General features: G+C 46.8%; 1 protein-coding gene and 7 non-coding genes across 9 annotated transcripts; all 8 read right to left on the bottom strand.

Moving 5' to 3' along the window:
- Window positions 1-408: 408 nt before the first annotated feature.
- On the bottom strand, window positions 409-592 carry LOC134913225 (U2 spliceosomal RNA). The gene has a single exon (XR_010177038.1). It is a non-coding gene; the product is annotated as a U2 spliceosomal RNA (small nuclear RNA).
- A 27,217-nt stretch (window positions 593-27,809) lies between these two features.
- Window positions 27,810-27,922, bottom strand: LOC134913512 (U5 spliceosomal RNA). Its single transcript, XR_010177259.1, has one exon. It is a non-coding gene; the product is annotated as a U5 spliceosomal RNA (small nuclear RNA).
- Window positions 27,923-34,298: 6,376 nt separating this feature from the next.
- HNRNPU (heterogeneous nuclear ribonucleoprotein U) lies at window positions 34,299-120,784 on the bottom strand. 2 transcript variants are annotated; one of them, XM_063917811.1, is made up of 14 exons: window positions 119,914-120,784; window positions 111,716-111,815; window positions 111,569-111,642; window positions 110,503-110,642; window positions 110,322-110,421; window positions 40,377-40,489; window positions 39,474-39,737; window positions 39,213-39,332; window positions 38,492-38,614; window positions 37,450-37,618; window positions 36,994-37,263; window positions 36,453-36,649; window positions 36,254-36,328; window positions 34,299-35,953 (listed from the first exon to the last, which is right to left on the bottom strand). In XM_063917811.1, exons 1-14 carry the CDS (start codon window positions 120,443-120,445, stop codon window positions 35,900-35,902), a joined length of 2,331 nt encoding a protein of 776 aa, XP_063773881.1. In that variant the 5' UTR covers window positions 120,446-120,784; the 3' UTR covers window positions 34,299-35,899. The 2 variants fall into 2 exon arrangements, with proteins under 2 accessions (XP_063773881.1, XP_063773882.1); XM_063917812.1 differs by having other exon boundaries at window positions 120,091-120,781.
- On the bottom strand, window positions 57,405-57,519 carry LOC134913483 (U5 spliceosomal RNA). The gene has a single exon (XR_010177238.1). It is a non-coding gene; the product is annotated as a U5 spliceosomal RNA (small nuclear RNA).
- LOC134913579 (U5 spliceosomal RNA) lies at window positions 59,067-59,183 on the bottom strand. The gene has a single exon (XR_010177296.1). It is a non-coding gene; the product is annotated as a U5 spliceosomal RNA (small nuclear RNA).
- Window positions 79,851-79,964, bottom strand: LOC134913583 (U5 spliceosomal RNA). Its single transcript, XR_010177298.1, has one exon. It is a non-coding gene; the product is annotated as a U5 spliceosomal RNA (small nuclear RNA).
- Window positions 86,266-86,451, bottom strand: LOC134913222 (U2 spliceosomal RNA). Its single transcript, XR_010177035.1, has one exon. It is a non-coding gene; the product is annotated as a U2 spliceosomal RNA (small nuclear RNA).
- LOC134913499 (U5 spliceosomal RNA) lies at window positions 101,711-101,823 on the bottom strand. Its single transcript, XR_010177252.1, has one exon. It is a non-coding gene; the product is annotated as a U5 spliceosomal RNA (small nuclear RNA).
- Window positions 120,785-144,179: the final 23,395 nt, after the last annotated feature.

Raw genomic sequence — 144,179 nt, 5'->3', positions numbered from 1 at the left:
GGCTGGTTGGAAAGATATCATCCCGATGTATGGCCAGCATTAGAAGTGACCATAACTAGAGGATAACAACTGGACAAATGATTGCCCTTTGAAGTAACTGAGCTATAGTGTCTGTCAAGGACCTGGCTTACTGCCCAGTATAAGCTGCGTAAGGAGCGTTTAGCGCTATGCAGCCATTTTGGCAATTTATATGTACATAGTGCAGAAGAAAAAATAGACGGTCTTGACATAGAAATAACGAAAGGAAAACAGACTACCAACAATCACTGCTTTAGGTGAAAGTATTAACCACAGAGTATTTTATATTAACTCAGCCATTAACATTTTACCACGGTTTGTGGGCTAAGTAGTAAACAGAGTACCAGTCCCTTGTCATAGTGCAAGCAAAGGCAGACTCTGACAATACCAGTATTGTGTACTGGTCCTGGACGCACTGCAATACCAGATCAATGTATAAAGTGGACAGAGCAAGCTCCTCTTCTATCTTACTAAAAATTCATGTAATATATGGTCCCTAAATAGGGAGCATATCAGATATTAAACTGATAAAAAACTGATATTACACCTGAAGTTTGCTAAAAGGCTGAGATAATAAGCAACTATCACTTGCACATTGGTTGCAGTTGGTGTGCTACGTAATCGAGGCAGTAAAAGTCCCACTGTACCAGCTATTGAATAAAGTTATACCACCAATTTGGTGGACTAAATGCTGAACACAGTAATAGCCGCTATATTTACTGAAGTGTCCATAATTTGTGAGGAGAGGGCATTGTTTGAGCATGACAACACAGGTAGGATATTCTAACAAGCAAATATCATGTGTATATTTGGCATAGTTGCTGGGCTAAGTACAGAAACCTGCAATAGTCCCAGAATACTTGCTGTTGTGTATATTATACTATAGGCAGATCACTTGACCACCCTGTGGGCTTGTTACGGATCACAGCTATAGTCCCACTATCTCAGTGCAAAGAATGACCGTACTCCCCCTCATGCTGAGCTGCTGACATGTGATCAGGAGCTTCCTGCAGTGCTGCTGGGGGGTATGCTGTCAACATCCCGCCGGACGGAATCCCGGTGGTCAAAATACCGACGCCAGAATCCCGACATTCTCCCTCCGTGGGTGTCCACGACACCCATAGAGGGAGAATATAATAGTGTGCCGAGCGTAGCAAGGCACCGTGCCCGCAGCATGGCGAGCCCGCAAGGGACTGCGTTCCGCTCGCCACCCGTCGGGATTGTGTGGTCTGATTCCGGCGTCGGTATTTCGACCGCCGGGATCCCATCCAGCGGGATTACGTACTGATCCCTGCTGGGGACAGGGCCTAATCGGGTGAGGCAGTTTAGACTGGTCTGAGGGCTCCAAAACACCCAGCAACTCCCTACAATAAAGATAATAGCAATGTTTGTCCAGAGTTGGGCTAGAACTTAGGTCTCTATACATATTGGACTCTTGAACTAGTGTGCTGAGTCACAGCCTCATGGCTGAAGAAATACAGAGAGAGGGACTTCGTATGCAGCAAGGAACTGCACAAAATGGCTCCTTCCCGGGACCTGAGGAACTTTATAATACTGCCCCTCAGTGTCCCCTGGCCACAGGAGTCAACGCAGCCGCCCCTCAGCCATACACAGTCCTTCATACAGCCCTTACAGTGAACAAGCCAGGGCACAGGAGACATGCAGACACACAGCATGGGGGAGTCGACTCACTCTGAGGGACTGTCATATGCTAGTATGAGAAAAGTCACAGCCCAGCACTACCTCAGTAGGCTGTGGCTGTTTCTACCTGACCCAGTGCATCCTCGAATTCTGTGAGCTGGAAGGGAGACCCCCAGGGACCTCAGCGGTGTAGTGACTCCCCCGAGGCAGTGCAGAATGAGAAACAGAGCTCACAGAAGCTCTCTAACCTAACTATTCTCACTCTGGATGTGTTTGTCGCCAACATTAGGGACTAAACACCAAACAAGAAACAATTAGAAATATAACCTAACTAAAAGCTAGGAGCAAAAAAAAAAAAAAAAAAAGCGTGCCTACATTCCAAGGCACAAAACTAAAAATGAGGAGTACTGCCTGTGAACAGGGGGTTGATGGGAGGGGTTAGAGGGGGAGGAGTTAGTTATTTTCATAGCTTGTGCCAAACTCCATACTCACACACTCTAAACCCAAGTGTAAGTGTGCAGAGTCCCCCAGATGGATGATCGAGAAATTAACCTTATCGTGAACATGCGATATGAAATATATATTGTAAGCTCCACTGGGGCAGGGACTGATGTGAATGGGCAAATATTCTCTGTGCAGTGCTGCAGAATGTGTACGCTATATAAATAATTGGTAACAAATAAATTGAAGTCTTGGTTGGAACAAGTTTGTTTTTAAGAATTAGTAGTCTAGTTTGGTAAACTGAGCATCATTAATGAAGTTTCATACTTGCTTTCAATGAATATCAAGTGTATACGGACAAAGTGATAATAATGCAGACTGGTACAAATAAAGTTATAGCTAAAGGGATTGCACTGGCCCCAGTGGGGACTAAATAGGCAGCAGCATTTTTTTCATATTGACATGACAACTCTTCCCATAAAGCCCTACACATAATGCCCGAGTAATATCTGTGTGACCATTTAAACATGCGCGTGAAAGATGTAGGATGAATAGCCTGATTTAGAAAGTCTAGAAGAAAACACATTTTAGATAGATTAAAATGCTGCATGTTTTAAAAAGAAAATGACAGCTAGGTAAAACCCTGGAAGCAAAGCCTCTATTCCTTATGCCAGTGGTTCCCAAACCCGGTCTTCAAGGCACCCAACAGTCCAGGTTTTAGGGATATCCCTGCTTGTGCACAAATGGTATAATCAAACTGACTGAGGTACTAATTAAGTCACCTGCACTGAAACTTAGAGATCCTTAAAAACCTAGACTGTTGAGGTGCCTTGAGGACTGCATTTGGGAACCATTGCCTAAGGGTGTGTACACAAGGTGAGATTCGGACTTATCCGATTCTCACTGTGCGACGGGGGGCCGGGTTGGCACTTAGCCAGTATCGCAAGCACATGAGTGTGCTTGCGATCCTGGTTCTGTGCAATTTTGGCTAAGTGTCAATCCTGACTATCTCTTCTATAGAGATAGTCAGGATTGACTTGCCTGCACAGCCTATTTTTTCAGCCGATGCCGACTGCGCATCGGATCGGGATCGCAAGGTGACTGTCACCTTGCTGCACTATCTTTTCTTCCGAATCTGACTATATAGTCAGAATCGGAAGAAAAGATCTTACCGTGTGTACACACCTTTAGGTGTGTGTACACACGGTGAGATAAATCTGAAAGATTTTGACTATATAGTCAAAATCTTATGAAAAGTTAGTGCATATCTCATGGTGCTAGGCAGCTTGCGATACAGATTCGATCCCGATGCACACTCTCGTGGGGTCGGTATCGTAAGGCTAGATAGTCAAGATTGACTTGCCTGCACAGTCTATCTAGTGTACAATCTAGTACAAAGTATAGTCAAAATTGGCACTTAGTCAAAATCGTACATAGACAAAATCTCAAGTACAGATAGCGCAGATTGTACAGATTTTGACTATCTGGGCTCTGGGGGAGTTCAAGGGAAATCGTATAATCAAAATCGAACATAGCAGGGATCTCACCATGTGTACACACCCTTATGCTAGAGTTTATCGAAAGAAAAACAAAAAAAGTAATTCAACGCATCAATAAGTGTTCCCAGAGAAATGCATATTACTGACCAAATGTTACAGTGATGACACAGACTACAGGCTTTCTTGTAGAAAATACATTTATTCATACTCTACATAAGAAGAACACATATAAAAACGCATCAGTATTTTGTCACACTACATCTGCGCCATGGAGAGCATGGAGCTCTATTGTGGTCCTTGGGAGTCTTTAAAATAAATAAATTATATATATATATATATATATATATATATATATATAAAAACCAAATTAAAACAATCCAGACTAGGTCAAAAATCTAAATATAATCTACAAAAGAATCACCACTATTTTGGATGGTGCCTATTCAGTACCAAGGTTTGTTTTTCATATTTATTTTTAAGTTTGTTTCATAACGTGCTCCTTTACTAATGCAACAGGACCAGTAAGGTATATGAAATCAGTATGGATATAATGAAGGAGCCATTATATATGATGTAAGTGCACATTCACTAAGAATTTTATTTTTGCATAAAATGTATTTTTACATAAAAGTGCCTTGTTTCATTCCTTAAATGAATCTAAACTATTAGAACAGTACAGTGTGTTATGTACGTTGCAAGGGTCAGGATACTTCGTATTCTGTCTAATACACAAATCCATGTAGTTATCACAAACCATGATTCTCTGCCTATAACATATGTAAGGAAGAGGAATCTTGATGGGGCACTCCATTCTTTTTTACTGTGTTTTTTTTTTTTTTTGTTTAACAGATGGCTGATCGGTTGGGCACAAAGGACTCCATGTAGAACAATGAACCCAGCATGGTTTTCCTCTAGAGACTTTTGGGAGCCTCTACATAGCAGTAGAATGAGCACTGGTGTCTGTCAGACCTGTCACACACCCAAACATTTATTCTACAACTTGGCATCACAGGGATTCCACATATCTACATTATGTATCTGGACAAGTTGTATGGAAAATAGGACATGCAGATTTCAAAAATACAGTATAATCCAAGAAAGAATGAATCATGAGATTCCAACATTACTGTATAGATTACATTTAGCGCCATATTAACACATGTAACCAGCAAGATTTGTCTCAAACAGAAATAATCTCACAACATCTACAGGTTAGTTAGTAGTCAGCCTTACCACTGTTCGATGGGGGAATTCAATTGAGTTGTGTGTCACCAGGCTTCACCACAATTGCCAGCTGCGTGCACATTTACAATAGTGGCATCAGTGTGAAGGAAAATATGCAATGCTGGTGGCTATAATTCACCATTCAGGAATGGCACACTGCAGTAGAGGAATCAATTTATAACCCTTAAAACTAGTACTGGGTATGCAGAGATGTAGGACATAGCCCATCTATACATTGGATGTTATACAATTGCTGGATAACTGAACCTTGAGATCATACTGCCAAAATATATATGTCTGCATACCAGACAAGCAAAGGTTATTAATTAGCAGATATTTCACAAGGCTTTCTTGCTAGTATGTAGCAGTAGATTCTCCGTAATAAGCAATGTATTTCCTGTTTGGTAAAACACAATTGAAAGCAAATCAAATGTATTAAATAAAGTATGTTCTTTTGGAATGCCCCTCATAAGGATGAGAGCTTGAAAATGTGTAATTCAGGCTGCTGTCTGGATAGTCGGATCTCAGACCACCATGTAAACACTGGTCTCAGTCAATGTTTATAGTTGATTAGCTGCATATACATAGTCTTCTCTGTTCAAGTCAGCAGTTACGCAATACAAAGACAATAGCCTTGTGCTTGCCAGATGATGTGTAAAGTCTTTTTGGTTTGCTTGTATTGTAAACCAATCATGTCAATATGTACATATTTAAAAAGCAAGTTACGTATGTGACAGATTATGTGGTATGCCCATGCAGATGGCATTGGTTTAGCAGTCCCTTCCTTTGTGATTTATGCTACCAATACCTATACCTTGACACATTACTTGGCTCTTACTGGGTATTACGGTACAGCTTCTGTGTCTACAAAGTGCCCAAGACTCAGGAGTAAAGACAAAAAGGAGCAATTTGCTCCTAAAACAAACCATGTTGCAAAGCATGGGGTGCAAATGCACAGGCAATACAAACATACAAGAATGTACTGAGCAAACACGTGTCTGCTTTGTTTTTACTCTAAAATGTAGATTTAAGATAGGACATCCGGGCATCCCTACCCTAACAATTAAAACCATATCCCTCGACCTAGCCCTAACCCCTCCCTAATCATAACCCCAACCGTGAAACAAACTATCCTTAAATACAAATACCATCCCCCAAACCAACCCTAATACAATAAACCTTAATCAAAACCACTAAATCAACCCTTACCCAGTTCAGGAAACTTATCCTAATACCCTAACGGGCAGACTGGATGGGCCATATGGTTATCTTTAGTCAAATTCTCTGACATGACATCCCCAAATATAAATCGCTATACATTTCAATTTCCAGCACCTGCAGTGCATCAATGGTTTTGTAAAGGTGCAAAATACATCGAACAGTCATGACCATAGTTAGGAGAAGTAGGTTTCCACAAATCTGGAAGAGCTGGTAGCATAACTTCTGATGTTATCATCTCAGGTGTCATCACTGCAATCCAAAATGCACATTTCAAGTTCACAGCTTAGCAATTCTCTCCCACTCCCCAGCAGGTGATAAATGGGTTATACTTTTCCTTCATTGTTGCATTGTGCTAAATTTTCGTATCTAGAAAGTCAGTTTTTCAGACAGTTAGCAGCAGACTTCTAATAGAATATGAACAGTAGCCATGTGCTGTTTTCTATACAGGGTGAGTTTCCCATATCTGAATGCTTGGAGAAGAATTATTCAGATATCGGACATTTTCCGTATTGTGAAATATTTTCAGACCATAATGGGATATCTTAGGGATGGTACTCAAATCTAAATATAGAATGCATTTGTTTCATATACGCATAGCCTGAAGGTAATTTTAGACTATATTAATAATTTTGTGCATGAAGCAAAGTGTGTCAGAAAGCAAAGGTGCCACTATCTCAGCACTGAAAACACATTTCAATAGTACAGCTATGGGAGACTGATTCTGTATTATCCAGTGTGCGTATGTGTTAGCTTACTCAGGAAAAAGCTCTAAAAAGTTGTTACAATAAAGCACTAAGGAGAATAAACAGAAGTTTAACTCTTCGTCTGGAAAAGAAAAAAAAAAGAAAATGTTGGGTGAGATAATAGGGTCAGAGATTGCCGGAGGTGTGGGATGTAAGGGGCAATCACTTACAAGGCAAAACCATGTCTTGTAAGTGATTGCCACTTTAAAACAAGAGTGAGATCAGCCAGCATCCCGCACTTCCAGCAATCTCGGATCCTATTACATCTCGCCCTAAAAGCCCGTACACACTGGCCGACAAATCGGCCGTTCTCTTGAACGCCCGATATATCGCGGGTCCGTCGTTCACAGACGTATCGCGTCGGCCCCGCAGCACGGCCAATATATCTACCGATATATTGGCGCGTCGCTGTGTGTGTACGGTGGTCGGCCGACCGCCCGTACACATGCTGAGGCGGCCGGCGGTGATTGACAGCTTAACTGGGCGGGCATGTGTACACGCCCGCCCAGTTCATCGGGCAGTGTGTATGCGCAACACACTGCCCGATCAGTCCATAGATATATCTGCAGATCAATTGATCTGCAGATATATCTTTCTAGTGTGTACCCACCTTAAGGCTTTTACAGGTTTCAGGGAAAACACTGCAAATTTATGTGACAGATCTCTGGATTCATCAACTTAGCTCCTTAAATACTGGCACACATCACCAGCATGGATGAGAAATGCAGTTTGTGGCCCTTCAGTACTAATGCAGGCACTAGTACTTTATTTGGCTGGTCTTTCATACTTACCCATATCATTGCTTTCTAGAGCATACATATGTTGCAAAGGGTCATAATAAATTTGCCAAGAACCACCCTTTAGAATTTACAGTACTTGCACCCCACAAACAAATTACTCACCAAATTCTCAAATAAAAGTTTAATGTTAAATAAACTTCTCTGCTTAAACACCAACGCTACTGTACCCTCCAGTACACTAATGCAGTGGTTCCCATACTTTGTCCCTGAACAGTTCATTTTCCAGGGAACCTGTAGGTTCTTTCAAAACATGGTTTTGTAGTACGCCCTGTAAAAGTTCCATGTCACCTGACAGGTCCTGAGGGCTGGGGTTGAGAACACTGCACTATTGTGATTTTCTCTTATTTTAAGTAGAACTATTACAGTACCATATATACTCTAGTATAAGCCGACTTTTTCAGCACTTTTTTTTGTGCTGAAAAAGCCACCTCGGCTTATACTCGAGTCAGTGCACAGTGACAGGGAGTGCAGTGTGACAGGGAGTGCAGTGTGACAGGGAGTGCAGTGTGACAGGGAGTGCAGTGTGACAGGGAGTGCAGTGTGACAGGGAGTGCAGTGTGAAGGAGGGACACGTTGCGCACAGCGCGTGGCTCTCCTGTGTCCCTCCTGCATCTCCGGCGGCAGCGGCGGGTCTATTAAAGGAAGTACCCGTTCGTGACCTCTGATCTCGAACCGGCACTTCCTTTAATAGACCCGCCGCGGCCGCCGGAGATGCAGGAGGGACACAGGAGAGCCGCGCGCTGTGCGCTCTATGTCCCTCCTTCAGAAGACAGCGCGGGATCGACGGAGGGGGTAAGTGGCAGCAGCATGAGGGGCACATCTGGCAGCAGCATGAGGGGCACATCTGGCACTGATGGCTGTGTACGGCTAGAGCTGCATTTCCCACCCTAGGCTTATACTCGAGTCAATAAGTTTTCCCAGGTTTTTGGGGTAAACATAGGATTTTGGTACTTACCAGGTAAATCCTTTTCTTTGAATCCATAGGGGGCACTGGAGTACTCTTGGAATATGGACGGCCTCCGCAGGAACAGGGCACTGAATATTCAAATTTAGTAACACTCCTCCCCTCCATATTCCCAGAGTACCTCAGTGTTTTTTACTGAGCCGAACAGGAGCGATAGAGGTTGACAATGGAGAATTACCTATAACATAACAGACAACCATAAAGTTGACACATAACGTAACTGACAAAACAGTTGACACCATAACCGATAGAACTAGAAAATTTGAACCAGTCGGTGAGAATGTGTTACCATAAGATCCACTGAACATACCACAACGAGGTAAAACTGCTCTGGGTGGGCGTCCAGTGCCCCCTATGGATTCAAAGATAAGGATTTACTTGGTAAGTACCAAAATCCTATGTTCTTTTTCATCCACTAGGGGTCACTGGAGTACTCTTGGGACGTACCAAAGCTTCCCTCGTGTAACACTAGGCGGCCAAAGCTAGATGCTGATGCCGCAAACGTATCAAACTAGTAAAAGCGCACAAACGTGTGCACTGATGACTATGTAGCCGCACGGCAAAGCTGCGTCGTAGAAGCCCCACGACCAGCTGCCCACGAAGTTCCCACAGAACATGTGAAATGTGTAGGCGGCTGTAACCTAGCATGAAGGTAAGCCTGACGTATGGTCAGTTTAATCCATCTGGATAAAGTCTGCTTAGAAGCTGGCCAACCCATCTTGGCAGCATCCTAGAGAACAAACAACGTATCAGTTTTACGAACTGTAGACGTACGGGATACATAAACGCATAGTGCGCGTACCACATCCAAAGTTCCAGAATTTCCTGTTACACAGGAACTATTAGTGGTTGATTGATGTGAAAAAAAAATATGACACTACCTTTGGTAAGAAAAGCTGAATTCGTCCGAAGTTCCGCTCTGTCATCATGAAACACCAAATACGGTGGCTTGCATGACAAGGCACCCAAATCTGAAACACGCCTTGCCGAAGCTAAGGCTAGAAGAAAAATTGTTTTCCAAGGAGAAACCTAATGTCCACTTGTTGTAAGGGTTCAAAATATGAAGACCGTAAGAAATCTAAAAACCAGATTCAAGTCCCATGGCGCTGTAGGTGGAATGAATGGAGGCTGTACTCTGAAGACACCTTGCAGAAAGGTGTGTACAGACGGCAATATAGCCAATCGTCTTTGAACGTAAATTGACAAAGCAGATACCTGCACCCTTAGTGTAGATAAACGCAGTCCTCCATCTAACCCCGTCTGTAGAAATAACAAAAGACGGGATAACTTGAAAAAAGATGTCGGAAACTTCCGAGCTTCACACCAACCTATATAGGCATGCCAAAGTCTGTAATAATGAGCTGCCGTAACTGGCTTCCTAGCTCGTAACATGGTTGGTATAACCGAACCTGGAATGCCCTCTCTTCTTAAGAGGGCGATCTCAACAGCCACCCCGTCAAACGCAGCCGCGCTAACTCGGGGTAAAGGAACGGACCCTGTTGTAACAGGTCCGGTCGTAGTGGAGCGGCCAAGGATTGTCTGCGAGTAGTCCGCGGAGATCCAAGAACCAAGCTCTCCGAGGCCCATGAGGCGCCACTAGTATGACTGTGGCGAACTCCCTTTTGATCCGTCTTAGCAACAGAGGGAGCCTAATAAGCAAAGCTGCTGCAGGTGAAGCCTGAACTCACAATGCTTGCAGCGCTCAACAGATACTGTGTAATAAGCACCACGTGCTGACCAATTGCACCACTGTAGTACTTTACCAGCGGAACGGTGGAAACAGATACACGAAGCTGTACGGCCACGCGATTGCGAGAGCATCCACCGCCACTGCCTTTGGATCTCTCGTTCTGGACACATACTGGGCGTTTGGTAATTATGGCGGGATGCCATCAGGTCCTCTTGAGGGTAACCCCATCTCTGGATCAACATGTGAAACACTTCCGCTTTAATACCCATTCTCCTGGATGAAAATCCCGACGGCTGAGATAATCCGCCTCCCAGTTGTCCACTCCCGGAATGAACACTGCCGACAATATCACTTGGTGATGTTCGGCGTAATTGAGGATTTGAGCTACTTCCCGCATTGCCATGCGGCTTCTCGCTCCCCCTTGCTTGTTGATGAACGTGACTGCCGTCGCGTTGTCTGACTGCACCTGGACAGTCTGAGACCGAAGCATGTGTACTGCTTGTCGTAGCGCATTGTAAATTGCCCGGAGTTCCAGGACATTTATAGACCGCAATCTTTCGTGATCCGCCCAGAGACCCTGGAGCTGACAATTTTGAACTACAGCTCCCCAACCTCTGAGACTCGCGTCCGTCGTGAGAATTATCCAATTCCAGGCACCAAACAGTTTCCCTGCAGTTAGATTGTGTACTATGGGCCACCAGAGTAGAGATGCCCTTGCCCGTGGCGACAACCTCACCCTGTGGTGAATCTGCAGATGCGAACCCGACCACTGTACGAGCACATCCAGTTGAAAAGGACGTGAGTGAAATCTACCGAATTGTATCCCTTCGAAAGCCGCCACCATCGTGCCTCAGAGGCGAATGCACAAATGTACCGAGACTGTGCGTGGCTTGAGCAGTATTGTACCAGATGACAAATAATCTGTACTATCTGTTCTGGTAGGTAAGATCTTTGATATACCGTACCGAGAATCATAACTAGGAATTGAAGTCGATGAGACGAAATTAGATGTACGTTAGCAACGCATGTTGGAGGAACATCTGTTGAGACGGAGCTTTGATGAGCAGATTTGTCCAAGTACAGAACTATTATCACATTCAGGGATCTGAGATGAACTATCATCACATACATCACTTTGGTGAATACCCCAAGAAGCTGACGAGAGGCCCACCGGTAGAGCCTGAAACTGGTAATGATTCTGCCGTATTGCAAAACACAAGCACCTCTGACGATGTGGCAAATCGGAATGTGTAAGGACGCAACCTTGAGATCTAGCGCAATCATGAATTCCTGTGGCTGTAAACTTGCAATCACTGACCGCAGAGAATCTGCAGTAAGTGACGTACTGATTGAGACTCTTTAAGTTCAATATTAGCCTGACGGAACCATCCGACTTTTGATCCCCCCAAACAGACTGGAATAATCACCGTGACCTTGTTGGTGTACAGGGACCGGAATCAAACTGCTGAATCCAATAAAGACTGAATGGCAAACTGCCGAACCGCCTTTTGTCGTCCAACTGAGGCAGTCCTGTGTTGAAAACCCGCAGTGGCAGGAGACAGTCAAATGTACCAGATGACGAATAATTGCGGATCCACCGAGCTGTGGATGTCTGGAACTCTGCCAAATGGAACGTCTGAAGACGTGCTCCCACAATTGGAAATCCGAGATGGGCTGGGAGCCCTTCATGCCAGTGGCTTGTCGGTGACCCTAGCGTCCGGACGACTGGTGTTGGTTTTTTGGAAACCACGTCCTTGCCTAGTCTACCAGGCTTGGCTGTTCCTCTACCACGGCCTTGAAAAGGCTGAGGTCTAAAGGATTTGAACGCCGGGCCAGAGTATTTCCGTCTAGGTACCGTTGGAGGCAATGGTCGGAAAACAGACTTTACCCCCATGGCCTCAGAATTCCAGTTGTCCAATTTAGGACCAAACAACTCTTCGCCATCGTATTCTTTTGACCCCCTGACTCCGCTTATGAAGAACGCAGCCAGAGTGCTGGTGCTGTAAGTAGCGACGATGAAAGGCGAGAAGTGAACTGACAGCCGGTAGGAGAAGCTGTACATAGATACCTAGCAGCTTCTCAGATTAGTGAGAAGTATAAGGTGATCGCCATCTTGAGTTCTGTTATCCATAATTAGCAGCTTAGTTACCCAAATGCCCTTCTATTTTACGATCTGAAGGGTCTTTATAAGTTTTAAAACAGACGAATCCACCAATGGCGTATTCTCACCTGTAGATGTCACTTAACTGTGGAAACAGGTAACGAGACTTAATTCGGCGAGGTAAAGAACCTGTTATCCGGTTCTTCCATGTTTCTACCAACATCTTAAGAGATTTTGACACAGGAAACCCAATGGAGATCTGTCGTTTAGTAAATACGACTTTATCAGATATCAGAGGCTCCTTAGTCTCTGTAAACTTTAGAGACTAACACACTGGCCATTATCAAAACCTGCAGTATCTGACTGCTAGTCTAAACACAAATGGAACACCAAATGTATGCACCAATGTCCACACCTACTGCGTGAACAAGTGTGCACACTCCCCAGCGCTGATATAGATCAAGAAATGGAAGTTGAATGATGGTGCAGGCTGCTGCCCCAATTATAAGGATAATTGTATTCCTTATATTAAACAGACACCAATTAATCTGCATAGGAGAAACCCCCTTGCAAATAAAGAGGGGCGCTGACTGCACCAATCAATGGAGACCACACAATTATATCAATCATAAAATTATAGAATTTATTTTTAAAAAACTTAAGTTTTCTCATATATGTGCTGCAGCACACATAAATGTATACAATCAAACAACCATGATTAATTATGCATCAAACCATATAATTCTCAGGTTAAAACACCATGGCTACTATAACAGCAGCAATCAATCAATTGACATTCAATTAGTAGATGTTTCAATTAATGTCCACTGAGTCGTGAAATGTGAGGTATGGGCTGATCTTCAAACACTATGTGTTCAAGTGTTCCCAAAAGAAGCATAGAATTGTGTGTACACACTGATTAATATATTGAATTATAGCTATAATTGTTATATCACCTCCAACTGGTTTCAAACTGTATGTTGATCCATGATTCTACTCCCTCTGCTGGTACTCATTCCATTCAATTGCAGACTGGCTGGAGTGAATCTTTTTGCAGACAGCTACAGTGCTCCGGCTCCCTCTGCTGGTGGTTAGCCGTAATAGCAGGTACACTGATAATTTTGCCGTGGATCTTAGGCTGGATTCCAAATGATGAATGGAGGTGATACAACCTGACACAGTTTGTATCACCTCCATACAGTCGAGTGGACTGTGTCAGGTTGCATCACCTCCATTCATCATTTGGAATCCAGCCTAAGATCCACGGCAAAATTATCAGTGTACCGGCTATTACGGCTAACCACCAGCAGAGGGAGCCGGAGCACTGTAGCTGTCTGCAAAAAGATTCACTCCAGCCAGTCTGCAATTGAATGGAATGAGTACCAGCAGAGGGAGTAGAATCATGGATCAACATACAGTTTGAAACCAGTTGGAGGTGATATAACAATTATAGCTATAATTCAATATATTAATCAGTGTGTACACACAATTCTATGCTTCTTTTGGGAACACTTGAACACATAGTGTTTGAAGATCAGCCCATACCTCACATTTCACGACTCAGTGGACATTAATTGAAACATCTACTAATTGAATGTCAATTGATTGATTGCTGCTGTTATAGTAGCCATGGTGTTTTAACCTGAGAATTATATGGTTTGATGCATAATTAATCATGGTTGTTTGATTGTATACATTTGTGTGTGCTGCAGCACATATATGAGAAAATTAAGTTTTTTAAAAATAAATTCTATGTAATTTTATGATTGATATAATTGTGTGGTCTCCATTGACTGCTAGTCTAATTCGCGCTCCTCACCCTTAATTTGCGCAGTGAGGACTAGCATAGAATCTTCAGACTGCAACTAGCAGAAACTGGTAAATTATAAGACAAATTAAATTTATCACTTGTATCCAAAGTGGACTTGGACCTCTGCAAAGGCTGAGAGCCCTCCGGTAATTCTGGCGGTCTTACCCGAGACTCCCATCTTGCCGCTCCCCGCTCGTGTTGAGCGGCGGCCAATTTTGATTTCAACCCAGCTATTACATTTGCTAACATAGACCATGGAGTGTCCGGGGATGAAACCGGCTTCCGGAAAGGAAACCGACAAAACATACTTCTTTTTCCTCTGGTGCCCTATGCAGACAGACAATACAATATACCCAGACAAGACACCTGCACGACTCAGTAAATAGTTACTTAAGGTGTGTAAAATGTATATATGGCCGAAGTGCAATGCACGTGGCCAGTACTATATGAAACCTGATCCAAACATTCCCACTAACACCCCTTCCGGTGGAGTAGAGATGTAGGACAGGAACGTTCTGAAATCACAAACAGGAAACATGTTAAAAAAGGCCTGCCAAGTTTACAGTTATAAACACAATTTAGGTGCAATACATGCTTCATAACCTGCACCACTGTGGATAGAATATAGACTGAATAGCCTATTAATATAACTTATGCAGTATAAACAATATGGCAGCCCAATCTACCTTCGCAGCAGCGCTGCCTCTCCCCTCTACCTCTGAGCTCCGTGTAGCGCTGTGTCTCAGCGGGGAGCGGGTGCCGGGAAGCGGGACCCCTGGTACATTGCAGGGAGGCGGAGTACGCGATATATGCGGCCGTCGTTAAAGTGTGGCCATGGTCGAAGCGGCGCTAGTGTGAGCGGCGGGCGGCCTGTGTGAGCGGCTGGTGCGGGCAGGTCTGAGCCCCGTACAGCGCGGAGGCAGCGGCTGGGCGGGCGGTGGTAGCGGCGGGTGCGGGCGGTTCTGAGCCCTGTACAGCGCGGATGTAGCGGCTGGGCGGCCTGTGGTAGCGGCGGGTGCGGGCGATCCCGAGCACCGTACAGCGCGCTGTTAGAACACTTTCCCCACACAGCGGGGCGGCAGCCTGCGCTGACCGCCCCGTCCCCCCAGCCTACCTTGTTTCCTGTAGGGAGGGCTGTGACGGGGCTTCTTTCTGTAAGCTCCGTCCAGCTCTTGCAGCAGTCAGTGGACTGCGTGTGGCTGTGAGTGTGCTCTTTGTGAGGACCGACGCGCCATGCGCTGCCTTTGCTCAGCAGCACTATCCCGGACCCACGTTTTTAGTATAAACTGGGAAGGAATGTGCTTAAGTCGTAAAAACAAAAATATTCACTAAGTGTGGGAGCCCCACACCAGCCCTGTTGCTCCGACGAGCACAGAAAAAACACTGAGGTACTCTGGGAATATGGAGGGGAGGAGTGTTACTAAATTTGAATATTCAGTGCCCTGTTCCTGCGGAGGCCGTCCATATCCCAAGAGTACTCCAGTGACCCCTAGTGGATGAAAAAGAAATCAGGTTCCTCGGCTTATAGTCGGGTCGACTTATACTCGAGTATATACGGTATATAACTAGCAGTCTTCAACTTCACCACCACCAAAATAAATGGGTGTTTATAGAGGAAAGCAACGGAATAAAACCTCATTGGGTCTGGCCTTAAATTACATTGCATTTAAAGAAGTACTCTGCTGCTATTCACATGGACAAATGCTATTAAAGCCACCAGAAAATAAGAATTTACTTACCGATAATTCTATTTCTCATAGTCCGTAGTGGATGCTGGGGACTCCGTAAGGACCATGGGGGATAGCGGCTCCGCAGGAGACTGGGCACAAAAGTAAAAGCTTTAGGACTACCTGGTGTGCACTGGCTCCTCCCCCTATGACCCTCCTACAAGCCTCAGTTAGGATACTGTGCCCGGACGAGCGTACACAATAAGGAAGGATATTGAATCCCGGGTAAGACTCATACCAGCCACACCAATCACACCGTATAACTTGTGATCTGAACCCAGTTAACAGTATGATAACAGAGGAGCCTCTGAAAATAAGAATTTACTTACCGATAATTCTATTTCTCGGAGTCCGTAGTGGATGCTGGGGTTCCTGAAAGGACCATGGGGAATAGCGGCTCCGCAGGAGACAGGGCACAAAAAGTAAAGCTTTAGGATCAGGTGGTGTGCACTGGCTCCTCCCCCTATGACCCTCCTCCAAGCCTCAGTTAGGTACTGTGCCCGGACGAGCGTACACAATAAGGAAGGATTTATGAATCCCGGGTAAGACTCATACCAGCCACACCAATCACACTGTACAACCTGTGATCTGAACCCAGTTAACAGTATGATAACAGCGGAGCCTCTGAAAAGATGGCTCACAACAATAATAACCCGATTTTTGTAACTATGTACAAGTAATGCAGATAATCCGCACTTGGGATGGGCGCCCAGCATCCACTACGGACTCCGAGAAATAGAATTATCGGTAAGTAAATTCTTATTTTCTCTATCGTCCTAGTGGATGCTGGGGTTCCTGAAAGGACCATGGGGATTATACCAAAGCTCCCAAAACGGGCGGGAGAGTGCGGATGACTCTGCAGCACCGAATGAGAGAACTCCAGGTCCTCCTTAGCCAGGGTATCAAATTTGTAGGATTTTACAAACGTGTTTGCCCCTGATTAAATAGCCGCTCGGCAAAGTTGTAAAGCCGAGACCCCTCGGGCAGCCGCCCAAGATGAGCCCACCTTCCTTGTGGAATGGGCATTTACATATTTTGGCTGTGGCAGGCCTGCCACAGAATGTGCAAGCTGAATTGTATTACACATCCAACTAGCAAAAGTCTGCTTAAAAGCAAGAGCACCCAGTTTGTTGGGTGCATACAGGATAACAGCAAGTCAGTTCTCCTGACTTCAGCCGTCCTGGAACCTATATTTTCAGGGCCCTGACCACATCTAGCAACTTGGAGTCCTCCAAGTCCCTAGTAGGCGCAAGACACCACAATAAGCTGGTTCAGGTTAAACACTGACACCACCTTAGGGAGAGAACTGGGGACGAGTCCGCAGCTCTGCCCTGTCCGAATGGACAAACAGATATGGGCTTTTTTGAGAAAAAAACCACCAATTTGACACTCGCCTGGTCCAGGCCAGGTCCAAGAGCATGTTCACTTTTCATGTGAGATGCTTCAAATCCACAGATTTGACTGGTTTTAAACCAGTGTGTTTTGAGGAATCCCAGAACTACGTTGAGATCCCACAGTGCCACTGGAGGCACAAAAGGGGGTTGTATATGCAATACTCCCTTGACAAACTTCTGGACTTCAGGAACTGAAGCCAATTCTTTCTGGAAGAAAAATCGACAGGGCCGAAATTTGAACCTTAATGGACCCCAATTTGAGGCCCATAGACACTCCTGTTTGCAAGAAATGCAGGAATCGACCGAGTTGAGATTTCTTCGTGGAGCCTTCCTGGCCTCACACCACGCAACATATTTTCGCCACATGTGGTGATAATGTTGTGCGGTCACCTCCTTTCTGGCTTTGACCAGGGTAGGAATGACCTCTTCCTGAATGCCTTTTCCCTTAGGATCCGGCGTTCCACCGCCATGCCGTCAAACGCAGCTGCGGTAAGTCTTGGAACAGACAAGGTACTTGCTGAAACAAGTCCCTTCTTAGCGGCAGAGGCCATAAGTCCTCTGTGAGCATCTCTTGAAGTTCCGGGTACCAAGTCCTTCTTGGCCAATCCGGAGCCATGAGTATAGTTCTTACTCCTCTACGTCTTATAATTCTCAGTACCTTAGGTATGAAAAGCAGAGGATGGAACACATACACGGACTGGTACACCCACGGTGTTACCAGAAAAGTCCACAGCTATTGCCTGAGGGTCTCTTAACCTGGCGCAATACCTGTCCCGTTTTTTGTTCAGACGGGACGCCATCACGTCCACCTTTGGTAATTCCCAACGGTTTACAATTATGTGGAAAACTTCCCCATGAAGTTCCCACTCTGCCGGGTGGAGGACGTGCCTACTGAGGAAGTCTGCTTCCCAGTTTCCATTCCCGGAATGAAAAACTGCTGACAGTGCTATCACATGATTTTCCGCCCAGCGAAAAGTCCTTGCAGTTTTTGCCACTGCCCTCCTGCTTCTTGTGCCGCCCTGTCTATTTACGTGGGCGACTGCCGTGATGTTTTATCCCACTGGATCAATACCGGCTGACCTTGAAGCAGAGGTCTTGCTAAGCTTAGAGCATTATAAATTTACCCTTAGCTATATTTATGTGGAGAAAAATCTCCAGACTTGATCACACTCCCTGGAAATTTTTTCCTTGTGTGACTGCTCCCCAGCCTCTCGGGCTGGCCTCCGTGGTCACCAACATCCAAAACTGAATGCCGAATCTGCGGCCCTCTAGAAGATGAGCACTCTGTAACCACCACAGGAGAGACACCCTTGTCCTTGGATATAGGGTTATCCGCTGATGCATCTGAAGATGCGATCCGGACCATTTGTCCAGCAGATCCCACTGAAAAGTTCTTGCATGAAATCTGCCGACTGGAATTGCTTCGAAGGAAGTCACCATTTTTTTTTTTTTTTTTTTTTTACCATGGCCCTTGTGCAATGATGCACTGATTTTAGGAGGTTCCTGACTAGCTCGGATAACTCCCTGGCTTTCTCTTCCGGGAGAAACACCTTTTTCTGGACTGTGTCCAGAATCATCCCTAAGCACAGGAGACTTGTTGTCGGGATCAGCTGCGATTTTGGAATCTTTAGAATCCACCCCTGCTGTTGTAACAGTATCCGAGATAGTGCTACTCCGACCTCCAACTGTTCCCTGGACTTTGCCCTTATCAGGAGATCGTCCAAGTAAGGGATAATTAAGACGCCTTTTCTTCGAAGAAGAACCATCATTTCGGCCATTACCTTGGTAAAGACCCGGGGTGCCGTAGACAATCCAAACGGCAGCGTCTGAAACTGATAGTGACAGTTTTATACCACGAACCTGAGGTACCCTTAGTGATAAGGGCAAATTTGGGACATGGAGGTAAGCATCCCTGATGTCTCGGGACACCAGATAGTCCCCTTCTTCCCGGTTCGTTATCACTGCTCTGAGTGACTCCATCTTGATTTGAACCTTTGTAAGTGTTCAAATTTTTTTAGATTTAGAATAGGTCTCACCTAGCCTTCTGGCTTCAGTACCACAATATAGTGTGGAATAATACCCCTTTTCTTGTTGTAGGAGGGGTAATTTTAATTATCACCTGCTGGGAATACAGCTCGTGAATTTTTTCCCATACTGCCTCCTTGTCGGAGGGAGACCTTGGTAAAGCAGCCTTCAGGAGCCTGCGCAGGGGAAACGTCTCGACATTCCAAACTGTACCCCTGGAATACTACTTGTAGGATCCAGGGGTCCTATACGGTCTCAGCGTCATGCTGAGAGCTTGTCAGAAGCGGTGGAACGCTTCTGTTCCTGGGAATGGGCTGCCTGCTGCAGTCTTCTTCCCTTTCCTCTATCCCTGGGCAGATATGACTCTTATAGGGACGAAAGGACTGAAGCTGAAAAGACGGTGTCTTTTTCTGCAGAGATGTGACTTAGGGTAAAAACGGTGGATTTTCCAGCAGTTGCCGTGGCCACCAGGTCCGATGGACCGACCCCAAATAACTCCTCTTCCTTTATACGGCAATACACCTTTGTGCCGTTTGGAATCTGCATCACCTGACCACTGTCGTGTCCATAAACATCTTCTGGCAGATATGGACATCGCACTTACTCTTGATGCCAGAGTGCAAATATCCCTCTGTGCATCTCGCATATATAGAAATACATCCTTTAAATGCTCTATAGTCAATAAAATACTGTAACACCTCCTTCATTGCCCTTAACGTGTGGCCCTAATAAGGAATACGTTTGTTTATTCACCGTCGACACTGGATTCAGTGTCCCTGTCTGTGTCTGTGTCGACCGACTAAAGTAAACGGGCGTTTTAAAACCCCTGACGGTGTCTTTGAGACGTCTGGACCGGTACTAATTGTTTGTCGGCCGTCTCATGACGTCAACCGACCTTGGCTCGTGTTGACATTATCACGTAATTCCCTAAATAAGCCATCCATTCTGGTGTCGACTCCCTAGAGAGTGACATCACCATTACAGGCAATTGCTCCGCCTCCTCACCAACATCGTCCTCATACATGTCGACACACACGTACCGACACACAGGGAATGCTCTGATAGAGGACAGGACCCACTAGCCCTTTGGAGAGACAGAGGGAGAGTTTGCCAGCACACACCAAAAACGCTATAATTATATAGGGACAACCTTATATAAGTGTTTTCCCTTATAGCATCTTTTTTATAGATTTCTAACGCCAAATTTGTGCCCCCCCTCTCTGTTTTAACCCTGTTTCTGTAGTGCAGTGCAGGGGAGAGCCTGGGAGCCTTCCCTCCAGCCTTTCTGTGAGGGAAAATGGCGCTGTGTGCTGAGGAGATAGGCCCCGCCCCTTTTTCGGCGGCCTCGTCTCCCGCTCTTAACGGATTCTGGCAGGGGTTAAATATCTCCATATAGCCCCCGGAGGCTATATGTGAGGTATTTTTAGCCAAAAAAGGTTTTCATTTGCCTCCCAGGGCGCCCCCCTCCCAGCGCCCTGCACCCTCAGTGACTGCCGTGTGAAGTGTGCTGAGAGGAAAATGGCGCACAGCTGCAGTGCTGTGCGCTACCTTAAGAAGACTGAGGAGTCTTCTGCCGCCAATTCTGGACCTCTTCTCGTTTCAGCATCTGCAAGGGGGCCGGCGGCGAGGCTCCGGTGACCATCCAGGCTGTACCTGTGATCGTCCCTCTGGAGCTAATGTCCAGTAGCCAAGAAGCCAATCCATCCTGCACGCAGGTGAGTTCACTTCTTCTCCCCTAAGTCCCTCGTTGCAGTGATCCTGTTGCCAGCAGGACTCACTGTAAAATAAAAAACCTAAGCTAAACTTTTCTAAGCAGCTCTTTAGGAGAGCCACCTAGATTGCACCCTTCTCGGCCGGGCACAAAAATCTAACTGAGGCTTGGAGGAGGGTTATAGGGGGAGGAGCCAGTGCACACCACCTGATCCTAAAGCTTTACTTTTTGTGCCCTGTCTCCTGCGGAGCCGCTATTCCCCATGGTCCTTTCAGGAACCCCAGCATCCACTAGGACGATAGAGAAAGGATGGCTCCCAACAATAATAACCCGATTTTTGTAACAATAACTATGTACAAGTATTGCAGACAATCCGCACTTGGGATGGGCGCCCAGCATCCACTACGGACTATGAGAAATAGAATTATCGGTAAGTAAATTCTTATTTTCTCTAACGTCCTAAGTGGATGCTGGGGACTCCGTAAGGACCATGGGGATTATACCAAAGCTCCCAAACGGGCGGGAGAGTGCGGATGACTCTGCAGCACCGAATGAGAGAACTCCAGGTCCTCCTCAGCCAGGGTATCAAATTTGTAGAATTTAGCAAACGTGTTTGCCCCTGACCAAGTAGCTGCTCGGCAAAGTTGTAAAGCCGAGACCCCTCGGGCAGCCGCCCAAGATGAGCCCACCTTCCTTGTGGAGTGGGCATTTACAGATTTTTGGCTGTGGCAGGCCTGCCACAGAATGTGCAAGCTGAATTGTACTACAAATCCAACGAGCAATAGTCTGCTTAGAAGCAGGAGCACCCAGCTTGTTGGGTGCATACAGGATAAACAGCGAGTCAGATTTCCTGACTCCAGCCGTCCTGGAAACATATTTTAACTCCACAGATTTAAGTGGTTCAAACCAATGTGACTTTTGGAACCCAAACTACATTGAGATCCCAAATTGCCACTGGAGGCACAAAAGGAGGCTGTATATGCAGTACCCCTTTTACAAACGTCTAAACTTCAGGGACTGAAGCTAGTTTTTTTTTTTTTTTGGAAGAAAATTGACAGGGCCGAAATCTGAACCTTAATGGACCCCAATTTCAGGCCCATAGACACTCCTGTTTGCAGGAAATGTAGGAATCGACCAAGTTGAATTTCCTCCGTCGGGCCTTACTGGCCTCGTACTACGCACATATTTTCGCCAATTGCGGTGATAATGTTTTTGCGGTTACATCCTTCCTGGCTTTGATCAGGATAGGGATGACTTCATCCGGAATGCCTTTTTTCCTTCAGGATCCGGTGTTCAACCGCCATGCCGTCAAACGCAGCCGCGGTAAGTCTTGGAACAGACAGGGTCCTTGCTGGAGCAGGTCCCTTCTTATAGGTAGAGGCCACGTATCCGTGAGCATCTCTTGAAGTTCCGGTTACCAAGTCCTTCTTGGCCAATCCGGAGCCACGAATATAGTGCTTTCTCCTCTCCATCTTATCAATCTCAGTACCTTGGGTATGAGAGGCAGAGGAGGGAACACATACACTAACTGGTACACCCACGGTGTTACCAGAGCGTCTACAACTATTGCCTGAGGGTCTCTTGACCTGGCGCAATACCTGTCGAGTTTTTTAATCATGTGGACGACTTCTGGGTGCAGTCCCCACTCACCCGGGTGGAGGTCGTGCTGAGGAAGTCTGCTTCCCAGTTGTCCACTCCCGGAATGAATACTGTTGACAGTGCTATCACATGATTTTCCGCCCAGCGAAGAATCCTTGCAGCTTCTGCCATTCCTGCTTCTTGTGCCACCCTGTCTGTTTACGTGGGTGACTGCCATGATGTTGTCCGACTGGATCAACACCGGCTGACCTTGAAGCAGAGGTCTTGCTAAGCTTAGAGCATTGTAAATGGCCCTTAGCTTCAGGATATTTCTGTGTTTTTTTTTTTTTTTTTTCTGGACTGTGTCCAGGATCATCCCTAGGAAACAGAAGACAAGTTGTCGGAACCAGCTGCGATTTTGGAATATTGAGAATCCAATCGTGCTGCCGCAACACTACCCGAGATAGTGCTACACCGACTTCCAACTGTTCCTTGGATCTTACCCTTATCAGGGAATTGTCCAAGTAAGGGATAACTAAAATTCCCTTCCTTCGAAGGGATATCATTTCGGCCATTACCTTGGTAAAGACCCGGGGTGCCGTGGACCATCCCTACGGCAGCGTCTGAACTGATAGTGACAGTTCTGTACCATAACCTGAGGTTCCCTTGGTGAGAAGGGTAAATTTTGACATGAAGGTAAGCATCCTTGATGTCCCGAGACATCATGTAGTCCCCTTCTTCCAGGTTCACAATCACTGCTCTGAGTGACTCAATCTTGAATTTGAACCTCTGTATGTAAGTGTTCAAAGATTTTAGATTTAGAATCGGTCTCACCGAGCAGTCTGGCTTCGGTACCACAATAGTGTGGAATAATACCCCGTTCCCTGTTGCAGGAGGGGTACCTTGATTATCACTTGCTGGGAATACAGCTTGTGAATGGCTTCCAAAACTGCCTCCCTGTCATAGGGAGACGGCGGTAAAGCCGACTTTTGGAAACGGCGAGGGGGAGACGTCTCGAATTCCAATATGTACCCCTGAGATATTACCTGAAGGATCCAGGGGTCTACTTGCGAGTGAGCCCACTGCGCACTGAAATTCATTGAGAACGGGCCCCCACCGTGCCTGAGCTTGTAAAGCCCTAGCGTCATACTGAGGGCTTGGCAGAGGCAGGAAAGGGTTTGTTCCTGGGAACTGGCTAATCTCTGCAGCCTTATTCCTCTCCCTCTGTCACGAGCAGAAAAATAGGATTTTGGTACTTACCAGGTAAATCCTTTTCTTTGAATCCATAGGGGGCACTGGAGTACTCTTGGGATATGGACGGCGTAGCAGAACAAAGGCACTGAATATTTAAATTTAGAACTCTCCACCCCTCCATATCCCAGAGTACCTCAGTGTACGAACCCAGTGTTTTTACTGAGCGAACTACTATAGAGAGGTTGACAATGGAGAATTCCTATAACATAACGGACAACAACAAAGTTGACCCATAACGTTAATGTCAACTAAACAGTTGACAGCATAACCGATAGACCTTTATAGTTTGAACCAATCGGTGAAAATGTGTTACCATAAGCTCCTTTGAGCTTAATACAAACCAGGTAAAACGTGTTACCCTAAGCTCCTCTGAGCTTAAAACAACCCAGGTAAAACTGCTCTGGGTGGGCGTCCAGTGCCCCCTATGGATTCAAAGAAAAGGATTTACCTGGTAAGTACCAAAATCCTATTTTCTTTTTCATCCACTAGGGGTCACTGGAGTACTCTTGGGACGTACCAAAGCTTCCCTCGTGGGCGGGAGAGCTGTTTGACACTTGTAGCAGTAGGCAGCCAAAGCTAGATGCTGATGCCGCAACCATAACGTGTAAACGTGCACAAACGTGGTGCACTGAAGGCTATGTAGCCGCGACCCGCTGGGTCTGACATTCCCACAGAACCTGTGGGATGAGCTATTACTGACGTAGGCGATTGTAACTTAGCCTTAAAGTAAGCCTGACTTGTAGTCATCATTATCCAACTGGATAATGTCTGCTGAGAAACTGGCTAACCCCAGTTGGCAGCATCCTAGAGAACAAACAACGTATCCGTATCACGTACTGTAGACGTTCGGGACATATATAAACGCGTAATGCGTGTACCACATTCAGAATTCTAGAATGTGCTGTCAACACAGGTATATTGATGTGAAGAATAAGAAAGCGGAATTCGTCCGAAGATCTGCTTTGTCATGAGAAAACTCAAATACGGTGGCTTGGAATACAAGGCACCCAAATATGAAAACAAAACCCTTGCCGAAGCTAAGGCTAGAAGAAAAATGTTTTCCCAAGTGAGAAACTTAATCCCCATTTGTTGTAAGGGTTCAAAATATGAAAACTGTAAGAAATCTGAACCCAACCTCAAGTCACCTGGCGCTGTAGGTGGGATAAATGGAGGCTGCACTTTGATGACACCTTGTAGAAAGGTGTGTACAGACGCAATAGAGTCAAACGTCTTTGAAAATAAGTTGACCACACAGATACCTGCACCCTCAGTGCAGATAAACGCAGTTTTCCATCCCACCCCGTTTAACAGAATACGGGTAACTTGAAGGATAATGTCGGAAACTTCCGAGCTTTACCACCTATGTAAGCACACCAAATTTTGTAATAATGAGCTGCCTTAAGCGGCTTACTAGCTCGTAACATGGTTGGTATAACCGATACTGTAATGCCCTATTTCTTTTCTTAAGAGGCCGGTCTGAACCCTCACCCCGTCAACCGCAGCTGCGGTACATAGGTACATAGGTAACTATGGGTAAAAGAACGTTCCCTGTTGTAACAGGTTGGACGTATTATGAGCGGGCCAAGATCGTGTGCAAGTATTCCTTGGAGATTCGAGAAGCAAGCTCTCCGAAACCCATGAGATATCACTAGTATGACTGTGACGAACTGTCTTATGATCCGTTTTGGCAACGGAGAGAGCAGCGGAAAATGGTGGAGCCAGATACACGATGCTGAATGACCACACGAATGTGAGAGACTCCACCGCCACTGCCCTTGTGATCTGTTGTTTTGTACACATACTGAGCTTTTGTAATTGTGGCGAGATGCCATCATGTATACCTGAGGGTAACCCCCTTCTGTGGACTCACATATGAACACCTCTGGATTTAATGTCCAGTTTTCAGGATATAAATCCTGACGGGTGAGATCATCTGTCTAACAGATGTCCACTCACGGAATGAACCCCGTTGACCTTATCACATAATGGTGTTCTGGGCAATTGAGGATTCGAGTTACCTGCCGCATTGCCATGCGGCTTCTTGGTTCTCCCTGGTTGTTGTGTATGCAACTCCCGTTGCGTTATCTGACTGCCCTTGGTCAGACTGAAAGCGAAGCATGTAGTGCATTGTAAATTGCACGGAGTTCCAGGACATTTATCGACAGCAATCTGTCGTGATCCGTTTTAGAACCTGTCGCTGATCTTTTTTAACTACAACTCCTGAACCTCTGAGACTCTCGTCCAGAGTATATATACCCTCGCCCCTCTGTGGGAAACGCGAGTGAAGGCCGGCGAACTAAATCGCTTTGAAACACATCATTATTCTTAACAGGCGAATACACCAATGTACCGCTAGTGTGCGTGTTTTGCACTAATTACTAGATGTACATTTGTTCTTTCTGGTGTAGTAGGTAAATGTCTTTGATTTACCGTATTTATAATCTTACCTAGGAATTGACGTCGTTCAGACGGAATTAGATGCGATTGTTTTTTAACTTGATCTGCCACCGCAGTATACATTAGTAGCGCAAGTTAGAGGAACTTTGTTGAGACAGAGTTCTTATGAGCAGATCGTCTAAGATAGAGGAACTTTGTTGAGACAGAGTTCTTATGAGCAGATCGTCTAAGATAGAGGAACTCTGTTGAGACAGAGTTCTTATGAGCAGATCGTCTAAGTATGGAACGATTGTCACCGTCAGGACTCTGAGATGAGCTATCATCACCAACATCACTTTGGTAAATACCCGAGGCGTTGACAAGAAACGGTAGACCTGAAATGGTTGTGGCGTTTTGCAAACGCTAGAACCTGTGATGACCAAACCGGAATGGGTAAATACGCATTGTGAAGATCAAGTGCAATTATGCAATTTTGTGGCTCCAATAAGCAAATACTAACCGCAGAAAATCCATTTTCAAACTGCAGTAAGTGACTTGCTGATTGAGATTGCGACGGAGCTGTCTGGTTTTGTTACCTCAAACAGAGGGGAATAAGTAACCCTGACTCTGTTGGTGTACTACTGCCTGGTTATAAAGACAGCTGAAAACCAGCAGAGACTAAATGGCAACCTGCCAAACCGTTCGACAGAGGCAGTCTTGTCCTTTAATCTGTAAATAGCTGAGACATCCATGAGTTGAAGTCTGGAAACCCCGCAAATGTAACATGTAAAGACGCGCTTCCACAATTGGAAAAGAGGTCTCCAAGCCACTGGCTTGCTGACTGTAGCGTCCTGTCGTTACAAGGCGTGACTGTTTTGTACCACCGCCTTGAAAAAACTGAAGTCTAAAGGGATTAAACGCCGGCACAAGTATTTCCGTTTTGATACTGGATGCGGTAATGGCTGAATATCAAATTTAGGACCAAACAAGCTCTGGCCTTGTCGTGCTGAAACTAGCGACGATGAAAAGTGAGAATCGAAGTAACCGGCGTTAGCAGAAGCTTTACAGATATACTCTGCAGCTTCTTTTAACAGTGATCTCATTGTTTCCATACATAGAGTCTAGTGACCCAAATGTATCTTGGGTCTTTATAATGTTTGACACAGACGCATTTACCAATGGCGGATCGCGTCATTTTGGAAACGATTAAATAGTGGTTAGAGTCTACTCAGTCTCTGTAAAAATAGAGACATTGACTCACTGGGATTTAGCAATGTATGTTGTCAAAAACCCCGCACTATCTGAGTGCTGGACTAATGTACCCTTCTCACTAGTAGTTATCGGTGTGAGATTTGACATAGAATCGTGCATTAAATTATAAGACCAGTTAAATAAACACTCTGGAAAGACTGTCTTTTGTTAGAGCTGGCGGAGTAACTTCCGAGACTCCGATGTTACCGCTCTTTTAATTTGAATTGCCCATGCTTATAGGATTTTTAAAATTATTTTTAGTCTGCGCTAGAGCCTTACTCGCTATGCAGACAGACACCACAATAGGCAACGGACAGACACTTGCACGACTTATTGAAGTTATTATGTGTCATATATATATTTTATTGTATATGAAACTCATGGTTGTTCCTCTCTACGGAAATCTTTAGTAAAAGGTGAAAGATTTATTCGATCTGAAGAGAAACCAGAGTATTCTTTATGTGAAAATCAGTTCACATGGGCATGTGAAACCCGAACCAAATTCCCACTAACACCCCTGCGCCTCTGGTGGCTTAGAGATGTAGGGCAGGAATGTTCCAGAATTACAAACTGGAAAACAACAGGAAGCATGGTTAAAATGGCCCCTTTGCCATGCTGACCCTGATAATCACAGAACAAATTACAAATGTTTCCGTGTTAATATAGCCTATTATACAGTATAATCACAGGCCGGGTACAACACATGCTCTATGAATAAATATATATAAGCTCATAGCCTATGATAATTACAGACATTAATATATTTATACAGCATTAATATAGGCTCAATAGCCTATTATACAGTGATAACCACAGTCTTAATATAGGCTCCATAGCCTATTTACAGTGTTAATAACAGCCATTAATATAGGCTCAATAGCCTATTATACCGTGAAAATCACAGACAGTAATATAGATTCAATAGCCTATTACTGCCAGGACAGGTAACAATACATTATAAATACCTGTGACATATATATATATATATATATATATATATATATATATATATATATATATATATATATATATATATATATATATATACACACACTGCTGTTCATATATTTGATCCGCCAGCTTCCACCGTGCCTCTTCCCCCCTGTAACGCTGTGTGTCTGCGGGAAGCCTGCACTGGCATGTCACCGTCTCTGTACTGAGACTGAGGGAGCGTCTGCGGCCGTATGGCGCTGGGCGGCCGGACGGAGCTGGGCGGCCGAACTCTCTGCGGGAAGCCTGCACTGGCACTTGTGGGTGGATGGTGCTCGGCGGCCGGACGGAGCGGCGGTCATACTGAGACTGAGTATGGCTTCCCCCCTGCTGGGCGGCCGTACGGAGCTGGGCGGCCGAACGGAGCGCTGGGACGGGCGGCTTGCAGACGTAGCGGCTGGGGCTTGGCGGGCGTATGAGCGGCGAAGCAACATATTAACCCCAACATAGCGGGGCGGCAGCCTGCGCTGACCGCCCCGTTCCCCAGCCTACCTTGCTTGCTCCTGATCATGGCTGCGACGGGCTTCTTATGTGTAAGCTCCGTCCAGCTTCAGTGATGTAACTCATGGCTGTGACGGGGCTTCTTCTGTGTAAGCTCCGTCCAGCTCTGTAGTCCTGGCTGCGACGGGGCTTCTATGTGTAAGCTCCGTCCAGCTCTGTAGTCCTGGCTGCGACGGGGCTTCTATGTGTAAGCTCCGTCCAGCTTTCAGTCAGCTTTCCAGTGATCTATGGCTGCGACGGGGCTTCTTCTGTGTAAGCTCCGTCCAGCTCTCTAGTCCTGGCTGCTCTTTGCAGGAGCAGTGGGCTGTCTGTGGCTGTGAGGGTGCTCTTTGTGAGGACCGACACGCCATGCGCTGCCCGTGCAGCGGCACTATCCCGGACCCATGTCTTTCTTGAAACTGGGAAGGGATGTGCTATTAAAAAAAATTAAAAATAAAAATGAAAAATTAATAAAATCTTCCAACAAGTGTGGGAATCCCACAAGCCGATGTTAGTGCTTTGAGCACAGAAAAAACACTGGGTTCGTACACTGAGGTACTCTGGGATATGGAGGGGTGGAGAGTTCTAAATTTAAATATTCAGTGCCTTTGTTCTGCTACGCCATCCATATCCCAAGAGTACTCCAGTGACCCCTAGTGGATGAAAAAGAAAGAGGAACCTTTTGTCCGCTTGCCAACAAAGGACTGCGCCTGATAATACGGCGTCTTATTTTGAGAGGCGACCTGGGGTACAAACGTGGATTTCCCAGTTGTTGCCGTGGCCACCAGGTCTAAAAGACCGACCCCAAATGTCCCTTTCAAAGGCAATACTTCCAAATGCCGTTTGGATTCCGCATCACCTGACCATTTTACTGGTAGAATTGGACAATGCACTTATACTTGATGCCAGTCGGCAAATATTCCGCTGTGCATCATGCATATATAGAAATGCATCTTTTAATGCTCTATAGGCAATAATATACTATCCTTATCTAGGATATCAACATTTCCAGTCAGGGAATCCGACCATGCCAACCCAGCACTGCACCTCCAGGCTGAGGCGATTGCTGGTCGCAGTATAACACCAGTATGTGTGTAAATACGTATTTGGATACCCTCCTGCTTTCTATCAGCAGGATCCTTAAGGGCGGCCATCTCATGAGAGGGTAGAGCCCTTGTTCTTACAAGCGTGTGAGCGCCTTATCCCCCCTAGGGGGTGTTTCCCAACGCACCCTAACCTCTGGCGGGAAAGGGTATACAGCCAATATTTTTTAAGAAATTATCAATTGTTATCGGGGGGAAACCCACGCATCATCACACACCTCATTTTATTTCTCAGATTCAGGAAAACTACAGGTAGTTTTTCCCTCACCGAACATAATACCCCTTTTTGGTGGTACTCTTATTATCAGAAATGTATAAAACATTTTCCATTGTCTCAATCATATAACGTGTGGCCCTACTGGAAATCACGGTTGTCTCTTCACCGTCGACACAGGAGTCAGTATCCGTGTCGGCGTCTGTATCTGCCATCTGAGGTAACGGGCGCTTTAGAGCCCCTGACGGCCTATGAGACGTCTGGACAGGCACAAGCTGAGTAGCCGGCTGTCTCATGTCAACCACTGTTTTTTTATATAGAGCTGACACTGTCACGTAATTTTCAACAGTAAATCCACTCAGGTGTCGACCCCCTAGGGGGTGACATCACTGTTACAGACACTCTGCTCCGTCTCCACATCATTTTTCTCCTCATACATGTCGACACAAACGTACCGACACACAGCACACACACAGGGAATGCTCTGATAGAGGACAGGACCCCACTAGCCCTTTGGGGGGACAGAGGGAGAGTATGCCAGCACACACCAGAGCGCTATATATATACAGGGATAACCTTATATAAGTGTTTTTCCCCTTATAGCTGCTGTAGGTTTTAATACTGCGCCTAATTTGTGCCCCCCTCTCTTTTTTTAACCCTTTCTGTAGTGTAGTGACTGCAGGGAAGAGCCAGGGAGCTTCCCTCCAACTGAGTTGTGAGGGAAAATGGCGCCAGTGTGCTGAGGAGATAGGCTCCGCCCCCTTTTCGGCGGCCTTATCTCCCGGTTTTTTGTATATTCTGGCAGGGGTTAAATGCATCCATATAGCCCAGGAGCTATATGTGATGTATTTTTTGCCATGTAAGGTATTTCTGTCATGTTTTATTGCGTCTCAGGGCGCCCCCCCCCAGCGCCCTGCACCCTCAGTGACCGGAGTATGAAGTGTGCTGAGAGCAATGGCGCACAGCTGCAGTGCTGTGCGCTACCTTATTGAAGACAGAAACGTCTTCTGCCGCCGATTTTTCCGGACCTCTTCGCTCTTCTGGCTCTGTAAGGGGGCCGGCGGCGCGGCTCCGGGACCCATCCAGGCTGGACCTGTGATCGTCCCTCTGGAGCTAATGTCCAGTAGCCAAGAAGCCCAATCCACTCTGCACGCAGGTGAGTTCGCTTCTTCTCCCCTTAGTCCCTCGATGCAGTGTGCCTGTTGCCAGCAGGTCTCACTGAAAATAACAAACCTAAACTAAAACTTTCACTAAGAAGCTCAGGAGAGCCCCTAGTGTGCACCCTTCTCGTCGGGCACAGAAATCTAACTGAGGCTTGGAGGAGGGTCATAGGGGGAGGAGCCAGTGCACACCAGTTAGTCCTAAAGCTTTCTTTAGATGTGCCCAGTCTCCTGCGGAGCCGCTATTCCCCATGGTCCTTACGGAGTCCCCAGCATCCACTTAGGACGTTAGAGAAAATCTAATGGAAATGTAGTATTTCCAATTAGCTATTCTTTCCCCGTCCATACACCGATGTGATTTGTGAGATATCTGGCTATGCATCAAGCCACTTAAGGACTAAGATCTGACTACATTTTGCTTCATGTCTTCTCCCTTAAACCTAAAACAGAATGTTATATACTTTTATTTTAAACTATATGGACTATTAATACTAGTAATTTAGTTACACTCCATAAAGTTGAGGGGAAGGAAGCAATAAGTAACAGTATTAAACACAGCATTGATGTGAATGAACCCTAGTAGGAAAGGGAAAAGTAAACAAAAAGTAACGAAAAATGAAAGTCTGCCAAGTTTATAGTTTGTTGCATTCCTTCATTACAGAAATGCAGTAAATTCTATATTTAACTAGTTTACGAGCACAAGGACTAAGAGCTTTATACCACTCAGTATGGGTGTAATTAGCCTTACTGTATATATTAGGCAGAATGTACATAATGTAGAATGATTCTCCAATGTTTTTGGAAGGAGCTAAAGAGTCAACTGTGCTCATGGACGATATACGTGGATTGGTGCAATTACAGTAATACCATTGAAGACCCCCACAATATTTCTCATTGCCAGCACCAATGCACTTGTGCAGAGAAAAAAAAAAAAGTCACCAATATATCACACTTCCTTTACAAACTGCTTTCAATGTGTGGACTTGTACTTTTTAAACTACCAAGACAGAACACAAACAACCCACCTGAAATGGTATACTTACCCATCAGTGGCCAAGCACACACACTTACCATTACTTACCAGTAAAGCTTGTTTGCATAGGTCAAGCTACTGAAAGAAACAGAACAGTTGTGTTACTTAGGAAGAATACTGCATGATGCAATATAAAGCAAGGATGTATTTTGCTATTAGCTGTACACTAGAGATTTATTAGTCATGTCTAGCTGCACTGTAGTAAACGAAAATTTTGCAAGTGTAATAAGTGACCTCTGGGGAAGGAGGTGGGGTTGGAAATGTTCCTTTAGTCAAAAGAATGAAGCCATGTTTTCTGAACTGTCTCTTGGGTGTGAATAAGTTATTTACCGCTTTCTCCTTCATCCACTGGGGGACACTGGATATTACAATGGGTTTAGGTAGTGGTGGAGGGCCATTATATTACAATTCAAACCAGGATGTGCAAGCTGTTCTGTACAATTGGGCAAAGTGCTATCTAACAGTGTTTTACAGACTTAAAAAAAAAAATAAAAAAAAAATATATATTATTATTTATTTATTTATTTGGATTCCCATAGCTCGGTGAGGTAAAAAAGAAATAAATGAATAAAAAATAAAAGAAGCCACTACACTTCTCCTGGTCAACTTGGCAGCTGACAGTGTGGCTACTTTAGTATTCATTTGGGCAATAGGGCTGAGAGAATTTTTTTGTTGACCATTCTGCATTACACATAAGGACCTATGCAGTGTAAATAAATAAAAAATGTTTTTATATATTTTAAAAAAACCTTCCAACAACTGAAGTTTTGGGTGCAGCATATGCATCAAGTCATGTGGGCACTTCTGACCAGCCAGATCATAGCAGGGTAGGGTGGACTGTTTCAAAGCTTTTATCAATGCAGCAAAGCATATAATAAACAGTGTAGCAGAGAAGGGCGTCACAGATTTTACATCGCACTTCTATTGTACTTATCTGGAATAAGGGATATTTATAAGCAGTGCAAAAATCTAAGGGGAAAGGTCACAACTGAAGCAATCCTGCAGCACCATGTTCTTAAAGTGGTGGGAGAAAGTGGAAAAGATTACTCACATTTTACAGTGATATCATGCAAAAGGGAGTCTGAAAAACAAAAACACAATATTCATATATCTGTATAAGAAAGCAAAATAAATTCCTTGTTGAATTGCAAATATACAACATGCAAATTAGCCAGCTGCCCATCTCATGCCAGAGGAAACCAGGCTAGTATTCAGGCTTCCACCATGAAGGTTGTAGAGAAAACAGCAATTCATAGCCAGCAAATCAACATGATACAAGAGATGTACAGCACTAATATCCAATTGCCTCTTATAGTGAAGGACAGGAGCCAAGAGGCAAACAAGGACATCATTAAGGCTTTGTAGTCTTATAAAAACCAAATGTAATAAATTGAAGCCCCTCTTTAGCCACTGGCAGGTGGCAATACCATCTTGAAAACACACTGCCAGCACTTGCTTTGCGTTTTTCTATTGCTCAACCTGTATAAATAACTGAAGCATAGACCATAAGACTACTGATACCATTTCAGCAGATTTACTAATGCATTAAGTACCCCCATGAATAAAGCAGCATAGCCACACAGCATTGTCCAGATCAGAAGAGATAAACAGTTGTGTTTATAGCATCTACGCTTAGGCACGTATTCATGCCTACCATTATCTTCCAGCAGTAATTAAACCTTTCTAAGTCAAAGATCATAACACCGACACATCCTTTTTGCCACATCAACTCTTTAACCAAGAATATACAAAGACAAAAACTTGTGACAAGCACAATCATGTAAGGTGTGGTTGGTTTAATCTGTTTATCAAAAACATTCACACATTAGATAAAAAAAAAAGGCACCAGAGAAATTAGGAGTACTTTATTTCAGACTAGAATAGGGGAAGATCCCTTTTTGTAAAAGGGATTAACGGAGGTATACACTTACCGGAAACTTGTTAGTTAAAATAATGGTCAAGCATGTACTTTATTTACAAAGTCAGTTCATAGGAGATACTCCCATCCATAGTTAAGAGACGGGAGGCAGATAGCTTGTCAAACTTTACCTTAAGGGCATTAAGCCACAGAACGTCAGTTGCTCCAAAGTATTTTGTACCATTCAGCTGGGACATAGGTGAAAATCCCTCCGTGTAACAGGTTACTTTACACCATGCTTCTCATCGCAGGGTTGGGACACCGCTGAACTGCTTTGCACAGGTCTTGGGTAGCAAAATAAAGCAGCTGGTGTATAAGAGGTGACTGCCATGTCAAGGCCTTTAATGATGTGCATACGGACCAAGGCCAAACTGCTGTAAAATGGACGGAATCCCAATCCACTACTTTATAGTGGAAAGAGTGTGGATATCAGTACATTCCTTTCATCTCTTTAATTGCAGTCAAGTCTAAGCATAACGCAGACATGGCAGTTTTATGGGGCAGGGATTAGGTTTCTTAAAAGTTTGTGACAATCCCAAACACAAGAGTGTAATTCACTTTTATTTATTGCAAATAAAGTTCTACGGATGTATTCCAGCTCACCCTTGTTAGAGGTGAGCAGGCAAAATATAAAGAACTGACATTATTGCAAAAAGAAATCCTATGTCGTAATATTAACTCACAATTTCATTCATTTACAATGATGGTGCAACTACAAGCATAGTAGGCAAATTATAAGTTGCATGGGAAGGGGAAAGTGGAGATACAAACACGGCTAACTTCATATAGATCCCATCAGACAACTAGATTACAACAAGTTTAGTTTAGTAAGAAACAGGCAGTTAAGCCTTTTCTCTGCAGAATCAAAATGTTTAACAATTGAAAAAAAAACAAACAAAAACGTGTTAAACCTTCACAAGTTAAAGTCTGCGGTTTCCACAGGTAAAGTAGAACATTAAGAGCCAATGACACTCCAATCTCTCAGAAAGCTTCTTTTTCAGACTATTCTCTTATGCTGCAAATAGACTTTAAGCACTCAAGTCCTTAGACTAGTGAGGCGATGGGTAATTACATGGTGACTAAGAACCACTACACAAGTCTACAATGTAAGCATGTGAGCTATTTGACCATATAGCCTGACTTCCTTCCAGTGGGCTTAATGGAGTAAATTCCTTAATAAAAAGACACCAGGTACAAAGCAACATCTTTACTTTTTTTGTATGGTAAAAAAAGAAAATAAATGAAATTGTACAGATAAAAAATGTAGAACCCTTAAATACTGACACATTCTCTTACTGTGCACAATGCTGAGGTTCTTAGCAATCACTTAAAAACTGCAATAAAAATGTACAAAAGAAAAAAAAGTCAACCCAAAAAAAAATGCAACTAAAACAAGATTTAAACAAAACCAATAAAGAACCCACAGGCACTTCCTCTTGTGGAATGTTTTTAAAAGTTAGCCTAAAGAAAACAGTCGACTTCTTGTGAAGGTTTTGAAGAGAAATATGTATCAGTTCATTTTTATTTGGGTATTCAATAATATCCTTGGTGGTACTGCTGGCTCCATGGCTTTTGACCCCAGTATTGCTGCAATTAGAAAAAGGGGTAAATATTAACATGTTAACAAGCTTGTAAGCTTATATGCCAACAAGAATCGCTTAGGTTATGTGTAACATACGATTTCTTTTTCATCCCATCGGTCATTATTTAGGAGCCCAAGAGACTAGATACCAAGAAATTCAGTATTAAGTCTTATGTAGCCTATGGTATGTGGAGTCTATAGATGTAAATGGCTAAAGCTAGAGTCAGATGCCTCATTGATAGTGGTTTCAGTACGCAGGTGCCACCTGTAAAAGGATGGTGCCTAGAATTACTTGAAATACTTACACCCTGCTGTTGCCACTGGTTGTAACCCTGAGAATGGTTTTTGAAGCCGCGGTTGTTTCCCCTTCCTCTAAAGTTCTGTAGACGCAAGTGCAAAAAGTTGTTAATGCTTTAAAAATTTTAATAGTTGGTCGCAAAGGCTCTAGGGAACTTAAAGTGTTTATGGTCATGAATTATGACAGCCAACCATCAATTGTCTTACCTGGTTGTAGTTTCCACGGCTGGGCATTACAGCTCCACCACCACCGCCACGTCCAAAGTTCCCACGGTTGCCGTAGCCACCTCTGTTATGGTAGACAGGTGGGCGGGGATATGGGTAGCCAATTGCTCCACCTCCTCCACCACCGCCACGCTGTGGCATGTTACCCCTCCTGTTGAATCCTCCACGATTCACTGGAGCTGAAATCAGAGCCGTATTTACTATAATACACACATTTTCAAAACTTAACTAAACTATGGTGGATAATCTACAAGCCCGTGCTGTTTGCCCATTCCAATGATAACTGCAGCATGTTTAGATGGATCGATTGGTAAACATCTGTATGAACACAATGTAGAGGTGAGGAGCAGGTTGACATGGGCATGTACAACTGTGTCAGAGCAAGTCCTGCCTACATGGGTAAACAAGGCTCAGCCCAATAATGTATGACTGCCTCATGACCTTAGCAGCATTAAGAGTCTATGTGAAACCCTGTGCAAATAATTTCTGAGCATTCAAGCGTTTCTCAAGAATATCAACCTACCTCCACCTCTGAAGTTTCCTCCACGCATATTGTAGCCTCCGCCTCCACGGCCTCTGTGTCCACCATGGCCATGGGGCATTCCACCTCTGGTCTTGTTGTTTTTGTTCTTGTTAAGTTTTTTAACTCCTAGATTTTGCTTCTTCTCAGGGGGAAGGGATTTTTTGCTCTCTTCTTTGTACTGTTCTACAAGTTCCTCTGCTACTTCCTTTTGCAATTCAACATAAATTATTTCATCAAAGCACTCGCTGTCTTCTGGTAGTGTAAAGTTCCCTACAGAAAAGTAAACACATTAATATAACGGGTGACAGGCTCCGGAATAAGCAATTTTTGTAATATTTTCAGTCTACAACAATGAGCAATAGTCGCCCAAGTTACAGAATATGGTAACAAGCTACAATACCACACTTATTTTTTGACGCTTAAGTACATACTTCTGGAAGGCAATGTTAATGTTACCTTTCATCTTAAGAACAGCATGTTCTGGCAGGTCTTTGCCCTCCACCTCAGCCTTTTTCTGAGTTCTCTCTTTATACACCTCATCACTTGGGCACACAACAACCGCTTTACGCTGAAAGCCTGCAAACAGGCACATTTTCCTCCTCTGAGCAGCAGCAGACACGTTGGTCTAAAAGGGAAAACAAAACCAGATGTTAAACCTAGCTAGGTTCGTTACAACTTTATATTCCAACCAACAGCTTTACGATTCTTGTTGAAGCAAGTCACACTTTAATTAGCTTTATAAAAGCTTGTAAGTGTTTTTGCCAACTGGCCAATATTTACCCAGTATACTGCAAATTTTCCTAATTCGGCATTGCTTTATGGAGACTCTACAGTACTACATGTTAACCACAAACTGTAGTAAGTGTCAGAACTGCTATACAACCGGATACACTTCAGGTGACTCTCTGACACTCAGAAAAGCCACATATTACTCTAAATCTCAGTAAAAAAATCACAACTAAACATAATAAGTAATGCTATGGCAGTGCTTGACATTGTTGCCTAGCAGCACTGGGATCACTGGTTCAATTACCACCTGTCCTCTGTGTGTGACGTTATATTTTCTCCCCATACTTGTATGATTTTCAATTATGGGAGAAAACTCACTATTAGGTTAATTATCATGGCAAAATCAAACCACTGACTTAAGGGATAAGACTAAGCTCCACTCGGGCTGTGACTGAGTAAAGATTCTAGTACAATATGCAAACACTATACAGGAAAAAAAATAATGGGTAGAACTCAATTGTTTTCCCCCCAGCGTGCTTTGTTCAGGCACAGATGCGCATTTCCGCTCGCAGTTTCCTGAGGTAGCAAGCTGAAATGTGCACCCATTACATTTGTAAATGACATAACAAAACAGTTTAATCTACATTTAGACTTTCAAAAAACATGACCATGTAGCATTTCTTCAAAATCATTGTTCCATGATAATTCGCGCCTACCCACAAAAAAGACACAAAAGTATAACGGCATGATTTGATTTTTATTTACTTACTTGATCAAGAATAAAGTGCCTTTTTTTACGAGCAGCAATTTCAATGAACTTGCTAAGGCATTGTGGGGCCCTCTGAAGCAAAGCATTTAGTTTTACTGTGTCAGTCATCTTCTTATTACCAACCTAAAAAAAAAAATAAAATCTGGTTTTATAAAAAACTACTGAAAATGAAGTTGGAGTCAGCATCAGAGTATATGGTGTTACGCAAAAACATTGCAGGGGAAAACCTGTTTAGAGTCTAAAAGTAGTGAAGATCGTGATATTGTTGCATACATTTGTACCATTTTGACTTGAATGGTATTGATATTAGTGGCGGGTCTGGGACTCCAGGTCGACACCAAAAAGGTCGAAACACCTTGGGTCGACACCAATTAGTCGACATGAGTTTTCTTATGTTTTTTGGTGTCGTTTTCTTCGTAGTGTGACTGGGAACCCCAATTAGTGCACCGTGTCCCCTCGCTTCGCTCGCCATGCTTCGGGCAAGCTGCCTCGCTCGCCATGATCCGGGCAAGCTGCCTCGCTACGCTCGGCACAGGTTACCAGTCCCAATTGTAGTCCACGTGGATCATAAAGTATGAAAACGTTGAAAAAAAATTGAAAAAGCTAAATACTCATGTCAACCTTATGTCCATGTCTACCTAAGGTGTCCGGAATACCATTAGTGGCACCAATAGTGGCCTTTACAAACAATCTCAGCCTACACTTCAGTACTGTATCTTACCATCATTCTTTCCATAATGCTGTTTGTTCCAAGGACATTATACTTCCCAGGATTCTCTGAAACCTGCTTAGTGACCCATGATGTTTTTCCAGCTCCTGGCAAGCCGATCATCATTATTACCTGATAACACAAGACAAAAGTATACAATGTATGAAATGAAGGCCGTATTACAAACAGGATAGATTACTTAGGAGGTATAAAAAAAAAACCCACACACAGAAGAGCGCAAGGCATCCACTACAATACATACATTTTACTCACCTCACAGTCCTTTTTCTGTTCAGGCCCTATCGGTCCTCTCACACGATCTTCAAGCGGGATATTTTGAATAAATGAATATCCTTCAGGAATTGCAAAGAATGGTTCAGCCTGTTGACCAAAGTTTAACTCTACAGCACAATTGTGGCAGAGAACGTGTGGGTATAACGCCTTGTATGAAGAATCATCTTTGTCAATTTTTACAGCCACTCCAAGATCCTGACCATTTTTCATGTAGGAAAGCTCAATTTCATCACCTTCAAAATTCTACAAAATCAAAAACACAGCATTAATAGTTTGGCTTTGGACCAGGTTAAAATAGGTTGGCAACTCTGCAAATGCTGTTTAACCTCATAGCATAGCAATAACAAGAAATTTCTTGTGAAGCATCCCATAGGATTATTAAATTTAAATTTTCAGTGCAGATGGCTCTGAATGTATGCATTTCCTATGTATTACACAGTGAAGACAAAAAGACTTTATGGAGCAATTATATTCTCTGCAATGTGCGCCTAAGCAGCATTGCTAATTTCTCTGCACAACCCTATGGGTTACAAATTTGCCACAATTACGTGCGTTGCAAACGCACAGTCCACAACCAACTTGCACCGTGACTCATTCTTTACTCAAGTTTTAAGAGTCAAGACATTTTTATTTAGCAATTCTCTGGAATACAGTGAAATCCTCAGCCTTGTTTTTGGACATGCATTTTCAGGTGCACCAGTATCCTATTGGCTACATATAAAACATGAATTGATTAAAGGCAACTGCAGCACCAGACAACAGTAGCTAGAATAAATAATGATCATGTTGCTTGGTTCATACAGCCAGCTTTATTTGAATCTCCCCAAGCTTGTGCATTGTAGAAATGTAAAGAAGTTCCCACAATGTGTGGTGTTCACTTACAGCAAGACAGGTGATGACATCATTCTCATCGTACTTCTCACCAAAGTCTTCAGCAACACCGTTGCAATATTTAGATCCCTTCAGTGAATAGCCATAAGAGTTTTCATCTTCACCTATGATTAATGCAAAATTATAATGTCAGCAATAAAACCACACCATAAATTCAGACATGTTGATCAGCAAGCAATTGGACACAATCCTTTAATGCATAGCCTTTCCCAACAGTACCAGAATTTCTAAAATACAGCTAAAAATTAAAACTACTTATTCAGGTTTCAAGAAATACTTATAAAGGTCTATTTAAATGTGAATAATAGAAAAAATCTTTAGCAGGCTATAAAGAACCTTTTTATTTCTGGCTTGTCTTATAAGATTGCTATTACTTATGAGAAGTGCCCAGAGTGTAAAGTGACTACAATGGTAACATTAGCAAAAAGGCATTAAACACAGTCTGACCACCACTTTTAATGGGAAATCATACTTCCCCGTTTCATCACATGATCTGGAAATAATTTGTAAACAGGATTTTGGTACCTACCGGTAAATCCTTTTCTCCTAGACCGTAGAGGATGCTGGGGTCCAATTTAGTACCATGGGGTATGGACAGGTCCTTTGGGAGCCACTGGCACTTTAAGAGGTTAATAGTGTGGACTGGCTCCTCCCACTATGCCCCACCTACCAGACTCAGTCTAGAAGCTGTGCCCGAGGAGACGGACATACTTCAAGAGAAGGAAATACAAATAGTGGTGAGATTCACACCAGCTCACACAAACCAAAGAAAACACGCTAAGAAGCATGAACCTGAAGCAAACACATGCTAACTAGCATGAACAAAAACAGCAACAGTTGAACCAATACTTAAGTAACAATGCAGGAAAACAAAGTACTGGGCGGGCGCCCAGCATCCTCTACGGACTATGAGAAAAGGAATTACCGGTAGGTACCAAAATCCTGTTTTCTCTTACGTCCTAGAGGATGCTGGGGTCCAATTTAGTGCCATGGGGATGTACCAAAGCTCCCAGTACGTGAGGGAGAGTGCTGAGGCTCCTGCAGAACTGACTGACCAAACTTTAGGTCCTCAGAGGCCAAAGTATCGAACTTGTAGAACTTAGCAAACATGTTCGATCCCTGACCAAGTAGCTGCTCGGCAAAGTTGAAGAGCCGAGACACCCCGGGCAGCCGCCCAGGAAGAACCCACTGAACGAGTAGAGTGGGTCTTGTACAGATCTTGGAACCGGCAATCCTGCCGTGGAATAAGCATGCTGGATAATTAGCTTGATCCAGCGAGCAATTGTCTGCTTAGAAACAGGACACCCAATCTTATTGGGATCATAAAGGACAAACAGTGCGTCCGATTTCCTGTGACGAGCTGTCCTCCTCACATAAATCTTCAAAGCTCTCACAACATCCAAGGACTTTGAAGCAGCTGATTTGTCAGTAGCCACTGGCACCACAATAGGCTGGTTGATATGAAAAGCCGACACAGCCTTTGAAAGAAATTGCTGATGCGTTCCAAGCTCAGCTCTATCCTCAAGGAAAACCAAGTATGGGCTCTCGTGTGACAATGCCCCCAATTCTGACACACGTCTTGCAGTCTCAAACCGATCCGATTGCAAGAACTGCCACAGCACATTAAGATCCCATGGTGCAATAGGAGGCACAAATGGTGGTTGGATGTGCAGTACCCCTTTCAAGAATGTCTGAACCTCCGTGGGAATAGTAAAAAGGCCAAGATCTGGACTTTTATGGAGCCCAAGCGTAGGCACACATCGACACCTGCTTGCAGAAAAAGGAGAAAACGCCCTAGTCGAAACTCCACCGCAGGAAACTTCTTGGAGTCACACCAAGACACATACTTTCTCCAAATCCGATGGCAATGCTTAGACGTTACTCCCTTCCCAGCATGGATCAGAGTAGGAATTAATTTGTTTGGAACGCCCTTCCGAGCTAAGATCTGGCGCGCAACTTCCATGCCGTCAAACGTAGCCGTGGTAAGTCTTGATAGACGAACGGCCCCTGTTAGAGAAGGTCCTCTCGAAGAGGAAGAGGCCTTAGATCATCCAGAAGATCCGCGTACCAAGCCCTCCTTGGCCAGCCCGAAGCAATGAGGATCGCCAGAACCCCTTGTTCTTTTTATTGGCTTGAGGAAGTGGAGTGAACACACACAGAGTTACCAGCGTGTCCACCGCCAATGCTTGTGGGTCTTTTGACCTGGAACAGTACCTTTAAAGCTTCTTGTTGAGGCGAGAGGCAATCATGTCTATCTGAGGTACACCCCACCAGCTTGTTACTTCCGCAAACACCTCCTGGTGGTGGCCCCATTCTCCTGGATGGAGATCGTGTCTGCTGAAGAAGTCTGCTTCCCAGTTGTCCACTCCCGGAATGAAGATTGCCGACAGCGCCACTGCGTGCCTTTCTGCCCAGAGTAGGATTATTGTTACCTCCGACGTTGTAGCTCTGCTCTTCATTCCGCCCTGTCGGTTTATGTAAGACACCGCCGTGACATTGTCCGGCTTGATCTTGCAGAAGATGTGCCGTTTGTAGAAGGCCCTTGTATATGGCCCTTTGTTCCAGAATGTTTATCGGAAGAATGGCTTTCTGACTTGACCACTTTCCTTGGAAGTTTATTCCCCTTGGTGACTGCTCACCAACATCTGAAGCTTGCATCTGTGGTTAGAGGAATCCAATTTTGAACTCCAAACCTGCGGCCCTCGAGCAGGTGAGAAGTCTGCAGCCACCAAAGGAGTGAAATTCTGGCTTTTGGCGACAGGCGTATCCGCTGGTGCATGTGAAGATGTGATCCAGACTACTTGTCCAGGAGATCCAGCTGGAAGAATCTTGCGTGGAATCTTCTGTACTGCAGAGCCTCGTAGGAGGCCACCATATTTACCCAGGATGCGAATGCACTGATGAACAGATACCCGGGCTGGCTTCAGGACATCCCGGACCATTGACTGGATCACCAAGGCTTTCTCTACTGGTAGAAACATCATCTGTACTTCCGTGTCGAGAATCATTTACAAGAAGGGCAGTCTCCTTGTTGGTTCCAAATGTGATTTTGGAAGATTTAGGATCCGCCCATGATCCTGGAGCAGTTGGGTCGAGAGAGCAATACTCTGCAACAACCTCTCCCAGGAAGATGCCTTTATCAGTAGATCGTCCAGATATGGAATTATGTTTACTCCCTGCTTGCGGCGGAGTAGCATAATTTCTGACATGACCTTGGTGAACACCCTCAGTGCTGTGGAGAGGCCAAATGGCAGCCACCGCTCTCACAGACTCCATCTTGAACACCCTCAAGTGGGGGTTCAATATTGGTCTTACTGAACAGTCCGGTTTCGGTACCACAAACAGGTTTGAGTAGTAACCCTTGTTGTGTAGGTGAGGTGGAACAGGAACAATGACATTTGTTTGTACCAATTTTTGAACAGCTTCCTGCAAAATTGTACTTTCTGTCAAAGAAGCTGGTAAGCCTGATTTGAAAAATCTGTGCGGTGAGAATTCTTGAAATTCCCACCTGTACCCCTGGGTAACAATATCTTGTACCCAGAGGTCTAAGCATGACGTTGCCCAAATGTGACTGAAATCTTCGTCTCGCTCCCACCTGCCTGATTTCCAGGCTGGGAGGTCCACCGTCATGCTGAAGTTTTTGAGGAAGCAGAACCTGGTTTCTGTTCCTGGGAACCTGTCGCAGCAAGTTTTCTGGATTTTCCACGACCTCCTCGAAAAAAAGTGGGGGAACCTTGAGGTTTGCGGTCCGAAAGGACTGCAGAATAGGTGTAGGATAAGATTTTGTAGCCGATGGAGCTGCGGAAGGAAAAAAATGACGACTTACCCACCGTTGCTCTGGATATCCATGTATCCAGTGCATCCCCAAACAAGGCCTCACCTGTAAAGGGTAGGTTCTCCCCACTTTTCTTGGATTCTGCCTCCGCCGACCACTGCAATAGCCAGAGTCCTCTGCGTGCCAAAACCGCCATGGTTGAGGCCCTTGCATTAAGCAGGCCAAGGTCCTTCATGGCTTCTATCATGAAACCTGCAGAATCCTATATGTGACGTAAAAAAAAGTAAATGTCAATCCTATCTATGGAATCTAATTCATGAAGTAAGGTGCCTGGACTTTACTATGGCCCTAGAAATCCACGCACAAGCGATAGTGGGTCTCTGAGCCCCCCTGTAGCAGTGTATAGTGATTTGAGTATAGACTCAATGTTTCGATCAGCGGGCTCCTTTAAGGAGGCTGTCCAAGGGACAGGTAGGACCACCTTCTTTGACAATATAGATACAGAAGCGTCCACTATAGGTGGACATTCCCACTTCTTTCTATCCTCCTCAGGGAAAGAAAATAAGATTTTACTTACCGGTAAATCTATTTCTCGTAGTCCGTAGTGGATGCTGGGGACTCCGTAAGGACCATGGGGAATAGACGGGCTCCGCAGGAGACATGGGCACTTTAAGAAAGAATTTAGATTCTGGTGTGCTCTGGCTCCTCCCTCTATGTCCCTCCTCCAGACCTCAGTTAGAGAAACTGTGCCCGGAAGAGCTGACATTACAAGGAAAAGATTTTGGGAATCCAGGGTAAGACTCATACCAGCCACACCAATCACACCGTATAACTTGTGATAACTTTACCCAGTTAACAGTATGAACAATCACAGAGCATCAGATAAACCCTGATGCAACTATAACATAACCCTTATTTAAGCAATAACTATATACAAGCATTGCAGAAGAAGTCCACACTTGGGACAGGCGCCCAGCATCCACTACGGACTACGAGAAATAGATTTACCGGTAAGTAAAATCTTATTTTCTCTAACGTCCTAGTGGATGCTGGGGACTCCGTAAGGACCATGGGGATTATACCAAAGCTCCCAAACGGGCGGGAGAGTGCGGATGACTCTGCAGCACCGAATGAGCAAACACAAGGTCCTCCTCAGCCAGGGTATCAAACTTGTAGAACTTTGCAAAGGTGTTTGAACCTGACCAAGTAGCCGCTCGGCAAAGCTGTAATGCAGAGATCCCTCTGGCAGCCGCCCAAGAAGAGCCCACCTTCCTTGTGGAATGGGCCTTAACTGATTTAGGCAGCGGCAACCCTGCCGCAGAATGAGCCTGCTGAATCGTGTTACAGATCCAGCAAGCAATAGTTTGCTTTGAAGCAGGCACCCCAAGCTTGTTGGAAGCATACAGGATAAACAAAGATTCTGTTTTCCTGACCTTAGCCGTTCTGGCTACATAAACCTTCAAAGCCCTGACCACATCCAGTGACTCGGAATCCTCCAAGTCAGTAGTAGCCACAGGCACCACAATAGGTTGGTTTATATGAAAGGATGAAACCACTTTCGGCAGAAATTGTGGGCGGGTCCGCAATTCTGCTCTATCCGCATGGAAAACCAGATAAGGGCTTTTATGTGACAAAGCCGCCAATTCTGACACACGCCTAGCCGAAGCCAAGGCTAATAGCATGACCACCTTCCACGTGAGATATTTTACTTCCACCGTTCTGAGTGGTTCAAACCAGTGTGATTTCAGGAAACTCAACACCACGTTAAGATCCTAAGGTGCCACTGGAGGCACAAAAGGGGGCTGAATATGCAGCACTCCCTTTACAAACGTCTGAACTTCAGGCAGAGAAGCCAGTTCTTTTTGAAAGAAAATGGATAAGGCCGAAATCTGAACTTTAATGGAACCCAATTTAAGGCCCAAAGTCACTCCCGACTGTAGGAAGTGAAGGAAACGGCCCAGCTGGAATTCCTCCGTAGGGGCATTCCTGGCCTCACACCAAGCAACATATTTTCGCCATATACGGTGATAATGTTGAGCCGTCACACCCTTCCTAGCCTCTATTAGCGTAGAAATGACCTCATCCGGAATGCCTTTTTCTGATGCCGTCAAACGCAGCCGCGGTAAGTCTTGGAACAGACAGGGCCCCTGTTGCACAAGTCCTGTCCTAGAGGCAGAGGCCACGGGTCCTCTGTGAGCATTTCTTGCAGATCTGGATACCAAGTCCTTCTTGGCCAATCCGGAACAATGAGTATTGTTCTCACTCCTCTTTTTCTTATGATTCTCAGCACCTTGGGTATGAGAGGAAGAGGAGGAAATACATAGACCGACTGGAACACCCACGGTGTCACCAGTGCGTCCACAGCTATCGCCTGAGGGTCTCTTGACCTGGCACAATATCTCTGCAGCTTTTTGTTGAGGCGGGATGCCATCATGTCCACCTGTGGCAGTTCCCACCGACTTGCAATCTGCGTGAATACTTCTTGATGAAGTCCTCACTCTCCCGGGTGGAGGTCGTGCCTGCTGAGGAAGTCTGCTTCCCAGTTGTCCACTCCCGGAATGAACACTGCCGACAGTACGCTTACGTGATTCTCCGCCCAGCAAAGAATTCTGGTGGCTTCTACCATCGCCACCCTGCTCCTTGTGCCACCTTGGCGGTTTACATGAGCCACTGCGGTGATGTTGTCTGACTGAATCAGAACCGGTTGGTCGTGAAGCAGGGACTTGTATATGGCCCTTAGTTCCAGGATGTTGATGTGAAGGCAAGTCTCCTGACTTGACCACAGCCCTTGGAAATGTCTTCCCTGTGTGACTGCCCCCCACCCTCGGAGGCTTGCATCCGTGGTCACCAGGACCCAGTCCCGAATGCCGAATCTGCGACCTTCGAGAAGGTGAGCACTCTGCAGCCACAACAGGAGAGACACCCTGGCCCTGGGGGATAGGGTGATTAACCGATGCATCTGAAGATATGATCTGGACCACTTGTCCAGTAAGTCCCATTGGAAGGTCCTTGCACGGAACCTGCCGAAGGGAATGGCCTCGTATGATGTCACCATCCTTCCCAGTACTCGAGTGCAGTGATGCACTGGCACCTGTTTTGGTTTTAATAGATTCCTGACCAGTGTCATGAGCTCCCTCTATCGGGAGATAAACCCTTTTCTGGTCTGTGTCTAGGATCATGCCTAGGAGAGGCATATGAGCTGTAGGAACCAACTGCGACTTTGGAATATATAGAATCCCGCTGTGTTGCCGTTACACTTCCAGAGAAAGTGATACGCTGTTCAGCAACTGCTCTCTTGATCTCGCTTTTATGAGATCGTCCAAGTATGGGATAATAGTGACACCTTGCTTCCGCAGGAGCACCATCATTTCCGCCATTACCTTGGTGAATATTATCGGGGCCGTGGAGAGACCAAACGGCAACGTCTGAAATTGGTAATGACAATCCCGTACCGCAATTGTGAGGTACGCCTGATGAGGTGGATAAATGGGGACATGAAGGTATGCATCCTTTATGTCCAGAGTCACCATAATAACTCCCCCTTTCAGGCTTGCAATGACCGCTCTTAGCGATTCCATCTTGAACTTGAACCTTTTAAAGGTATATGTTCAGGGATTTTAAATTCAATATGGGTCTGACTGAAACGTCCGGTTTCGGGACTACAACATGGTCGAATAATAACCCCCTCCTTGTTGAAGGAGGGGAACCTTGACCACCACCTGTTGAAGACACAATTTGTGAATTGCAGTTAACACTGATTCCCTCTCGTGGGGTAAAGCCGGCAGGGCCGTTAGTGAGGGGGCATCTCCTCAAAGTCCAGCTTGTATCCCTGAGACACAATATCTATTGCCCAGGGGATCTAACAGGGAGTGAACCCACTTGTGGCTGAACTTACGAAGGCGTGCCCCCACCGGGCCTAGCTCCCCTTGTGAAGCCCCAGCGACATGCGGTGGATTTTGTAGAGGCCGGGGAGGACTTCTGTTCCTGGGAACTAGCTGTGTTGTGCAGCTTCTTTCCTCTGCCCCTGCCTCTGGCAAGAAAGGACGCACCTCAGACTTTGTTTCTTTGTTTGAAAGGCTGCATTTGATAATGTCGTGCTTTCCTAGGCTGTGCAGGAATAGAAGGCAAAAATAGGATTTTGGTACTTACCAGGTAAATCCTTTTCTTTGAATCCATAGGGGGCACTGGAGTACTCTTGTGTTATGGACTGGGCGTAGCCGGAAACGGCACATATTTAAATATTTAAATTAGTAACTGGCCATCCCCTCCATAATCCCATAGAGCCTTCAGTATTTTTACTGGGCCGAACAGGAGTGATAGAGAGGATGAACCATAGAGAATTACATATAACATTATATGAACCTATAACATTATAATATAATGGTCAACCCTAAAGTTGACACATAACGGAACTGATAACAATCAGTTGATACCATAACATCGAATGCATTGGTGATAAAGTGTTACCATAAGATCCACAGACCTTACCACAAGACAGGTAAACTGCTCTGGGTGGGCGTCCAGTGCCCCCTATGGATTCAAAGAAAAGGATTTACCTGGTAAGTACCAAAATCCTATTTTCTTTTTCATCCACTAGGGGTCACTGGAGTACTCTTGGGACGTACCAAAGTTTCCCGTTGGGTGGGAGAGCTGTTTGGCACCTGTAACACTACACGGCCAAAGCTAAATGCTGATGCCGCAAACGTAGCCAACCTGTAAAAGCGCACCAACATGTGCACTGATGGTCATGCACTGATGACCATGTAGCAGCTCATCTACGCTGTTTCGTAGAAACTCCATGACCTGCTGCTCCTGACGTTCCTAAAGAACGTATGGAATGGTCTGACACTGACGTAGGCGGTTGAAGCCCGCTTATGACGTCCACTAGAACGTTTGGAATGGTCTGACCCTGATGTAGGCGTTGTAGCCTATTATGAAGCTAAGCCTGACGTATGACACAAGGACTGCTTGGAAGCTTGTATAGCCATCTTCACCACATTATAGAGAACAATGTGTCTGTTCTACGTACAATTGTTTGGGTTACATAAACGCGTAGTGCGCGTACCACATTCAAAGTAACTTAAGTTCTCGAACATATTGATAACCGAGGAACTACATTAATTAATTGATGCGTGACATTATACAATCTTTGACTGGAACACGGAATTTGTGCGAAGTTCAACCCTATGACCATAAAACACCAGATTTGGGGCCTTGTCATGCAAGCCACCCTATGTTAAAACACGCCTTGCTGAGAGGCTAAGAGAAAAGTGTTTACCAATTGATAAACGTAACATCCACTTGTTGTAAGAATTCAACAAATGAAGACTGTAAATAAAAAACCTAAAACCAGATCACGTCCCATGGCGCTGTAGGTGGTAAAACCAGATCACGTCCCATGGCGCTGTAGGTGGTATAAATGGAGGTCGTCTGAGGACACCGTGCAGGAAAGTGTGTACAATCAGCAAAGGAGCCAAACACCTTTGCAGGTAAATTGACATGCAGAGACCTGCACCTTGAGGGTAGAATATAATCCTTCACCAAACCCAGTCTGTAAAAATATTAAAAGACGGGATAACTTGAAAATGATGTTGGAAACTTCTGAGCGTCACACCAACCTATAGAGGCACGCTAAACCTTGTGATAATGAGCTGCCGTACTGGCTTCCCAGCCCCTAACATGGTTTGTATACCAGATTCTGGAATGCCATCCGTTCTTAAGAGAGCGCTTGGAACAGCCACCCCGTCAAACGCTGCCACGCTAAATCGGGGTAAAAGAACTGACCCTAGTGGTACAGGTCCGGACGTGGCGAGAGCGGTGAAGGATCGGCTGCGAGTAGTTCGCGGATATCCAAGAATCATGGCCTCCGAGGCCAATGTGGCGCCACTAGTATGACTGTCATGGAGTCTTGTATGATCCACTTTAGTACCCGAGGAAGCAGCGTAAACGTAACAGATTCACAACGCTGTACAGCCACGCGATCGTGAGAGCATCCACAGCTGCTGCCTTCGGAGCTCTTGTACTGGACACATACTGGGATGGACACATACTTGGATGTTTTTTTTTTTTTATATTTGTTTTTGCGAGATGCCAATAGATACCCATGTGGGTAACTCCACCGCTGGACCAACATCTGGAACACTTAAGAATTCAATGTTCAGTGTCCTGGAATAAGCTGCCTTCCAGCTGTTCACTCCCAGAATGAACATCGAGCAACTTGCCGCATGGTCATGCGACTTCGATTCCGTCCTTGATCGGTGATGTATGCGATCGCCGTTGTGTTGTCTGACCGCACTTGGACAGTCTGAGAACGGAGCATGTGGCCCGCTTGCCGCAGCGCGTTTGACCGAAATCTTCCGTGATCTGTGAAGTTGATCATTTGGGACCCCAGGTCCCCAACCTCTGAGACTCGCGTTCATATTTAGAATTATCCAATTCCAGGCGCCGAACATTGTCCCTGCGGTAAAATTATGTACTTGGAGCCACTAGAGTAGTGAAACTCTGGCCCTTAGAGACAACCGTACTATTTGATGACCTTGTAGGAGCGTGCAAGAACTTCCAGGTGAAAATGACCTGAGCGACTCCTTGCGAAGTAGAGTGCGTCGGAAAGACGTCACTCTCCTTTCCAATAGGCAAAAGGCCAAACGGATCAAGACTGTCCGTGGCTTGCGTACGAACTGTACGTGATGACGAACAGTTTGTGTGGTATGTTCAGGCAGGTAAATCAGTGTAATCACGGAATTATCCCTAAGCAAGAGCCCGTTATTACGGAATGAGGCTTGATATCTCTAGGTTAACAATCTAACCGTGCTGAACAACGCCATTGTACGTTAGTAAGGGCCGTTGCATGACGAAGTTTTGAGACGGAGCTTTAATGAGAAGATCTGCAAAACACGGAACTGTTATCACTTCCAGGGATGAGCTATCACGATAGCCATTACTTGTGACAACCCTAGGCGCCATACGAAGCCAAAACGGTAGCGCTTGAAAGCGAGAATGGTTTACTGCAAACTTAAGTAGGCCTGATGCGTCTAAGTACTTATTCTTGTTGAAATCCAGAATCACTGTGGATTTCAACCTGTAGTCACCAACTGCAGGTATTCATGAATGTGTAGTAAGCGACGCCCTGATTGACCTGAAGGGTCAGTATCGGACTGACAGATTCAGCCAGCTTTGGAACCACCCCAAACTGGAATAATGACCGTGACTCTGTTGTTGACTGCAGTCAAAGTGCTCAATCTACTAGAGCTTGTATGGCGGTGTGCAGAACCGCGATTTTATCTTCTGACACAGGCAGACCCGTCTTGCAAATTGCAATGGTGGAAAACAATCAACCTTTGTCTGGAAAACTGCGAACCCAAAATTGCGGATCCCCCAACTGTGGATGCCCACAACTGACGATCGGCGATGGGCTGGAAACTCATTCTAGCCCTGGCTTTTCAGTGGCTTAGCTGTAAACGCCACTGAAACCCTGGTTAAAGATGGCTGGAAGTAGGTGGCAGCACTTTAACCGTATTTTGACGACAATCAGACAATTAGAGGTTATCAAAAACCACGTTCACTACCACCTGACCCGCCTGTGGCTGTTTCTGTAGCACGGGCCCGAAAGGACCGAGATGTAAAGACTATACCCTGAGTATATTTATTCAGGAATTTGTCCAAGACAGGACGAAACCTGTGGGCAGTGTAAGGTAATGTTTCTATTCTCGTTTAGAAACGGACACCGTCCTGTTAAGCACGTAGCGAAAAAGCAGGTCGTGCCGCACTAGTGAAACTGAAAAGCGAGAACTAAACTGGCTGACGTCCACAGAAACTGTACCTAGATATTGAGCAGATTCACAAGTGTGATCAGCGAGAAGCGTAAGGTGTTCTTCTTGTAGGGCAAACGTGAACTGTTTTGCCATGCAACCACTGCCCTGTTAAGCCGAAACCGGGCCTAAACCAGGTTAAACACCCCTACTGCTGTATACTGTAGGACACACTGCGACGGGTATCTCTGAAACCGTCAAATTATAAAACAATAACAACAATTGTTCACAGTCAGTATATACGCCAGCCTCCGCCAACGAGGAACGGCAATAGTGCGTATGTGCAGTCTTATTTGTCCGACGGACTCTGCAGCGAAGCTGCTATGTCTTAGACGTACTCCTTATGTACACGGACAAGTACAGAAGGATAGACCAGTACCGTGACTTATTACCACGTAAATAAAGTGTGTATAAATCTACATTACAGCACACGTGTTCGTCTTGTGCTGTACAAAACCAAGAAAATAAAATTCCTAACACCCCGGCTCCTCTAGAGGCCGAGTGTTGTAGGGCAGCAACTTCCTGGGAAGAACCAGGAAGTAATGTTAAAATGGTGTCCGGCCATGTGCTTGCTGATTGCAAGATTGCCGATACACCAAGTTCCATATACATAAACATATAGATATATATTAATACATGTATATGCAGATACATACCTGTATACCATCACAAAAATACCTACACATACACTTATATATATATATACATACATACATACATACACAGATACACACCGACAGGCATATTGTATAAGTAACAGAGACTCTGATATTGGCCACAGGCTTAAAATCCTGATTATTTTGCTGCCTAAACGCAGCTTAGTTATTGGGGCCTCCCTGCGGGTTTCCTCCCCCCTCTCTCTCCTGCAGATGAGTATTATTTGCAGGTGCAGCCTTTATTCTGGCTGCCGACTTCCCCCACTTTCTTCTTTTACTGCTCCCCCCCCCCCCGTTGTTCAGCAGACGGGGAGTGCGAGTCTTACAGCGGCCGTGTGAAGGACTGCACGCCGGAGATTGGTGAGCGGCCGCCAGAGCGGGCCGCGGCAGCAGCTGAGGTCATCTCGGCCGCTCACCCCACCAGAGCCGTAGGAAGGAGGACGGATTACGCGGACGCCGGAGAGACGGGGAGCGGCGAGCGTTCCGGCGGTAGTGGCGGGAACCGCTCGCTAGTTATTGCAAGCGCCCCGCGGCGCCGGGTGCTGTAATGAAGGGATCCAGGGAAGGTCGAGCGGCCCTGCGGCAGTGCCGGGGTTCGCTCGCTGGCTCCCTCTATAGTGGCAGCAAGGTGTATCTAGTGGCAGGCAGCAGGGGAACGTTTACATATAAACACATACAATCCCCCCATAATGGGCGGCAGCGTGAGCTGACCGCCGCAATAGATCGAAAAAGTAAGTAAGTGAGCGGCGGCAGTGAGAGCTGCCTACCGCTCAGTACCTGCACCACCTGCACAGGCCATGACGGGACTTTTCTGTAAGCGCCGTCCTGCGTCCTTGTGCAGCCCGTGGCTGCAATCAGCTGCGCTGATTTTAGTCAATGGCGGGGCCCTTTGTATGAGCGCCGGCAGACCATCTGCTGCTAATGCAGCACCAATGATCCCTAACCCGAACTTCTCTGATAAGTTGGGAAGGGATCAGGTATAAAAATCTAAAATAATCTTGCTTGAAGAATCGCAGGACATTCAGTCCTCCGTACCTTCCGCTAGAGGCACAGAAAAATACTGAAGGCTCTATGGGATTATGGAGGGGATGGCCAGTTACTAATTTAAATATTTAAATATGTGCCATTTCCAGCTACGCCCAGTCCATAACCCAAGAGTACTCCAGTGACCCCTAGTGGATGAAAAAGAAATATCAGAATTACCAGCTATAGCTGTGGAGACCAGGTCCGAGAACCCTTCTCCACACAATCCTCAGCCTTCCATATGCCTCTTAAGTCGGCATCATCTGTCCATTGCATATTCTACAGGACACGTCAAGTAGAAATAGACATTGCTTTGACTCTAGGACCCAGTAGACGCATGTCTCTTTGGGCATGTTTTTATATATATATATATATATATATATATATATAGCGATGAGAGCGGCACGTGATAAACGAGTTGAAGAAAAAAAGTGCTTTTTTTTGTATCTACGTTTCGGGGACGCAGCCCCTTCGTCAGGATGCAGTGTATAATAATGTACAGTGTTTAAATACCTGTGCAGGTAGAGGTTACTCACCGCCTCCAGCCGTCACGCCGTCCAGATTATCTAAATGATTTTTATCATATATTTGAATCTAGCTGTTTACCGTTTTAAACACACTGCAAAGTCGGCTATAACATCTATGAGCAATATAAGTATGGTTTTTGTCTAATCGATTGCACATATATGTAACAATGACAACGCGGTTTGAGCATTTTACACTGCACGTTTTGTTTATTTTGTGAAATTCACGAAAATTGTTGACGTTGTCATGGTTACCTATCTCCCACAGCCCGAGTACGCCGGCTAGACGGACCGGTGACGCGTCACTTCCTGAGAGGGTAGCGACGTCAGTTCCGGGATCTGGGCGGCGTGACGGCTGGAGACGGTGAGTAACCTCTACCTGCACAGGTATTTAAACACTGTACATTATTATACACTGCATCCTGACGAAGGGGCTGCGTCCCCGAAACGTAGATACAATAAAAGCACTTTTTTTCTTCAACTCGTTTATCACGTCTCCCAGTGCCGCTCTCATCGCCATCGCTATAAAGGGGAGTACTTCCAGGAGGTGAAGGCACGGGGGCAAGTTACCAACAACGCTGGGGAGCATAAGGAGTGCCGGGTCATACTGCTGTACTGTGTGTCCCGAAACGTTGGGATTCATGCTGTGATTTTTTAATACATTTGATTATCACCTAAGACCCTGAGTGCCGCTGATTGCTTCATCGCCTTCGCTTTACCTATTTACACCAGAGGGCACCAGGGCACACAGTTTTTCCTATAGTGGGAGTGCCGGTCCATGCCAGATATATATATCTATATCGATATATATCTCTCTCTCTTAAGACAGCATCTTTAATATATATCTCTTTATACATATAATACATACTAGGGTCTCAATCTCTGCTGATAAGGTACCTGTCCACGCTGCCACAGCGCTATAAACCCATGCCGACACAATCGCCGGTCTGAGTAGTGTACCAGAATGTGCACGCTACCTGCAGGATCCCTGAGGATAGCTGTTACGTCAGGGCTACCTTTAGGGCAAACGTGACACCCTAGGGGAAGATTCCCATCGTATCCTGGACCTAGTAGGGAAAATAGGATTTTGGTACTTACCAGGTAAATCCTTTTCTTTGAATCCATAGGGGGCACTGGAGTACTCTTGGGATATGGACGGGCGTAGCCGAACAAGGGCACTGAATATTTAAATTTAGGACCCTCCCCCCCCTCCATATCCCCGAGTACCTCAGTGTACGACCTCAGTGTTTTTTACTGAGCGAACAGGAACGATATAGAGAGGTTGACAATGGAGAATACCTATAACATAACGGACAACAACAATGTTGACCCATAACCTTACTGTCAACTAAACAGTTGACACCATAACCGATAGAACTTTATAAATTTGAACCAATCGGTGAAAATGTGTTACCATAAGCTCCTCTGAGCTTAATATCAATGAAGTAAAACTTGTTACCCTAAGCTCCCTTGAGCTTAAAACAACCCAGGTAAAACTGCTCTGGGTGGGCGTCCAGTGCCCCCTATGGATTCAAAGAAAAGGATTTACCTGGTAAGTACCAAAATCCTATTTTCTTTATCATCCACTAGGGGTCACTGGAGTACTCTTGGGACGTACCAAAGCTTCCCTCGTGGGCGGGAGAGCTGTTTGATACTTGTAACAGTAGGCAGCCGAAAGCTAGATGCTGATGGCGCCACCATTTATAACGTGTAAACGTGCACCAACATGGTGCACATGAAGGCTATATAGCCGCGTTTTAGACACTCCACGACCCACTGGGTCTGACATTCCCACAGAACCTGTGGGATGAGCTATTACTGACGTAGGCGATTGTAACTTAGCCTTAAAGTAAACCTGACTTGTAGTCATTATTATTACCCAACTGGATAATGTCTGCTAAGAAACTGGCTAACCCCAGTTGGCAGTATCATAGAGAACAAACAACGTATGCATATCACGTACTGTTGACGTTCGGGACATATATAAACGCGTAATGCGTGTACCACATTCAGAGTTCTAGAATGTGCTGTCCACACAGGAACCCCTATTGGTATATTGATGTGAAGAATACGAAAGCGTGATTCGTCCGAAGATCTGCTTTGTCATGAGAAAACTCAAATACGGTGGCTTGGAATACAAGGCACCCAAATATGAAAACAAAACCCTTGCTGAAGCCAAGGCTATAAGAAAATTGTTTTCCAAAGTGAGAAACTTAATTCCCATTTGTTGAAAGGGTTCAAAATATGAAAACTGTAAGAAATCTGAACCCAACTTCAAGTCGCCTGGCGCTGTAGGTGGGATAAATAGAGTGTGAACTTTGATGACACCTTGTATAAAGATGTGTACAGACGCCAATAGAGGCAAACGTCTTTGAAATTAAGTTTACCACACAGATACCTGCACTCTTCGTGCAGATCAACGCAGTTTTCCATCCCACCCTGTTTAACAGAATACGGGTTACTTGAAGGATGATGTTGGAAACTTCCGAGGTTTACACCCTATGTAAGCACACGAAATTTTGTAAAAATTAGCTGCCTTAAACGGCTTACCATTTCGTAACCTGGTTAGTATAACCGATACTGTAATGCTCAATTTCTTAAGAGGGCGGTCTGCACCCTCCTCCCGTCAACCGCAGCTGCGGTACATAGATAATAGGTACATAGGTAACTATGGGTAAACTAACGTTCCCTGATGTAACAGGTTGGACGTATTATGAGCGGGTCAAGATCGTGTGCAAGTATTCCTTGAACATTCGAGAAGCAACTTCTCCGAAACCCATGAGCTACCACCAGTATGACTGTGACAAACTGTCTTATGAGCCGTTTTGACAACGGAGAGAGCAGCTGAAACTGGTGGAGCCAGATACACGATGCTGAATGACCACATGAATGTGAGAGACTCCACCGCCACTGCCCTTGTGATCTGTTTTGTACACATACTGAGCTTTTGTAATTGTGGCGAGATGCCATCATGTATACTTGAGGGTAACCCCCTTCTGTGGACTCCCATATGAAACACCTCTGGATTTAATGTCCAGTTTTCAGGATCCAAATCCTGACGGGTGAGATCCTCTGTCTAACAGATGTCCACTCACGTAATGATCTCTTGACATTTTCACATAATGGTGTTCTAAGCCATTGAGGATTTGAGTCACATGCTGCATTACCATGCGGCTTCTTGGTTCTTACTGGTTGTTGTGTATGCAACTGCCGCTGCCTTGTTTGACTGCTTAAGCCCAGCGTGAGGCAGGCATCAAAAAATTACATGAAACTCACGGTTATTCCTCTCTACAGAAATATTTAGTAAAAGGCGAAAGATTTATTCGTTCTTAAGAGAAACCAGAGTATATACCTGGTCAGACTGAAGCGAATCATGTATTGCATTGTAAAATGCACAGAGTTCTAGGACCTTTATCGACAGCAATCTGTCGTGTTTTAGAACCTTTGTTGCTGATTTTAACTACAAATCCTGACCCTCTGCGACTGTCGTCCAGAGTATATGCACCCTTTTCCCTCTGTGGGAAACGCGAGTGAAGGGTGGCGAACTAAATTGAAAACACATCTTTATTCTTAATAGGTGAATACACCAATGTACCGCTAGTGTGCGTGTTTTGCACTAATTACTAGACGTACATTTGTTATTGCTGGTGTAGTAGGTAAAAGTCTTACCGTATTTATCATCTTACCGAAGCATTGACATCGTTTAGACGGAATTAGATGTGATTGTTTTCGAACTTGATCTGCTACCGCAGTATACCTTAGTAGCGCAAGTTAAAGGAACTTTGTTGAGACAGAGTTCTTATGTGAGATGAGTTATCATCCCAACCTCCCTTTGGTAAATACCCAAAGCGATAAACAACGGTAGACATGAAATGGTTAATGGTTGTGGCGATCTGCAACCGCTAGAACCTGTGAAGAACAAACCGGACTGGGTAAATACGCATTCAAATGCAATTCTGCAATTGTGTGGCTCCAATAAGCCAATACTAACCGCAGAAAATCCATTTTCGAACTGTAGTAAATGACTTGCTGATTGATATTGCAACGGAGCTGTTTGGTTTTGCTCAAACAGAGGGGAATAAGTAACTCTGACTCTGTTGGCGTACTACTGCCTGGTTTATAAACCAGCAAAGACTAAATGACAACCTGCCAACCGTTTGACAGAGGCAGTTTTGTCCTTTAAGCTGTAAATAGCTGAGACCTGTATGAGTTGAAGTCCTGAAACCTCGCAAATGTAACATGTAAAGACGCGCTTCCACAATTGTAAAAGAAGTCATCAAACCACTGGCTTGCTGACTGTAACGTCCTGTCGTTACAAGGCGTGACTGTTCCTTATAAAGGGATAAAACGCCGTTACAAATATACTCAAATTTATGAGCAACCAGGCTCTGGCCTTGTCGCGCTTAACTAGCGACAATGAAAATAACCGGCGTTAGCAGAAGCTTTACAGATATACTCTGCGGCTTCTTTTACCAGTGATCGTCATTGTTTGATACATAGATTCTAGTGACCCAAATGTATCCTGGGTTTTTGACAGAAAATCATCTAGCAATGGCGGGTCGCGTCCTTTTGGAAACGATTATGTATGGTTGTTAACAACCCCCCCGCACTATCTGAGTGCTGGTCTAATGTACCCTTTTCACTCGTAGTTATAATTTGACATAGAATCGAGTTAAATAAACACTCTGGTACCCAAAGGAAAATTGGCCCTTTGGAAGACTGTCTTTTGTTAGGGCTGGCGGAGTCATTCCGAGACTCCGATGTTACCGCTCTTTTAATTTGAATTGCCAATGTTAACATAGGATTTTTAAAATTATTTCTAGTCTGCACTATAGCCTTACTCGCTATGTAGACAGACACCATAAAATAATAGGCAATAGACAGACACTTGCACGACTTAATGAAGTTATTATGTGTCATATATATATATATGTTATCAAGCTTGTTTCTCTCTACGGAAATCTTTAGCAACAAACGAAAGATTTATTAGATATGAAGAGAAATCAAAACATTTTCTTTTATGTGAAAAGCAGTTCACATGGGCATATGAAACCCGAACCAAATTCCTACTAACTTCCCTGCGCCTCTGGTGGCTGAGAGATGTAGGGCAGGAATGTTCTAGAATTAATTAGAAATACAGATTACATGGCTAACTTATGTGAAAACCTGAACCAAAAATTCCTACTAACACCCCTGCGCCTCCTTGTGGAGTATAGGTGTATGGGTCTGGAATTATAACCTGGAAGAACAGCAATGATTAAAATGACCTCATGCCATGCTTCCACTGAAAATCACAGGACAGGTTACCTGCTGCAGCGTTAATATATAGGCTTAATAGCCTATTATACCTTAAATATAGGCTCAATAGCCTATTCTACAGTTACAGGTCTATTATACAGTAAACTCCGTGCAGTTTACAATACATTATGCAGCCTTATACTTTAGTTAGCCTTCCAGTTATTTTCATTAACTGTTTTATTTAGAACTGAGCAGTGTCTTATTTAGAACTGAGCAGTGTATTAACCCATGCAGCCTTTGCTGCTGCTATGGGCTTTACTCACCGTCACCCCCCCCGCAGCCGCGCTGCTTGTGATGTAGCTTCTCCCTGTGCAGCGCCGGAAGCGAGTGCAGGGAGCTTGGGGAAACCCGGGGAGCGCTGCTATATTGCGCCGGGGAGCCCTAGGAACGGGCGGCGCCTCATACAGCAGTGGCCGGGTGCAGCGCTGGAAGAGCGGCCGGCGTCTTTAGTGACGTACGGCCGCTCGGAGCTTTAGACCCGGGTACGCAGAGTGGCTGCTTGAGCGGCGCTCGCGTACAGTGGCTGGGAGAGCGGCCGGCGTCTGAGTGACGTGCGGCCGCTCGGTTACCGTGCTGGGAGAGCGGCCGGCGTCTGAGTGACGTGCGGCCGCTCGGTTATCACCCCCCTGCTGGGAGAGCGGCCGGCGTCTGAGTGACGTGCGGCCGCTCGGTTATCACCCCTGCTGGGAGAGCGGCCGGCGTCTGAGTGACGTGCGGCCGCTCGGTTACAGTGGCAGAGTACTGGTACAGTGGCTGGGAGAGCGGCCGGCGTCTGTGAGTGACGTGCGGCCGCTCTCTCGTTCAGCGGGGTCTCTGTAAGCGGCGGGCAAAGCAGCGGTAAAAATAAATGCTTTCCCACACAGCAGGGCGGCAGCGTGAGCTGACCGCCCTGACCCCCCCCCACCATACCTTAGTGTCGCACTTCTGTAAGCTCCGTCCAGATTGTGACGGGGCTTCCATCCTGGCTGTGACGGGGCTTCTTACTGTAAGCACCGTCCAGTTTTCAGCTCTCCTCCTGGCTGTGACGGGGCTTGTAATCTCCGTCCAGTTGCAGTAGGAGACAGTCTGCCTGTGGCTGTGAGGGTGCTCTTTGTGAGGACCGACACGCCATGCGCTGTCTTGTAGCGCCTGTGGCTGTGAGGGTGCTCTTTGTGAGGACCGACACGCCATTCGCTGCCCGTGCAGCGGCACTATCCCGGACCCATGTTTTTCCAGAAACTGGGAAGGGATGTGCTAAGTGTAAAAATAAAAATTAAAAATAAAAATTTAAAAATAAAAATCCAAGTGTGGATATACCACAAGCCTTGTTCGTGCTGTGAGCACCGAAAAAACACTGAGGTCGTACACTGAGGTACTCGGGGATATGGAGGGGGGGGAGGGTCCTAAATTTAAATATTCAGTGCCCTTGTTCGGCTACGCCCGTCCATATCCCAAGAGTACTCCAGTGACCCCTAGTGGATGATAAAGAAAGGATACTCCCTGAGAGTCATCAGTGATATGCAAATCATCTTTTATTACAATAATCATATATTGAATACTTTTCTGCCATTTTGGCTGTAACTTTGCATTATCGTAGTCGACACTGGAGTCAGACTCTGTGTCGATATCAATGTCTATTATTTTGGATAGTGATCATTGAGAGACTCTGAAGGTCTCTGCGACATAGGGACAGACATGGGTAGATTCCCTGTCTGTTCTCTAATCTTTTGTGCAATAAATTCACCTTAGCACTTAATTACACATATCCAAACAGGTGTTTTACCTCAGACATGTCAACACACACGTACCGACACACCACACACTCAGGGAATGCTCATCTGAAGACAATTCCCCCACAAGGCCCTTTGGAGAGAGAGAGAGAGTATGCCAGCACACACCCCAGCGCTATTAACCCAGGAATAACACAGTAACTTAATGTTAACCCAGTAACTGCTGTTTATATTGATTTTTGCACCTAATTATGTGCCCCCCCCCCCCCCCCCTCTCTTTTTACCCTCTTCTACCGTGTAACTGCAGGGGAGAGGCTGGGGAGCTTCCCCTCAGCGGAAACTGGTAAATCATAAGACAAATTAAATTTATCCCATCTACCCAAAGTGGACTTGGACATGTGGCAAGGCTGAGACCCCTCAGGTAGTTCTGGCGGTCTCACCCGAGACTCAGATCTTTTGCTTCCCACTCTTGTCGAGCGGCGGCCAATTATGATTGCAACCCAGCCAAGACATTGGCTAGCATTTCCAATGGGGGGTCCGGGGATGAAACCAGCTTAGAAACCGGAGCCGAAATTGTATTTGTAGCTGATTTCACAAAACATACTGTACATGTGGTAGATCCATCAGCTCTTACAGACCTTGCAGTGAATGCTGGTGCCTTACTCATTATGCAGAAGACAATACAAGATACAAAAGACAGACACTTGCACGACTCAGTAAAGGTGTACTAAGGTGTGTGTAGGCCAGTACTATATGAAATCTGATCCCAAATTCCCACTAACACCCCTGTGCCTCCGGTGGAGTAGAGATGTAGGACAAGAACGTTCTGGAATCCGAAACAGAAAAAACAGGAAGCATGGTTAAAAATGGCTGCCATGCTTACAGTTAGAAACATAGCTTAGGTTATTACACTGATAGCCTGTAACTAACTCCCTGTTTAAAAAGCTAAACAGCCCATCTTATTAACCCCTGCAGCCTTGCTATATGGTGCTGCTGCTATGGGCATTTACTCCCCCATTTACGCTGCTTGCGAGGTAGCTTCTCCCCCCTACTGCTCCCCTCATGTAGAGCGGGTGCCGGGAGCCTAGCGGAAGCAGGGGAGCGCTGTGTATAGCGCCGGGTAGCTGCGGTCCGGAAGAGCGGCCGGCGTCTGAGTGACGTTCGGCCGCTCCGAGCGATGTCCCCGTAGGCAACGGCAGTGTAGAGCGGCTGGCTCGGGCGGCCTCGTACAGCGGCGGCCGGGTAATCAGCGGCGAGAGCGGGCGCCTGTAATCAGCGGCGAGAGCGGGCGCCTGTAATCAGCGGCGAGAGCGGGCGCCTGTAATCAGCGGCGAGAGCGGGCGCCTGTAATCAGCGGCGAGAGCGGGCGCCTGTAATCAGCGGCGAGAGCGGGCGCCTGTAATCAGCGGCGAGAGCGGGGGCCTGTAATCAGCGGCGGGCCGGCGGTAAAGGAGCGTGAGCCGACCGCCCTGACCCCCCCCCCCCCAGCATACCTTGCTCGTCGTGCCGCATGTAGTGAGGGCTATGACGGAGCTTCTTCTGTAAGCTCCGTCCAGCCTTTCCAGCAGGTGTGAGCTGCGTGTGGCTGTGAGGGTGCTCTTTGTGAGGACCGACACGCCATGCGCTGCCTCCGTGCAGCGGCACTATCCCGGACCCATGTTTTTACAGAAACTGGGAAGGGATGTGCTAAGTGCAAAAGGAAAAAGTTAAAGGTAAAAATGAAAAATTAATAAAATATTCAACTAAGTGTGGGAGCTCCACACAAGCCTTGTTAGTGCTGTGAGCACAGAAAAAACACTGAGGTACTCTGGGATATGGAGAGGTGGAGTGTTCTAAATTTAAATATTCAGTGCCCTGTTCTTGCTAAAGCCGTCCATATCCCAAGAGTACTCCAATGACCCCTAGTGGATGAAAAATAAATTACATTACAGTCTTGAGTACATGGAATAGACTCCTTAGGAGAAGATATACATTCTGCTGCAAAGGACACAGAGTCCCTAGACATGGTAAGGTGGGATCACACTCACACACAGGAAAAGGTCAGACGCAGTTTCCCCAAAGTACAGTCAGAGTATAAGAAGCCAGCCACACAGCGCCCTTGTAGGCTGTTATTATGATAAAAGCCCGGCGCTAACTAGCTAACCTTAATCGGGTAGCTAGTACTGTTATCACACACTCCTCCTCCCCACCCCCCCCTTCCCTGGCTATAACACCCTGTATTCCTGGAGTTATGTGGAGGGCAGCGCTCCCTGTCAGTGTTATCTGCAGGGAGAAAATGGCGCTGGTGAGGTGAGTGCTGGAGCCGCTCTGAGAGGAAGCCCAGTCCCCTGTAATGGCGCACGGCTTCCCGCACTTATTCTTTATACTGGCCTGAGGTTGTGTGTGTGTTAACAGCGGGATTAGCCCGTTAACTAATGTGACCAGTGTAGGGTTAATGCGCTGGCTCAGAATGCCCCTCAAGCGTCGACATGTGCATGTTGCCGAGCCTTCCAGGAGCGCAGCCTGTCAGAGCTGCGCTCCAACCCTTGTGCCGCCATACCTGTCGGCGACTCGCTAATCGGGACGCCAACGTTGTACTCACCACTCTATCTTCTGGCTCTGTTAGGGGGTGGCGGCCATGCCTGGGGAGTGAGCGGTCCCCTCGTGGGATTGCAATCAGTTCCCTCAGGAGCTCAGTGTCCTGTCAGCGGAGTAGAGGACCATTAACTCTTTAAGTTGGTTCCCCCACCCCCACGAAGCAGGGAGACTGTTGCCAGCAGCCTTCTAGTAAAATAAACTCTAGAAATAAAAAACTAAACTGCCAGGAGCTCCCCTAGCTGTGACCCGCTCTTCCGGGCACATTTTGTAAACAGAGTCTGGTAGGAGGAGCCAGCCCACACTATTAAACTCTTAAAGTGACAGTGGCTCCCAAAGGACCAGTTTATACCCCATGGTACTAAATTGGACCCCAGCATCCTCTAGGACGTAAAAGAAAAATAAGATTTTACTCACCGGTAATTCTATTTCTCGTAGTCCGTAGTGGATGCTGGGAACTCCGTAAGGACCATGGGGAATAGACGGGCTCCGCAGGAGACTGGGCACTCTAAGAAAGAATTAGGACTACTGGTGTGCACTGGCTCCTCCCTCTATGCCCCTCCTCCAGACCAGTTAGGGAAACTGTGCCCAGAAGAGCTGACACTACAAGGAAAGGATTTGGAATCCCGGGTAAGACTCATACCAGCCACACCAATCACACCGTACAACTCGTGATAACTATACCCAGTTAACAGTATGAATAACAACTGAGCCTCACTGAACAGATGGCTCATAACAATAACCCTTTAAGTTAGGCAATAATTATATACAAGTATTGCAGACAATCCGCACTTGGGATGGGCGCCCAGCATCCACTACGGACTACGAGAAATAGAATTACCGGTGAGTAAATTCTTATTTTCTCTGACGTCCTAGTGGATGCTGGGAACTCCGTAAGGACCATGGGGATTATACCAAAGCTCCCAAACGGGCGGGAGAGTGCGGATGACTGCAGCACGAATGAGCAAACTCAAGGTCCTCCTCGGCCAGGGTATCAAACTTGTAGAATTTTGCAAACGTGTTTGATCCCGACCAGGTAGCAGCTCGGCAAAGTTGTAAAGCCGAGACCCCTCGGGGCAGCCGCCCAAGAAGAGCCCACCTTCCTCGTGGAATGGGCTTTTACTGATTTAGGATGCGGCAGTCCAGCCGCAGAATGTGCAAGTTGAATTGTGGAGCAGATCCAGCGAGCAATAGTCTGCTTAGAAGCAGGAGCACCCAGCTTGTTGGGTGCATGCAGGATAAACAGCGAGTCAGTCTTTCTGACTCTAGCCGTCCTGGAAACATAGATTTTCAGGGCCCGGACTACGTCCAGCAACTTGGAAGCCTCCAAGTCCCAAGTAGCCGCAGGCACCACAATAGGTTGGTTCAAATGAAACGCTGATACCACCTTAGGGAGAAATTGGGGACGAGTCCTCAATTCTGCCCTGTCCATATGGAAGATCAGATAGGGGCTTTTACAGGACAAAGCCGCCAATTCTGACACCCGCCTAGCCGAAGCCAAGGCCAAAAGCATGACCACTTTCCACGCGAGATATTTTAATTCCACGGTCTGAAGTGGCTCAAACCAATGTGATTTTAGGAAATCCAACACAACGTTGAGATCCCAAGGTGCCACTGGGGGCACAATAGGAGGCTGAATATGCAGCACTCCCTTAACAAACGTCTGACCTTCAGGCAGTGAAGCCAGTTCTTTTTGAAAGAAAATAGACAGGGCCGAAATCTGGACTTTAATGGATCCCAATTTTAGGCCTATAGTCACTCCTGACTGTAGGAAGAGCTGAAATCGACCCAACTGAAATTCTTCTGTGGGGGCCTTCATAGCCTCACACCAAGCAACATATTTTCGCCATATGCGGTGATAATGTTTTGCTGTCACATCCATCCTAGCTTTTATCAGCGTAGGAATGACTTCAACCGGAATGCCCTTTTCCATCAAGATCCGGCGTTTAACCGCCATGCCGTCAAACGCAGCCGCGGTAAGTCTTGGAACAGACAGGGCCCCTGCTGTAGCAGGTCCTGTCTGAAAGGCAGAGGCCAAGGGTCCTCTGAGATCATTTCTTCTAGTTCCGGGTACCAAGTCCTTCTTGGCCAATCCGGAACGATGAGTATAGTTCTTACTCCTCTCTTACTTATTATCCTCAGCACCTTTGATATGAGAGGAAGAGGAGGGAACACAAACCGACTGGTACACCCACGGTGTCACTAGAGCGTCCACAGCTATCGCCCGAGGGTCCCTTGACCTGGCGCAATATCTTTTTAGCTTTTTGTTGAGGCGGGACGCCATCATGTCCACCTGTGGCCTTTCCCAACGATTTACAATCAGCAGGAAGACTTCTGGATGAAGTCCCCACTCTCCCGGGTGGAGGTCGTGCCTGCTGAGGAAGTCTGCTTCCCAGTTGTCCACTCCCAGAATGAACACTGCCAACAGTGCTATCACGTGATTTTCCGCCCATCGGAGAATCCTTGTGGCTTCTGCCATCGCCATCCTGCTTCTTGTGCCGCCCTGTCGGTTTACATGGGCGACCGCCGTGATGTTGTCTGACTGAATCAGCACCGGCTGGTTTTGAAGCAGGGGTTGTGCTAGATTTAGGGCATTGTAAATGGCCCTTAGCTCCAGAATATTTGTGTAGGGAAGCCTCCTGACTCGTCCTTGGAAGTTTCTTCCCTGAGTGACTGCCCCCCAACCTTCGGAGGCTTGCATCCGTGGTCACCAGGACCCAGTCCTGTATGCCGAATCTGCGGCCCTCGAGAAGATGAGCACTCTGCAGCCACCACAGCAGAGACACCCCGGCCCTCGGGGACAGGGTGATCAGCCGATGCATCTGAAGATGCGATACGGACCACTTGTCTAACAGATCCCACTGAAAGATCCTTGCATGGAACCTGCCGAATGGAATTGCCTCGTAAGAAGCTGCCATCTTTCCCAGGACTCGCGTGCAGTGATGCACCGACACCTGTTTTGGTTTCAGGAGGTCTCTGACCAGAGATGACAACTCCTTGGCCTTCTCCTCCGGGAGAAACACCTTCTTCTGTTCTGTGTCCAGAATCATACCCAGGAACAGTAAACGCGTCGTAGGAACCAGCTGCGACTTTGGAATATTCAGAATCCAGCCGTGCTGTTGTAGCACTTCCTGAGATAGTGCTACTCCGACCAACTGCTCCCTGGACCTCACCTTTATAAGGAGATCGTCCAAGTACGGGATAATTATAACTCCCTTCTTTCGAAGGAGTATCATCATTTCGGCCATTACTTTGGTAAATAACCTCGGTGCCGTGGACAGACCAAACGGCAACATCTGGAATTGGTAATGGCAGTCCTGTACCACGAAACGGAGGTACACCTGGTGAGGTGGGTAAATGGGGACATGTAGGTAAGCATCCTTGATGTCCAGCGATACCATGTAATCCCCCTCTTCCAGGCTTGCAATAACCGCCCTGAGCGATTCCATTTTGAACTTGAACTTCCTTATATAAGTGTTCAAGGATTTCAAATTTAGAATGGGTCTCACCGAACCGTCTGGTTTCGGTACCACAAACATTGTGGAATAGTAACCCCGTCCCTGTTGAAGGAGGGGAACTTTTATTATCACCTGCTGGAGGTACAGCTTGTGAATTGCCGCTAGCACTACCTCCCTGTCCTGGAGAGTAGCTGGCAAGGCTGATTTGAGGTAACGGCGAGGGGGAGACGTCTCGAACTCCAGCTTGTATCCCTGAGATACCACTTATAGAACCCAGGAATCCACCTGTGAGCAAACCCACCGGTCGCTGAAGTTCGAGACGGGCCCCCACCGCACCTGGCTCCACTAGTGGAGCCCCAGCGTCATGCGGTGGATTTAGTGGAAGCAGGGGAGGATTTTTGTTCTTGGGAACTGGCTGTATGGTGCAGCTTTTTCCCTCTACCTCTGGGCAGAAAGGACGCGCCTTTAACCCGCTTGCCTTTCTGGGGCTGAAAGGACTGTACCCGATAATACGGTGCTTTCTTAGGCTGTGAGGGAACCTGAGGTAAAAATGGCGACTTCCCAGCTGTTGCTGTGGAAACGAGGTCCGAGAGACCATCCCCAAACAATTCCTCACCCTTGTAAGGCAAAACCTCCATGTGCCTTTTAGAATCCGCATCACCTGTCCACTGCCGAGTCCATAATACTCTCCTGGCAGAAAATAAGAATTTACTTACCGATAATTCTATTTCTCGGAGTCCGTAGTGGATGCTGGGGTTCCTGAAAGGACCATGGGGAATAGCGGCTCCGCAGGAGACAGGGCACAAAAAGTAAAGCTTTAGGATCAGGTGGTGTGCACTGGCTCCTCCCCCTATGACCCTCCTCCAAGCCTCAGTTAGGTACTGTGCCCGGACGAGCGTACACAATAAGGAAGGATTTATGAATCCCGGGTAAGACTCATACCAGCCACACCAATCACACTGTACAACCTGTGATCTGAACCCAGTTAACAGTATGATAACAGCGGAGCCTCTGAAAAGATGGCTCACAACAATAATAACCCGATTTTTGTAACTATGTACAAGTAATGCAGATAATCCGCACTTGGGATGGGCGCCCAGCATCCACTACGGACTCCGAGAAATAGAATTATCGGTAAGTAAATTCTTATTTTCTCTATCGTCCTAGTGGATGCTGGGGTTCCTGAAAGGACCATGGGGATAATACCAAAGCTCCCAAACGGGCGGGAGAGTGCGGATGACTCTGCAGCACCGAATGAGAGAACTCCAGGTCCTCCTTAGCCAGGGTATCAAATTTGTAGGATTTTACAAACGTGTTTGCCCCTGACTAAATAGCCGCTCGGCAAAGTTGTAAAGCCGAGACCTCTCGGGCAGCCGCCCAAGATGAGCCCACCTTCCTTGTGGAATGGGCATTTACATATTTTGGCTGTGGCAGGCCTGCCACAGAATGTGCAAGCTGAATTGTATTACACATCCAACTAGCAATAGTCTGCTTAGAAGCAAGAGCACCCAGTTTTTTGGGTGCATACAGGATAACAGCAAGTCAGTTTTCCTGACTCCAGCCGTCCTGGAACCTATATTTTCAGGGCCCTGACCACATCTAGCAACTTGGAGTCCTCCAAGTCCCTAGTAGGTGCAAGGCACCACAATAAGCTGGTTCAGGTGAAACACTGACACCACCTTAGGGAGAGAACTGGGGACGAGTCCGCAGCTCTGCCCTGTCCGAATGGACAAACAGATATGGCTTTTTTGAGAAAAAACCACCAATTTGACACTCGCCTGGTCCAGGCCAGGTCCAAGAGCATGGTCACTTTTCATGTGAGATGCTTCAAATCCACAGATTTGACTGGTTTTAAACCAATGTGTTTTGAGGAATCCCAGAACTACGTTGAGATCCCACAGTGCCACTGGAGGCACAAAAGGGGGTTGTATATGCAATACTCCCTTGACAAACTTCTGGACTTCAGGAACTGAAGCCAATTCTTTCTGGAAGAAAAATCGACAGGGCCGAAATTTGAACCTTAATGGACCCCAATTTGAGGCCCATAGACACTCCTGTTTGCAAGAAATGCAGGAATCGACCGAGTTGAAATTTCTTCGTGGGGCCTTCCTGGCCTCACACCACGCAACATATTTTCGCCACATGTGGTGATAATGTTGTGCGGTCACCTCCTTTCTGGCTTTGACCAGGGTAGGAATGACCTCTTCCTGAATGCCTTTTCCCTTAGGATCCGGCGTTACACCGCCATGCCGTCAAACGCAGCTGCGGTAAGTCTTGGAACAGACATGGTACTTGCTGAAACAAGTCCCTTCTTAGCGGCAGAGACCATAAGTCCTCTGTGAGCATCTCTTGAAGTTCCGGGTACCAAGTCCTTCTTGGCCAATCCGGAGCCATGAGTATAGTTCTTACTCCTCTACGTCTTATAATTCTCAGTACCTTAGGTATGAAAAGCAGAGGATGGAACACATACACCGACTGGTACACCCACGGTGTTACCAGAACGTCCACAGCTATTGCCTGAGGGTCTCTTAACCTGGCGCAATACCTGTCCCGTTTTTTGTTCAGACGGGACGCCATCATGTCCACCTTTGGTAATTCCCAACGGTTTACAATTATGTGGAAACTTTCCCATGAAGTTCCCACTCTGCCGGGTGGAGGTCGTGCCTACTGAGGAAGTCTGCTTCCCAGTTTCCATTCCCGGAATGAAACACTGCTGACAGTGCTACCACATGATTTTCCGCCCAGCGAAAAGTCCTTGCAGTTTTTGCCACTGCCCTCCTGCTTCTTGTGCCGCCCTGTCTATTTACGTGGGCGAATGCCGTGATGTTTTATCCCACTGGATCAATACCGGCTGACCTTGAAGCAGAGGTCTTGCTAAGCTTAGAGCATTATAAATTTACCCTTAGCTATATTTATGTGGAGAAAAATCTCCAGACTTGATCACACTCCCTGGAAATTTTTTCCTTGTGTGACTGCTCCCCAGCCTCTCGGGCTGGCCTCCGTGGTCACCAACATCCAAAACTGAATGCCGAATCTGCGGCCCTCTAGAAGATGAGCACTCTGTAACCACCACAGGAGAGACACCCTTGTCCTTGGATATAGGGTTATCCGCTGATGCATCTGAAGATGCGATCCGGACCATTTGTCCAGCAGATCCCACTGAAAAGTTCTTGCATGAAATCTGCCGACTGGAATTGCTTCGAAGGAAGTCACCATTTTTTTACCATGGCCCTTGTGCAATGATGCACTGATTTTAGGAGGTTCCTGACTAGCTCGGATAACTCCCTGGCTTTCTCTTCCGGGAGAAACACCTTTTTCTGGACTGTGTCCAGAATCATCCCTAAGCACAGGAGACTTGTTGTCGGGATCAGCTGCGATTTTGGAATATTTAGAATCCACCCCTGCTGTTGTAACAGTATCCGAGATAGTGCTACTCCGACCTCCAACTGTTTCCTGGACTTTGCCCTTATCAGGAGATCGTCCAAGTAAGGGATAATTAAGACGCCTTTTCTTCGAAGAAGAACCATCATTTCGGCCATTACCTTGGTAAAGACCCGGGGTGCCGTAGACAATCCAAACGGCAGCGTCAGAAACTGATAGTGACAGTTCTGTACCACGAACCTGAGGTACCCTTAGTGATAAGGGCAAATTTGGGACATGGAGGTAAGCATCCCTGATGTCTCGGGACACCAGATAGTCCCCTTCTTCCCGGTTCGTTATCACTGCTCTGAGTGACTCCATCTTGATTTGAACCTTTGTAAGTGTTCAAAAATTTTTTAGATTTAGAATAGGTCTCACCTAGCCTTCTGGCTTCAGTACCACAATATAGTGTGGAATAATACCCCTTTTCTTGTTGTAGGAGGGGTAATTTAATTATCACCTGCTGGGAATACAGCTCGTGAATTTTTTCCCATACTGCCTCCTTGTCGGAGGGAGACCTTGGTAAAGCAGACTTCAGGAGCCTGCGCAGGGGAAACGTCTCGACATTCCAAACTGTACCCCTGGAATACTACTTGTAGGATCCAGGGGTCCTGTACGGTCTCAGCGTCATGCTGAGAGCTTGTCAGAAGCGGTGGAACGCTTCTGTTCCTGGGAATGGGCTGCCTGCTGCAGTCTTCTTCCCTTTCCTCTATCCCTGGGCAGATATGACTCTTATAGGGACGAAAGGACTGAAGCTGAAAAGACGGTGTCTTTTTCTGCAGAGATGTGACTTAGGGTAAAAACGGTGGATTTTCCAGCAGTTGCCCTGGCCACCAGGTCCGATGGACCGACCCCAAATAACTCCTCTTCCTTTATACGGCACTACACCTTTGTGCCGTTTGGAATCTGCATCACCTGACCACTGTCGTGTCCATAAACATCTTCTGGCAGATATGGACATCGCACTTACTCTTGATGCCAGAGTGCAAATATCCCTCTGTGCATCTCGCATATATAGAAATACATCCTTCAAATGCTCTATAGTCAATAAAATACTGTCCCTGTCAAGGGTATCAATATTTTTAGTCAGGGAATCCGACCAAGCCACCCCAGCTCTGCACATCCAGGCTGAGGCGATCGCTGGTCGCAGTATAACACCAGTATGTGTGTATATACTTTTTATGATATTTTCCAGCCTCCTGTCAGCTGGCTCCTTGAGGACGGCCCTATCTATAGACGGTACCGCCACTTGTTCTGATAAGCGTGTGAGCGCCTTATCCACCCTAAGGGGTGTTTCCCAACGCGCCCTAACTTCTGGCGGGAAAGGGTATACCGCCCATATTTTCTATCGGGGGGAACCCACGCATCATCACACACTTCATTTAATTTATCTGATTCAGGAAAAACTACGGTAGTTTTTTCACATCCCACATAATACCCTCTTTTGTGGTACTTGTAGTATCAGAAATATGTAACACCTCCTTCATTGCCCTTAACGTGTGGCCCTAATAAGGAATACGTTTGTTTATTCACCGTCGACACTGGATTCAGTGTCCGTGTCTGTGTCGACCGACTAAAGTAAACGGGCGTTTTAAAACCCCTGACGGTGTTTCTGAGACGTCTGGACCGGTACTAATTGTTTGTCGGCCGTCTCATGTCGTCAACCGACCTTGCAGCGTGTTGACATTATCACGTAATTCCCTAAATAAGCCATCCATTCCGGTGTCGACTCCCTAGAGAGTGACATCACCATTACAGGCAATTGCTCCGCCTCCTCACCAACATCGTCCTCAAACATGTCGACACACGTACCGACACACAGCACACACACAGGGAATGCTCTGATAGAGGACAGGACCCACTAGCCCTTTGGAGAGACAGAGGGAGAGTTTGCCAGCACACACCAAAAACGCTATAATTATATAGGGACAACCTTATATAAGTGTTTTCCCTTATAGCATCTTTTATATATTTCTAACGCCAAATTAGTGCCCCCCCTCTCTGTTTTAACCCTGTTTCTGTAGTGCAGTGCAGGGGAGAGCCTGGGAGCTTTCCCTCCAGCCTTTCTGTGAGGGAAAATGGCGCTGTGTGCTGAGGAGATAGGCCCCGCCCCTTTTTCGGCGGCCTCGTCTCCCGCTCTTAACGGATTCTGGCAGGGGTTAAATATCTCCATATAGCCCCCGGAGGCTATATGTGAGGTATTTTTAGCCAAAAAAGGTTTTCATTTGCCTCCCAGGGCGCCCCCCTCCCAGCGCCCTGCACCCTCAGTGACTGCCGTGTGAAGTGTGCTGAGAGGAAAATGGCGCACAGCTGCAGTGCTGTGCGCTACCTTAAGAAGACTGAGGAGTCTTCTGCCCCGATTCTGGACCTCTTCTCGTTTCAGCATCTGCAAGGGGGCCGGCGGCGAGGCTCCGGTGACCATCCAGGCTGTACCTGTGATCGTCCCTCTGGAGCTAATGTCCAGTAGCCAAGAAGCCAATCCATCCTGCACGCAGGTGAGTTCACTTCTTCTCCCCTAAGTCCCTCGTTGCAGTGATCCTGTTGCCAGCAGGACTCACTGTAAAATAAAAAACCTAAGCTAAACTTTTCTAAGCAGCTCTTTAGGAGAGCCACCTAGATTGCACCCTTCTCGGCCGGGCACAAAAATCTAACTGAGGCTTGGAGGAGGGTCATAGGGGGAGGAGCCAGTGCACACCACCTGATCCTAAAGCTTTACTTTTTGTGCCCTGTCTCCTGCGGAGCCGCTATTCCCCATGGTCCTTTCAGGAACCCCAGCATCCACTAGGACGATAGAGAAATGGACATTGCATTAATTCTAGATGCCAGCCAGCAAATATCCCTCTGTGCATCTCTCATATATAAGACTACGTCTTTAATATGCTCTATGGTTAGCAAGGGAATCAATGTTATCAGATAGGGAATCAGACCATGCTGCTGCAGCACTGCACATCCATGCTGAAGCAATAGCAGGTCTCAGTATAGTACCTGAGTGTGTATATACAGACTTCAGGATAGCCTCCTGCTTTCTATCCGCAGGCTCCTTTAAGGCGGCCGTATCCTGAGACGGCAGTGCCACCTTTTTTGATAAGCGTGTGAGCGCCTTATCCACCCTCGGGGATGTCTCCCAACGTAACCTGTCCTCTGGCGGGAAAGGGTACGCCATCAGTAACTTTTTAGAAATCACTAGTTTCTTATCGGGGGAAGCCCACGCTTCTTCACCCACTTTATTCAACTCATCTGATGGGGGAAACACCACTGGTTGCTTTTTCTCCCCAAACATAATACCCTTTTTAGTGGTACCTGGGTTAATGTCAGAAATGTGCAACACTGTCCCACAGCTGTTATGTCATCGAACCTTTTATGTAAGGAGTTGACACTCGTGTAAAACCTTCCACATATCCATCCACTCTGGTGTCGACCCCGCAGGGGGTGACATCACATTTATCGGCACCTGCTCCGCCTCCACATAAGCCTCCTCCGCGCACACACACAGGAAATGCTCTGACTGAGGACAGGACCCCACCAAGTCCTTTGGGGAGACAGAGAGAGAGTATGCCAGCACACACCACAGCGCTATATAATCAGGGAATTACACTAACACAAAGTGATTTTCCCTATAGCAGCTATACAAATACAGTTTGCGCCTAAATTTAGTGCCCCCCCTCTCTTTTTTACCCTTTGAGCCTGGAAACTGCAGGGGAGAGCCTGGGGAGCTGTCTTCCAGCGGAGCTGTGAAGAGGAAATGGCGCCAGTGTGCTGAGGGAGATAGCCCCGCCCCCTTTCCGGTGGGCTTCTCCCGCTCTTATATTAATATTATGGCAGGGGATTTTTGCACATATATAGTTTATTAGACTATATTATGTGCTGTTTTGCCAAAGTAAGGTACTCTAATTGCAGGCGGCGCCGCGCCACCCCCCCCCCCCCAGCACCCATCAGTGATTGGAGTATGTGGTGTGCATAGGGAGCAATGGCGCACAGCTGCAGTGCTGTGCGCTACCTTAATGAAGACCGGAGTCTTCAGCCGCCGATTTCCAGGACGTTCTTCTTGCTTCTGGCTCTGCAAGGGGGGCGGCGGCGCGGCTCCGGGACCGGAGGACCGAGGCTGGGCCTGTGTTCGATCCCTCTGGAGCTAATGGTGTCCAGTAGCCTAGAAGCCCAAGCTAGCTGCAAGCAGGTAGGTTCGCTTCTCTCCCCTAAGTCCCTCGTAGCAGTGAGTCTGTTGCCAGCAGATCTCACTGAAAATAAAAAACCTAATAAATACTTTCTTTACTAGAAGCTCAGGAGAGCCCCTAGTGTGCAACCAGCTCGAGCCGGGCACAGATTCTAACTGAGGTCTGGAGGAGGGGCATAGAGGGAGGAGCCAGTGCACACCAGTAGTCCTAATTCTTTCTTAGAGTGCCCAGTCTCCTGCGGAGCCCGTCTATTCCCCATGGTCCTTACGGAGTTCCCAGCATCCACTAGGACGTCAGAGAAATCTCTCTCTCTGCAAATGTCGTATCTGTTACACCTGCAGTGCACATGGTTTTGCTCAACTGCTAACAAATTTGCTGCTGCGATCAACTCTGAATTATCCCCTAGGTGCGGCAAGACACTTGCTAGGGTTAAACAGTTTCATAGTCCAGGACCAAATCAAATGATCCAGTGACAGGCAGCCACCAGCACTGGTTTCGCTCAGCAAAACATATGCTGACAAGCAGAAGCACAACCCTACCCATCACCACATAACTAAAAAAGGTGTCTATTTACTAAGCCTTAGACGGAAATAAAGTGCACGGAGATAAATGACCAGCAAAACAGCTCCTGTCGTTTTTCAAACCCTGCCTGTGACATGACATTTAAGAGCTAATTGGCCGCTACTTTATTTCCGTTGAAGGTTTAAGGTGTGTACACACGGTGAGATCCTTGCTATGTCCGATTTTGTTTATGCAATTTCCCTTGAATTCCCCCCAGAGCCCAGATAGTCAAAATCTGTACTTGATTTGGCCTATGTACGATTTTGACTAATTGCCAATTTGGACTATACTTTGTATAGTTTGTACTATACTTTGTACTGGATAGTGAAGATAGACTGTGCAGGCAAGTCAATCTAGCTTTACGATACCAACCCCACGGGAGTGCGCATCGGGAAAGAGTCTGTATCGCAAGCTGCTTAACACCTTGAGATGTGCACTAACTTTCCTTAACATTTGACTGTATGGTCAAAATCTTACAGATGTATCTCACCGTGTGTACACACCTTAAGTAAATAGATCCATAAGGATGGCAAGTAATCACAATCACTTCTCTGAAATTCCCAATAACAAATTTCTGGCCTATGGATGCCGTAAAAAAATAGGATTTTGGTACTTACCAGGTAAATCCTTTTCTTTGAATCCATAGGGGGCACTGGAGTACTCTTGGGATATGGACGGGCGCAGCCGAACAAAGGCACTGAATATTTAAATTTAGGACTCTCCCCCCTCCATATCCCCGAGTACCTCAGTGTACGACCTCAGTGTTTTTTACTGAGCGAACAGGAACTATATAGAGAGGTTGACAATGGAGAATTCCTATAACATAACGGACAACAACAAAGTTGACCCATAACTTTACTGTCAACTAAACAGTTGACACCATAACCGATAGAACTTTATAATTTGAACCAATCGGTGAAAATGTGTTACCATAAGCTCATCTGAGCTTAATACCAACTAGGTAAAACGTGTTACCCTAAGCTCCTTTGAGCTTAAAACAACCCAGGTAAAACTGCTCTGGGTGGGCGTCCAGTGCCCCCTATGGATTCAAAGAAAAGGATTTACCTGGTAAGTACCAAAATCCTATTTTCTTTTTCATCCACTAGGGGTCACTGGAGTACTCTTGGGACGTACCAAAGCTTCCCTCGTGGGCGGGAGAGCTGTTTGATACTTGTAACAGTAGGCAGCCAAAGCTAGATGCTGATGACGCCACCATTTATAACGTGTAAGCGTGCACAAACGTGGTGCACTGAAGGCTATGTAGCCGCGACCCGCTGGGTCTGACATTCCCACAGAACCTGTGGGATGAGCTATTACTGACGTAGGCGATTGTAACTTAGCCTTAAAGTAAGCCTGACTTGTAGTCATTATTATCCAACTGGATAATGTCTGCTGAGAAACTGGCTAACTCCAGTTGGCAGCATCATCGAGAACAAACAACGTATCCGTATCACGTACTGTAGACGTTCGGGACATATATAAACGCGTAATGCGTGTACCACATTCAGAATTCTAGAATGTGCTGTCCACCCAGGAACCACTATTGGTTTATTGATGTGAAGAATACGAAAGCGGAATTCGTCCGAAGATCTGCTTTGTCATGAGAAAACTCAAATACGGTGGCTTGGAATACAAGGCACCCAAATATGAAAACAAAACCCTTGCCGAAGCCAAGGCTAGAAGAAAAATGTTTTCCAAAGTGAGAAACTTAATCCCCATTTGTTGTAAGGGTTCAAAATATGAAAACTGTAAGAAATCTGAACCCAACCTCAAGTCACCTGGCGCTGTAGGTGGGATAAATGGAGTCAGAACTTTGATGACACCTTGTAGAAAGGTGTGTACAGACGCAATAGAATCAAACGTCTTTGAAAATAAGTTTACCACACAGATACCTGCACCCTCAGTGCAGATAAACGCCGTTTCCCATCCCACCCCGTTTAACAGAATACGGGTAACTTGAAGGATGATGTCGGAAACTTCCGAGCTTTACCACCTATGTAAGCACACGAAATTTTGTAATAATGAGCTGCCTTAAGCGGCTTACTAGTTTGTAACATGGTTGGTATAACCGATACTGTAATGCCTATTTATTAAGAGGGCGGTGTGAACCCTCACCCCGTCAACCGCAGCTGCGGTACCTAGGTAATAGGTACATAGGTAACTATGGGTAAAAGAACGTTCCCTGTTATAACAGGTTGGACGTATTATGAGCGGGCCAATATCGTGTGCCAGTATTCCCTGGAAATTCGAGAAGCAAGCTCTCCGAAACCCATGACATATCACTAGTATGACTGTGACGAACTGTCTTATGATCCGTTTTGGCAACGGAGAGAGAACAGCGGAAAATGGTGGAGCCAGATACACGATGCTGAATGACCACATGAATGTGAAACACTCCACCGCCACTGCCCTTGTGATCTGTTGTTTTGTACACATACTGAGCTTTTGTAATTTGGCGAGATGCCATCATGTATACCTGAGGGTAATCTTTTGTGGACTCATATGAACCACCTCTGGATTTAATGTCCAGTTTTCAGGATATAAATCCTGACGGGTGAGATCATCTGTCTATCAGATGTCCACTCACGGAATGACCCCGTTGACATCATCACATAATAGTGTTCTAGGTAATTGAGGATTCGAGTTACCTGACGCATTGCCATGCGGCTTCTTGGTTCTCCCTGGTTGTTGTGTATGCAACTCCCGTTGCATTGTCTGACTGCCCTTGGTCAGACTGAAAACGAAGCATGTATTGCATTGTAAATTGCACGGAGTTCCAGGACTTTTATCGACAGCAATCTGTCGTGATTTTAGAACCTCTTTTTTAACTACAACTCCTGAACCTCTGAGACTGTCGTCCAGAGTATATACACCCTCGGCCCTCTGTGGGAAACACGAGTGACGGCCGGCGAACTAAAGTGCTTTGAAACACATCATTATTTTTAACAGGCGAATACACCAATGTACCGCTAGTGTGCGTGTTTTGCACTAATTACTAGATGTGTAGTAGGTAAATGTCTTTGATTTACCGTATTTATAATCTTACCTAGGAATCGTTCAGACGGCATTAGATGCGATTGCTTTTGAACTTGATCTGCCACCGCAGTATATATTAGTAGCGCAAATTAGAGGAACTCTGTTGAGACAGAGTTCTTATGAGCAGATCATCTAAGTTAGAGGCACTCTGTTGAGACAGAGTTCTTATGAGCAGATAGTCTAAGTATGGAAAGATTGTCACTGTCAGGACTCTGAGATGAGCTACCACCAACATCACTTTGGTAAATACCCGAGGCGTTGACCAGAAGCCAAACGGTAGACCTGAAATGGTTAATGGTTGTGGCGTTTTGCAAACGCTAGAACCTATGACCAACCGGAATTGGTAAATACGCTTGTGAAGATAAAGTGCAATGATGCAATTTTGTGGCTCCAATATGCAAATGCTAACCGCAGAAAATTCAATTTCAAACTGCAGTAAGTGACTTGCTGATTGAGACTGCGACGGAGCTGTCTGGTTTTGTTCCCCCAAACAGAGGGGAATAAGTAACCCTGACTCTGCTGGTGTACTACTGACTGGATATAAAACAGCTGAAACCCAGCCGAGACTAAATGGCAACCTGCCAAACCGTTCGATAGAGGCATCTTGTACTTTAATCTGTAAATAGCTGAGACATCATGAGTTGATGTCTTCCGCCAATGTAACGTGTAAAGACGCGCTTCCACAATAGGAACATGGAGATGGCCTAAGAGGTCATCAAGCCACTGGCTTGCTGACTATAGCGTCCTTACAAGGCGTGACTGTTTTGTACCTTTGAAAAAACTGAAGTCTAAAGGGATTAAACGCCGGCACAAGTATTTCCGTTTTGATACTGGCTGCAGTAATGTCAAATTTAGGACCAACAAGCTCTGGCCTTGTCGCGCTTAAACTAGCGACGATGAAAGTGACCGGCGTTAGCAGAAACTTTACAGATATACTCTGCAACTTCTTTAAACAGTGATCGTCCTTGTTTCCATACATAGAGTCTAGTGACTCAAATGTTTTTTATAATGTGTGACACAGACGCATTTACCAATGGCGGATCGCGTCATTTTGGAAACGATTAAATAGTGGTTAGAGTCTACTCAGTCTCTGTAAAAAATGGAGACAGTGACTCACTGGGATCTAGCAATGTATGGTTGTCAAAACCCCCGCACTACCTGAGTGCTGGACTAATGTACCCTTCTCACTTGTAATTATCGGTGTGAGATTTGACATAGAATCGTGCATTAAATTATAAGACCAGTCAAATAAACACTCTGGTACCCAAAGGGAAATTGGCCCTTTGGAAAGACTGTCTTTTGTTAGATGTGGCAGAGTAACTTCCGAGACTCCGATGTTACCGCTCTTTTAATTTGTAAAATTATTTTTAGTCTGCGCTAGAGCCTTACTCGCTATGCAGACAGACACCACAATAGGCAACGGACAGACACTTGGCCGACTTATTGTTATGTGTCATATATATATTTTATTGCTGAACAGCATATTTATATGAAACTCATGGTTGTTTCTGTCTACGGAAATCTTTAGCAAAAAACGAAAGATCTATGAAGAGAAACCAGAGTATTCTTTATGTGAAAAACAGGTCACATGGGCATGTGAAATCCGAACCAAATTCCCACTAACACCCCTGCGCCTCTGGTGGCTTAGAGATGTAGGGCAGGAATGTTCCAGAATTACACACTGGAAAACAGGAAGCCTGGTTAAAATGGCCCCTTTGCCATGCTGACTCTGATAATCACAGAACAAATTACAAATGTTTCCGTGTTAATATAGCCTATTATACAGTATAATCACAGGCCGAGTACAACACATGCTCTATGAATAAATATATATATAGGCTCAATAGCCTATGATAATTACAGACATTAATATATTTATACAGCATTAATATGGGCTCAATAGCCTAATATACAGTAATAACCACAGACTTTAATATAGGCTCCATAGCCTATTATACAGTGATAATCACCGATTAACAAATAGGCTGAATAACCTTGTTAATAACAGCCTTTAATATAGGCTCAATAGCCTATTATACTGTGAAAATTACAGACAGTAATATCCTATTACTGCCAGGACAGGTATTATAACTCTGTGATAGATATATATATATATATATATATATATATATATACACATATATACATACACACACATACATATATATATATATATATATATATATATATATATATATATATATATATATATATATATATATATATATATATATATACATACATACATACATACATACATATATATACCCTGCTGCTGTTTTATATTTGATCCGCCAGCTCCAGCGTGCCTTTCCCCCTGTAACGCTGTGTGCGGGAAGCCTGCACTTGTCACCTTGTACTGAGACTGAGGGAACGTCGTATGGCGCTGGGCGGCCGGACGGAGCTGGGCGGCCGAACTCTCTGCAGGAAGACTGCCTGGGCGGCCGGCGGAGCGGCGTTTAAACTGAGAGTGAGGGAGCGTCTGCGGCGTATGGCTTCCCCCCTGCTGGGCGGCCGGCCGGAGCTGCCGAACAGAGCGCTGGGACGGGCGGCTTAGCGGCTGGGCTTGGCGGGTATGAGGGCAAAGCAGCATATTAACCCCAACATAGCGGGGCGGCAGCCTGCGCTGACCGCCCCGTTCCCCAGCCTACCTTACTTGCTCCTGATCATAGCTGTGACGGGGCTTCTTATGTGTAAGCTCCGTCCAGCTTCAGTGATAGAACTCCTGGCTGTGACGGGGCTTCTTCTGTGTAAGCTCCGTCCAGCTTCAGTGATAGAACTCCTGGCTGTGACGGGGCTTCTTCTGTGTAAGCTCCGTCCAGCTTCAGTGATGTGAGTCATAGCTGTGACGGGGCTTCTATGTGTAAGCTCCGTCCAGCTTTCAGTCAGCTTTCCAGTGATCTATGGCTGCGACGGGGCTTCTTCTGTGCAAGCTCCGTCCAGCTTTTTAGTCCTGGCTGCTCTTTGTAGGAGCAGTGGGCTGTCTGTGGCTGTGAGGGTGCTCTTTGTGAGGACCGACACGCCATTCGCTGCCCGTGCAGCGGCACTATCCCGGACCCATGTTTTTCTTGAAACTGGGAAGGGATGTGCTTTTAAAAAAAAAAAATTAAAAAAAAAAATGAAAAATTATTAAAATCTTCCAACAAGTGTGGGAATCCCACAAGCCGATGTTAGTGCTGTGAGCACCGAAAAAACACTGAGGTCGTACACTGAGGTACTCGGGGATATGGAGGGGGGAGAGTCCTAAATTTAAATATTCAGTGCCTTTGTTCGGCTGCGCCCGTCCATATCCCAAGAGTACTCCAGTGACCCCTAGTGGATGAAAAAGAAATTGCCAACACTCTAGAGCAGGCTTCACCAACCTGTGGCTCTCCAGCTGTTGAGCTGCTACAAATCCTAGCAGTGTTACCTATCACAGTTTTGTTATTAGGGAATGCTAAAAAGTTGCAGGGCATGCTGGGATTTATAGATTCACAACAGCTGGAGAGCAACAGGTTGGCCAGGCCTGCTCTAGAGTGCTGTGATTAAAAAAAATGTGGGAATCCCCAACTTAAACAATTGGAAATAAGGACAATTTAAATAATTGCAAATTAACTGAATTCCACACTTACATGCAACCCAAAGACTTTAAAAAGAAACCACAATCCTCTGCAATCCCTACTGTTTCTGCACTGAATAACTATATTTGGTTTATTGCAAATAAGGAAAAGATAACCTATTACCTACATGACTTACCCCATAAATTTGACTTGGTGTAAGTCCCTGGTTGCTAGTTATGACCCACCACCCTTCGTGATGGTCGTCTCATGGTGATAAAATTTTGATTTTTTTTACTTACCGTAAAATATCTTTCTCTGAGTCCATATGGGGGACGCTGTGCACTTACACTTGGGTTAGAGTGTGTGAGTATGGAGTTTGGCACAAGCTATGAAAAGAACTAACTCCTCCCCCTCTAACCCCTCCCATCAACCCCCTGTTCACAGGAAGCACTCCTCAGTTAAAGTTTAACAAAGCTGAGAGAGAAAACAAAACCAACAATCAATAACCAGACAAGAGGGAAGGGATCGCAGCGTCCCCCAGATGGACTCAGAGAGAGATTTTACGGTAAGTAAAAAATCCAAATTTCTCTATCATCCATCTGGAGGAACGCTGCGCACTTACACTTGGGTGATATCCCAAAGCAAGCCAAAGAGGGGGGGGGGGGGGGCACACAGGCGGGAAATCTGCCCCAAAGATCAGACGCCCAACAGAGGCATCGCATCCTCCCATACCAAAAGTATGGAAACAATAGAATCCTGTGAAGGTTGTCGCTCTACACAGCTGCACAATAGAGGCACCTCCGCGAACAGCCCAAAAGGCCCCAACGGCCTGAGTCGCACAATTCCGCAGAGGGTCAGGAACAGGAACAGCAGAGGACACATAAGGCTGACGGGTAGCTGATGTGACCCAACGAGCCTCAGCGTTCTTAGAGACCGGTCAACCTTGCTGGGACGCAGCACTAAGAACTAACAACATGTCCGTACGGCGAACTTCAAATGTTTCGGTTCAAGATTGGTCTTGAACCGAGGTCTCAATATACACTGGTCTCTAGCATTAGTGCGCTGAGCCACAGCTCCTGTGTTGAAAAAAAGAGTTTTGCATGTAAAACCACTCTATCCCAATAGAAAAACCAACAGAGGTGGACTGCAGTAAAGGACTGCCAACTCAGAAACACACCGAGCTGAGGCAATGGGCAAAAGAAAATAAAACCACCGTAAGAGGAAGGAACTGCCACCCAACAGAGTCCAGAGGCTGGAAAAGAGACACAGGAGCTACACAGGGAAACTGTATATGCAAAAAGCTGCGAAGAAACACCGAACATCCGCATATTCGCACCAAAAGATTAAACGTTTTACTGGGCACTGTGATTGGTTTGCGAGCCTGAAACATAGTCAGGGCTACTGACTGAGGTAAACTTATTACTCTGATGATGCTGTTCTCCACAATCACACAGTCACCATCAGACGAGACAAATCCCGGTGATGACACAGTTTTAAAGTGAAGATCTGGCCGAAGAGGTACACTATAAGGAGCCTTGGCCACCCTGGTCTGAAGCATTGCAGAGCAGTTTCGACAGGCAAATCCGGATCGATTTAGTTAGACCGAAACAGCCACTGGTCAAATGCATTGAAGCACTCACTGGATCTTGCCAGAGGCAGAAACAAATATGCCAGATGAAAGTGACAAGGCGCTAACACGGCGTCCATGATTGCCACAAGAGGATCCCCGGAGCGATCACCATACCAGGGAAGTCCTTTTTAAAGAGACGAGAAGCCCTGAGGTCGATGTCGGCTTGTCACACAGGTACACCAAAATCAGAAAAACCTGTTGGATTATTTCACATTCTTCAGGGAAGAAAAGCATGACAACCCGGGAAGTCCGCGTTGTCCATTCTGAAACTGGCCAATATTGCCGGAACCCAAAGTTCCGCCCTCTGCATATGTGAGATACCGTTTAGATGGCTCTCCAGCTGCAAGTGCCACTGTGCATGTTGATATAGGCCAGTGCAGTGTTGAAGTTCGACTGGATGCAAGACCATGCTAATCTTCTCTGTATCGTTCCAATTTTTTTTTCTTTTTTCTAGTATATGTGCTGCCAAATCGAGCACTTGTAGAAAGCCTTGAGCTGGAGCCAAGGCGTCGTGGATTGCCCGGAGATGGAAGTGACACCTCCACTGCGGACCTCAATGTTTTTGAAAAACAAAGTTGAAACCCAAAACCATAACGTCTGAGACTAGTGACTGTGGTTATGACCTTCTATGTCAAGACAGAAAATGGGAGTCCTATGGGTCAGATTCGGATTGTGTAGACACCAACGAAGATATTGTCGTATTTGAAGTGACATACTGAACTGTTTATGTAAACTCAATTCTGTCTGGGATTAAGAACATAGAATTTGAGATTGAAGAATCCAGGCATGAGACCGGGAGTATGGAGCCACCTGTAAAGTCGCCTCTATCTTGCAGAGGAAGTGTATGCCATGGATCACTGACCCCTGAGGAAACTGCGAAAATAGTGTATTCTGGTCTGGAAATCCTGCACTCAACCAAAAGACAGATACCTGGGGTCGAATAGAAAACCCCTGAACACTATCCTCCACAAAGTAAGAAATCCAGAACCAAGGTCCACTGTAGATGTGTATGACAAAAGGTGCATGAGATGGAGCTCTTTTTGCAACAATCGACCAAATATGGCAGTGATGGTAAAGTAACAGTAAAAACCCCAAGACCCTGTTGATGGGAAAGGGATTGGAATGAATACTCCCGCGTTGGATAGCGAACAGACTGCAAGGATTAGAGCCTGTCTCTTGGATGAAACGCAAATAAGAGGGATAACAAAAAATCCTGCTTGGTACGTGTTCCCCAAGATTCAGAATATATGCTCGTGATATAATTCGGTATATCCAACGGACCAGTGGAATCTGAGAAAGTTGGCTTTCCCCCACTGAGAACCAGACCACCCGACTCCATAAGCCCTGCAGGCGACATATCGGAAGTCCGAGTTCCAGGTGGACAAATGCCTTCTAAGAGAATACATATTTCATTGATATTTATTTTAAATAACATTTTTTAGCAGTCATACTCAGAATGAGAACCCATGACCTGTTATACTGAAGGCAGACACCTTACTGCTAGAGCTATTTGCTCCTGCCTGCAAGGCACGCTTTGATTTGGAAGCAGAATTCCACAAATCACAATCAAAATGAATATATGGGCATCATTGACAGGGTAGAGATGCAGGATTGAATAGAAATAGAATCCAAGAAAACAACATTGACCGAGGATAGAGCTTCAGAGACCCAATCTGTCAATGGATTATTTGAAAAGGATCATCTTATACAATAATGGACAACTTGCATTATGCAATCTGCAACCGCTCTATTAGCCAGGATAGGGCATTGGAATATTCCTGTCAGAATGAATACCAATTTAATAACTGCCTCACTGTTGTCAATCTGCGGTGATTCAAGGTCACATACTGTACTTTAGGAAAGACCGTTGTCCTAGGCAACCACATGATGGATGCGTCCACTAATTATTAGTGGAACCTCCATCAGGTCAGTGTCTTCATCAGCGAAAGGATAAAGAAACACTGTCTGTAACTGTGAGCCATCGGATCTGAAGCAACAATATTGCGTACTAGAGACAGACGCATTACCCTGGAAACATGAACCGCTACATCGTCCCAACGTGAGGGAAGAGGGGGAAACCAATTAACTCAGTAGTCTATTTCTTATTCCTATCCTGAAGCATCCTCCCTGACAGGATTTATTTTACTAATTTCCTGAGATAAAGCCTCAAAATGTGAATCAGAACCAGGAACGAAATAGAGGGAGGTGTAGTACTCCGCCAATTGGCGGTACAGCCTGAGGACACAATCATCCTGCTTAAGGTAGCCATCTCAGACAGACACCAGGAAGTATAAAATTAAGACCTGCCTTAGAAGTGACCATAACTAGAGAGCATAACAACTAGGACAAATGATTGTCCTTTGAAGTAACTGAGCTATAGTGTCTGTCAAGGACCTGGCTCACTGCACAGTATAAGCTGCGTAAGGAGCGTTTAGCTCTGTGCAGCCATTTTGGCAATTTATAGGTACATAGTGCACAAGAAAAAAATAAACAAATAGTCTGTCTTGTGCCTTGACATAGAAATAACGAAAGGAAAACAGACTACCAACAATCACTGCTTTAGGTGAAAGTATTGACCACGGAGTATTTTACATTAACTCAGCCATTAACATTTTACCAAGGTTTGTGGGCTAAGTAGTAAACAGAGTACCAGTCACTTGTCATAGTGCAAGCAAAGGCAGACTCTAACAATACCGGTATTTGTGTACTGGTACTGGACGCACTGCAATACCAGGTCAATGTATAAAGTGGACAGAGCAAGCTCCTCTTCTATCTTACTAAAAATTCATGTGATATATGATCCCTAAATAGGGAGCGTATCAGATATTAAACTGATAAAAACAAATATTACACCTGAACTTTGCTAAAAGGCAGAGATAATAAGCAACTTTCTTTTTCATCCACTAGGGGTCACTGGAGTACTCTTGGGATATGGACGGCTTCCGCAGGAAACAGGGCACTGAATATTTAAATTTAGAACTCTCCATCCCTCCATATCCCAGAGTACCTCAGTGTTTTTTCTGTGCTCACTGCACTAACTAGGCTTGTGTGGGGACCCACACTTTTCTTTGAATATTTTTTTATTTTTATTTTTCATTTTTACCTTTTTATTACAACTTAAACACATCCCTTCCCAGTTTCTACTAAAAACATGGGTCCGGGATAGTGCCGCTGCACAGAGGCAGCGCATGGCGTGTCGGTCCTCACAAAGAGCACCCTCACAGCCACACGCAGCTCACTGCCTGCTGCAAGAGCTGGACGGAGCTTACAGAAAGAAGCCCCGTCGCAGCCCTCCCTACAAGGAGACAAGGTATGCTGGGGGAGGGGGACGGGGCGGTCAGCACACGCTGCCGCCCCGCTGTGTGGGGTCAGTGTTATAACCGTCGCCCGCACCCGCCGCTAATACAGCCCGCCCGCGCCGCTCCGTCCGACGTACATCAAAGTACCAGCGCTAAGAAGGGGAGAACCGCCGCAGCTCAGCGCTCACACTAGCGCCGCCGGAAGCCGCTACGCGCCGCTCCAGCCAGCCGAACTCCGTTCACACGGCCGCTCTCTTCATAAGCGTCCCCCGCCTCCCTGCAATGACACCAAGGTCAGCTTCCCGGCAATCGCTCCCCGCTGAGACACAGCGCTACACGGAGCACAGGCGGAGAGGGGGGGGGTGGGGGGGTTGGGGGAGTCTGCTCACAGGCAGTGCTGCTGCAAGGGAGAAAAACCTATATGGGAAGAATAGGCTGCATGACAGGCTGCCAGATTTCATATGCATAGATCCATTATATTAATAGACTATTAAGCCTATATTACACTGCAGTCAGGTACTGGTTATACATACATGTAATGTATGTAAACTGACCTGTGATTATAACTGTAAGCATGGCATGGGGGCCATTTTAACCATGCTTCCTGTTTCTTCCAGTTTGTGATTCCAGAACGTTCCTGTCCCACATCTCTACTCCACCGGAGGCGCAGGGGTGTTAGTGGGAATTTTGATTCAGGTTTCATATAGGCTGGCCATGTGAACTGCACTTCGGCTATAATAAAATAAATATTTAAAAAATATATATATATATATATATATATATATATATATATATATATATATATATATATATATATATATATATATATATAAACACCTTAAGTAACAATTTTACTGAGTCGTGCAAGTGTCTATCTTTGTCTATTGTGTTGTCTGTCTGCATAATGAGTAAGGCACCAGCAAAGACTAAAAAGAAGTTTTACTGCAATGTCTGTACATGAATCTACACATGTACAGTATGTTTTGTAGGTTTCCACTCCGGAAGCCGGTTTCATTCCCGGATCCTATGTTAAGCAAATGTAATGGCTGGGTTGAAATCAGAATTGGCCGCCGCTCGACACGAGCGGCAAGATCGGAGTCTCGGGTGAGACCGCCAGAACTAACGGAGGAGTCTCGGCCTTTGCAAAGGTCCAGGTTCACTTTGGGTACAAGGGATACATTTAATTTGTCTTATAATTTACCCGTTTCTGCTATGTTACAGTCTGACGATTCTATGCCAGACCTCACGGTGCTAAATAAGGGTGAGGAGGGCAAATTAGACCAGCAGTCAAGACAGTGCAGCTTTTGTCAGCCCAGACATTGATAATCTCATCAGGCCAGTGCGTCAGTCTCTGAAGTTTACAGAGACTAAGGAGCCTCTGACATATAATAAAGTCGTATTTACTAAACGACAGATATCTCCAATGGGGTTCTTATTTAGGAATATCTTACTAAGATGTTAGTAGAAACACGAAAGAACCGAATAACCGGTTCTATACCTCACAGATTTAAGTCTAGTTACCCGTTTCCACAGTCAGTGACATTGGAGAATCCGCCATTGGTGGATTCGTCTGTGTCAAACCTTATAAAGACCCTTCAGACGTAAGATATAAGGGCATTGGGTCACTAAGGCGCTAATTGTATGGATAACAGAACACGTTATACTTATCGCTAACCAAATCTGAGAAGCTGCTGAGTATCTATGTACAGCTTCTGCTGCCGGCTGTCAGCTCACTTCTCGCTTTTCATCGTCGCTAGTTACAGCACGACAAGCACTCTGGCTGCGTTCTTGCCAAGCGGAGTCAGAGGTCAAAAGAATACGGTGGCCAGAAGTTGTTTGGTCCTAAATTGGAAAAATGAATATCTCAGGCCACGGGGGGGGGGGGGGGTTCCTGCCATTGCCTCCTCCGGTTCAGAGACGGAAATACTCTGGCCCGGCGTTCAAACCCTTTAGACTTCAGTCCTTTTAAGGCTGTGGTAGAGAAACAGCCACGCCTAGTAACGTCAGGGCGCTAAGGTCACCAACAAGCCAGTGGCTTAACGGGCTCCCAGGCCATCTTGGACTTCCAATTGTGGGTGCACGCCTTCAGACGTTACATTTGCCGGGGTTCCAGACATCCACTGATGGATGGACCCGCAATTTAGTGTTAAAACAAAGCTGTCTCCCGCCACTGCGCTTTTTCAAGACAGGACTGCCTCTGTCGGACGACAAGAAGGCGGTTCGGCAAATTGCCATTCAGTCTCTGCTGGATTCAGCAGTTTTAATTCCAGGCCTTGTACAACAAGGTCAGGGTTATTATTCCAGTCTGTTTGTGGTACCGAAGCCCGATGGCTCCGTCAGGCCAATATTGAACTTAAAGGGTCTCAATCAGTAAGTCACTTACTACAGATTAAAGATGGAATCTCTGCGGTCACTAATTGCAGATTTAGAGCCACAAGAATGCATGATTGCGCTAGATCTCAAGGATGCGTACTTACACATTCCGATTTGGTCACCTCATCAGAGGTTCTTGCGTTTTGCAATACGCCACAACCATTACCAGTTTCAGGCTCTACCGTTTGGCCTCTCGTCAGCGCCTCAGGTATTCACCAAAGTGATGTCTGATGATAGCTCATCTCAGATCCCTGGGAGTGACAGTTGTTCTGTACTTACACGATCTGCTCATAAAAGCTCCGTCTCAACAGATGCTCCTCCAACATGCGCTGCTGACGTACAATGTACTGGTTCACCACGGTTGGATTGTTAACTTCAAGAAATCACATCTAATTCAGTCTCAACGACTTCAATTCCTAGGTATGATTCTCGATACGGTAAATCAAAGAATTTGCCTACCACAACAGAATTATCTAATTCCAGCCGCCGCCTGGGGTTTAATTGTGTACCTTGAGCCACCAGAGTAGAGACACCCTTGCCGACAACCTCACCCTGTGGTGAATCTGCAGATGCGAGCCCGACCACTGTGCGAGCACATCCAGTTCAAATGGACGCGAGTGAAATCTTCCGAACTGAAGCGCTTCGAAAGCCGCCACCATTGTTCCTAAGAGGCGAATACACAAAATGTACAGAGACTGTGCGTGGCTTGAGCACTAATTGAACCAGATGGCGAATAATCTGTACTTTCTAACGACAGACGCGAGTCTCAGATGTTGGAGAGCTGTAGTTCAAAATTGTCAGCTCCAGGGTCTCTGGGCGGATCACGAACGATTGCTCTATAAAATGTCCTGGAACTCCGCGCAGTTTACAATGCGCTACGACAAGCAGTACAATTGCTTCGGTCTCAGACTGTCCAGGTGCAGTCAGACAACGCGACGGCAGTCGCATACATCAACAAGCAATGAGGAACGAGAAGCCGCATGGCAATGCGGAATGTAGCTCGATTCCTCAATTGGGCAGAATACCACCAGGTGATATTGTCGGCAGTGTTCATTCCGGGAGTGGACAACTGGGAGGCGGATTATCTCAGCCGTCGGGATTTTCATCCAGGAGAATGGGCATTAAATCCAGAAATGTCTCACATGTTGGTCCAGAGGTGGGGTTACCCTCAAGTTGACCTGATGGCGTCTCGCCACAATCACCAAACGCACCAGTAGGTGTCCAGAACGAGAGATCCAAAGGCAGTGGCGGTGGATGCTCTCACAATCGCTTGGCCGTACAGCCTAGTGTATCTGTTTCCACCGTTTCCGCTGCGCCCTCTGGTGCTACAACGGATCAAAAGAGAGTCTGTCACAGTCATACTAGTGGCGCCTCATTGGCCTCGGAAAGCTTGGTTCTCGGGTCTCCGCGGACTACTCGCACACGATCCTTGCCCGCTCCCACTCCGTCCGGACTTGTTACAACAGGGTCCGTTCCTTTACCCCGATTTAGCGCGGCTGCGTTTGACGGGGTGGCTATTGAGAACGCACTCTTAAGGAGAGAGGCCATTCCAGAATCGGAAGCCAGTTACGGCAGCTCATTATTACAAAATTTGGCGTGCCTATATAGGTGGGTGTGAAGCTCGGAAGTTTCCGACATCATCTTTCAAGTTATCCCGTCTTTTGTTGTTTCTACAGACGGGGTTAGATGGAGGACTGCGTTTATCTACACTAAGGGTGCAGGTATCTGCGTTGTCAATTTATTTTTAAAGCCGATTGGCTCTATTGCCGTCGGTACACACTTTTCTGCAAGGTGTCCTCAGAGTACAGCCTCCATTCATTCCACCTACAGCGCCATGGGACTTGAATCTGGTTTTAGATTTCTTACAGTCTTCACATTTTGAAAGTGGATATTACTTGAAAAATAATTTCTCTCCTAGCCTTAGCTTCGGCAAGGCATGTTTCAGACTTGGGTGCCTTGTCAGGCAAGGCACCGTATTTGGTGTTTCATGATGACAGAGCGGAATTTCGGACGAATCCCGTTTTCTTACCAAAGCTAGTGTCATCTTTTCACATCAATCAACCAATAGTAGTTCCTGTGTTAACCGGACATTCTGGAACTCTGGATGTGGTACGCGCATTACGCTTACAGTTTACAGTTCGTAAAACGGATACGTTGTTTGTTCTCTATGATGCTGCCAAGATAGGTTGGCCAGCTTCTAAGCAGACCTTATCCAGATGGATAAAACTGACTATACGTCAGGCTTACCTTCATGCTAGGTTACAGCCGCCTACATCAGTAACAGCTCATTCCACATGTTCTGTGGGAGCTTCATGGGCATCTGGTCGTGGAGCTTCTACGACGCACCTTTGCCATGCGGCTACATGGTCATCAGTGCACACGTTTGTGCGCTGTTACAAGTTTGATACGTTTGTGGCATCAGCATCTAGCTTTGGCCGCATAGTGTTACAGGTGCCAAACAGCTCTCCCGCCCACAAAGGAAACTTTGGTACGTCCCAAGAGTACTCCAGTGACCCCTAGTGGATGAAAAAGAAAAATAAGAATTTACTCACCGGTAATTCTATTTCTCGTAGTCCGTAGTGGATCTATTTCTCGTAGTCCGTAGTGGATGCTGGGTACTCCGTAAGGACCATGGGGTATAGACGGGCTCCGCAGGAGACTGGGCACTCTTAAAAGAAAGATTAGGTACTATATCTGGTGTGCACTGGCTCCTCCCTCTATGCCCCTCCTCCAGACCTCAGTTAGGGAAACTGTGCCCGGAAGAGCTGACATTACTAGGAAAGGATTTGGAATCCAGGGTAAGACTCATACCAGCCACACCAATCACACCGTACAACTCGTGATAACTATACCCAGTTAACAGTATGAACAATAACTGACCCTCTCTCAACAGATGGCTCATACAATAACCCTTTAGTTATGCAATAACTATATACATGTATTGCAGAGAGTCCGCACTTGGGACGGGCTCCCAGCATCCACTACGGACTACGAGAAATAGAATGCTGGGTACTCCGTAAGGACCATGGGGATTATACCAAAGTTCCCAAACGGGCGGGAGAGTGCGGATGACTCTGCAGCACCGAATGAGCAAACTCAAGGTCCTCCTCAGCCAGGGTATTAAACTTGTAGAATTTTGCAAAAAAGTGTTTGAACCCGACCAAGTAGCAGCTCGGCAAAGTTGTAAAGCCGAGACCCCTCGGGCAGCCGCCCAAGAAGAGCCCACCTTCCTCGTGGAATGGGCTTTTACGGATTTAGGATGCGGCAGTCCAGCCGCAGAATGTGCAAGCTGAATGGTGCTACAGATCCAGCGAGCAATAGTCTGCTTTGAAGCAGGAGCACCCAGCTTGTTGGGTGCATGCAGGATAAATAGCGAGTCAGTTTTTCCGACTCTAGCCGTCCTAGAAACATAAAGTTTCAGGGCCCGGACTACGTCCAGCAACTTGGAATCCTCCAAGTCCCTAGTAGCCGCAGGCACAATAGGTTGGTTCAAATGAAACGATGATACCACCTTAGGGAGAAATTGGGGACGAGTCCTCCATTCTGCCCTTTCCATATGGAAGATCAGATATGGGCTTTTACATGACAAAGCCGCCAATTCTGACACACGCCTAGTCCAAGCTAAGGCCAAAAGCATGACCACTTTCCACATGAGATATTTTAGCTCCATGGTCTTAAGTGGCTCAAACCAGTGGGATTTTAGGAATCCAACACACGTTAAGATCCCAAGGTGCCACTGGAGGCACAAAAGGGGCTGAATATGCAGCACCCCTGTAACAACGTCCGAACTTCAGGCAGTGAAGCCAGTTCTTTTTGAGAGAAAAAGGGATAGGGCCGAAATCGTGGCCTTTATGGATCCTAATTTTAGGCCCATAGTCACTCCTGACTGTAGGAAGTGCAGGAATCGACCCCCCTGGAATTCCTCTGTAGGGCCTTCCCGGCCACACACCAAGCAACCTATTTTCGCCATTTACAGTGAAAGAGTCTTGCTGTCACGTCTTTCCTAGCCTTTATCAGCGTAGGAATAACTGCATCCGGAATGCCCTTTTCCGCTAGGATCCGGCGTTCAACCGCCATGCCGTCCAACGCAGCCGCGGTAAGTCTTGGATCAGACAGGGTCCCTGTTGAAACATGTCTTGACTGAGAGGCAGAGGCCATGGGTCCTCTGAGAGCATTTCTTGCAGTTCCGGGTACAGAGTCCTTCTTGGCCAATCCGGAGCAAAGAATATTGTTCACACTCCTCCGTTTATTACAATTCTCAGCCCTTGGGTCTGAGAGGAAGAGGAGGGAATATATAGACCGACTGGAACACCCACGGTGTTACTAGTGCGACCACAGCTATCGCCTGAGAGTCCCTTGACCCAGCGTAAAACCTTTTTTATCTTTTTATTGAGGTGGGACGCCATGTAGTCCACCTGAGGCAGTTTCCATCAATTTGCAAAACTGCGTAAAGACTTCCTGATGAAGTCACCACTTTCCCAGGTGGAGGTCGTGTCCACTCCCGGAATGAACACTGCTGACAGTGCGCTTACTTGATTCTCCGCCCAGCGAAGAATTCTGGTGGCTTCTACCCTCGCCACCCTGCTCCTTGTGCCGCCCTGGCGGTTTACATGAGCCCCTGCGGTCTGACTGGATCAGAACCGGTTGGTCGCGAAGCAGGAACTCCGCTTGACTTAGGGCGTTGTATATGGCCCTTAGTTCCAGGATATTGATGTGAAGGCAAGTCTGTTGGCTTGACCACAAACCTTGGAATTTTCTTCCCTGTGTAACTGCCCCCCACCGCCGGAGGCTTGCATCCGTGGTCACCAGGACCCAGTCCTGAATGCCGAATCTGCAGCCCTCGAGAAGGTGAGCACTCCGCAGCCACCACAGGAGACACCCCCTGGCCCTGGGGGATAGGGTGATTAACCGATGCATCTGAAGATGTGATCCGGACCACTTGTCCAGTAAGTTCCATTGTCCTTGCATGGAACCAGCCGAAGGGGATGGCCTCGTATGATGCCATCATTCTTCCCAGGACTCGAGTGCAGTGATGCACTGACACCTGTTTTGGTTTTCAATGGATTCCTGACCAGTGTCATGAGCTCCTGAGCTCTCTCTATCGGGAGATCAACCCTCTTCTGGTCTGTGTCTAGGATCATGCCTAGGTGAGGCAGATGAGCTGTAGGAACCAACTGCGACTTTGGAATATATAGAATCCAGTCGTGTTGCCGTTTCACTTCCAGAGAAGGTGATACGCTGTCCAGCAACTGCTCTCTTGATCTCGCTTTTATGAGATCATCCAAGTATGTGATAATAGTGACACCTTGCTTCCGCAGGAGCACCATCATATCCGCCATTACCTTGGTGAAATTGGTAATGACAATCCCGTACCGCAATTATGAGGTACGCCTGATGAGGTGGATAAATGGGGACACGAAGGTATGCATCCCTTATGTCCCGATTAATTTCAGGCATGCAATGACCGCTCTTAGCGATTCCATCTTGAACCTGAACCTTTTCAGGTATATGTTCAGGGATTTTAATTCAATATGGGTCTAACCGAACCGTCTGGTTTCGGGATTATAACATGGTCGAATAATAACACCCTCTTGTTGAAGGAGGGGACCGTTGACCACCACCTGTTGAAGATACAATTTACGAATTGCAGTTAACACTGGCTCCCTTTCTTGGGGGGAAGCCCGCCGGGTCCTCGTGAGGGGGCATCTTCTCACAGTCCAGCCTGTATCCCTGCGATACAATTTCTATTGCCCAGGGATCTAACAGGGAGTGAACCCACTTGTGGCTGAACTTACGAAGGCGTGTCCCCACCGGGCCTAGCTCCGCCTGTGGAGCCCCAGCGACATGCGGTGGATTTTTGTAGAGGCCGGGGAGGACTTCTGTTCCTGGGGACTAGCTGTGTTGTACAGCTTCTTTCCTCTGCCCCCCGGCTCTGACAAGAAAGGACGCACCTCAGCCTCTTAAGTCGGCATCATCTGTCCAATGTATATTCTACAGTACACGTCAAGCAGAAATCGACATAGCTTTTGTCTCTAGGACCCAGTATACTCATGTCCCTTTGGGCATGCTTTATAATTATATATCTATCACATAAGACAGCATCTTAAAATATTTATATGCATACTAGGGTCTCAATCTCTGCTGATAAGGTACCTGTCCACGCTGCCACAGCGCTATAAACCCATGCCGACACAATCGCCGGTCTGGGTAGTATACTAGAATGTGCACACTATCTGCAGGATCCCTGAGAATAGCTAGTGCAAACAGGACACCCAAGGGGAAGATTCTAAACGCATCCTGGCCCTAGTGGGGAAAGGATACAGCCTGAGAATTCTCTTGTGGGAAGCTGCCGTCTCTTGTCTGGAGATTCCCGCTCTTTTTCCTCATGAGAGGAGGGAAATTTACCTCAGCATTCTTCCCCTTAACATGTGTACTCTCGTGTCAGGGACAGATGAGTCATCAGTGATATGCAAATCATCTTTTATTCCAATAAATCATATTGAATATCTTTTAGCCCGCATGGCTGTAACTTTGCATTATCGTAGTCGACAGTGGAGTTAAACTCCGTGTCGATACTTTGTTATTTTGGATAGTGAACATAGAGAGACTCTGTGACATAGGGACAGACCAGGGTAGATTTCCTTTCTGTTCCCTAACCTTTTGTGCAATAATTTTACCTCAGCACTTACACATATCCAAACAGGTGTCGGCGTTGTTGACGGAGACACCCTCCCACACACATATCCGCTCTATCACCTCCTTAGAGGAGCCTTTTACCTCAGACATGTCGACACACGCGTACCGACACACCACACACACAGGGGATGCTCTATTTGAAGACAGTTCCCCCACCAGGCCCTTTGGAGAGACAGAGAGAGAGTATGCCAGCACACACCACAGCGCTATATAATACAGGGATGTACACGATACTGAGTGATTTTTCCCCTATAGCAGCTTATATACACAGTTTTGCGCCTAAATTTATGTGCCCCCCCTCTCTTTTTTTACCCTTTGTGTACCAGGATACTGCAGGGGAGAGCCTGGGGAGCTTCCTTCCAGCTGAGCTGTGAAGAGAAAATGGCGCCAGTGTGCTGAGGAAGAAGGCCCAGCCCCCTCAGCGGCGGGCTTCTGTCCTTTTATGTACTTTAATGGCGGGGGTTAATGCACATATACAGTTTATCAGACTGTATTATGTGCTTTTCGCCAAGTAAGGTAATCTAATTGCTGCCCAGGGCGCCCCCCACCCATCAGTGACCGGAGTGTGTGGTGTGCTAAGGGAGCAATGGCGCACAGCTGCAGTGCTGTGCGCTACCTTAATGAAGACCGGAGTCTTCAGCCGCAGATTTTCAACTTCTCTTCGTTCTTCTGGCTCTGCAAGGGGGACGGCAGCGCGGCTCCGGGACCGGACGACCGAGGACTGGGCCTGTGTTCGATCCCTCTGGAGCTAATGGTGTCCAGTAGCCTTAGAAGCCCAAGCTAGCTGCAAGCAGGTAGGTTCGCTTCTCTCCCCTCAGTCCCACGTAGCAGTGAGTCTGTTGCCAGCAGATCTCACTGAAAATAAAAAACCTAACAAATACTTTCTTTTCTAGGAAGCTCAGGAGAGCCCCTAGGGTGCATCCAGCTCTGGCCGGGCACAGATACTGAGGTCTGGAGGAGGGGCATAGAGGGAGGAGCCAGTGCACACCAGATATAGTACCTAATCTTTCTTTTAAGAGTGCCCAGTCTCCTGCGGAGCCAGTCTATACCCCATGGTCCTTACGGAGTACCCAGCATCCACTAGGACGTCAGAGAAATAGGATTTTGGTACTTACCAGGTAAATCCTTTTCTTTGAATCCATAGGGGGCACTGGACGCCCACCCAGAGCAGTTTTACCTGGTTTGTGGTAAGCTCAGGGGATCTTATGGTAACACTCTCACCGACTGGTTCAAATTATAAAGTTCTATCGGTCATGGTGTCAACTGTTTAGTTGTCAGTAACGTTATGTGTCAACTTTATTGTTGTCTGTTATGTTATATGTAATTCTCCACTGTCAACCTCTCTATAGCTCCTGTTCGGCTCAGTAAGAAACACTGAGGTACTCTGGGTTATGGAGGGGTGGAGAGTTCTCAATTTAAATGTTCAGTGCCGTTTCCTGCGGAAGCCGTCCATATCCCAAGAGTACTCCAGTGCCCCCTATGGATTCAAAGAAAAGGATTTACCTGGTAAGTACCAAAATCCTATTATCACTTGCACATTGGTTGCAGTTGGTGGGCTACGTAATAGAGGCAGTAAAGGTCCCACTATACCAGCTATTGAATAAAGCTATACCACCAATTTGGTGGACTAAATGCTGAACACAGTAATAGCCACTATATTTACTGTAGTGCCCATAATTTGTGAGGAGAGGGCATTGTTTGAGCATGACAACACAGGTAGGATATTCTAACAAGCAAATATCATGTGTATATTTGGCATAGTTGCTGGGCTAAGTACAGAAACCTGCAATAGTCCCAGAATACTTGCTATTGTGTATATTATACTATAGGCAGATCACTTGTAAAGTTACCACCCTGTGGGCTTGTTACTGATCACAGCAATAATAGGATTTTGGTACTTACCAGGTAAATCCTTTTCTTTGAATCCATAGGGGGCACTGGAGTACTCTTGGGATATGGACGGCGTAGCAGAACAAAGGCACTGAATATTTAAATTTAGAACTCTCCACCCCTCCATATCCCAGAGTACCTCAGTGTACGAACCCAGTGTTTTTACTGAGCGAACTACTATAGAGAGGTTGACAATGGAGAATTCCTATAACATAACGGACAACAACAAAGTTGACCCATAACGTTAATGTCAACTAAACAGTTGACAGCATAACCGATAGACCTTTATAGTTTGAACCAATCGGTGAAAATGTGTTACCATAAGCTCCTTTGAGCTTAATACAAACCAGGTAAAACGTGTTACCCTAAGCTCCTCTGAGCTTAAAACAACCCAGGTAAAACTGCTCTGGGTGGGCGTCCAGTGCCCCCTATGGATTCAAAGAAAAGGATTTACCTGGTAAGTACCAAAATCCTATTTTCTTTTTCATCCACTAGGGGTCACTGGAGTACTCTTGGGACGTACCAAAGCTTCCCTCGTGGGCGGGAGAGCTGTTTGACACTTGTAACAGTAGGCAGCCAAAGCTAGATGCTGATGCCGCAACCATAACGTGTAAACGTGCACAAACGTGGTGCACTGAAGGCTATGTAGCCGCGTCGTAGACGCTCCACGACCCGCTGGGTCTGACATTCCCACAGAACCTGTGGGATGAGCTATTACTGACGTAGGCGATTGTAACTTAGCCTTAAAGTAAGCCTGACTTGTAGTCATCATTATCCAACTGGATAATGTCTGCTGAGAAACTGGCTAACCCCAGTTGGCAGCATCCTAGAGAACAAACAACGTATCCGTATCACGTACTGTAGACGTTCGGGACATATATAAACGCGTAATGCGTGTACCACATTCAGAATTCTAGAATGTGCTGTCAACACAGGAACCACTATTGGTATATTGATGTGAAGAATAAGAAAGCGGAATTCGTCCGAAGATCTGCTTTGTCATGAGAAAACTCAAATACGGTGGCTTGGAATACAAGGCACCCAAATATGAAAACAAAACCCTTGCCGAAGCCAAGGGTTCAAAATATGAAAACTGTAAGAAATCTGAACCCAACCTCAAGTCACCTGGCGCTGTAGGTGGGATAAATGGAGGCTGCACTTTGATGACACCTTGTAGAAAGGTGTGTACAGACGCAATAGAGTCAAACGTCTTTGAAAATAAGTTGACCACACAGATACCTGCACCCTCAGTGCAGATAAACGCAGTTTTCCATCCCACCCCGTTTAACAGAATACGGGTAACTTGAAGGATAATGTCGGAAACTTCCGAGCTTTACCACCTATGTAAGCACACCAAATTTTGTAATAATGAGCTGCCTTAAGCGGCTTACTAGCTCGTAACATGGTTGGTATAACCGATACTGTAATGCCCTATTTCTTTTCTTAAGAGGCCGGTCTGAACCCTCACCCCGTCAACCGCAGCTGCGGTACATAGGTACATAGGTAACTATGGGTAAAAGAACGTTCCCTGTTGTAACAGGTTGGACGTATTATGAGCGGGCCAAGATCGTGTGCAAGTATTCCTTGGAGATTCGAGAAGCAAGCTCTCCGAAACCCATGAGATATCACTAGTATGACTGTGACGAACGGTCTTATGATCCGTTTTGGCAACGGAGAGAGCAGCGGAAAATGGTGGAGCCAGATACACGATGCTGAATGACCACACGAATGTGAGAGACTCCACCGCCACTGCCCTTGTGATCTGTTGTTTTGTACACATACTGAGCTTTTGTAATTGTGGCGAGATGCCATCATGTATACCTGAGGGTAACCCCCTTCTGTGGACTCACATATGAAACACCTCTGGATTTAATGTCCAGTTTTCAGGATATAAATCCTGACGGGTGAGATCATCTGTCTAACAGATGTCCACTCACGGAATGAACCCCGTTGACATTATCACATAATGGTGTTCTGGGCAATTGAGGATTCGAGTTACCTGCCGCATTGCCATGCGGCTTCTTGGTTCTCCCTGGTTGTTGTGTATGCAACTCCCGTTGCGTTGTCTGACTGCCCTTGGTCAGACTGAAAGCGAAGCATGTAGTGCATTGTAAATTGCACGGAGTTCCAGGACATTTATCGACAGCAATCTGTCGTGATCCGTTTTAGAACCTGTCGCTGATCTTTTTTAACTACAACTCCTGAACCTCTGAGACTCTCGTCCAGAGTATATACACCCTCGCCCCTCTGTGGGAAACGCGAGTGAAGGCCGGCGAACTAAATCGCTTTGAAACACATCATTATTCTTAACAGGCGAATACACCAATGTACCGCTAGTGTGCGTGTTTTGCACTAATTACTAGATGTACATTTGTTCTTGCTGGTGTAGTAGGTAAATGTCTTTGATTTACCGTATTTATAATCTTACCTAGGAATTGACGTCGTTCAGACGGAATTAGATGCGATTGTTTTTTAACTTTATCTGCCACCGCAGTATACATTAGTAGCGCAAGTTAGAGGAACTTTGTTGAGACAGAGTTCTTATGAGCAGATCGTCTAAGTATGGAACGATTGTCACTGTCAGGACTCTGAGATGAGCTATCATCACCAACATCACTTTGGTAAATACCCGAGGCGTTGACAAGAAACGGTAGACCTGAAATGGTTAATGGTTGTGGCGTTTTGCAAACGCTAAAACCTGTGATGACCAAACCGGAATGGGTAAATACGCATTGTGAAGATCAAGTGCAATTATGCAATTTTGTGGCTCCAATAAGCAAATACTAACCGCAGAAAATCCATTTTCAAACTGTAGTAAGTGACTTGCTGATTGAGATTGCGACGGAGCTGTCTGGTTTTGTTACCTCAAACAGAGGGGAATAAGTAACCCTGACTCTGTTGGTGTACTACTGCCTGGTTATAAAGACAGCTGAAAACCAGCAGAGACTAAATGGCAACCTGCCAAACCGTTCGACAGAGGCAGTCTTGTCCTTTAATCTGTAAATAGCTGAGACATCCATGAGTTGAAGTCTGGAAACCCCGCAAATGTAACATGTAAAGACGCGCTCCACAATTGGAAAAGAGGTCATCAAGCCACTGGCTTGCTGACTGTAGCGTCCTGTCGTTACAAGGCGTGACTGTTTTGTACCACCGCCTTGAAAAAACTGAAGTCTAAAGGGATTAAACGCCGGCACAAGTATTTCCGTTTTGATACTGGATGCGGTAATGGCTGAATATCAAATTTAGGACCAAACAAGCTCTGGCCTTGTCGTGCTGAAACTAGCGACGATGAAAAGTGAGAATCGAAGTAACCGGCGTTAGCAGAAGCTTTACAGATATACTCTGCAGCTTCTTTTAACAGTGATCTCATTGTTTCCATACATAGAGTCTAGTGACCCAAATGTATCTTGGGTCTTTATAATGTTTGACACAGACGCATTTACCAATGGCGGATCGCGTCATTTTGGAAACGATTAAATAGTGGTCAAAGTCTACTCAGTCTCTGTAAAAATGGAGACATTGACTCACTGGGATTTAGCAATGTATGTTGTCAAAAACCCCGCACTATCTGAGTGCTGGTCTAATGTACCCTTCGCACTCGTAGTTATCGGTGTGAGATTTGACATAGAATCGTGCATTAAATTATAAGACCAGTTAAATAAACACCCTGGTACCCAAAGGGAAATTGGCCCTTTGGAAAGACTGTCTTTTGTTAGAGCTGGCGGAGTACTTCCGAGACTCCGATGTTACCGCTCTTTTAATTTGAATTGCCCATGCTTATAGGATTTTTAAAATTATTTTTAGTCTGCGCTAGAGCCTTACTCGCTATGCAGACAGACACCACAATAGGCAACGGACAGACACTTGCACGACTTATTGAAGTTATTATGTGTCATATATATATTTTATTGTATATGAAACTCATGGTTGTTCCTCTCTACGGAAATCTTTAGTAAAAGGCGAAAGATTTATTCGATCTGAAGAGAAACCAGAGTATTCTTTATGTGAAAAGCAGTTCACATGGGCATGTGAAACCCGAACCAAATTCCCACTAACACCCCTGCGCCTCTGGTGGCTTAGAGATGTAGGGCAGGAATGTTCCAGAATTACAAACTGGAAAACAACAGGAAGCATGGTTAAAATGGCCCCTTTGCCATGCTGACCCTGATAATCACAGAACAAATTACAAATGTTTCCGTGTTAATATAGCCTATTATACAGTATAATCACAGGCCGGGTACAACACATGCTCTATGAATAAATATATATAAGCTCATAGCCTATGATAATTACAGACATTAATATATTTATACAGCCTTAATATAGGCTCAATAGCCTATTATACAGTGATAACCACAGACCTTAATATAGGCTCCATAGCCTATTTACAGTGTTAATAACAGCCATTAATATAGGCTCAATAGCCTATTATACCGTGAAAATCACAGACAGTAATATAGATTCAATAGCCTATTACTGCCAGGACAGGTAACAATACATTATAAATACCTGTGACATATATATATATATATATATATATATATATATATATATATATATATATATATATATATATATATATATATATATATACACACACTGCTGTTCATATATTTGATCCGCCAGCTTCCACCGTGCCTCTTCCCCCCTGTAACGCTGTGTGTCTGCGGGAAGCCTGCACTGGCATGTCACCGTCTCTGTACTGAGACTGAGGGAGCGTCTGCGGCCGTATGGCGCTGGGCGGCCGGACGGAGCTGGGCGGCCGAACTCTCTGCGGGAAGCCTGCACTGGCACTTGTGGGTGGATGGTGCTGGGCGGCCGGACGGAGCGGCGGTCATACTGAGACTGAGTATGGCTTCCCCCCTGCTGGGCGGCCGAACGGAGCGCTGGGACGGGCGGCTTGCAGACGTAGCGGCTGGGGCTTGGCGGGCGTATGAGCGGCGAAGCAGCATATTAACCCCAACATAGCGGGGCGGCAGCCTGCGCTGACCGCCCCGTTCCCCAGCCTACCTTGCTTGCTCCTGATCATGGCTGCGACGGGGCTTCTTATGTGTAAGCTCCGTCCAGCTTCAGTGATGTAACTCATGGCTGTGACGGGGCTTCTGTGTAAGCTCCGTCCAGCTCTGTAGTCCTGGCTGCGACGGGGCTTCTATGTGTAAGCTCCGTCCAGCTCTGTAGTCCTGGCTGCGACGGGGCTTCTATGTGTAAGCTCCGTCCAGCTTTCAGTCAGCTTTCCAGTGATCTATGGCTGCGACGGGGCTTCTTCTGTGTAAGCTCCGTCCAGCTCTCTAGTCCTGGCTGCTCTTTGCAGGAGCAGTGGGCTGTCTGTGGCTGTGAGGGTGCTCTTTGTGAGGACCGACACGCCATGCGCTGCCCGTGCAGCGGCACTATCCCGGACCCATGTCTTTCTTGAAACTGGGAAGGGATGTGCTATTAAAAAAAAAATTAAAAATAAAAATGAAAAATTAATAAAATCTTCCAACAAGTGTGGGAATCCCACAAGCCGATGTTAGTGCTTTGAGCACAGAAAAAACACTGGGTTCGTACACTGAGGTACTCTGGGATATGGAGGGGTGGAGAGTTCTAAATTTAAATATTCAGTGCCTTTGTTCTGCTACGCCGTCCATATCCCAAGAGTACTCCAGTGACCCCTAGTGGATGAAAAAGAAAGTCCCACTATCTCAGTGCAAAGAAAGACAGTGCTCCCCCTCCCCCTCATGCTGAGCTGCTGCCATGTGACCAGTAGCTTCCTGCAGTGCTGCTGGGGGCAGGGCCTAATCGGGTGAGGCAGTTTTGGTTTGAGGGCACCAAAACACCCAGCAACTCCCTACAATAAAGATAATAACAATGTTTCAGTCCAGAGTTGGGCTAGAACTTAGTTCTCTATATATATTGGACTCTTGCACTAGTGTGCTGCGTCACTGCCTCATGGCTGAAGAAATACAGAGAGAGGGACTTAGTATGCAGCAAAGAAGCTGCACAAAATGGCTCCTGCCCAGGACCTGAGGCACTTTATAATACTGCCCTCAGTGTCCCCTGGCCACCACTAGTCCCAGGAGTCAGTGCAGCCGCCCATCAGCCACATACAGTCCTTCATACAGCCCTTACAGTGTCCCAGCCAGGGCACAGGAGACATACAACCAGCAGACACAGCATGGGGGACTCACTCTGAGGGACTGTCATATGCTAGTATGAGAAGGGTCACAGCCCAGCACTACCTAAGTAGGCTGAGGCTGTTCCTACCTGACCCAGTGCCTCCTCGAATTCTGTGAGCCGGAAGGGAGAGACCCAGGGACCTCAGCGGTGTAGTGACTCCCCAGAGGCAGTGCAGAGTGAGAAATAGAGCTCACAGAAGCTCTCTAACCTAACTATTCTCACTCTGGATGTGTTTGTCGCCAACATTAGGGACTAAACACCAAACAAGAAACAATTAGAAAATAAGAATTTACTTACCGATAATTCTATTTCTCGGAGTCCGTAGTGGATGCTGGGGTTCCTGAAAGGACCATGGGGAATAGCGGCTCCGCAGGAGACAGGGCACAAAAAGTAAAGCTTTAGGATCAGGTGGTGTGCACTGGCTCCTCCCCCTATGACCCTCCTCCAAGCCTCAGTTAGGATACTGTGCCCGGACGAGCGTACACAATAAGGAAGGATTTTGAATCCCGGGTAAGACTCATACCAGCCACACTGTACAACCTGTGATCTGAACCCAGTTAACAGTATGATAACAGCGGAGCCTCTGAAAAGATGGCTCACGACAATAATAACCCGATTTTTGTAACTATGTACAAGTATTGCAGATAATCCGCACTTGGGATGGGCGCCCAGCATCCACTACGGACTCCGAGAAATAGAATTATCGGTAAGTAAATTCTTATTTTCTCTATCGTCCTAGTGGATGCTGGGGTTCCTGAAAGGACCATGGGGATAATACCAAAGCTCCCAAACGGGCGGGAGAGTGCGGATGACTCTGCAGCACCGAATGAGAGAACTCCAGGTCCTCCTTAGCCAGGGTATCAAATTTGTAGGATTTTACCAACGTGTTTGCCCCTGACTAAATAGCCGCTCGGCAAAGTTGTAAAGCCGAGACCCCTCGGGCAGCCGCCCAAGATAAGCCCACCTTCCTTGTGGAATGGGCATTTACATATTTTGGCTGTGGCAGGCCTGCCACAGAATGTGCAAGCTGAATTGTATTACACATCCAACTAGCAATAGTCTGCTTAGAAGCAAGAGCACCCAGTTTGTTGGGTGCATACAGGATAACAGCAAGTCAGTTTTCCTGACTCCAGCCGTCCTGGAACCTATATTTACAGGGCCCTGACAACATCTAGCAACCTGGAGTCCTCCAAGTCCCTAGCAGGCGCAAGGCACCAAAATAAGCTGGTTCAGGTGAAACACTGACACCACCTTAGGGAGAGAACTGGGGACGAGTCCGCAGCTCTGCCCTGTCCAAATGGACAACCAGATATGGGCTTTTTTGAGAAAAAAAAAAAACCACCAATTTGACACTCGCCTGGTCCAGGCCAGGGCCAAGAGCATGGTCACTTTTCATGTGAGATGCTTCAAATCCACAGATTTGACTGGTTTTAAACCAATGTGATTTGAGGAATCCCAGAACTACGTTGAGATCCCACAGTGCCACTGGAGGCACAAAAGGGGGTTGTATATGCAATACTCCCTTGACAAACTTCTGGACTTCAGGAACTGAAGCCACTTCTTTCTGGAAGAAAATCGACAGGGCCGAAATTTGAACCTTAATGGACCCCAATTTGAGGCCCATAGACACTCCTGTTTGCAGGAAATGCAGGAATCGACCGAGTTGAAATTTCTTCGTGGGGCCTTTCTGGCCTCACACCACGCAACATATTTTTGCCACATGTGGTGATAATGTTGTGCGGTCACCTCCTTTCTGGCTTTGACCAGGGTAGGAATGACCTCTTCCTGAATGCCTTTTCCCTTAGGATCCGGCGTTCCACCGCCATGCCGTCAAACGCAGCTGCGGTAAGTCTTGGAACAGACATGGTACTTGCTGAAACAAGTCCCTTCTTAGTGGCAGAGGCCATAAGTCCTCTGTGAGCATCTCTTGAAGTTCCGGGTACCAAGTCCTTCTTGGCCAATCCGGAGCCATGAGTATAGTTCTTACTCCTCTACGTCTTATAAGTCTCAGTACCTTAGGTATGAGAAGCAGAGGATGGAACACATACACCGACTGGTACATCCATGGTGTTACCAGAACGTCCACAGCTATTGCCTGAGGGTCTCTTAACCAGGCGCAATACCTGTCCCGTTTTTTGTTCAGACGGGACGCCATCATGTCCACCTTTGGTATTTCCCAACGGTTTACAATCATGTGGAAAACTTCCCGATGAAGTTTCCACTCTGCCGGGTGGAGGTCGTGCCTGCTGAGGAAGTCTGCTTCCCAGTTTCCATTCCCGGAATGAAACACTGCTGACAGTGCTATCACATGATTTTCCGCCCAGCGAAAAGTCCTTGCAGTTTTTGCCATTGCCCTCCTGCTTCTTGTGTCGCCCTGTCTATTTACGTGGGCGACTGCCGTGATGTTTTTCCCACTGGATCAATACCGGCTGACCTTGAAGCAGAGGTCTTGCTAAGCTTAGAGTATTATAAATTTACCCTTAGCTCCAGTATATTTATGTGGAGAAAAGTCTCCAGACTTGATCACACTCCCTGGAAATTTTTTCCTTGTGTGACTGCTCCCCAGCCTCTCGGGCTGGCCTCCGTGGTCACCAGCATCCAATCCTGAATGCCGAATCTGCGGCCCTCTAGAAGATGAGCACTCTGTAACCACCACAGGAGAGACACCCTTGTCCTTGGATATAGGGTTATCCGCTGATGCATCTGAAGATGCGATCCGGACCATTTGTCCAGCAGATCCCACTGAAAATTTTTTGCGTGAAATCTGCCGAATGGAATTGCTTCGTAGGAAGTCACCATCTTTACCAGGACCCTTGTGCAATGATGCACTGATTTTAGGAGGTTCCTGACTAGCTCGGATAACTCCCTGGCTTTCTCTTCCGGGAGAAACACCTTTTTCTGGACTGTGTCCAGAATCATCCCTAGGCACAGCAGACTTGTCGTCGGGATCAGCTGCGATTTTGGAGTATTTAGAATCCACCCGTGCTGTTGTAGCAGTATCCGAGATAGTGCTACTCCGACCTCCAACTGTTCCCTGGACTTTGCCCTTATCAGGAGATCGTCCAAGTAAGGGATAATTAAGACGCCTTTTCTTCGAAGAAGAATCATCATTTCGGCCATTACCTTGGTAAAGACCCGGGGTGCCGTGGACAATCCAAACGGCAGCGTCTGAAACTGATAGTGACAGTTCTGTACCACGAACCTGAGGTACCCTTAGTGAGAAGGGCAAATTTTGGACATGGAGGTAAGCATCCCTGATGTCTCGGGACACTATATAGTCCCCTTCTTCCTGGTTCGTTATCACTGCTCTGAGTGACTCCATCTTGATTTGAACCTTTGTAAGTGTTCAAATTTTTTTAGATTTAGAATAGGTCTCACCTAGCCTTCTGGCTTCAGTACCACAATATAATGTGGAATAATACCCCTTTTCTTGTTGTAGGAGGGGTAATTTGATTATCACCTGCTGGGAATACAGCTTGTGAATTGTTTCCCATACTGCCTCCTTGTCGGAGACCTTGGTAAACCAGACTTCAGGAGCCTGCGAAGGGGAAACGTCTCGACATTCCAATCTGTACCCCTGGGATACTACATGTAGGATCCAGGGGTCCTGTACGGTCCCAGCGTCATGCTGAGAGCTTGGCAGAAGCGGTGGAACGCTTCTGTTCCTGGGAATGGGCTGCCTGCTGCAGTCTTCTTCCCTTTCCTCTATCCCTGGGCAGATATGACTCTTATAGGGACGAAAGGACTGAGGCTGAAAAGACGGTGTCTTTTTCTGCAGAGATGTGACTTAGGGTAAAAACTGTGTATTTTCCAGCAGTTGCCGTGGCCACCAGGTCCGATGGACCGACCCCAAATAACTCCTCTTCCTTTATACGGCAATACACCTTTGTGCCGTTTGGAATCTGCATCACCTGACCACTGTCGTGTCCATAAACATCTTCTGGCAGATACGGACATCGCACTTACTCTTGATGCCAGAGTGCAAATATCCCTCTGTGCATCTCGCATATATAGAAAATGCATCCTTTAAATGCTCTATAGTCAATAAAATACTGTCCCTGTCAAGGGTATCAATATTTTTAGTCAGGGAATCCGACCAAGCCACCCCAGCTCTGCACATCCAGGCTGAAGCGATCGCTGGTCGCAGTATAACACCAGTATGTGTGTATATACTTTTTATGATATTTTTCCAGCCTCCTGTCAGCTGGCTCCTTGAGGACGGCCCTATCTATAGACGGTACCGCCACTTGTTTTGATAAGCGTGTGAGCGCCTTATCCACCCTAAGGGGTGTTTCCCAACGCGCCCTAACTTCTGGTGGGAAAGGGTATACCGCCCATAATTTTCTATCGGGGGGAACCCACGCATCATCACACACTTCATTTAATTTATCTGATTCAGGAAAAACTACGGTAGTTTTTTCACATCCCACATAATACCCTCTTTTGTGGTACTTGTAGTATCAGAAATATGTAACACCTCCTTCATTGCCCTTAACGTGTGGCCCTAATAAGGAATACGTTTGTTTATTCACCGTCGACACTGGATTCAGTGTCCGTGTCTGTGTCGACCGACTAAAGTAAACGGGCGTTTTAAAACCCCTGACGGTGTTTCTGAGACGTCTGGACCGGTACTAATTGTTTGTCGGCCGTCTCATGTCGTCAACCGACCTTGCAGCGTGTTGACATTATCACGTAATTCCCTAAATAAGCCATCCATTCCGGTGTCGACTCCCTAGAGAGTGACATCACCATTACAGGCAATTGCTCCGCCTCCTCACCAACATCGTCCTCATACATGTCGACACACACGTACCGACACACAGCACACACACAGGGAATGCTCTGATAGAGGACAGGACCCACTAGCCCTTTGGAGAGAGAGAGGGAGAGTTTGCCAGCACACACCAAAAACGCTATAATTATATAGGGACAACCTTATATAAGTGTTTTCCCTTATAGCATCTTTTATATATTTCTAACGCCAAATTAGTGCCCCCCCTCTCTGTGTAACCCTGTTTCTGTAGTGCAGTGCAGGGGAGAGCCTGGGAGCCTTCCCTCCAGCCTTTCTGTGAGGGAAAATGGCGCTGTGTGCTGAGGAGATAGGCCCCGCCCCTTTTTCGGCGGGCTCGTCTCCCGCTCTTTAATGGATTCTGGCAGGGGTTAAATATCTCCATATAGCCCCCGGAGGCTATATGTGAGGTATTTTTAGCCAAAAAAGGTTTTCATTTGCCTCCCAGGGCGCCCCCCTCCCAGCGCCCTGCACCCTCAGTGACTGCCGTGTGAAGTGTGCTGAGAGGAAATGGCGCACAGCTGCAGTGCTGTGCGCTACCTTAAGAAGACTGAGGAGTCTTCTGCCGCCGATTCTGGACCTCTTCTCGTTTCAGCATCTGCAAGGGGGCCGGCGGCGAGGCTCCGGTGACCATCCAGGCTGTACCTGTGATCGTCCCTCTGGAGCTAATGTCCAGTAGCCAAAGAAGCCAATCCATCCTGCACGCAGGTGAGTTCACTTCTTCTCCCCTAAGTCCCTCGTTGCAGTGATCCTGTTGCCAGCAGGACTCACTGTAAAATAAAAAACCTAAGCTAAACTTTTCTAAGCAGCTCTTTAGGAGAGCCACCTAGATTGCACCCTTCTCGGCCGGGCACAAAAATCTAACTGAGGCTTGGAGGAGGGTCATAGGGGGAGGAGCCAGTGCACACCACCTGATCCTAAAGCTTTACTTTTTGTGCCCTGTCTCCTGCGGAGCCGCTATTCCCCATGGTCCTTTCAGGAACCCCAGCATCCACTAGGACGATAGAGAAATATAACCTAACTAAAAGCTAGGAGCAAAGAAAAGTGTGCCTTCACTCCAAGGCACAAAACTAAAACCGAGGAGTGCTTCGTGTGAACAGGGGGTAGATGGGAGGGGTTAGAGGGGGAGGAGTTAGTTCTTTTCATAGCTTGTGCCAAACTCCGTACTCACACACTCTAACCCAAGTGTAAGTGCGCAGCGTCCCCCAGAAGGATGATAGAGAAATTTATTTTGCTACCCGTGTAGTGTTGTCCTTGGGTCCTCCCTTCAGGAGCCTGTTAATCTTCCACAGTTAGTCGCTACTGAACAATTTGTCTTAAGATTATCTAATTTGTCACGTCCTGCCTTTTCTACCTCATGATGACCGGCCTTTTCTCCTAATTTCTCCATCCCCCCTGCTCTCCTCAGTTTATTAAGGTTTTTTTTTCCGTTTGTAAAACGGAGAGCTTTGTAATGAACCTTTTTGCTTCTGCATCTGTACTGTTTCAATTGTCTCTCTTTGACTAAATAGAGTAAAAAACAAAAACCCCACATTACAGATTTCACATACCTAGCATGAACCCGGTGGAGCTTAAGGACCAACCAACACGCACTTCGTGCACATCAATGTCTTTAGTGTACAAGTGTTTTACAGGTATCTTCTCTGTGATCTGAAACAGAATATAATTAGGTTTGTAGCTGAACATATTTCTAAAATCGGATTTGTAAAGTAGTACTGGTACACCACTCACCTTCACTTCATAGCAAACTTTGCCTTCAGTAACACCATATGTAGCCCTGCCACCAGCCCAGAGGAATGCAAAACTCTCCATAGTGAGAGAAGTAGCACTTAAACGATCACGTGAAATTTTAAAGTGAAGGTCAGAGTTATCTGTAACAAAATCATCATTTAGCAGTACAAACAGGATTTCTGCAGCCGCCAAATATCCTCATGAAAGGCATATGCACAGATGAATACATTAACTACGATTACTAATTTTATTAAGGCATCATATCAACATGTTGAAACATACATTTCGGAATGTAAGGGTAATAATTGGGTCCCATCCTACTGAATACAGACTAGTGAACCTATAACTACAATTTTTCATGCAAGATTTACTGCTATAGGAATTGAGGGTGTGGTATGTTAGGTAGAGTAGACTTAGGTAGACAGTGTCTAGGTTGACAGTAAGTAGGTCGACATTGTTTCTAGGTCGACATGAGGTTGGTTTTGTTTTTTTTATTTTTATTGGTGTCGTTTTCTCCGTACAGTGACCGGGAACCCCAATTAGTGCACAGGGTCCACTGGCATGGCTAGCGAGGTGCCTCGCTCCACTACCGCTGAACTCAGCGCAGGTTACCATTCCCAATTGTAATCCACGTGGATCGTAAAGTATGAAAAAGTTAAAAACTCATGTTGACCTTTTGTCATGTCGATCTAGAGTACCTGTCGACCTACTTACGGTCGACCAATAGTGGTCGACCTACTTACTGTCGACCTAAAGACCGGATCACAGGAATTGACACATTACATTTCCCACACCAAAGCACCAGAATTAGCTGCATAACCAGGCTAATCTTGTCTACAGTATTGGTTTGGGAGGCCTAAACAATCTTTGCTCGCCACTTCAAGGGGCAGCAATTGAATAGCCCCATGCTAAGCCATTCAAATCACACCCCAAAAGCAAATATAGCTATAATAATTGCATCAACATGAAGACACTGAAGGACCTAAACTAAATGGGATAGAATATTATTGAGAGTTTCTAATTATGCAAAGAACAAAAATGACACCTATGGCGGCACATGACTTACAAGTGTCAAGAAGAACACTGGTTTCATCCAGCTTCTCATCTTCTTCTTCAACTGGAGGTTGAGGGGACTTAGACCTGCAATAAATAAATAAGTTAGAAAACAAAGGAGTGCGAGAAACAATAAAGATGAGATTGTAAGGGGACTAACCTGCTATATTTGTTTTCTTCAATATACTCAAAATACCCGCGGCCATGATCTTCACGTGGCCTTTTGACGCCTCTTTTCTTATCCTTCTGATCTTTTCCATCTGCAATTAAGGAAGGTCCTATTAAGCTTCATGTTCATATACCCAGCAAAGCCATCAAAAATGTCACAACTGAGACTTCAGAAGCTCCTCTGTAGAACTTTAAATAACATGGTTACTTTATGTGCATAAAAAAGGTACACACATCTTTGTGTGACCTTTCCATTTAAATGTTTCTTAAATTGCATTGTTATGCGAATAGGACGCACAAGCAGCTTATGCTGATTTAAAATAAGATTTTACTCACCGGTAAATCTATTTCTCGTAGTCCGTAATGGATGCTGGGAACTCCGTAAGGACCATGGGGAATAGACGGGCTCCGCAGGAGACTGGGCACTCTACCTGGTGTGCACTGGCTCCTCCCTCTATGCCCCTCCTCCAGACCTCAGTTAGGATACTGTGCCCGGAAGAGCTGACACAATAAGGAAGGATGTTGAATCCCGGGTAAGACTCTTACCAGCCACACCAATCACACCGTATAACTCGTGATACTATACCCAGTTAACAGTATGAAATACAACTGAGCCTCTCAACAGATGGCTCAACAATAACCCTTTAGTTTGTCAACAACTATATACAAGTATTGCAGACAATCCGCACTTGGGATGGGCGCCCAGCATCCACTACGGACTACGAGAAATAGATTTACCGGTGAGTAAAATCTTATTTTCTCTGACGTCCTAGTGGATGCTGGGAACTCCATAAGGACCATGGGGATTATACCAAAGCTCCCAAACGGGCGGGAGAGTGCGGATGACTCTGCAGCACCGAATGAGAGAACTCCAGGTCCTCCTCAGCCAGGGTATCAAATTTGTAGAATTTAGCAAACGTGTTTGCCCCTGACCAAGTTGCAGCTCGGCAAAGTTGTAAAGCCGAGACCCCTCGGGCAGCCGCCCAAGATGAGCCCACCTTCCTCGTGGAATGGGCTTTTACTGATTTTGGATGCGGCAATCCAGCCGCAGAATGCGCCAGCTGAATTGTGCTACAAATCCAGCGAGCAATAGTCTGCTTAGAAGCAGGAGCACCTATTTTGTTGGGTGCATACAGGATAAATAGCGAGTCAGTCTTCCTGACTCCAGCCGTCCTGGAAACATAAATTTTCAAGGCCCTGACTACGTCCAGTAACTTGGAATCCTCCAAGTCCCTAGTAGCCGCAGGCACAACGATAGGTTGGTTCAAGTGAAAAGCTGATACCACCTTAGGGAGAAACTGGGGACGAGTCCTCAATTCTGCCCTATCCATATGGAAAATCAGATAAGGGCTTTTACATGACAAAGCCGCCAATTCTGACACACGCCTGGCCGAAGCCAAAGCCAATAACATGACCACTTTCCACGTGAGATATTTCAGATCCACAGTTTTAAGTGGTTCAAACCAATGTGATTTTAGGAAACTCAACACCACATTGAGATCCCAAGGTGCCACAGGAGGCACGAAAGGGGGCTGAATATGAAGCACTCCCTTTACAAAAGTCTGTACTTCAGGCAGAGAAGCCAGTTCTTTCTGGAAGAAAATCGACAGAGCCGAAATCTGGACCTTAATGGAACCCAATTTTAGGCCCATAGTCACTCCCGACTGTAGGAAGTGCAGAAAACGACCAAGCTGAAATTCCTCTGTTGGGGCCTTCCTGGCCTCACACCACACAACATATTTCCGCCAAATACGGTGATAATGGTTTGCGGTTACTTCTTTCCTGGCTTTTATGAGCGTAGGAATGACTTCCTCCGGAATGCCCTTTTCCTTTAGGATCCGGAATTCAACCGCCATGCCGTCAAACGCAGCCGCGGTAAGTCTTGGAACAGACAGGGCCCCTGCTGTAGCAGATCCTGTCTGAGCGGTAGAGGCCATGGGTCCTCTGATATCATTTCTTGAAGTTCTGGGTACCAAGCTCTTCTTGGCCAATCCGGAACCACGAGTATCGTTCTTACTCCCCGCCTTCTTATTATTCTCAATACCTTTGGTATGAGAGGCAGAGGAGGGAACACATAAACCGACTGGTACACCCACGGTGTCACTAGCGCGTCCACCGCTATCGCCTGAGGGTCCCTTGACCTGGCGCAATATCTCTTTAGCTTTTTGTTGAGGCGGGACGCCATCATGTCCACCTGTGGCCTTTCCCAACGGTTTACCAACAGTAGGAAGACTTCTGGATGAAGTCCCCACTCTCCCGGGTGTAGGTCGTGTCTGCTGAGGAAGTCTGCTTCCCAGTTGTCCACTCCCGGAATGAACACTGCCGACAGTGCTATTATGTGATTTTCCGCCCATCGGAGAATCCTTGTGGCTTCCGCCATCGCCATCCTGCTTCTTGTGCCGCCCTGTCGGTTTACATGGGCGACTACCGTGATGTTGTCTGACTGAATCAGAACCGGCTGGTTTTGAAGCAGGGGTTTTGCCTGACTTAGGGCATTGTAAATGGCCCTTAGTTCCAGAATATTTATGTGCAGGGAAGTCTCCTGACTTGACCATAGTCCTTGGAAGTTTCTTCCCTGTGTGACTGCTCCCCAGCCTCGAAGGCTGGCATCCGTGGTCACCAGGACCCAGTCCTGTATGCCGAATCTGCGGCCCTCTAGAAGATGAGCACTCTGCAGCCACCACAGTAGAGAAACCCTGGTCCTTGGAGACAGGGTTATCAGTTGATGCATCTGAAGATGCGATCCCGACCACTTGTCCAAGAGGTCCCACTGGAAGGTCCTTGCATGGAACCTGCCGAATGGAATTGCTTCGTATGAAGCCACCATTTTTCCCAGGACTCGTGTGCAGTGATGCAGATACCCGTTTTGGTTTTAGGAGGTCTCTGACTAGAGATGACAGCTCCTTGGCTTTCTCCTGCGGGAGAAACACTTTTTTCTGTTCTGTGTTTAAAATCATCCCCAGGAACAGTAAGCGAGTGGAAGGAACCAGTTGTGACTTCGGAATGTTTAGAATCCAGCCATGCTGTTGTAGCACATCCCGAGATAGTGCTACTCCGACCAGTAACTGCTCCCTGGACCTCGCCTTTATAAGGAGATCGTCCAAGTACGGGATAATTAAAACTCCCTTTTTTCGAAGGAGTATCATCATTTCTGCCATTACCTTGGTAAACACCCTCGGTGCCGTGGACAGTCCAAACGGTAGTGTCTGGAATTGGTAATGGCAATCCTGTACCACAAATCTGAGGTACTCCTGGTGAGGAAGGTAAATGGGGACATGCAGGTAAGCATCCTTGATGTCCAGGGATACCATGTAATCCCCCTCGTCCAGGCTTGCTATAACCGCCCTGAGCGATTCCATCTTGAACTTGAATTTTTTTATATATGTGTTCAAGGATTTCAAATTTAAAATGGGTCTCACCGAACCGTCCGGTTTCGGTACCACAAACAGTGTGGAATAGTAACCCCGTCCTTGTTGAAGTAGGGGTACCTTGACTATCACCTGCTGGGAATACAGCTTGTGAATGGCCTCTAGCACAGCCTCCCTGCCCGAGGGAGTTGTCGGTAAGGCCGATTTGAGGAAACGGCGGGGGGGGGGGGGGGGGGGGGGGGGGGAAGCGCCTCGAATTCCAGCTTGTACCCCTGAGATACTATTTGAAGGATCCAGGGATCCACCCGTGAGCGAACCCACTGATCGCTGAAATTTTTGAGGCGGCCCCCCACCGTACCTGGCTCCGCCTGTGGAGCCCCACCGTCATGCGGCGGATTTGGAAGAAGCGGGGGAGGACTTTTGGTCCTGGGAACCTGCTGTGCGTTGCAGCTTTTTCCCCCTTCCTCTGCCTCTAGACAGAAAGGACCCGCCTTTTCCCCGCCTGTTTTTCTGGGGTCGAAAGGACTGTACCTGGTAATACGGCGCTTTCTTAGGCTGTGAGGGGACATGGGGCAAAAATGCTGACTTCCCAGCTGTAGCTGTGGAAACAAGGTCTGAAAGACCATCCCCGAATAACTCCTCACCCTTGTAAGGCAAAACTTCCATGTGCCTTTTAGAGTCTGCATCTCCTGTCCACTGCCGAGTCCATAAGCCTCTCCTAGCAGAATGGACAATGCACTTATTCTAGATGCCAGCCGGCAGATCTCCCTCTGTACATCTCTCATGTACAAGACTGAGTCTTTTATATGCTCTACGGTTAGCAATATAGTGTCCCTGTCTAGGGTGTCAATATTTTCCGACAGGGATTCTGACCAAGCAGCAGCAGCACTGCACATCCACGCTGAAGCAATAGCTGGTCTCAGTATAACACCAGTGTGTGTGTATATAGACTTTAGGATAGCCTCCTGCTTTCTATCAGCAGGTTCCTTTAGGGCGGCCGTATCCGGAGACGGTAGTGCCACCTTTTTAGACAAACGTGTGAGCGCTTTATCCACCCTAGGGGGAGTTTCCCAACGTGACCTATCCTCTGGCGAGAAAGGGAACGCCATTAGTAATTTTTTTGAAATCACCAATTTTTTTTATCGGGGAAAGCCCACGCTTCTTCACACACTTCATTTAATTCCTCAGACGGGGGAAAAACTACAGGTAGTTTTTTTCTCCCCAAACATAATACTCTTTTTTGAGGTACCTGGGTTTATATCAGAAAGGTGTAATACCTCTTTCATTGCCTCAATCATGCAACGAATGGCCCTAGTGGACATTAAATTTGACTCATCGTCGTCAACACTGGTATCAGTATCCGTGTCGACATCTGTGTCTGCCATCTGAGGTAGCGGGCGCTTTAGAGCCCCTGATGGCCCTTGAGTCGTCTGGGCAGGCACGAGCTGAGAAGCCGGCTGTCCCGCATTTGGCATGTCGTCAAATTTTTTATGTAAGAAGTCGACACTTGCACGTAATTCCTTCCATAAATCCATCCACTCAGGTGTCTGCCCCGCAGGGGGTGACATCACATTTACAGGCATCTGCTCCGCCTCCACATAAGTCTCCTCATCAAACATGTCGACACAGCCGTACCGACACACCGCACACACACAGGGAATGCTCTTAAAGGAGACAGGACCCCACAAAAGCCCTTTGGGGAGACAGAGAGAGAGTATGCCAGCACACACCAGAGCGCTATAATAATGCAGGGACTAACTGAATTATGACCCTTTATAGCTGCTTATAGTATTAAACTGCACCTAAATTTAGTGCCCCCCTCTCTTTTTTACCCTTTCTGTAGTGTAGACTGCAGGGGAGAGTCAGGGAGCTTCCTTCCAGCGGAACTGTGAGGGAAAAATGGCGCCAGTGTGCTGAGGGAGATGGCTCCGCCCCTTTTTCGGCTGACTTTTCTCCCGCTATTTTTTGTATTCTGGCAGGAGTAATTACCACATATATAGCCTCGGGGCTATATATTGTGGTTCTTTTGCCAGCCAAGGTGTTTTTATTGCTGCTCAGGGCGCCCGCCCGCCCCCCCCCCCCCCCCAGCGCCCTGCACCCTCAGTGACCGGAGTGTGAAGTGTGTAATGAGGAGCAATGGCGCACAGCTGCAGTGCGCTACCTTGGTGAAGACTGAAGTCTTCTGCCGCCGATTTGCCGGACCAACTTCATGCTTCTGGCTCTGTAAGGGGGACGGCGGCGCAGCTCCGGGAACGAACACCAAGGACGGGTCCTGCGGTCGATCCCTCTGGAGCTAATGGTGTCCAGTAGCCTAAGAAGCCCAAGCTAGCTGCAAGCAGGTAGGTTCGCTTCTTCTCCCCTTAGTCCCTCGTTGCAGTGAGCCTGTTGCCAGCAGGTCTCACTGTAAAATAAAAAACCTAAATTAAACTTTCTTTCTAGGAGCTCAGGAGAGCCCCTAGTGTGCATCCAGCTCAGCCGGGCACAGAAATCTAACTGAGGTCTGGAGGAGGGGCATAGAGGGAGGAGCCAGTGCACACCAGATAGTACCAAATCTTTCTTATAGAGTGCCCAGTCTCCTGCGGAGCCCGTCTATTCCCCATGGTCCTTACGGAGTTCCCAGCATCCACTAGGACGTCAGAGAAATTATGCAGCATGCCTGCATTCTGTGTGCGACTGCAGCTGTATCTGCATACAACATGCTACGTTAGTGTTTTCTTGGAAATCACTAACAGCATTTCATATGCAGATACTTCTTCCATCGCACACAGAATCTAAGCGTCCTAGTCACATAGCGATGGGAATAAGACTCATTTTTGGGGCAAAAAAAAACGCGCCCAACGCTAGGGCTGCCCAGAGACTTGCCGGCTGACTCACGCCAGGCTTCTGATGCATGGCGTATTGAGGAAGGATGTATGACGACACATCAGTAACTTCTATAGTGTGTACCTTTTTATGCGGTTAGTGATTTTCAAGAAAACACTAACGTAGCATGTTGTATGCAGATACAGCTGCAGTCACACACAGAATATAGGCATGCTGCAAAATTTAAATCAGCATAAGCTGCTTGTGCGTCCTATTCGCATAACAATGCAATTTAAGAAACATTTAAATGGAAAAGTCACACAAAGATGCTTGACGCTACTAGTAGGGCTGTTTAACATGACTGCAGCAAGGATGTAGGAAGACACAGCCGTACTAGTTGTAAAACTGAAAATAAATTTTCAGTGTTCTCCAAAGGAATCAAATATGTATCCAGTCAAAAGAATCATGACCTTGGACAGCTTAACCAAATGTGCTGCAAGTACAAATGGTGATCAATCACCATGTTTACAAGAACTTAACACCTAGGGCAACACTTCTGAACTAATGTCTTACCTCAATTTGAAAAAATAAAATAAAAATAATTGAGTACAGAAGTTTCAGGCACACAACCATAGAAGCTGGGCACACAAAAGATTACTCGTTTTAAGCCAAGTCAGAAAGAAAAATCGCCCGATGTATATGCACTATCACACGCCCCCGTACGCTCACATCTGCCAAACATGCAGGCCAGATGATACTGCAGACGATTTTTTTTTTAGCAAACTTTCTAGTATATGCCCTACGCACACGCGTGTGTGTGTGTATATATATTTATATTAATATATATTAGAGATATGCGGGTTCGGTTTTACCCGAGGCGGCATCTTATTAGGTCACGGCTGTCACGCGTTTTGTATAGCCAATTAGCAAAATCCAAAAAAGCCAGGTAAAACCGAACCCATAATATATATATATATATATATCTCTGATAAAACATTAACAAAGATCGTTAGGTCATTTGTAATGGGCCCTACACACTTGGCGTCCCGCCGCCGAGCTGCCCGACACGGGGGAGTGCAATATCTTCACTCCCCCCGTCACCCGGCTCCATAGACCTGCATGCTAATATGGACGAGATTGTCCAAATTGGCCTGTAGGTATGAACGAGCCAGGACAAACGAACTAGCGCGGGGCCACGCACTGTTCATGCCTACACACTGAACGATATGAACGAATTCTCGTTCATTAATGAATGAGAACATTATCGCTCAGTAAAATCTTTAAGTGTGTTGGACCTATAAGATTGCAGCGTATGCACTAGATCATTTGTCCAGGAGTTCAAGAAAATCAGGAAGACCACTGCGCTGTTAGCACTTAGTCTACCCAGCTTCAGCCATCCTACACACTGGTACAGCAGCCTTCCAACAAGAACAATGCAACTGTCTGTATAGCATTAAGAGACATTAGAAAACTAATCTAGAATAGGAAAAAGATTTCAAAGAGAAATCGCACACATTACAGCTTTGTTTGCCAGTTACTTACAACCTTGGAATTAAACTGTTGACTATCAATTAGAAAGCAATATACAAAAAATACAGATAAAAAAAAAAAAAAAAAAAAAAAACCACATACCATACAGTTGTTATAAAAAATAAAACTTAACTAAGCATATGAGCAGGAGTCATGGCTGCCCGCAGTACTACAGTAGTTTCTCCATCACGTATGCTGCTAACACACATAAGCAGGGCCACATGCTGAGGAGAGCCTGTGTAATCACTATGCTGAGGCAGATGTACGATGGAGCCGCCCCCAGTCTCGGACAATGGAAGGGGCTACCGGGGCACAATGGGCTATGGAGGGGACAGCAGGTGCGCGCATATCTCCGGCACACTCGGGGGAAGTGACGTCGCGACGCCCATTCCGCCGTTACAGGGTGCCAGGCCGCCGCAAAGACGCTACGACCGAGTATGGGCGTGGCCCGCCGCCCAACATGCAGATCGCGCGATGTACCACTACTCACCGCTTCTCCCGGAGGCGCCGGCCTCTTCACATTTGATGCCCATGAGAGGCCGCGGCCCGCTCCCCCCGGCCTCTTTCCCGCTACCGTTCTCATCTGCCTGCTGCGCCTCCTCGTCATCATCCTCCTCCTCCTCTAGCCCCACGGGGATTCCCTCATCTTCCTCATCCTCCTCCTCACCCTCCTGGAAGCCCTGGTCATCCCCGTTCTCGTCATCCTGGCCGGTCTCTGCCGCCTCCTCGGCTGCCTCGTCCTGAGCAGCTTCGGCTCCGTTCTCTCCGCCCACCTCCATGCCTTCCTCGTCCTCCTCCTCTTCTTCCTCCCCGCCGCCCTGCTCCTTTCCCTCCCCGGTCTCCGCTGCTTCCTCCAGGCCTCCTGCCGCCGGGCCGCCGCCAGCCTCGCTCTCCTCGTCCAGGGCGGCCTGCAGCCGCTCCATCAGCTCGGCCTTCAGCCCCTTGTCGCTGAGCTGCCGCTTCTTCAGCTCCTCCTTCAGTTCGGACACCTTCAGCTTCTTCACGTTAATCGGGGAGCTCATGATGGCCGCTGGGTATGACGGGCGCCGCTCGAAGACAGTGTAAGCGGGGTGGGCGATGGCGGCTGCGGGCGGTGATGCTCCTTCTCCTGCGTCGCGGTTCCCTCAAAATGGCGAAGCCAACAAGGACGGAGCGCGCTGGTCTCTGGGTAAGGGAGAGAGAGAATGGGTTACACACGGCGGGGAGGGGCTACTGCGCCACGCCCCTCTGGGGGAGGAGACTAGCGGCGCGTGTGGTCCCTCACAGAAAACACCTTTCCCCGGGCCCGTATACAGTCACAGGTCACACCGCTATGGCCAGCGCTGCGTGTTCCCGGTCTCCCGTTGCGGCGGCGACGCCGCTAACTCGCTTGTATCCCCCGAATGAGCGTGTAACCTCCTCCTGCTGGGTGCGGGCTCGCAGCGCACGTTACTCAGCACCTCACTTAGACGCCCGCGTACACATACCCCGCAGCCGTACTCACCGTCCGAAGCAAATCGTGACGTAGCAGTAGGCGGGGTCGCTCCCAACACTAGGGCGGCCGCATCCTCCGACTGTCTTAAACGTATTATTCGGCGTCACATCCATGCTGCTGCCTGTACCGTTTTCACCGCGGCTGCACATAGAGGGGGGAGGCTGCAGTCTGGCCGTAAAGCCCTGACTTACACAGCGTCATGATAACAGTATGGGGAAGGATGCTCTGCACTGGCGGGCTGTTGGAAGGGTGTGCGTGTGTAACACAGCCACTAGGAATGCATGTCACGCACGTGTTTCTTTCTTAACATTGGGGAGGTCTCGAATGCTATTAAAAATTGACGAGTCTGAAGTTAGCTTCTTATTCGGCCAACTTCTTATTCACTTCTTAAGGGCCCTACACACTGGCCGACATGACTGCACGATATGAACGATAACGTTCATATCGTGCAGTGTGGAGGCTCCAGCGATGAACGATGCGCGGCGCCGTGCTCGTTCATCGCTGGTCCCCCGTCGGCTGTACATGCAGGCCAATATGGACGATCTTGTCCATATTTGCCTGCACTTCAATGCAGCCGGGTGACGGGGGAGTGAAGAAACTTCACTGCCCCCCTGCTGCCGGGTCGCCCGTCGGCCGTACGGATCGGCCAGTGTGTAGGGCCTATTATTCTAGCTCCAGCTTCTTATTCAGAAAATTGAGTTTTGCAAGGGTTAACCAGTCTTGGGCCACAAATTTGACACCTGAAATCAACAGAGCGTGGTCACTTACATATGTCCCACTTGTATTTTGCCTGGACCAATGCTGGTTTGGGCATGAAATACACTGGCAAAGTGGGCACACACACACTCTCACCATATTTTACTATTTTGTATAAGTAGCTGTAGTTTTGCAAGGGTTAACTAGTCTTGGGCCACAAATTAACGGAGGCAGTGCAGGCCCTAACCAATATGATGCCCTAGGCAAGATTTTTTTCTGCTGCCCCCTAGCACCACCGCTGGTTCCGCCTCTGACCTTGCACCTCTTTCCCATCACCACCACCCCTCATCCATAGCAGTCCTTATTTTGGTGTTTGTACCCCCTATTTCTCTGACGTCCTAAGTGGATGCTGGGGACTCCGTAAGGACCATGGGGAATAGCGGCTCCGCAGGAGACAGGGCACAAAAGTAAAAGCTTTAGGATCAGGTGGTGTGCACTGGCTCCTCCCCCTATGACCCTCCTCCAAGCCTCAGTTAGGTTTTTGTGCCCGGCCGAGAAGGGTGCAATCTAGGTGGCTCTCCTAAAGAGCTGCTTAGAGTAAAAGTTTTGTTAGGTTTTTTATTTTCAGTGAGTCCTGCTGGCAACAGGCTCACTGCAACGAGGGACTTAGGGGAGAAGAAGTGAACTCACCTGCGTGCAGGATGGATTGGCTTCTTAGGCTACTGGACACTAGCTCCAGAGGGACGATCACAGGTACAGCCTGGATGGGTCACCGGAGCCGCGCCGCCGACCCCCTTGCAGATGCTGAAGAGATTGGTGAGGAGGCGGAGCAATTGCCTGTAATGGTGATGTCACTCTCTAGGGAGTCGACACCGGAATGGATGGCTTATTTATGGAATTACGTGATAATGTCAACACGCTGCAAGGTCGGTTGACGACATGAGACGGCCGGCAAACCAATTAGTACCTGTCCAGGCGTCTCAAACACCGTCAGGGGCTTTAAAACGCCCATTTACCTCAGTCGGTCGACACGGACACTGACTCCAGTGTCGACGGTGAAGAAACAAATGTATTTTCCATTAGGGCCACACGTTACATGTTAAGGGCAATGAAGGAGGTGTTACATATGTCTGATACTACAAGTACCACAAAAAAGGGTATTATGTGGGGTGTGAAAAAACTACCTGTAGTTTTTCCTGAATCAGATAAATTAAATAAAGTGTGTGATGATGCGTGGGTTTCCCCCGATAGAAAATTATTGGCGTTATACCCTTTCCCGCCAGAAGTTAGGGCGCGTTGGGAAACACCCCTTAGGGTGGATAAGGCGCTCACACGCTTATCAAAACAAGTGGCGTTACCGTCTCCAGATACGGCCGCCCTCAAGGAGCCAGCTGATAGGAGGCTGGAAAATATCCTAAAAAGTATATACACACATACTGGTGTTATACTGCGACCAGCGATCGCCTCAGCCTGGATGTGCAGCGCTGGGGTGGCTTGGTCGGATTCCCTGACTGAAAATATTGATACCCTTGACAGAGACAGTATTTTATTGACTATAGAGCATTTAAAGGATGCATTTCTATATATGCGAGATGCACAAAGGGATATTTGCACTCTGGCATCAAGAGTAAGTGCGATGTCCATATCTGCCAGAAGATGTTTATGGACACGACAGTGGTCAGGTGATGCAGATTCCAAACGGCACATGGAAGTATTGCCGTATAAAGGGGAGGAGTTATTTGGGGTCGGTCCATCGGACCTGGTGGCCACGGCAACAGCTGGAAAATCCACCTTTTTTACCCCAAGTCACATCTCAGCAGAAAAAGACACCGTCTTTTCAGCCTCAGTCCTTTCGTCCCCATAAGGGCAAGCGGGCAAAAGGCCAGTCATATCTGCCCAGGGGTAGAGGAAAGGGAAGAAGACTGCAGCAGGCAGCCCCTTCCTAGGAACAGAAGCCCTCCACCGCTTCTGCCAAGTCCTCAGCATGACGCTGGGGCCGTACAAGCGGACTCAGGTGCGGTGGGGGGTCGTCTCAAGAGTTTCAGCGCGCAGTGGGCTCACTCGCAAGTGGACCCCTGGATCCTACAAGTAGTATCCCAGGGGTACAGATTGGAAATTCGAGACGTCTCCCCCTCGCAGGTTCCTGAAGTCTGCTTTACCAACGTCTCCCTCCGACAGGGAGGCAGTATTGGAAACAATTCACAAGCTGTATTCCCAGCAGGTGATAATCAAAGTACCCCTCCTACAACAAGGAAAGGGGTATTATTCCACACTATTTGTGGTACTGAAGCCAGACGGCTCGGTGAGACCTATTCTAAATCTGAAATCTTTGAACACTTACATACAAAGGTTCAAATCAAGATGGAGTCACTCAGAGCAGTGATAGCGAACCAGGAAGAAGGGGACTATATGGTGTCCCTGGACATCAAGGATGCTTACCTCCATGTCCCAATTTGCCCTTCTCACCAAGGGTACCTCAGGTTCGTGGTACAGAACTGTCACTATCAGTTTCAGACGCTGCCGTTTGGATTGTCCACGGCACCCCGGGTCTTTACCAAGGTAATGGCCGAAATGATGATTCTTCTTCAAAGAAAAGGCGTCTTAATTATCCCTTACTTGGACGATCTCCTGATAAGGGCAAGGTCCAGAGAACAGTTGGAGGTCGGAGTAGCACTATCTCAAGTAGTTCTACGACAGCACGGGTGGATTCTAAATATTCCAAAATCGCAGCTGATTCCGACGACACGTCTGCTGTTCCTAGGGATGATTCTGGACACAGTCCAGAAAAAGGTGTTTCTCCCGGAGGAGAAAGCCAGGGAGTTATCCGAGCTAGTCAGAAACCTCCTAAAACCAGGCCAAGTGTCAGTGCATCAATGCACAAGAGTCCTGGGAAAAATGGTGGCTTCTTACGAAGCGATTCCATTCGGCAGATTTCACGCAAGAATTTTTCAGTGGGATCTGCTTGACGAATGGTCCGGATCGCATTTTCAGATGCATCAGCGGATAATCCTGTCTCCAAGGACAAGGGTGTCTCTTCTGTGGTGGCTGCAGAGTGCTCATCTACTAGAGGGCAGCACATTCGGCATTCAGGACTGGGTTCTGGTGACCACGGATGCCAGCCTGAGAGGCTGGGGAGCAGTCACACAGGGAAGAAATTTCCAAGGAGTGTGGTCAAGTCTGGAGACTTCTCTCCACATAAATATACTGGAGCTAAGGGCAATTTACAATGCTCTGAGCCTAGGAAGACCTCTGCTTCAAAGTCAACCGGTGCTGATCCAGTCGGACAACATCACGGCAGTCGCCCACGTAAACAGACAGGGCGGCACAAGAAGCAGGAGGGCAATGGCAGCAAGGATTCTTCGCTGGGCGAAAAATCATGTGATAACACTGTCAGCGGTGTTCATTCCGGGAGTGGACAACTGGGAAGCAGACTTCCTCAGCAGGAACGACCTCCACCCGGGAGAGTGGGGACTTCATCCGGAAGTCTTCCACATGATTGTGAACCGTTGGGAAAGACCAAAGGTGGACATGATGGCGTCCCGTATGAACAAAAAACTGGACAGGTATTGCGCCAGGTCAAGAGACCCTCAGGCAATATCTGGGACGCTCTGGTAACACCGTGGGTGTACCAGTCGGTGTATGTGTTCCCTCCTCTGCCTCTCATACCCAAGGTACTGAGAATTATAAGACGGAGAGGAGTAAGAACTATACTCGTGGCTCCGGATTGGCCAAGAAGGACTTGGTACCCGGAACTTCAAGAGATACTAAGAAGGGACTTGCTTCAGCAAGGATCATGTCTGTTCCAAGACTTACCGCGGCTGCGTTTGACGGCATGAAGGTTGAACGCCGGATCCTAAGGGAAAAAGGCATTCCGGAAGAGGTCATCCCTACCCTGGTCAGAGCCAGGAAGGAGGTGACCGCACAACATTATCACCGCATTTGGCGAAAATATGTTGCATGGTGTGAGGCCAGGAAGGCCCCCACGGAGGAATTTCAACTCGGTCGATTCCTGCATTTCCTACAAACAGGAGTGTCTATGGGCCTCAAATTGGGGTCCATTAAGGTTCAAATTTCGGCCCTGTCGATTTTCTTCCAGAAAGAATTGGCTTCAGTTCCTGAAGTCCAGAAGTTTGTCAAGGGAGTACTGCATATACAACCCCCTTTTGTGCCTCCAGTGGCACTGTGGGATCTCAACGTAGTTCTGGGATTCCTCAAATCACATTGGTTTAAACCGCTCAAATCTGTGGATTTGAAATATCTCACATGGAAAGTGACCATGCTGTTGGCCCTGGCCTCGGCCAGGCGAGTGTCAGAATTGGCGGCTTTGTCTCACAAAAGCCCATATCTGATTGTCCATTCGGACAGGGCAGAGCTGCGGACTCGTCCCCAGTTTCTCCCTAAGGTGGTGTCAGCGTTTCACCTGAACCAGCTTATTGTGGTACCTGCGGCTACTAGGGACTTGGAGGACTCCAAGTTGCTAGATGTTGTCAGGGCCCTGAAAATATAGATTTCCAGGACGGCTGGAGTCAGGAAAACTGACTTGCTGTTATCCTGTATGCACCCAACAAACTGGGTGCTCTTGCTTCTAAGCAGACGATTGCTAGTTGGATGTGTAGTACAATTCAGCTTGCACATTCTGTGGCAGGCCTGCCACAGCCAAAATATGTAAATGCCCATTCCACAAGGAAGGTGGGCTCATCTTGGGCGGCTGCCCGAGGGGTCTCGGCTTTACAACTTTGCCGAGCTGCTACTTGGTCAGGGGCAAACACGTTTGAAAAATTCTACAAATTTGATACCCTGGCTGAGGAGGACCTGGAGTTCTCTCATTCGGTGCTGCAGAGTCATCCGCACTCTCCCGCCCGTTTGGGAGCTTTGGTATAATCCCCATGGTCCTTACGGAGTCCCCAGCATCCACTTAGGACGTCAGAGAAAATAAGAATTTACTTACCGATAATTCTATTTCTCGTAGTCCGTAGTGGATGCTGGGCGCCCATCCCAAGTGCGGATTGTCTGCAATACTTGTACATAGTTATTGTTACAAAAATCGGGTTATTATTGTTGTGAGCCATCTTTTCAGAGGCTCCGCTGTTATCATGCTGTTAACTGGGTTCAGATCACAGGTTGTACAGTGTGATTGGTGTGGCTGGTATGAGTCTTACCCGGGATTCAAAATCCTTCCTTATTGTGTACGCTCGTCCGGGCACAGTATCCTAACTGAGGCTTGGAGGAGGGTCATAGGGGGAGGAGCCAGTGCACACCACCTGATCCTAAAGCTTTTACTTTTGTGCCCTGTCTCCTGCGGAGCCGCTATTCCCCATGGTCCTTACGGAGTCCCCAGCATCCACTACGGACTACTAGAGATGAGCGGGTTCGGTTCCTCTGAATCCGAACCCGCCCGAACTTCAGGTTTTTTACACGGGTCCGAGCAGGCTCGGATCTTCCCGCCTTGCTCGGCTAACCCGAGCGCGCCCGAACGTCATCATCACGCTGTCGGATTCTATCGCGAGACTCGGATTCTATATAAGGAGCCGCGCGTCGCCGCCATTTTCACACATGCATTGAGAGTCATAGGGAGAGGACGTGGCTGGCGTCCTCTCCGTTTAGAGAAGAGAGAGACACAGTATTTTCGGGGAGCATTATTAGGAGGAGTACTACTGTATACTACTATACTACTTGCTGAAGTGATATTTATAGATTAGATAGTGTGACTGTAAGTGTATTATCTGACTTGTGGGGGAGACACTGACAGTGGGGAGCAGTTAGAGTCTGAGAGCAGGACTCAGGAGTACATATAACGTACAGTGCACACTTTTGCTGCCAGAGTCAGTGCCACACTGCCATTGTTGTGACCACACTGACCACCAGTATAATAATATATTTTGTGATTGTCTGCTTAGGCCTCGGAGTACTAGTTGCAAGTTGCAACGTGACCTGTCCTGAAGTGACCACCAGTTTAATAATCAATCACCACCAGTTTAATATATATATATATATATAATTGTATATAATATATATATATATATATATATATAATATTGTATACCACCTACCCGTGGTTTTTTTTTTTTTCATTCTTCTTTATACATACTACTATAGTAGCTTACTGTAGCAGTCTGCGGTGCTGTGCTGACCTGACAGTGTCCAGCAGGTCCGTCATCAGTCATTACATAATAAATATATATAGTACCTGTCCGGCTGCAGTACTAGTGATATTATATTGATTTCATCTCATTATCAATAATTTATCATCCAGTCTAGACTCTATATTAGCAGCAGACACAGTACGTTAGTCCACGGCTGTAGCTACCTCTGTGTCGGCACTCGGCAGTCCATCCATAATTGTATACCACCTACCCGTGGTTTTTTTTTTTCTTTCTTCTTTGTACATACTACTATAGAGTATAGTAGCTTACTGTAGCAGTCTGCGGTGCTGCTGAGCTGACAGTGTCCAGCAGGTCCGTCATCAGTCATCATTACCTAATAAATATATTATCTACCTGTCCGGCTGCAGTACTAGTGATATTATATATACATACATATATATATTGATTTCATCTCATTATCAATCATCCAGTCTATATTAGCAGCAGACACAGTACGTTAGTCCACGGCTGTAGCTACCTCTGTGTCGGCACTCAGCAGTCCATCCATAATTGTATACCACCTACCCGTGGTTTTTTTTTTTTCTTTCTTCTTTGTACATACTACTATAGAGTATAGTAGCTTACTGTAGCAGTCTGCGGTGCTGCTGAGCTGACAGTGTCCAGCAGGTCCGTCATCAGTCATCATTACCTAATAAATATATTATCTACCTGTCCGGCTGCAGTACTAGTGATATTATATATACATACATATATATATTGATTTCATCTCATTATCAATCATCCAGTCTATATTAGCAGCAGACACAGTACGTTAGTCCACGGCTGTAGCTACCTCTGTGTCGGCACTCAGCAGTCCATCCATAATTGTATACCACCTACCCGTGGTTTTTTTTTTTTCGTTCTTCTTTGTACATACTACTATAGTATAGTAGCTTACTGTAGCAGTCTGCGGTGCTGCTGAGCTGACAGTGTCCAGCAGGTCCGTCATCAGTCATCATTACCTAATAAATATATTATCTACCTGTCCGGCTGCAGTACTAGTGATATTATATATACATACATATATATATTGATTTCATCTCATTATCAATCATCCAGTCTATATTAGCAGCAGACACAGTACGTTAGTCCACGGCTGTAGCTACCTCTGTGTCGGCACTCGGCAGTCCATCCATAATTGTATACCACCTACCCGTGGTTTTTTTTTTTCTTTCTTCTTTGTATATACTACTATAGAGTATAGTAGCTTACTGTAGCAGTCTGCGGTGCTGCTGAGCTGACAGTGTCCAGCAGGTCCGTCATCAGTCATCATTACCTAATAAATATATTATCTACCTGTCCGGCTGCAGTACTAGTGATATTATATATACATACATATATATATTGATTTCATCTCATTATCAATCATCCAGTCTATATTAGCAGCAGACACAGTACGTTAGTCCACGGCTGTAGCTACCTCTGTGTCGGCACTCGGCAGTCCATCCATAAGTATACTAGTATCCATCCATCTCCATTGTTTACCTGAGGTGCCTTTTAGTTGTGCCTATTAAAATATGGAGAACAAAAATGTTGAGGTTCCAAAATTAGGGAAAGATCAAGATCCACTTCCACCTCGTGCTGAAGCTGCTGCCACTAGTCATGGCCGAGATGATGAAATGCCAGCAACGTCGTCTGCCAAGGCCGATGCCCAATGTCATAGTACAGAGCATGTCAAATCCAAAACACCAAATATCAGTAAAAAAAGGACTCCAAAACCTAAAATAAAATTGTCGGAGGAGAAGCGTAAACTTGCCAATATGCCATTTACCACACGGAGTGGCAAGGAACGGCTGAGGCCCTGGCCTATGTTCATGGCTAGTGGTTCAGCTTCACATGAGGATGGAAGCACTCAGCCTCTCGCTAGAAAACTGAAAAGACTCAAGCTGGCAAAAGCACCGCAAAGAACTGTGCGTTCTTCGAAATCCCAAATCCACAAGGAGAGTCCAATTGTGTCGGTTGCGATGCCTGACCTTCCCAACACTGGACGTGAAGAGCATGCGCCTTCCACCATTTGCACGCCCCCTGCAAGTGCTGGAAGGAGCACCGGCAGTCCAGTTCCTGATAGTCAGATTGAAGATGTCAGTGTTGAAGTACACCAGGATGAGGAGGATATGGGTGTTGCTGGCGCTGGGGAGGAAATTGACCAGGAGGATTCTGATGGTGAGGTGGTTTGTTTAAGTCAGGCACCCGGGGAGACACCTGTTGTCCGTGGGAGGAATATGGCCACTGACATGCCTGGTGAAGATACCAAAAAAATCAGCTCTTCGGTGTTGAAGTATTTCAACAGAAATGCGGACAACAGGTGTCAAGCCGTGTGTTGCCTTTGTCAAGCTGTAATAAGTAGGGGTAAGGACGTTAACCACCTCGGAACATCCTCCCTTATACGTCACCTGCAGCGCATTCATAATAAGTCAGTGACAAGTTCAAAAACTTTGGGTGACAGCGGAAGCAGTCCACTGACCAGTAAATCCCTTCCTCTTGTAACCAAGCTCACGCAAACCACCCCACCAACTCCCTCAGTGTCAATTTCCTCCTTCCCCAGGAATGCCAATAGTCCTGCAGGCCATGTCACTGGCAATTCTGACGATTCCTCTCCTGCCTGGGATTCCTCCGATGCATCCTTGCGTGTAACGCCTACTGCTGCTGGCGCTGCTGTTGTTGCTGCTGGGAGTCGATGGTCATCCCAGAGGGGAAGTCGTAAGACCACTTTTACTACTTCCACCAAGCAATTGACTGTCCAACAGTCCTTTGCGAGGAAGATGAAATATCACAGCAGTCATCCTACTGCAAAGCGGATAACTGAGGCCTTGGCATCCTGGGTGGTGAGAAACGTGGTTCCGGTATCCATCATTACTGCAGAGCCAACTAGAGACTTGTTGGAGGTACTGTGTCCCCGGTACCAAATACCATCTAGGTTCCATTTCTCTAGGCAGGCGATACCGAAAATGTACACAGACCTCAGAAAAAGAGTCACCAGTGTCCTAAAAAATGCAGCTGTACCCAATGTCCACTTAACCACGGACATGTGGACAAGTGGAGCAGGGCAGGGTCAGGACTATATGACTGTGACAGCCCACTGGGTAGATGTATGGACTCCCGCCGCAAGAACAGCAGCGGCGGCACCAGTAGCAGCATCTCGCAAACGCCAACTCTTTCCTAGGCAGGCTACGCTTTGTATCACCGGTTTCCAGAATACGCACACAGCTGAAAACCTCTTACGGCAACTGAGGAAGATCATCGCGGAATGGCTTACCCCAATTGGACTCTCCTGTGGATTTGTGGCATCGGACAACGCCAGCAATATTGTGTGTGCATTAAATATGGGCAAATTCCAGCACGTCCCATGTTTTGCACATACCTTGAATTTGGTGGTGCAGAATTATTTAAAAAACGACAGGGGCGTGCAAGAGATGCTGTCGGTGGCCAGAAGAATTGCGGGACACTTTCGGCGTACAGGCACCACGTACAGAAGACTGGAGCACCACCAAAAACTACTGAACCTGCCCTGCCATCATCTGAAGCAAGAAGTGGTAACGAGGTGGAATTCAACCCTCTATATGCTTCAGAGGTTGGAGGAGCAGCAAAAGGCCATTCAAGCCTATACAATTGAGCACGATATAGGAGGTGGAATGCACCTGTCTCAAGCGCAGTGGAGAATGATTTCAACGTTGTGCAAGGTTCTGATGCCCTTTGAACTTGCCACACGTGAAGTCAGTTCAGACACTGCCAGCCTGAGTCAGGTCATTCCCCTCATCAGGCTTTTGCAGAAGAAGCTGGAGACATTGAAGGAGGAGCTAACACGGAGCGATTCCGCTAGGCATGTGGGACTTGTGGATGGAGCCCTTAATTCGCTTAACAAGGATTCACGGGTGGTCAATCTGTTGAAATCAGAGCACTACATTTTGGCCACTGTGCTCGATCCTAGATTTAAAGCCTACCTTGGATCTCTCTTTCCGGCAGACACAAGTCTGCTGGGGTTGAAAGACCTGCTGGTGAGAAAATTGTCAAGTCAAGCGGAACGCGACCTGTCAACATCTCCTCCTTCACATTCTCCCGCAACTGGGGGTGCGAGGAAAAGGCTCAGAATTCCGAGCCCACCCGCTGGCGGTGATGCAGGGCAGTCTGGAGCGACTGCTGATGCTGACATCTGGTCCGGACTGAAGGACCTGACAACGATTACGGACATGTCGTCTACTGTCACTGCATATGATTCTCTCAACATTGAAAGAATGGTGGAGGATTATATGAGTGACCGCATCCAAGTAGGCACGTCACACAGTCCGTACTTATACTGGCAGGAAAAAGAGGCAATTTGGAGGCCCTTGCACAAACTGGCTTTATTCTACCTAAGTTGCCCTCCCACAAGTGTGTACTCCGAAAGAGTGTTTAGTGCCGCCGCTCACCTTGTCAGCAATCGGCGTACGAGGTTACATCCAGAAAATGTGGAGAAGATGATGTTCATTAAAATGAATTATAATCAATTCCTCCGTGGAGACATTGACCAGCAGCAATTGCCTCCACAAAGTACACAGGGAGCTGAGATGGTGGATTCCAGTGGGGACGAATTGATAATCTGTGAGGAGGGGGATGTACACGGTGATATATCGGAGGATGATGATGAGGTGGACATCTTGCCTCTGTAGAGCCAGTTTGTGCAAGGAGAGATTAATTGCTTCTTTTTTGGTGGGGGTCCAAACCAACCCGTCATTTCAGTCACAGTCGTGTGGCAGACCCTGTCACTGAAATGATGGGTTGGTTAAAGTGTGCATGTCCTGTTTATACAACATAAGGGTGGGTGGGAGGGCCCAAGGACAATTCCATCTTGCACCTCCTTTTTTCTTTAATTTTTCTTTGCGTCATGTGCTGTTTGGGGAGGGTTTTTTGGAAGGGACATCCTGCGTGACACTGCAGTGCCACTCCTAGATGGGCCCGGTGTTTGTGTCGGCCACTAGGGTCGCTTATCTTACTCACACAGCTACCTCATTGCGCCTCTTTTTTTCTTTGCGTCATGTGCTGTTTGGGGAGGGTTTTTTGGAAGGGACATCCTGCGTGACACTCCTAGATGGGCCCGGTGTTTGTGTCGGCCACTAGGGTCGCTTATCTTACTCACACAGCTACCTCATTGCGCCTCTTTTTTTCTTTGCGTCATGTGCTGTTTGGGGAGGGTTTTTTGGAAGGGACATCCTGCGTGACACTGCAGTGCCACTCCTAGATGGGCCCGGTGTTTGTGTCGGCCACTAGGGTCGCTTATCTTACTCACACAGCTACCTCATTGCGCCTCTTTTTTTCTTTGCGTCATGTGCTGTTTGGGGAGGGTTTTTTGGAAGGGACATCCTGCGTGACACTGCAGTGACACTCCTAGATGGGCCCGGTGTTTGTGTCGGCCACTAGGGTCGCTTATCTTACTCACACAGCTACCTCATTGCGCCTCTTTTTTTCTTTGCGTCATGTGCTGTTTGGGGAGGGTTTTTTGGAAGGGACATCCTGCGTGACACTGCAGTGCCACTCCTAGATGGGCCCGGTGTTTGTGTCGGCCACTAGGGTCGCTTATCTTACTCACACAGCTACCTCATTGCGCCTCTTTTTTTCTTTGCGTCATGTGCTGTTTGGGGAGGGTTTTTTGGAAGGGACATCCTGCGTGACACTGCAGTGACACTCCTAGATGGGCCCGGTGTTTGTGTCGGCCACTAGGGTCGCTTATCTTACTCACACAGCTACCTCATTGCGCCTCTTTTTTTCTTTGCGTCATGTGCTGTTTGGGGAGGGTTTTTTGGAAGGGACATCCTGCGTGACACTGCAGTGCCACTCCTAGATGGGCCCGGTGTTTGTGTCGGCCACTAGGGTCGCTTATCTTACTCACACAGCTACCTCATTGCGCCTCTTTTTTTCTTTGCGTCATGTGCTGTTTGGGGAGGGTTTTTTGGAAGGGACATCCTGCGTGACACTGCAGTGCCACTCCTAGATGGGCCCGGTGTTTGTGTCGGCCACTAGGGTCGCTTATCTTACTCACACAGCTACCTCATTGCGCCTCTTTTTTTCTTTGCGTCATGTGCTGTTTGGGGAGGGTTTTTTGGAAGGGACATCCTGCGTGACACTGCAGTGCCACTCCTAGATGGGCCCGGTGTTTGTGTCGGCCACTAGGGTCGCTTATCTTACTCACACAGCTACCTCATTGCGCCTCTTTTTTTCTTTGCGTCATGTGCTGTTTGGGGAGGGTTTTTTGGAAGGGACATCCTGCGTGACACTGCAGTGACACTCCTAGATGGGCCCGGTGTTTGTGTCGGCCACTAGGGTCGCATATCTTACTCACACAGCTACCTCATTGCGCCTCTTTTTTTCTTTGCGTCATGTGCTGTTTGGGGAGGGTTTTTTGGAAGGGACATCCTGCGTGACACTGCAGTGACACTCCTAGATGGGCCCGGTGTTTGTGTCTGCCACTAGGGTCGCTTAGCTTAGTCATCCAGCGACCTAGGTGCAAATTTTAGGACTAAAAATAATATTGTGAGGTGTGAGGTATTCAGAATAGACTGAAAATGAGTGTAAATTATGGTTTTTGAGGTTAATAATACTTTGGGATCAAAATGACCCCCAAATTCTATGATTTAAGCTGTTTTTTAGTGTTTTTTGAAAAAAACACCCGAATCCAAAACACACCCGAATCCGACAAAAAAAATTCGGTGAGGTTTTGCCAAAACGCGGTCGAACCCAAAACACGGCCGCGGAACCGAACCCAAAACCAAAACACAAAACCCGAAAAATTTCCGGCGCTCATCTCTACGGACTACGAGAAATAGAATTATCGGTAAGTAAATTCTTATTTTCTCTAACGTCCTAGTGGATGCTGGGGACTCCGAAAGGACCATGGGGAATAGCGGCTCCGCAGGAGACTGGGCACAAAGTAAAAGCTTTAGGACTAGCTGGTGTGCACTGGCTCCTCCCCCTATGACCCGCCTCCAAGCCTCAGTTAAGATTTTGTGCCCGAACGAGAAGGGTGCAATCTAGGTGGCTCTCCTGAGCTGCTTAGAGTAAAAGTTTAAATAGGTTTTTTATTTTCAGTGAGACCTGCTGGCAACAGGCTCACTGCATCGAGGGACTAAGGGGAGAAGAAGCGAACTCACCTGCGTGCAGAGTGGATTGGGCTTCTTAGGCTACTGGACATTAGCTCCAGAGGGACGATCACAGGCCCAGCCATGGATGGGTCCCGGAGCCGCGCCGCCGGCCCCCTTACAGATGCTGAAGCAAGAAGAGGTCCATAAATCGGCGGCAGAAGACTTTCCTGTCTTCATAAGGTAGCGCACAGCACTGCAGCTGTGCGCCATTGCTCTCAGCACACTTCACACTTCGGTCACTGAGGGTGCAGGGCGCTGGGGGGGGGCGCCCTGGGAAGCAATGAATTTACCTTATTTGGCAAAAAATACATCACATATAGCTCCTGGGCTATATGGATGTATTTAACCCCTGCCAGTTTTCCAGAAAAAAGCGGGAGAAGAGCCCGCCGTGAAGGGGGCGGGGCCTATCTCCTCAGCACACAGCGCCATTTTTCCCACACAGCTCCGCTGGTAGGAAGGCTCCCAGAATCTCCCCTGCATCCTGCAACTACAGAAACAGGGTAAAAAAGAGAGGGGGGCACTTATTTGGCAAAATAACAGATATAAGCAGCTATAAGGGATAGACACTTATTGTAAGGTTGTCCCTATACATATATAGCGCTCTGGTGTGTGCTGGCAAACTCTCCCTCTGTCTCCCCAAGGGGCTAAGTGGGTCCTGTCCTCTATCAGAGCATTCCCTGTGTGTGTGCTGGGTGTCGGTACGTGTGTGTCGACATGTATGAGGAGGAAAATGATGTGGAGGCGGAGCAATTGCCTATAATGGTGATGTCACCCCCTAGGGAGTCGACACCTGAATGGATGGCCGTAATTAAGGAATTACGTGACAGTGTCGGCACGTTACAGAAAACTGTTGACGACATGAGACAGCCGGCAGCTCAGTTAGTGCCTGTCCAGGCGTCTCAAACACCGTCAGGGGCTATTAAACGCCCGTTACCTCAGTGGGTCGACACGGACCCAGACACAGACACTGACTCCAGTGTCAACGGTGAAGAAACAAACGTATTTTCCAGTAGGGCCACACGTTACATGATCACGGCAATGAAGGAGGTTTTGCACATCTCTGATACTGCAAGTACCACAAAAAGGGGTATTATGTGGGGGGTGAAAAAACTACCCATAGTTTTTCCTGAATCAGATGAATTGAATGAAGTGTGTGATGAAGCGTGGGTTACCCCCGACAAAAAACTGCTAATTTCTAAAAAATTATTGGCACTATATCCCTTCCCACCAGAGGTTAGGGCTCGTTGGGAAACACCCCCTAGGGTGGATAAGGCGCTCACACGCTTATCAAAACAAGTGGCGTTACCGTCTCCAGAAACGGCCGCCCTTAAGGAGCCAGCAGATAGGAGGCTGGAAAATATCCTTAAAAGTATATACACACATACTGGTGTTATACTGCGACCAGCAATCGCCTCAGCCTGGATGTGCAGTGCTGGGGTGGCTTGGTCGGATTCCCTGACTGAAAATATTGATACCCTGGACAGGGACAATATATTATTGACTATAGAGCATTTAAAGGATGCATTCCTATATATGCGAGATGCACAGAGAGACATTTGCACTCTGGCATCAAGAGTAAGTGCGATGTCCATTTCTGCCAGAAGAGGATTATGGACGCGACAGTGGTCAGGGGATGCGGATTCCAAACGGCATATGGAAGTATTGCCGTATAAAGGGGAGGAGTTATTTGGGGGCGGTCTATCGGACCTGGTGGCCACGGCAACGGCTGGGAAATCCACCTTTTTACCCCAAGTCACCTCGCAGCAGAAAAAGATACCGTCTTTTCAGGCTCAGTCCTTTCGTCCCCATAAGGGCAAGCGGGCAAAAGGCCACTCATATCTGCCCCGGGGCAGAGGAAGGGGAAAAAGACTGCAACAGACAGCTTCTTCCCACGAACAGAAGCCTTCCCCCGCTTCTGCCAAGTCCTCAGCATGACGCTGGGGCCTTACAAGCGGACTCAGGCACGGTGGGGGCCCGTCTCAAGAATTTCAGCGCGCAGTGGGCTCACTCGCAAGTGGACACCTGGATCCTGCAGGTAGTATCTCAGGGGTACAAATTGGAATTCGAGACGTCTCCCCCTCACCGGTTCCTGAAGTCTGCTTTACCAACGTCTACCCCCGACAGGGAGGCGGTATTGGAAGCCATTCACAAGCTGTATTCCCAGCAAGTGATAATCAAGGTACCCCTCCTACAACAGGGAAAGGGGTATTACTCCACGCTGTTTGTGGTACCGAAGCCGGACGGCTCGGTGAGACCCATTTTAAATCTGAAAGCCTTGAACACTTACATAAAAAGGTTCAAATTCAAGATGGAGTCACTCAGAGCAGTGATAGCGAACCTGGAAGAAGGGGACTACATGGTGTCTCTGGACATCAAGGATGCTTACCTCCATGTCCCAATTTGCCCTTCTCACCAAGGGTACCTCAGGTTTGTGGTACAGAACTGTCACTATCAGTTTCAGACGCTGCCGTTTGGATTGTCCACGGCACCCCGGGTCTTTACCAAGGTAATGGCCGAAATGATGATTCTTCTTCGAAGAAAAGGCGTCTTAATTATCCCTTACTTGGACGATCTCCTGATAAGGGCACGGTCCAGAGAACAGTTAGAGGTCGGAGTAGCACTATCTCAAATAGTACTACGACAGCACGGATGGATTCTAAATATTCCAAAATCGCAGCTGATTCCGACTACACGTCTGCTGTTCCTAGGGATGATTCTGGACACAGTACAGAAAAAGGTGTTTCTCCCGGAAGAGAAAGCCAGGGAGTTATCCGACCTAGTCAGGAAACTCCTAAGACCAGGCCAGGTGTCAGTGCATCAGTGCACAAGGGTCCTGGGAAAGATGGTGGCTTCTTACGAAGCGATTCCATTCGGCAGATTCCACGCAAGAACTTTTCAGTTGGATCTGCTAGACAAATGGTCCGGATCGCATCTTCAAATGCATCAGCGGATAACCCTGTCTCCAAGGACAAGGGTGTCTCTCCTGTGGTGGTTACAGAGTGCTCATCTCCTAGAGGGCCGCAGATTCGGCATTCAGGATTGGGTCCTGGTGACCACGGATGCCAGCCTGAGAGGCTGGGGAGCAGTCACACAGGGAAAAAATTTCCAGGGCTTGTGGTCAAGCATGGAAACGTCACTTCACATAAATATCCTGGAACTAAGGGCCATTTACAATGCCCTAAGTCAGGCAAGGCCTCTGCTTCAGGGTCAGCCAGTATTGATCCAGTCAGACAACATCACGGCACGTAAACAGACAGGGCGGCACAAGAAGCAGGAGGGCAATGACGGAAGTGGCAAGGATTCTTCGCTGGGCGGAAAATCATGTGATAGCACTGTCAGCAGTGTTCATTCCGGGAGTGGACAACTGGGAAGCAGACTTCCTCAGCAGACACGATCTTCACCCGGGGGAGTGGGGACTTCACCCAGAAGTCTTCCACATGATTGTAAACCGTTGGGAAAAACCAAAGGTGGACATGATGGCGTCTCGCCCCAACAAAAAACTGGACAGATATTGCTCCAGGTCAAGGGACCCTCAGGCAATAGCTGTGGACGCTCTGGTAACACCGTGGGTGTACCGGTCAGTGTATGTGTTCCCTCCTCTTCCTCTCATACCAAAAGTACTGAGAATCATAAGAAGGAGAGGAGTAAAGACTATACTCGTGGCTCTGGATTGGCCAAGAAGGACTTGGTACCCGGAAATTCAAGAGATGCTCACGGAAGACCCGTGGCCTCTACCTCTAAGACAGGACCTGCTCCAGCAGGGACCATGTCTGTTCCAAGACTTACCGCGGCTGCGTTTGATGGCATGGCGGTTGAACGCCGGATCCTGAAGGAAAAAGGCATTCCGGATGAAGTCATCCCACCCTGATCAAAGCCAGGAAGGATGTAACCGTACAACATTATCACCGTATTTGGCGTAAATATGTTGCGTGGTGCGAGGCCAGGAAGGCCCCTACGGAGGAATTTCAACTGGGTCGATTCCTGCATTTCCTGCAAACAGGACTGTCTATGGGCCTAAAATTAGGGTCCATTAAGGTTCAAATTTCGGCCCTGTCGATATTCTTCCAAAAAGAACTAGCTTCTGTTCCTGAAGTTCAGACGTTTGTCAAGGGAGTACTGCATATACAGCCTCCTTTTGTGCCTCCAGTGGCACCTTGGGATCTCAATGTAGTGTTGGGATTCCTAAAATCACATTGGTTTGAACCACTCACCACTGTGGACTTGAAATATCTCACATGGAAAGTGGTAATGCTGTTAGCCCTGGCTTCAGCCAGGCGTGTATCAGAATTGGCGGCTTTATCCTATAAAAGCCCTTACCTAATTTTTCATACGGACAGGGCAGAATTGAGGACTCGTCCTCAATTTCTCCCTAAGGTGGTTTCAGCATTTCACTTAAACCAACCTATTGTGGTTCCTGCGGCTACTAGGGACTTGGAGGATTCCAAGTTGCTGGACGTAGTCAGGGCCCTGAAAATATATGTTTCCAGGACGGCTGGAGTCAGAAAATCTGACTCGCTGTTTATCCTGTATGCACCCAACAAGCTGGGTGCTCCTGCTTCTAAGCAGACGATTGCTCGTTGGATTTGTAGTACAATTCAGCTTGCACATTCTGTGGCAGGCCTGCCACAGCCAAAATCTGTAAAAGCCCATTCCACACGGAAAGTGGGCTCATCTTGGGCGGCTGCCCGAGGGGTCTCGGCTTTACAACTTTGCCGAGCAGCTACTTGGTCAGGGGCAAACACGTTTGCTAAATTCTACAAATTTGATACCCTGGCTGAGGAGGACCTGGAGTTCTCTCATTCGGTGCTGCAGAGTCATCCGCACTCTCCCGCCCGTTTGGGAGCTTTGGTATAATCCCCATGGTCCTTTCGGAGTCCCCAGCATCCACTAGGACGTTAGAGAAAATAAGAATTTACTTACCGATAATTCTATTTCTCATAGTCCGTAGTGGATGCTGGGCGCCCATCCCAAGTGCGGATTGTCTGCATTACTTGTACATAGTTATTGTTACAAAAATCGGGTTATTGTTGTTGTGAGCCATCTTTTCAGAGGCTCCTTCTGTTATCATGCTGTTAACTGGGTTCAGATCACAAGTTGTACGGTGTGATTGGTGTGGCTGGTATGAGTCTTACCCGGGATTCAAAATCCTTCCTTATTGTGTACGCTCGTCCGGGCACAGTATCCTAACTGAGGCTTGGAGGAGGGTCATAGGGGGAGGAGCCAGTGCACACCAGCTAGTCCTAAAGCTTTTACTTTGTGCCCAGTCTCCTGCGGAGCCGCTATTCCCCATGGTCCTTTCGGAGTCCCCAGCATCCACTACGGACTATGAGAAATAGAATTATCGGTAAGTAAATTCTTATTATTTTAAATAGGAACAGTTTGCACATTTGGCGCACAGCCCAAAAAGGGATGGGTTTTTTTCTGGAAAGGGGCATGGCCACACAATAGTAACCCCAATTCCAATTACACCACACAGTACTGCAATTTTATTCACATAATTCATATTACATCCCACAGTAGTATCACTTTACCTTGTAAATGTTACTCCTCACAGTAGAGCCCCTTATTCACATTACATCACACTGAATTGCTCCTTATTCACATTACACCACACCCTATTGCTCTTTATTCACATGAGACGACACAGTAGTGCCCTTTCTATACGCAATGCCCCATAGTAGAGCACCTTATACACATAATGCCACACAGTAATGCCTCTTACACATATGAGACACATTATTAATGTCCTTATAAACATAATGCGCCTTACACATTATGACAACCTTTATTAATGCCCTTTTACACCTAATGTCCCTTACACATATGCTGCCCATTAATAATGCCCTTATACACATAGTGACACACATAGTGCCCCCTACACATTTGCTGCACATTATTAGTGCCCCTATACACATAATGACACACATACAGTAGTACCCTGTTACACATATGCCACACATTATTAATGCCCTTATACACATAATGACACACATAGGGGGTCATTCCGAGTTGTTTGCTCATTGCCGATTTTTGCTATACTGCGATTAGTCGCTAACTGCGCATGTGCATGGTACGCAGAGCGCATGCGCTTAGTTATTTTACTAAAAACTTAGCTGTTTTGCTGTAGCGTCTGCGGCGCTTTTCAGTCGCACTGGTGTTCGGTAAATGATTGACAGGAAAGGGGCGTTTCTGGGTGGCAACTCAGCGTTTTCCCGGCGTTGGCTAAAAAATGCAGGTGTGTCAGGGAAAAACGCGGGAGTGTCTGGAGAAACGGGGGAGTGGCTGGCCGAACGCAGGGCGTTTGTGACGTCAAACCAGGAACTAAACGGGCCGAGCTGATCGCAGTGTAGGAGTAAGTCTCGAGCTACTCAGAAACTGCTAAGAATTTTCTATTCACAATTCTGCTAATCTTTCATTCGCAATTCTGCTATGCTAAGATACACTCCCAGAGGGCGGCGGCCTAGCGTGTGCAATGCTGCTAAAAGCAGCTAGCGAGCGAACAACTCGGAATGAGGGCCCTAGTGCCCCTTACACATATGTTGCAAATTATTAATGCATTTTTACATGACACACATAATGTTCCTTACACATATTCCGAACACTACTGCACAACCAACCCACTCACATGCACACAGCACTCACACTGCCACTAAGACTCTGCCTCTGCTTGGATACAGATGTGTCCTCATAAATCTTGCCTCAGTGCTAACGTCGGGCACATTTCTTTTTAATGAAAATGCATCTTATTTGCATTGCTATGTGGCTATGATGCACAAGCAGCTTCTGCTGATTAAAATGATATGCAGCATGCCTATATTCTGTGTGAGACTGTGGCTGTATCTGCATTTGAAATGCTACACACAGGATGTAGGCATACCGCATATCATTTTAATCAGCAGAAGCTTCTGATGCCCTTAGGCATATCAAATGCCCTAGGCAATTGCCTAGTTTGCCTATGCCTATGGCCGGCTCTGGAGGCCTGGCAGGGAGCAACTCATCAGGTACAAAATCATCACCACTGTGCAATGGTTTTGTACCTGTGCGAGTTGGGGGGGGGGGGGGACCTAGGGCCAGTCATGCAGGAGTCAGACTAAATGATCGTAGATGTGCTCCTGATACACGTTACGACACACAGTACTGCTCCTTATAGATGTTACGCCACACAGTAGAGCTCCTAATACACGTTACAACACACAGTAGTGCCTCTTATACATGTTTCACCACACAGTAGTGCTTCTTATACACTTTACGCCACACAGTAATGCTTCTTATATACGTTACACCACACAGTAGTACCCCTTATACAGGTTACGCCACACAGTAGAGCTCCTAATACACATTATGCCACACAGTAGTGCTCCTTTTACACGTAACACCAATATAGCATGCACTACAGGTGAGTTTAGGGTTAGGCCGCACGGGGGGGGGGGTTAGGCACTGAGGGGGTGGGAGGCTAGCGTTAGGGATAGTACTGAGGGGGAAGGGTGTAGGGATAGTACTCTCCAGAACACTGCTGAGACAATGCCAATGCAATTTGATCCAGAAAAAGGCTCTTCTGCCACCGGTACAAAGTACGAAACTGCTAGATCACAAGGGACTGTTTGTTGACAGTTCTTCATGTCGACATAATGAATGTCAATATGATAACTGTCGGCCAATTGTATCCACCTCCCACAAAAACTCAGGAGGCTTCTCACTGTATAAAGATGGGACAATTCCTTTGTACAAGGATACACAAGGCCCATGGAGACAGATGCCCACACTATGCATTGTACAGCCAGCAGCAGTACATGCACCCTGGGTGACAACACATGACTTTGTGCCTGGCTGCTTAAGTGGGGTCACTCTATGCTGTGCTGTATGTTATATGTCACTGCACTGTCATCATTACTGTTTGCAGAGAGTCCAGCTTACTGTAACAACCCCGCCCACCACCTCCCAATCTTTGCCCCCCTCAATGAGGGCTCCAACTCTCCAAGGTCAGCGATTCTGAGTTTGCAGGATGAAATGTACAATTAGAAAAATGTATAATAAAATAAAACTAAATAAACACACAACTGCCTGGCCGCCTTAAAAGGAATGCTGCTGGACTACCTCATCTACTCTACAGTTTGGCCGCATGGTCACGTGATGCGCTGGTAGCCAAAAAGAAACAGCTGGGCTGCCTGTGAATGAGAGGGGAAGATGGCCTTTTATCCTTCTCCAGACTCCTCCACTGCATCCTCTTCCCCCTTTGGCCAGACCGCAGCTCTGCACACCAGCTCAGCCTCATTCTGTTATGGGGAACTGGCGGCTTGCAGCGTGCCGGTGGGTGGCATCTAATGAGTCAGTCTGACTCATTGTAGTGCCTCCAGCTGGGGGTCCCTTCATCGTGGCGGGTCACTGGTGCATTGCACGGTTGCACTGCTGCAAGTTCTGCCCCTGAACCTACGACAATAGCCCACCAGACCAAAGAATGTCCTGAGTTGCGACTTACATTTTAGCTTAAGCCATGTGAGGACTGCTTCCACCTTGTTAGGTTGAGGTTCAACTTGCCCTTGGCATACAATAATCCCCAGATACTTTGCCTCCACAATTATGATGGTACCCTTCTCCAGGTTAGCTGTGAACCCTTGTGCCTGTAGAGATTGTAACACTGCATCCACCTTTGGAAGGTGTAACTTTATACTGGAAAAAACCCATTGGGGTAGAGAAGGCTGTCGTTGCTTTGGCAGCTTCCATCAGAGGAATTTGCCAGTACCCCTTTCAGTAAATCTAGCGTGGTGAGATACTGGCTTATTGCTAAGTTTTCTACCAGTTCATCAACCCGAGGAATAGGATAGGAATAAAACTGAGGAAATTTATTTAACTTTCTGAAGTCATTACAGACTCTCAAAGCTCCAAAAGGCTTGGGCTCTAAAACAATGGGATTATTCCATCCATTGTTTGACTCCTCTATGTCCCCCGAGCGCCACATCTCTTCCAGTTCCCGTTTGTCTTACGTCCTAGAGGATGTTGGGGTTCACATTAATACCATGGGGGTATAGACGGGTGCCTTGGGAGCCATGGGCACTTTAAGAGTTTAATAGTGTGGGCTGGCTCCTTCTTCTATGCCCCTCCTACTAGACTCAGTTTAGAAAATGTGCCCGGTGGAGCCGGTCACATCTAGGGGAGCTCCTAGGAGTTCTTTTAGTTTTTAGTTTTTTTTAAAGAGTTAGGTACAGGGAGGCTGCTGGCAACAGCCTCCCTGCTTTGTGGGACTTAGGGGGGGGGAGTGGGATCTAACCCTAGAGGTTAATGGCTCCTATCTCCGCTGACAGGACACTGAGCTCCTGAGGGTGTTGATCGCAAG

Source organism: Pseudophryne corroboree, chromosome 4 (assembly GCF_028390025.1).
Source record: "Pseudophryne corroboree isolate aPseCor3 chromosome 4, aPseCor3.hap2, whole genome shotgun sequence".
Classification (NCBI taxonomy): Eukaryota; Metazoa; Chordata; class Amphibia; order Anura; family Myobatrachidae; genus Pseudophryne; species Pseudophryne corroboree.
The sequence above is the reverse complement of the archived record's forward strand: the minus strand, read 5'-3'. Positions and strand labels throughout refer to the sequence as shown.

Coding starts and splice junctions, on each gene's coding strand:
- HNRNPU (XM_063917811.1), bottom strand. CDS start 120,445: ATGAGCTCCCCGATTAACGTGAAGAAGCTGAAGGTGTCCGAACTGAAG. Junction 37,264..37,449: donor TGCTGTTCTTAAGATGAAAG/GTAACATTAACA, acceptor ACTTTTCTGTAG/GGAACTTTACACTACCAGAA. Junction 36,329..36,452: donor GCCGTGGAAACTACAACCAG/GTAAGACAATTG, acceptor TTGCGTCTACAG/AACTTTAGAGGAAGGGGAAA.